Here is a 144179-nt window from a genome sequence, read left to right as displayed (position 1 = left end):
CCTTAAATTAGGAAATCTTAGAAATCAATTATTTATAAAGGAACAGTCACTAGACCAAAGGACAGGAACTTCATTTTTTTTTTTAAGGAAAAATGACTGCATTGTGGAAGTACTTAAAGATATTAAATTTAAAACAATATTTGTATCTTCATTTTGTTTATAAAAGCCTCAGGATGTAAAAAGTTTCTTTATTCTATCCTAGGAGGTTTCTTCCCTGAGGTCACAAGATCGAATGAAATGAGCTAGATGGACTACTTTTAAAGCGACAAACAAAAATGGCCACCTGATGCTCTTGGAAAGTAATATGAGGAACAAGGCTGCAATGTCTAGCTCAAACCCCAGGCCTGTGTTGCAAACTATTTGTCTACTTATATAACCAGAGGACAGATTAAACCTCTTTGTTTTGCAAATAAAAACACGAGGAATTAACTGAAAATATTTTTATTATTTTTCTAAGACAGGGTCTTACTATCGAGCCCTAGGTGGCCAGGAACTTGCTACACAGACCAGGTACCTACCTCTGCCTCCTGAGTGCTGGGATTAAAGGTGTATACCACCATGCCAGGCTTAAAAATACTTGAAATCTAAAACAATCTCTCAAAATGATTGAAGAAATTTAAGTGTAGAAAAAGCAAATTCATGTCTGTCCTTTGACAAACATGCACATTTGACAGCTATGTTTATCATGAAACATTTTAAGGACACTGAAAAACAAACCAATCAGGTACAGTGGCTCACATCTCTAAAATAGGATGAGGCAGAGGCATTGTCACAAGTTCAAGGACATCTTGAGCTACAAAGAGAGTTGCAAGAGATACCTGCCTGAAACAAATACATAGAAACAATGCACACCAAGTAATAAAGGACCGGGAGTCCTAAGAGACAGGAAACAACGTGAACTGAGATCAGTGAAACCTGCTGCTGTCTCCTCTCGCCTAGACAGGGAGCCCTAGGCCTATCTTAGCTGAGAAGATTGAGTTGAGAGCCCAAGGAAATCAAGGCAAGAGTCTGCAAGCTGGTCAGCACACAGCGGCATGTGGGATCTGGCAGAGAACCTGTAAATATTCAGCAGTATTGAAACAGAGGCAATGTGAAGTGCCCCTCGGGACAGGAACCAAGCCTCTTCCCCTAATCAGAAATGAAAGCCCAACCATGTGGCTCTGGGTGGAGTAAGCCCATGGATTTGAGGGCAGCTCTAGACAGAGCGCTGCCACATGAAAGTGAGCTTAAGGAAAAGATCAAAGTGTACTGGTAACTCAGAAGTGATGTGAACAAGGGAGAGACCCAGGACCCAGGAAAGTAAAATCCCTGTTGGAATCTAAACTAATTTATCAGAAATAGGAAGATAATGCCTCATATAGACAGGAAAACAGAACAGCTAAAAGGCAATATGCAACTGGCATAAATATTGGAATTACCAAAGAAGGGCATTAAAACATACGTCTTATTCAAAAACCACGAGACAGAAGACATTTTTAAAGGCTCAAATCACACTTGTAGAGATAAAAGTACAAAAGGTTGTAAATGCCCCTCTGAAGTTTCTTTATCTATAATCCACTGTTTATATAATCATTCAGCTTTCCTTCCAATTTTGGATATTTTTTCCTTTTTGAACTACCAGTTTCTTAGAAAGTTCCAAGAAGTGTTATTTTGGTTGTTATTTTGCTCAATTTTAATATTAACTGCATTAACAAAATAGAATTGCCAGTATGCTTAACATCCACCACTCAGTGGTATTGGCTAGATTTACTATGAATTTAGCATTTATTCAATATTTTTTAATTTTTTAAGTGTGTCCTCATCTATTAAGACTCTCTGCATGCCTATCAAATAAAGCTTGCTGGTTATTCAAATTTTTAATATATCTTCTCAAAAAGTATTTGCCCATATGACCATAGGTTACTCAAAAAAGTCAGAATTTGTGGGGAGCGGGTGTAGCGGCAATTCCAAGATGGCGCCCGGGACTGCTGCCGAGTCTTACGACTAGCACCTGAAAGTAAGCCACGCCCCATCGTGAGAGCTAGGTTGGCGCAACAGGACGATAGATCAGGCCATGTGACGTGGACCTATGAACGGAGGTTACGCAGACTGGACGGTTGAGGCGGAGTTGAGGGAGGTTATAAGGGAGTGCGCTTGGGGGCTGGAGAGAGATTGTTGCTGCTTGCACACTAAAAGGTTCCTGAATAAACTGCTTTGAGAAGAGCATCGTGGTGTTGCTCCTTTCCTGCTGGTCGGGGTTGGAAGCTACAAGAATTTCTCACTGTGTGGAACTACCAAACTACTCTTATAACTATACTCACATATTTCTTCCTGCATTATGTATGTATTTATTTTTATATATGGAGATACAGATTCTCCATATCTCTTCCACCTCCTCCCCTTCACTTTTGATTGGCATCTTAGTCAGACCTGGGGGCACTTAAAAGATAGAAGCTGGAATAGGGAAGACCTGACCTACTGTGTATCAAGTGCCAGGCCAGCCAGAGCTCTGCTATAACCCAAAAAGACCAAAACTAACTAACTGACTAACTAACTAAAACTAACCAACCAACCAACCAAATAAATTCTTGCTTTGTTGCCAAGAGGAGCCTAAGCTAGGCTCAAGCAATCCTCCTGTCTCAGTCACCTAAGCAGCTGAGATTACAGTCATGTGCCACCTTAATTACTCATTTAAAGTTTTCCTAATTATTTTTAACTCTAATAATGACTTTTGCCTTCATGTGAATTTTCTCTACCAGTAATACCCTTCACCAGCTTCTTTTAGAGTAGGTTTTTCCACACTTTTACTTCCATTCACTCTGATTCCTTATGTCTCCCTTATGCATAGATATGTCTCTCACAAACTGCACAAAGCTAGATTATTTTCTATTTTGTCCAACGATATTACAGTTATTTATTGCTATTTAAAAAAAAACCCTACTGAGCCAGGTATGGTGGTACATGCCTTTAATCTCAGCACTTAGGAGGCAGAGGTAGGCATTTCTCTGTGGGTCAAGGCTAGTCAGGTCTACATAGTGAGTTCCAGAACAGTCAGAGCTACATAGTGAGACCCTATCTCAAAACAAAAAAACAGGACTGGAGAGATTGCTAGGTGGTTAAGAGCACTGGCAGTTCTTCCAGAGGTCTTGAGTTCAATTCCCAGCACCTATGGCAGCTCACAACTGCCTATAACTCCAGTTGCAGGAGATCTGCCACCCTCACACAGACATACAGTTAGGCAAATCACCAATGCACATAAAATAGAAAGAGAGAAAGACAGAATTCTAAGTACCATACAGAGAAGCTGTGAAGCTTCTTATGATCCAGTCTCGGCAGTCCCAACAAATGACAGGCTTTTCATAAAGTGACTCACTAAAGCCAACCCACATTCAACAGAAGGAGAAAAACAGACTCTTATTTCTGAATGGCAAGAAAGGAAGAAACTGCTGCTGGCTACTTTGGAGTCAAACAACTACCACAGACCACCCGCTGGGCCCAACAACTCCCTCCCACATGCAAAATACACTCACCCTCTCCTAAGACCTTCAAAATTCTCATCTCATTATGGCATCAGCTTGATGTTCAGTATCTCGATATCTAAATCAGGTCCAGCTTGGTTGGAGCTCTTCAGATGCAGTTCCTCAGGTACAGCTACTGGAGTTTTATTCCTCTTGATCTGAATTAAAGAGACAAATTATCTGCTCCCACACACTCAACACACAAACACAGGACACTGAGACTGACTCAGGGTCACCACAATACACATTCTCATTCAGAATATCAGGCAACGTGGGAAAGAGCAGGAACGAGGCCATCAATTCTGAAATTTAGTCAGACACAAGCCACCATTTCCTGAATGACAACAAAGTCCCACTCCCTGTAACAATTCTTTACACTTCCTGGCTCTAACCCTTGGTTACTCTATTACAGAACAGATGGTTAGCATACAATTTCTTAAAAGCCTTGTATATTTTCTAAGGAATCTTACAATAGACAGAGATCTGAGATTTTATATATCTTTTCCCTCAACTCAAGTTCTGTGTGAAGCTAATGTTAGAAAAATAATCTCAAGATCTACAAATGTCCCTTGTCTAAGGACATGTTTAAGAGAGACTCTGAAGATCTTCAGACTTGCTTTTATGTAACTGAAAGGTTCTGTGTGGTGTCGCCTTCAATCTTTAGAAAGTTTTAACAAATGGATTTATTTGAGGTCATGTTTTACTCACAAAACCTTGAATTTTATCTTTGCTTTGAAGCCATGTTTTTAAGCCAATAGTCATCTGAAGCTAGTAGGGATGAGGTTTTATTTTCCAACATACTCAATCTTGAATTAGGGAAGTATTTCCTCTTGTATGAAGTGTTTGCTCATGCCTGTAACCCTACCATTTGGGAGGCTGAGGCAGGAGAACTGCCACAAGTTTAAGGTAAGGCTGGACTACAGAGATTCTCTGAAGAAAGAATAAATAGTTGGGTATGGTGGCATACACCAGCAATCCCAGCACTGGAAGGTAAAGGTAGGAGGAGCAAGAGTTCAAGGCAAACATGGACTCCATAAAACCCTGTTTCAAAATAAATAGGCAAACAAAAAAATATTTCCTTGTAATAGCTTATTTTTTTGCCTCATCTCTATTTTTTGTACCTTGTAAGCAACTTGCAGAAGCTAAATAGCTCTTTAAAACATTCTGCCTACAAATTTATTAATTTTATTTAATTTTTTATTTATTATGAGAGGGAGGAAGGAAGAGGGAGGGGGAGAGAGAGATATGGCAATTGCTGGGAGCAGTCAGAGGATAAATTTTGGGAGTCAATTCTCTCCTTTCATCTTGTTGGGGCAGCATTTCTCTTCTTGTTTCTGCCATGACATATACTGTAGACTAGTTGACCCAGAATCTTCCAGGTGACTCTCCTGTCTTGGTTCTCATCTCCCCATAGGGAGAGCTGGGTGGGTGACATTCAGCTTTTTCCCATGAGTTTTAGTTCATCATCTTGTACAGTAGAGTAGTAAGCTCTTTCCCCCTCTGAGACATCTCACTGGCCTCCAATTTTGTTATATTTTTCATCTTCCGTGGTATTTACTACAGATGATAGTGTCAACAGCCAAACAAACCATCTACCAATGATGTGTTAAAGATTTCTTTTTTCATAGCCTTCAGCAACACCTTCCTTGCTGTTTCAAGCCTTCGCTTAGTCTTCTTGAATGTCCGTTCATCTTCAACTTAACACTAACCCCCACTCAGCAGACTACAGACTGTGACAGCACAGAGTTGTCTCAGTTATCTTAGGAACAATCTACCACAAAGCTTAGTGGCAAAAACTACAAACATTTTACTGTGTTCACACAGCTAAGGGTCAGTATTCAGAGAAGATATAACAAAGATACTTATGTCTACCTTGTGATCTCTGAGGCCAGGTGGGTTAGTGCCAAGTTGAAGATGTCTAGACTGGGACTATATGCCTGGGCCCTATGTTTTGTTTTGTTTTGTTTTGTTTTTTTACATGATGTCTACAACAGCTGTAGTGTCAGCTGTCCAAAATGTTTCCTTCACTCACATGGCTGAACTTCTCCCTCTGGCTTGGGTTTCTCATAGCATGGTAACTTGGTTTCCAGGATGTGCTCCATAGAACATTGCAAAAAAAAAGTTTAATGAGGTCTAGACAGAGGAAGCTGCATTTTTTTTTCATGATTTAATCACCAAACCCACAAGTATCGTTTCTCCCACATTTTATTGATCAAGTGACAAAAAGCCAACTCAGATTCAAAAGGAACTGAACAATGACCTCTGTTTTTAGATGGGGGGCAGGGGGAGTATACACACAAGAAAGGAACTAATACCAGCCTTCCTGGAAACATACTACCACAATGTGTATTTTTTTTAAAGATTTATTTTTATTTATATGAGTACACTGTCTCTGTCTTCAGACACACCAGAAGAGGGCATTGGATCTCATTACAGATGGTTGTGAGCCACCATGTGGTTGCTGGGAATTGAACTCAGGACCTCTGGAAGAGCAGTCAGTGCTCTTAGACACTGAGCCATCTCTCCAGCCCCACAATGTGTACTGTAACTGCTAACTATAATTAATTTACATTCATATAATTGATGATACACTTAGATTGATTTCTACCATGTTTTCTATATCTGATCATGTTTGTAAAAATTTGTCTGATCTTTTCTACATTCATCACGTTTTCCCTTTTTGCTCTTCATTTGAGTAAGTGTACAAATCATACTCCATTCAGTGCCATAAGGTGTGCCAATCATAACTGTCACCCAGGTCAAGAATGTAATGTTACTAACTAGTCATGGTGTAAAATGTCTATAATCCCAACATTTAGGAGGTAGAAGCAAAATGATCAGGAGTTCCAGGACATTCTCCTGTACATAGAGAGTTTGAAGCCATCCTGGGCAACATTAGACTCTATCTCAAAAGCAAACAAATACAGCTGGAGGGATTACACAGTGATCAAGAGCACTGGCTGCTCTTCCCAAGGACCTGGGTTTGATTCCCTCCACCCACATGGTGGCTCACAGACTGTAACTCTAGTCCCAGGGGATCCAATGGCCTCTTCTAGCCTCTGTACTGAAAGCCTGTGGTACAAGAGATATACATGCAAACAAAACACCCATACAATAATAATAATAATAATATAATAAAATAATAATAATAATAATAATAAAGGTTTAAAAAGAACCAAAATGCAGCACCTTAGAAACCATCTTCACAGCCCTCCTAATCATTAACCCCTTTCCTCTTCCTCAAAGATTACTCATGACTTTTCATCCTGCTAGTGTTTTCATTGTCATATAAATAAAATCATAGTGTTGTTAATTTGTGTCTGGCTTCCTTTCTTCCATGTTTTCTTTACTCACTATGATCTTGTGCTTCAAGGCAGCAACTTATTCATTTCTATTGCTTACCAGTATTACACTGTATGGGTGGATTACAGCTGAACCAGTCTACTGCCCAGGGAATTTTAAAGGCCTATTAAGAACAAAAGAACAACAACATGGAGCATCTCTGTGACCAAGATGAAGGCTATTCCATCTTTATAGAAAAGTTCAGCATTCGCTTCAGCCCAAAGCCATTGGCGTTGTCACTGTTTCAAGATTATGTGGTCATATCAGAGCTTTGGGTTTCCTGGACTCAGAGGGGAAAAGAAGGGCACTGGACCACACTTACACACAAGGACAAACCAAGGTCCTGAAGTGCACAAACTTCCATGGTATCTCTCTGCCTCTGGGCAGATGTTTTCCCTAAGCCATATTTTTTCCTTTTTAGACAGCATCTCACTGTGCGGTTTTGGCTGTTCTTAACTTTCCATGTACACCAGGCTGGCCTTGAACTCAGAGATCCACTGGCTGAGATTAGAGCTGGGCACCTTTGTATCTGTCCAGACCAAATTTTAATGATGCAGTGACTTTTAAAGAACAAAGCTTTAAGTAAGAATGTAAAAGACTCTTTCTATGAAGCTGTTAAAACTGAAATCCCATGACAGCCTGAAGCTTTAGGTTTTTGTTTGTTTGATTGATTTATTACTTCTATTTTTTTAAAACATTTATTTATTTTATTTAAGTATATGACTATGCTGTTGCTGACACAGCAGAAGAGGGCATCAGATCTCATTACAGATGGTTGTGAGCCACCATGTGGTTGCTGGGAATTGAACTCAGGACCTCTGGAAGAGCACTGGCTCTTAACCACTGAGCATCTCTCCAGCCCCCACTTCTACTTTTTTTTACAGTCCGGTTGTTACCCACCTCCCGGTCTGCCCTCCCACAGTTCCCCATTCCATTCCTTCTCCAAAGGACCCCTCCCAAGCCCCTCACCCCTGCTGCCAGGCCTTCCCAGCCTGGGGTCTCAAAGCTCTTGAGGGTTAGGCCAGACCCAGCATCCTCTGCTATTTATGTCTGGGGCCTCATACCAGCTGCGTATGCTGCCTGGTTGGTGGCTCAGTGTCTTAAGAGATCTCAGGGGTCCAGGTCAGTTCAGGCTGCTGGTCTTCCTATGAGGTCATCCTCCTCAGCTTCTTCCAGTGTTTCTCTAATTCAACCACAGGGGTCCCCAGCTTCAGTCCACTGATTGGGTGTAAGTATCCGCATCTGTCTCATTCAGCTGCTTGTTGGGCCACTTGGAGAGCAGCCATGAGTCTAGTTTTCAGTTCCTTTTCTCCTCCAGTGTTGGGCACTCATGGCCCTGAGCCTCTGTACTGTAGGCAAGTGTTACTCCACTGAGCTACGTCCATCCCCAGCTCACGCACATTCATTTGTCTCTAAGATTTTTCTTTACCTTTTTCTACATTCATCTATGAGATTTAAAATAATGTTTATTATACATTTATCTGGCATCTACCTAGAAATCTTTACTATTCATGTTTTATTAAATGTTAATTAAGTATTTAATGGTGAGGGGCACCAAAAAAAAAAGGGGGAAACTTGACTAAGAACAATTTTTTTCTGCCTTTTATCTAAGATAGAGGATGTAGAGATCTTAGGGTTTTTACTCAGACTCTAGCTGTAGGAATATAGAGTGCTTGACTATCCTGTCGTAACTGCTTTATCCCTGGTAACTAAATGGAAGGGCACACAGGCAAAGTAGTTCTGACAGGTAATAGATAAGAAGGCAGAATCACTCAGCAGGCAGATCCAGATTTTACAGTGAGGCACGTTGAAGGAACTGCAAATCAAAGCACTAAAATAACCTAATAGTCTCTTATGTCCCTTAATTTATTTTTTAGTAAACTTTTGATCTTCTACCAAGTACTGTATAAATCTGTCTGAACTAAAAAAACAAACTTAACTCAAGGGCTTTCCATCAATGCTGAATATTACTCAGAAAAGGAAAAAAGAAAGAGTTTAGAACAGCTCCGTGGTCAGGGCTTGCCTAGTACACGAGTTCCTTGCAAGAACAAAGAGGAAAAAAATGGGAAGTGAAATTAACACATGGGGAGGCAGCAAGATGGCTCAGCAGTGAAAACGGCTTGACACAAACCTGATAGCTAAATTCAACTCCCAGAATCTACAGTGGACAGGAACTAACTTTCACAAAATTGTCCCCTGACCTCTACAGGCAGCACTGGTACACACAAACCATGTCATAACATAACAAACAACTTTTTTAAGATTCTGGAAAAATATAAACAAAATACCTTTTAATATTCATTTCAAAAAGCTTAATGCTATAAACTGTTGATACATGCTAATGTGTGTATTAAATGATAGGAAAACATAAATATAAATTAAGAACCAAATAAAATCATTAGGTAAGATAGGTATAAACATTGTAAACTTTAAAATTTAAAAATAAAGTGCATGCCTTTAACCCCAGCACTCAAGAGGCAAAGGTAACCCTGTGTTTGAGGCCAGCCTAGTTGAGTTCTAGCACAGCCAGAGCTTGTCACTCCCTTAGGTAATTAGACTCTAGGCAGTTATGAATATGATGTGGTAATGCTACTCTAAGCTGCACACACTATATAATATTCAGCACTGTGTTCTCCCCACTGTCCCATCCCAGCATCTGATTACTCAGAAACTCAGTGAAGTGAGGGGCCTACCCAACATGGCTCTGATAGAGACGGTATATCCATCAGATCTTAGTAAGACTATTCATGACTCTTTCAAGCTATAATTTCTTCAAGTTTCCTTAGAATCAGTGAGCTTCCCCATCATCCTTAGACTATGCTCTCATCTCTTCTCTAATCTTCTCACATATTTCCCTTCTCTTTGTATAAGTAAAAAAGCAAAGTCTATTTTGGCTTGCTTTGTAACCAAAGAATCAATCTGATAGTGGCTGAACCACTGTAATTAATTGTTAAACGTTTGTTGAGTGAAACTGAACGAATGCACTGAAAGTCAGTTAAATACACACTGTGAGAAAGGAAAGGAATACAGAAGCAAGAAACAGGAACATCCTGAAACAGAGATGCTGACTACACATCAGCAGAAGTCATACACTGGCACAATCACCATCATTTTGCACAGCTTCTCTCCTTTGTACTCCACATTCCAATTGTTACAGCCACAGACTCTGAACATTCACTTGCCCTTTTTCAATTTCAAATCTACAGAATCCTATCGACTCCACATTCAAGACAGACAGAACCCAACAACTCCTCCATATTCCCTGCAATTCTCTGGTCCACAGTGTCAGTGAAGGCAGAGCAGCAGCTCAGCTTGTGGCAGCATGATAGTGGGCTGTGAGGCAGGAACTAGGGGCCAGGTAAACCTTCAAAAGCCTAAACAAAAACCTTCCACTAGTGAAGCCCCATTTCCTAAAGGTCCACAGTCTCCCAAAATAGCAGCGCAAGTTACAGAGCAGGAATCCAAACCACAAATCTGTAGAGGCCACTTCAGATTCAAACCATAACACCAAGGCATCTTCCTTTTAGACTCAGACACAAGCCAAAGTTTCAAGATTATGGTAAGGGGTTGGGGATTTAGCTCAGTGGTAGAGTGTTTGCCTAGCAAGCTCAAGGCCCTGGGTTCGGTCCCCAGCTCCGGAAAAAAAAAAAAAAAAAAAGATTATGGTAGTCCTAGGATACAAAGGTGAGTTTCCAGGGTAACTATGTCTCTCATTTCCTTACATGCTACCAGCATTATGCCACTACACGTTATTTCGGTAGTTTACTGTGTGCAGTGTACATTAATCAGGCATCCAAGGCAACCCCAGCGAGTAGAGAAAATTTGATGAAACATTACATTATTTTTCAAAATTGTCACCAGTTCCTCCCTGGTGGAGGTTAGGGCATCTTTAAAAGGTTGATGTTGGATTGCCTGCACAACTTGTTTGGTCAATGATAGTTAATACATGAAAGAAAAGCTGAGCCTGGTCACCAGCACTTGTCATCTCTACATTTGGGAACCTGAGGCAGGAGTACTGCTAAGAGTTCAAGGTCAGGGCTGGAGAGATGGCTCAGTGGTTAAGAGCACTGACTGCTCTTCCAGAGGTCCCGAGTTCAATTCCCAGCAACCACATGGTGGCTCACAACCATCTGTAATGGGATCTGATGCCCTCTTCTGGTGTCTGAAGACAGCTACAGTGCACTCGTAAAAGAAAATAAATCTTGTGTGTGTGTGGGGGTCATGTTCAAGGCCATCCTGGGTTATATAAGAAGTTCCAGGGAGCCAAACTTTTGTAACAAGGCCCTGCCTCAAAAATAATAATATAAAGGAAAGTGAAAGAAGGGAGGAAGAGGAAAGGAAAGAGAGGAGGAAATAAATGCATAGTTCACTTTTGAACAGTCTTCAGAGCAATGCTATGTATATTCTACCATGCCTCATTTCCTTCTGACACAGTAAGAAAGCCTCAAATCATAGGCGTATCTCTAGCCTGAATCCTGGAACAAAACTACACAAAAGGCATCAGCATATGCAAAAAACAAACCATGTTTAATAACTACTGACAACTGGGAGCTGCTTATGACCACAGCATAACAGACAAAAATGATTTATATGGTGCGTCATAAGATGAACAGGCTCATTTAGTTTTAATCAGATTTCCTACAAGTATTAATAATAAACCTACAAGTGTTATTCCTGTATTTCCAATCCCACCCTAAAACTTAACTGTATACTCTTAAAAACCTTTGTATTAGGATCTCATTATATAGTCCAGATGGCCCCAAATTCTCAAGTCACCTGCCTCTGCCTTTCAAGTTCTGGGACTGCAGGTGTGTCCACCATGACTATCCTAAGAAACTACTTTAAACAGAGTTCTTCTGTAGAAGATTGGCTAAGTATACACAACGATTCCTAATTGGCTATTCCTTCCTCAACCTCATCCTAGAACGTCTGAGATCCCTACTAGGCCTTATCTTGTCTACAGTGAATCTTAATATGTATCTCTCTAACTATACTTTGACCCCCTTGAGAACAGAATATACCTTGCTCATCTCTGACATCCAAATATTTACCAATGCAATAAATAAATCAATATGAAAATTATATCATTTATTGAGCTAGGCATGGTGGTTCATGCCCTTAATCTTACCTCTGGAGAGGCAGAGGCAAACAGATCTCTATGAGTTCAAGGTCAGCCTGGTATCTAGTCTCTAGGATAGAAACCCTACCTCAAAAAAAAAAAAAAAAAAGAGGAAGAGGAAGAGGAGGAGGAAGAGAGAAGAAGAAAAAGAAAACAAAAGAAAAAAAAGAAGAAAAGAAAATTATACCACTACAGCACTTATGAAAACACTAATTGTATTTTTCCAGGAAGGGTGTATACAAAAATATAAGACATGACTCTTTATCGTATTTAAAAAATTATAGAAAATTTAATCCATTTAACTCTCAATTTGCTTCTATTTCTCTTTATTGAAAATAATTCCATAGCAGGTTTAATAGCATAATCTATTATCACAGCACTGGGAAGGCTGACACACAGGGTCCTTAGCTTGGAGGTCAGCTCAGGCGACACAATGAGATCCTGTCTAAAGAGGAGGGCATTAAAGAACTTTAAATTCTAGAATAAAATAGAGTATGTGTGGTTAAGAACAAACTAGACCATGACATGGGGATGGGGGAGGAGTGGCAATGAAAGTAAAAAGAGCAAGGAATAGCTTATAATAAGTTCAGGTCTCTGAGTCCAAATAATTACACCCTCAAGCACTGAGAGCTACAGAAAAAGAACTAACAAAGAAAAGAAGTAACAACTGAAAATAAGAGAATTCAATTTAAATTTCTAATTCCAAAGGAAAAAGAAGACTACAGTCTTTAATACAGAATAAGAGAGTTTGACAGAAAAACCCTACACTGACCTACAATGGGACAGATAAGATTTCTGGAGAGAACCAAAAGTCAGAATGAGCCACTAAAAATAAGATAATCAATGAATCATGCTAAATGCAATTTTACTTTTGTGACACAATTGTGTGACTGAGAAAACATCAAATATGTATCATTGAATCTAAATAACGTTTCTTATACTGGCCAGGTCACAGGTTCACCACTAATTAAAATAAAAATACCACTCTCAGATTAATAATCAATGGTTTAATCTCAATATGGATAGAATTATCTAACGTTGCTATAGAATTTGAACTCACTTTAGATGTGATCGCAACCTTGAATTTTGCTAATGACTAAAAGGCTATCAATAAAGATTAAGCGATAGCATGAAACAATAAAAAAAATCACAAATGCACAAGTAGAAATAGGCTGATAATTAAAAAGCTCAAGATTAACTTCAGTATGAGAGGTCAGCTTAAAAAGCTAGGCCTATAGAAATACCTCAGTGGTTAAAAGAACTGGTTGCTGTTCCAGGACACCTAAGCTCAGTTCCTAGCATCCACATGATGGCTCACATCCATCTACTACTCTACTTCTAGAGTATTACAATGCCTTCTTTTGAGCTCCACTAGGCAGCAGGCATGCATGTGGCACATGGCTGTATCTACAGAAGCTAATATAATCAACTGATAATAGTACAGTGATATGAACAAGGAAGAAAAACTTGTTATTGGATAGGCAGTGTCTTGAGAATTAGCATTGGAATATGACCTCTTATTTGAGTGATATTACCTATAGATGATAAATGGGGTCAGAAGAGGATTATCAGGTTAGTTTAATAGATCTCACAAGTAAAACCATAGGAAGAACATCTAAGAGAATCAAGAACAATCTCTAGGGACCCAGAAAAATGGCTCAGGGGTTAAAAGCACTTACTGCTCTTGCAGAGGATGCAACTTTGGTTGCCAGCACCCATGTTAGGCAGTTCAAAACCACCTGTAACTCCAGCTCCAAGAGATCCAACACCCTCTTCTGGCCCCCTGAGGTACGTGCACTCATATGCACAAACACACACACACACACACACACACACACACACACACACACACACACACACAGAGAGAGAGAGAGAGAGAGAGAGAGAGAGAGAGAGAGAGAGAGAGAGAGAGAGATATTCAGCAGTGGGCCTTACAGAAAAAAATATCCCAAGAGGCTTTTGTCTCAGGTTAGGAAATTAAGGAGGAAGCCAGCCATCTTGAAAGTTCACCATCCTTACTACCTAGTCATGGCCCCTCTACCTATCAGGGAATCTAAGTTCCAAACCTTCAATAATACAGGAGTATCTCTTATGATGAGAATGACTTGGATTTCCCAGCAACAGAATCATTTTCATTCTTCCTTTACCAAGAGAAAAACCAGGGCTGAGGGAAGCCATGTTTTATCTAGTGCCATCATCATAATAACCATTAACCTTGAATAAGAACCTGAACTGCTCACTGACAAGCCCTTCTTGAAAACCACTAGGCTCTTGGAAGTACTAACAAGTACAGCACTTACCAGCTCAACGTGCTGCAATTACTCTGGTTTCACTTTTAGCTTCTCTTCAAGCATCATAATGTCTAGACCTAGAAAGAATACCTTCACTAAAAGTATAAAACAGGATTTTTTTTTCTTAAATCTCTAAGGCTAAAACAAAAGATGTGAGAGGAAAGCTGTCTCTCTTGGGCTGCTTAAAAAATAGCCTTGGCACTGCTGGTTCTGATGAACCAGTCTGTCTCCATCTGAAGTTTGAAAGCCTTCTTATACTAAAGACAAACTAGATTCATTCCTGTTTGATTAAACCTGTTTCTAAAGGACTGAACTTAACTACAAATGGTTCTATACTGCCTATTCCAGGAAACAGCAATCATACCTTTGTTTCAAAAGGTTATTATGACCACCTGTTGTTGCTATGACTACCTTGCAGCCACGTCTTTGTTTCAGGTCACTGACCCACTTTGTTACACTTATGTTCTACTTCTGTAACCCCATCTATTTCCCTGCCTAATCCCCCATTTAGAAACCCCCTAACTACTGGACTATAATCCCTTATCTCCCACTTGTCCACTGCCGATCTCTTCACACACACACACACACACACACACACACACACACACACACACACGCTTGCTTTAATTGGTTTAACTAATTAGGCCAAAATGATTTGGGTCAGTGGTCTTGTCTTTCTCCTGGAATCTTTTGGATTAACAGTTCCATCACAAACCAGATATTGGTTATCATCAGTCATGAAGGTGCTTCTCTGAAAACCTAAATGGTTTCCTTTGTGTCTTAGAAATTTAATGCAGAACCACAATATCAGTGCCAGAGAGAAGGGAGGATTCTGTCAGTAAAGGAAGCACAAATCTCAAAGTGTATGTAAGAAAGCACATTAAAGATGCATCTTAAGTTTTGTACATATATTAACACACAGTGCTACTACCTTGGCAAAACTTTTAAGATCGGATAGCACAGGATTAAAAAATGTTCAAAGATCAGCTATACCATTATTTGGAAATAGTAAACTGCTAGTCCACTCCGGTTGTAAAAGTAATAAAGGAATACACTAACAAGCACCCACGCTCTCTACCTCCTCAGGAGAAGACACATTTACATTATAATAGTTGCCATGGTTACTTTAATTCCATCACAGTGCTTTTCTCTGACTGCTTAATCTAAAGCCTGGGTGGTATAAGTTAAAACCAAAAATCTTAATTGAAGCTAACTCAAAACTCAGCCTACTCAAAAGTTCATGACCTACAAAAGTTCATGACCCACAAAAGGATTTTGTTCTAGCAACAAAAACTGTACCTAAAGGTACAGACTGTTGTTTTATTAGTCTATTCTGTTCAATATTTTACTGTTATCCCAGGAAACCCTGGGAGTTGGTATTTTTATCTGTCTTAAATAGCTTGTTGTATAAAAAAGGATAAATAATGCATATTACTAAGGGCAATGAATCAAAGGAGTGACTGATTGCTAGATTCCAAGTATATACTATCTTAGGCTTTAGTAAAAAAAATTATTAAAAACAAAACAAAAATAACAAAAAACTATTGTCGTACATAAACTGTCAGCATTTTCTAAAAATGATAACATGTACTTTCTGGCTCTGCAAGCAACACCTAATCATTAGTACTAACAAAGCAATGCCCACACAGAGCACAGAATAGAAAGCCACAAGGGACAGAAAAGATAGCTCAGCAGGGATGAGTGGACTGCACTTCCAGAGTCCCGGAGTTCAGAGTCCTGGAGCTCAGCACCTGCACTGGGTATCTCACACCCATATACCCAAGGGAATCCAATGTGTCTAGCCACTTTGAGCACCTGCACTTACCACACATATCTGCATACACACAAACACACACACACACACACACACACACACACACACACACACACACGTTAATAAAAATTTCATAAAGGACAAAAGAGGATGCCAGTGCACACCTTTTACCACAGCACTAGGTAGGGAAGCATAGACCAGTGTATCTTAAGAGTTCAAGGCCAACCTAGTCTACAGAGCAAGTCTCAGACCAGTGAAGGTCACACAGTAAAACTGTCTCAAAATAAAGTCAGAGACAAAATTGCTTTCCCAAAAAATTTTTTAGTAAAGACGGCAAGGAAATGCAGTCACTTGATAAATTGTGGATAAAAAAGTAACATAAAAAATACTAATAAATAACAGTAAGTTCTGGAGATGGTGTGTGAGCTTGTCTAGCTCCCAAATGTGATATCAGACTTCTACTCCAGAAAACAGACCTAGTGAACAAAAGAAGAAATCACACTGCCCATGAGTTTCTTTTCTCTGATGTCAAAATTCAAACCTAGGGTCATGCACATATTAGGCAAACACTCTACCACTGTGCTATGTTCTAGGCTTCTCACACAACTTTCACACAGTTTTTTTAGGTTCTGTTGACGAGAATTCAAGAAGGCAAAATGACACACTAACAGCAAACTGTTTCTATAATTATGATAAATTCATATGATGGAACATTCTAGAAATTTTACTTATTCTTGTATGTGAGGAGGGGTAACACATGCCCTATCACAGGTGTGAAAGTCTGAAGACTTTAGGGAGTCAGATTTTTCCTTTCTCCTTGTTAAGGTAGGATCTCCCTTGTTATTTCTGCCATGCTAGCTGGCCCACAAACTCCTGAGTCTCCTGTACAGTGCTGAGGTTACAGATCTCAGTCAGGCCACCACATCCAGTTTGTTTGTTTGTTTTTTGTGGGTTTTTTTTTGTTTTTGTTTTTTAAAGATTTATTTTGCTTTTAGCTATATGTACCTGTGTGTAGAGATGTATGTATGTGAGAAGAAGTGCTCATGGAGGCCAGATGAGGGCATCAGAACTCCTGAAATTGGAGTTCCTGGCAGTTTTGAGCCACCATGTAGGTACTAGGAATCAGACCTGGGGCCTCTAGAAGAGTCAGTGTCTTAACTGCTGAGCAATCACCAGACCCACTTCTTCTCCTTCTCAGAGCAGGGCAGAGGCTTGAAAAGCCTGACCATGGATTCCAAGCATCATCTCTTTCTTCCTGAGTTAACAGACTCCTGTGTATTCTGCAACTTCAAGTGGGATACAGAGTTAAAATAATCTGTTGCATATTAAGGGAATACAAAGAATACAAAGTATTTAAGGCAAAGAAGTACTATCAAAAAGTAATTTTTAAGATGAAGAATATCTTAACTAATGCTCATAAGTAAAACCAATGTTGATTTAGAACTGTCAAGTTTCTATCCTGACATTAATATATTTATTATAATTACAATATATTATACATATATGAATGTGTATGTATATTATAATATACATATTTAGTGTATATTTATATAGATACATATATCTGTATGTCTATGTGTTTCACACATAGTTGCATAAATATAGTACACACACACACACACACACACACACACACACACACATATTAGTGTTCCTGTTACTATTGCCTATCTAGGGAGCCTAAAACACTTTGTTATCAGTGCTGTCTGGCCCAGGCTTAGTTAGTTATCAGTGTTATCTGACCCAGAGGCAACCTAACAACCTTGTGCCATACAAGAAAAGGCTAGGAGACAGCTCAGCTGGTGCAATGCTTTTCTTCCTTTTATAATGCCCTGTGTTCAGTCTTTAGCACCACATAAAACAGATGTGGGGGTGCGTATCTATAATCCCAGCAAACCAGAGATGTAGACAAAAGGATCAAAAGTTCACGGGTCAGGCCAAGACCTGGTGAGACTGGGAATTTGAGTTCCATCCTTGGAACCCACAAAATGGGAGAATTGACTCCCACAGGTTATCATCTGACTACCACACACATGTGCTGCCTCTGCCTTATACACACACACACACACACACACACACACACACACACACACACACACACACACGTATAATAAAAAAATGAATAAATATAAAAAAAACTTTTAAGGTTCAACGTCATCCTTGGCTACATACCAAGTTCAAAGTCAGTTCTGAAGAATGTAGAACTTGTCTTCTTAAAACAGTTGAAAAACAAATACTAAATTGTCCACAGATATGAATGCATCAGATATATCCAAGAGGCAGAGATTAATTAGGTTGCTGAGTGGAGACACGTATACTATAAATCAGTAGTTCATAGCTAAGGCTCAGCTCCATAAGCATAAGCATCAGTGTTTGTTATGTGCAAGCTAACATGATGCACAGTATACGACAACCTCATACCTGCAGAGCATACCTAACGGTCCAACTAGACAAGCAAAGCAACTATTCAAACTGTGGTGGAACACACTTGAACTCTGGCATTCTTCAGCTGAGGGAGGAGGATTACCTGAGTTTAAAGCCAGACTGGGCTACAGAGGAAGACTGTCTCAAAATAAAAAGAACAAATAAAAAACAGTGAAGAGATTATAATTAATGAAATATACCACCCAACGTAAGAGAAAAAAGTCAATAAATTATTACTGAGAACCCCCAAATATTCTAACAATATAAAATGTATGAGTCATTATATATTAACTCAAAGACAGCACAATGAAAAAGAACACAGACTCAGCTGTGTACCCCAGTGGGTGTACTGGAAGTAGTGGGGTTTGTTTTACAATTTGTAGTTGTAGGCTTTGCCACCCGGACCCCAGTTCTCGGTGTTATTTATTAACAATGCTCATGGCTTTTGGCTTGGGCTTGTTCAGTGACTAACTTTTAACTTATTTAACCCATTTAAACTAGTCTACGTCTGCCACATGACTGTTACCTCTCGTCAGTTTCATATGCCTGACTTCCTGCCTTGTGCTGACAGGCCATCACCCCCTTACTGGCAGGTGATGCTCCCACACTGTACACAAGAGATCATCCCTACACAAACAGTGTAAGAAAAGCTCACTGAAGCATCACTAAGCGGCAAGGACAGAGAATAAGACTGCATGCCAAACCCTGCAGCTCAACCACTGAGTAAATTCTGACAGTCTTTCATGATGTACTGAAGGCCCTAACTAACAAAGCAGAGAGTGAAAAAGTAGTCTGTCTCTAATACATTATATATTATTTATAAACAATATACAATTGTGATTGTTAAACAACTACAGCAAGAATTTACCAACAGAAAAATGCTGGCTAATAGTAGTCTTTGTTTGTGATGGGAATGTGAGACGCAATAGAAGTTAACAGAGTGGGTTTTTCTCTGTGTAGCCCTGGCTGTCCTAGAACTCATTCTGTAGACCAGGATTAAGGATTGAACACATGGTCTTCCATATCCTAGAAAAACACACTACAGAGCAACATCCCTAGTCCTCATTTTCTTGAGATAGGGTTTCATGGTATAGCACAAGCTAGCCTAGAATGCTAGAGCCTCTGATCTCTACCTTCCATACGCTGTGATTACAAGAATGGACCAGCACTTCCAGTAAGATCAAGGAGAACACACAGTATATTTCTTTCTGTGCCTGTTTGTTTTCAGTTCAGGCAATGTTGCCAAAAACTACCAGGATTTCTTTCTTTTTCTGCAGTTACCATTACATATATCATAGAGTATGTGAGTATAGAGCAGTTCAGCAATGTAGCCATTGATAGATCCCTTGACTGGCTCCATCTCTTGACTGTTGTGACTAGCGCTGCGGTGAACATGAAGGTGCAGATATTCTGACGCACTGACTTCATTTGCTCTGGGTATATATTCAATAGTGGATTAGCTGACCAAATCTGATCCTATTTTTAGTTTTTTGGAAAAATTCCATATTGTAAACGACTATCTTAGTTTACGTTCCCATCAACACTGCACTGGTTTCCTTTCTCCATACCCACACCAGCACTATCACTTTGTCCTTTAATAAGAGCCACTCCAACTAGGGTGAGCTAGTACCTCATGGTGTGCATCCCTCACCAGTGATACTGAGCATCTTCCCACACACCTCTTCATGGAAGTGGTCAGGCATCTTCTCATGAGAACTGTCTGGTCAAAGTTTGCCCATCTGCTCTCAGGTTGTTTTTCACTGTTGTCTGAATTTCTTATAAATTCTAAATATTAGTCCCCAGTGAATCATCTGCAAGTGTTTCTCCCATTCTATAAGCTGTTATCTTTGTTGATAGTTTTCTTTGTTATGAATAATTTAGTTTGAAGACCCTACTTGTTAATTTTTTATTTTTTTATTTTTTGGTCACCTGGCTTTTGGAGTCATGCAAAATCTTTGACTAAACCAAGTTTGAATTATTTGCTCTATGTTTTCTTCTAGTGTATTCATAGTTTGGGGACTTATATTTAAGATAACTTTTACACATATTAAGTGTTAAAAATCCCACTTCATTTTTCTAGATATAGATATCCACTTTTCCCACCAACCCTTACTGTTGGAGACTGCCCTTTCTCCAATACTCTTGGTGCCTTTGTTGAAAAACCAATTGGCTGTACACATACAAGGTTTATTTCTGGTTTCTCTGCCCTGTTCCACTGGTCTCATGTCCTTCTGAACAGAAGTACAATACTGTTTTGGTTTTGTAACTTGGTAGTACTAAGTCCTCAGATATTATAATAGTTCCACCTTTATTCTTTTTGCCTAGTCCTTTGGCTATTCAATGGTCTTTCATGGTTCCATATTGATTTTACAAGAACTTTTTTCTGCATCTATGCTATCCTTGGTATTTTGATAGACACTGCATAAATTTATAGACATTTTTGGTTTGCCTGAATTTTTCAGTTACTTAGATAACACAGATATTTTAGCAATATTTATTCTTTTACTACATGAACATGTGACTTTTTCATCTTTTGGGTGTCCTTTTCCATTTCTTTCATTCATATTTAATAGAAAATTGTTCTTTCAACTCTTTTAATTTATTCCTAGGCTTTTTTCCCTATTATAAACTGGACTTCTCTCTTGGTTGCCTTCTCAGATAGCTCACTGTGGATATACAGAAATGACTGAATACTTGGTATTGACTTGACATGAAGCCTCCCTGAACTCACTGATCAAGTTCCAACAGTTTTCTGGAGGAATTCTTAGGCTTTTCTCTGTAAGATCATGTCATCTGCAAACAAGAAGAATTTCTCTTCCTCTTTTCCAATTTGGATTTCCCTGTGGTTCTTTCCCTTGATCTGACTACAGAAAAGAAGTGAGGAAAAGTAGGCTGTAGAAGAGTGTCTTTAATACATTATATAAAACTTATAAACAATCTCCAAATGAAATTGTTATACATCTACAGCAAGAATTTACCAGCAGAAAAGGCTGGCTAACAGTAGTCTTTGTTTGCAGAGGAAACATGAGAAGTGCTAAGAAAGTAAACAGAAAGGGTCTTCAATTTTATTACAATATTTTACTTCTTTAAAAGCTAACCATAGGTTCAGGGTAGATAAGGTAAAGTATATGCTTAGTATGTGTGAGGTTCTAGATAAAATCTCCACTACCAAAAAATATTTTTTTCTTTTTTGGTTTTTTAAGACAGGGTTTCTCTATATGTAGCTCTGGCTGTCCTGACCAAAATATTTTTTTAATCTAAAGAAAAATTTGTAGCCTGTATGGTGTTTTGGAAGAAAAGTACAAAATGATAACAAGTTCAGTCACCTTCAGCTACATAGCAAGTTCAAGGCCAGCCTGGGCTACAAGAGATACTGTATGGGGGAAATAAGGGAATATTAAGTACAATTTTCTCCATACTCTTCAGCATTTTAAATATATATATATATTTTTTTTCAATACAGGGGTTTTTCTGTGTAGCCCTGCTGTCCTGGAACTCATTCTGCTATAGAGCAGGTTAGTCTCAAACTCATCAAGATCCACCTGCCTCTACTTCCCAAGTACTAGGATTAAAGGCACGCACCACCACTGCCTGGCTGAAATATAAAATTTAAATAGACTTTCAACCAAATAAATATACCTCTATCGAGCAGCAATAAAAAAATACCAGGTTTCAGAAGCTATATTCATAAAACTATTCAATTTATGTCCCTACCATCTAACATCCTCAGTATGATAGAAAACCTCAAGTATTTACATAAAAAGCTGTATATGTCAAACTTCCCTTTCTCTAATAAAATACTTCCCATAGCCTACTACCAGAGATACTCATGACAAAGCTAGCTATGGACCTACTAGTTACCTATCAATTAATACAATCCTCTATGGAATAGGCAGGCCTTGAATTTCTTCCTGACTCAATCTGATGGCTGGAATTATTGATCTACACTACCAGGTCCAGCTTAACCAACACAATCGAATGTGCCACTCCCACACACATCAGAGTAGTTGAGACATTTTAAAGTTACTATTAATTCCCTTTAGTTCTGCTGTTTGATGTCTTGAATAGGGTTTTTGTAGCCCATGACCTGGGATTCACTCTGTAGAATGACCATGAACTATCCTGATCCTCCTGTATCTACCTTTCAGTACTAGGATTACAGGCATGAGCCAACACAACAAGCTTCCCTTAGTTATTCTTAAATTTCATGCAAATCTCTATGTATGCACCACGCATACTATGAACAACCCACCAGGGTAACAGGTCTTTCTACTTTTTTTTTTTTCTTTTTTCGGAGCTGGGGACTGAACCCAGGGCCTTGCGCTTGCTAGGCAAGCGCTCTACCACTGAGCCAAATCCCCAACCCCGTCCTTCTACTTTTAACCTCCCGTCTACATCCCTCAGTTCCACACGTCCATCAAGAACTCAGTTCAAGTTCCTCCACACAGGTGCACTGTGAAGCTTCCCATCCCAGGTGGATTTATGTGACTCGGTCAGCGCAGTGGAAGTATGTTAATGAGCACCAAGGGAAGCTGAGCTTGGAACTCTGCTAACCAGCAACCTAGGAAGCAAGCTCCTGAGAGAGAGAAAACCAAGCTTAAGTACATCAAACTGAAAATGATACCCAGGAGCAAGCAGTTCTAAAGACAGGTTTTGTCGAATTCCCTGTTCTACAGACCCAAAGGCAGCCCTTCCGTTTTTGCTTCATCTTTTGGCTCAGGTACTGGTTAAATGTGCCTTAGAGAAAGTATTTATTCTTTCTCAAAATAACCATGGAGAACACTACTGAAGTTCCATAAAAATCTGTTTTAAGCATTGCCTGTTGGGTGTCAAAGGGCAGGAATCGGGGTGTGAGTATGTGGTATGTGGTCTGTGGGTTAGTACATACAGGGGACTCTGTGGAGATATATGGGGTTCTGTGTCAGAGAGCTGACTTAGCAGAGGGTTCTTATGCATGCACACATGGGAAATGCACGTGTGGCCATCTTTTAGTCTGTGTATCCATTTCTCTCTGGATCTCATCTCTTTGTGTACACAAGTCTGTGTGTTTCTATGTCTCTGTGTCTGTAAAATGTTCTATTTCTTTTTCTATGTTTCCACCCTTCCTCAAAACTCTTAAAATGATTTTTCTTGTCCCTCTAAAAGTTTCATAAATGAAAAATATGAAGTCAACAGTGAGTAACAAACTGGGATTCTGGCAAGGGTTCCCGTGTGTGTGTGTGTGTGTGTGTGTGTGTGTGTGTGTGTGTGTTGCTGTTTGAGTAGCAAGATTCAGTTGAGTAGCAGGGATCCTTCCAAAGGATTGCAAACCTTAAAAATCAGAATACTCTCTGACTTACTGATATTTCAGGTCAGATCAGAATCTAACCATAAAGTACAAGTTACCAGTTTTTTTTTTGGGTTTTTTTTTTTTGTTTTGTTTTGTTTGTTTTTCTTTTTTTCGGAGCTGGGGACCGAACCCAGGGCCTTGCGCTTGCTAGGCAAGCGCTCTACCACTGAGCTAAATCCCCAAACCCTACCAGTTTGTTTTAAATAAGCCTTATGTAAGCTTGGTTTGCATGAACAAGTCCTAAGAGGCTAATGGCTTATGAACATACCGACATGAATTTCTGGACTTTTCAAATGGAACAAGGGAATATCGTGTGAAACCAACTGGTTTCCAGGGGTGATACCTCAGTCAGTGCTGAGCTCCTCAAGCTACAAGTCCTGCTTTCATGGTTGCCCATATCAAACTAAATTATATTTACTTCTTTCCCTCGTACATTTCCTCTACTCTTTCTAGGGCAAGAATGGTAACTTGCTGATGTTATCACCCTAGGACTAAGCGATGCTTAGCACACAATAAATAAATAAATGAGTTTGCATAAAGAAGCTCACACACAGTTCATTAGAGAAGCAAGAGCTATAACAAAGCCCTGTAGGTCACACACCACAGGGACATGGTACTAGATTTTATCCAAGGTCCAGTATATCAACCTTTTATCCCAAACTGGCCTCAGATTCACTCTATAACTCAGGCTGGCCTTGAACATACAGCCATTATCCTGTCTCATCCTCCAAAGTGCTGAGATTATAGACATGAGCTAACATATTCAGCCCTTAATTTCTAAAAAGAATATGAAATCATGTTAAAAAAAAAACTAGTCTACTTCTGTCTCCCAAGGAATAAAGTAATCTGGAACTCAATTAAGCTTTAACTAATACAGCCTTGTTAAAGACAAATTTTTATTTATGTTCAGGAAAAGAGGCCCTTCTTAAACCTAGAGCATATAATGTCAACTTCAAAAGGCAGATAATACACCATTAATAGGAAAAAAACCAAAAATTTGCCTACACTTTTATTATACATACTCATCTTGGTAATGCCTTAAAAAGAAAAAAAAAATTAAATGTTGCTTTAGGAAAAGCCCACACAGGGATACACTCTTCCAACTTGGTAGAAGAACATTAACAGACAGATGAGTCTCCCTGAGGATGACTGCTAGCACATAGCATTTTTATTAGAAAAGCCACTGAGGCTCCAGTTTCTATCAAAACTTAAAACTATGGGGCTGGAGGGGTGGCTTAGAGGTTAAGAGCACTTGTTACTCTTGTATAGGAAATGGGTTCAATACATGATGGCTCACAACCATCTATAATTCCAGTTTCAGGGATCTGAAGCGCTCTTCTGACCTCTGCAAGCATCAAACATGCATGCGGTGCATCTACAAACATACAGGCAAAACACTCACACAGAAAGTAAAATGACCAAATCTAATAAATAAAATATTTTAAAAGAAAAATGGAAATGATATCAAGTACATAAGAAAAATTGCTAAGATATCCAGTGTTTTTATGAGTAACTCATTGTAAGCCCTCAGTTAGTGGTAACAGGATGTTAACTCCTATGGCCACTCTTGAATTCGTAAGTTTGGAGACTCTTTAGACACTACTAGTACACGCACAGCATGTGGAAGGGAAGAATGTGGACCGTGCTGGCACGCTATCCTCCCAGCACTTGGGAGGCAGACACAGGGTGCTCAGGACTGTGAGGACAGCTCAGCTGGACATCAAGTTTGAGACCACGTGGATTATTTAAGATTATTTCAAAACAAACAAAAATCTAGTTTAAAAAGATAGATTAAAGGAAAAGAAACAACCAGAACCATCTAAAAGTAGGTAAAATACAATATTTTATTTGTGGACCTAGAATGCCATTTTGTATTATAAATAACCATTGACCTACATTACAAACAGAAGTTTTAGATGGACTAGAAATGAAAATACAACAAACACAATCATGAAAATGTAGAATTTTTATCAACATGTTATAGAAAAGACCAACTAAGACATAAAATGTTGACGCCACATGAAAACTACAGTTAAAAAGTTATAGTTACAAGCCAATAAGAAACAGAATAAGGAGATCAGGGTTTATCACTGAATGCTGGCCTAACATGTCTGATCTCCATACCACACACAAAAATAATAATAGGAAAAATACCTGCAGCATGTACAAAAGGAATAAATATCCCAAAAATTTAAAAAATGAAAAAGACAATCCACTGGAAGTGAAGACATTGTACCCATTGTATTCACTGCCGCACCCTCAGAACCTGACATACAGTGGTCAGTGCTCCCTAAATACTTACTAATGATTATAAACAAGCAGGTGTAAGAAAAGGAATGCAAACTGACAATTCAAGGTACACACAAAAAGGTCTCTCAGCCTTACTATAAGAGAAGACTGTAAATCCATAAGCAATAAGAGTTCTTCATATCAATTTTGTAAAAAAGAAAAAAGAAAATAAACCTAATATAGGTCAAGACAAATGGTAAAGGTTGTCTTGTTAGAGTTAGCAGACATATAGCAAAAGTATTTACATTTGAACCTTACACTAAATCACCATACACTGAAATATGACTGCCTGGCTAGGCATGGTGATGTACATGTATATTAGTACTCAAGCGAGTGAGACAGAAAGATTGTATCAAGACCACCCTGGTCTACACAGCAGATTATGATTGAACCATCTGTCCCTCAAAAGGTATTTTGGCTTCCAAATTTTCCTTGTAGGCAACTATCCTGAAGAAACATTTCTATGTGAACACAAAGAGAACATATACATAAAATAAATCCTATGGCACTATTTATCAGGAAAGAAAAGAGGACCTAGGAAGGTGGCTTAGCAGATGACAACACTTGTTCCTGACAGGACTCTGAGTACATGGCAGCTCACAGGTGCCCACAACTACAGCCCACTTCCAGAGATCCACTGACCTCTTCGGACCCTTGAGGGCACTATGTGCATGTAGCACACAAACATATCCAAGTAAAAATTCATACACATAAAGTAATTTTTAAAGGGGAAAAAGGTTAAAGGTATGTGACAGAAAAATGCTTTAATAAACATCAACTCAGCAGTTAAAAAGAAGGGGTGGTAACTGCAGAGATGGTTCAGCTGGACTGGCTGCTTTAGCAGAGAACCCTGACTCAGTTCCCAGCACCCACATGGTAGCTCACAGCAACAGACAACTCCAGGTTCAGAGGATCTGACACCCGTTTCTGGCCTCCCCAGGCACTATATGCATGTGGTTCAGACATACAGAGGCAAAACAGCCATGTATGTAAAATAAAATACATTTATTTATTTATGAATACACACATATATATATATATATATATATGAATATAACAGACATAAAAGCTGTGGAGAAGGATCAGCACTAGTTTAAGGTAAGCCTGATCTACATAGTAAGATTCCGTCTTTAAAAAATAAACAAAAATAAGATAAATATATGTGTGTTGATATGGAAAGAACATATATATGTAAATTTCAATATTGTATTAAATATTTAAAAAAGAGCCTGAGGTGTGCTTTTCACTTATGTACAAGTTAATATAAGGCCATAAATTTAATACAAATGCATGGAAATTCATAGGAAAGTCTAAAAAGACAAGTGGATAGCAGAAGTCACCTCTGGGGAAGCAAATGAGAATTGCTGGGGCCAGCAAAGGACTTCTGCTTTATAAAATTGAAATATTTTACAAGAATATTTTCAAGGTTCATTTGGATAATTAAGAGCATTTGTGAGAGGCAGGGATGTAGCTCAATGGCAGAGTATGTACAAGGCCCTGGATTCCATTTGTAGCACCAAAAAACAAACAAATGAAAGAAAAATAATGCAAGTACCAGTTAATTGACAGAAGAAAGTAAGAACAAAACATTTTGGTAATTAATGAAATTCAGTTTTAGGGAGCTAAAGAGATGACTCATCAATTAAAAGCACTTGATGGGGGGTGGGGGTAGCAGCAGCAGCACATACCTTTAATCCCAGCACTTGAGAGATAGAGGTAGGCAGATCTCTGAGTTCCAGGCCAGCCTTGTCTATAGAGTAAGTTCCGGGACAGCCAGAGCTACACAGAGAAGCCCTGTCTTAAACCCCCCCCCCAAAAAAAAGAAAAGAAAAAGTTCTTATAGATTGTGAGGTCGTAGATCCAATTCCTAGCACCCCAATGGTCACTCAGAGCCAACCTTAACTCCAGTTCCTCTATGGACACAAGGCAAGCACATGGTGCACAAAAGACATTCATACATATAAGATAAATCTAAAAACAAACAAATAAAATTAAGTTTTAGACATAAAACTATTGTGTTTGGTTGTACTAGGCAGCTGTACAAACCTAAGACTGGCATTCAGAAGAGAAGTCTTAGCTAAAGGAATACTTCTGGGAGTTACTGGGATATAGATGATACTATTAGACAGGAATTATATGGGTAACTGGGGAAGAAAACTCAGTGACTAGAACAGAGGTCCCAAGACCAAGAAGGAAGTGTCAACAAAGAAGAGGTAGCACAGGGGTTGGGGATTTAGCTCAGTGGTAGAGCGCTTGCCTAGGAAGCGCAAGGCCCTGGGTTCGAGCCCCAGCTCCGAAAAAAAGAACCAAAAAAAAAAAAAAAAGGAAGAGGTGGCACAGCCAAAAACGTTAAATGAAAACTAGTAAAAACCAACCAACTAACCAAACAAATAAACAATGTCATAAAACTGGGTGCGGAAGTGCCCACCTGTAATCCCAACACTAGGGAGGTGGAGGCAGAAGACAGAAGGATCAGAAGCTCAAGGGCAGCCTTAACTCTGTAACAAGTGCTATGATACTTGCTAGGAGACCCTGCCTCCAAAGAACAAAAGAGCAGTGTCACAGAAGCCTAAGGAGTGAACAAAAAAAAAAAAAAAAAACAAACAAACATTTTCCAATCTAATGAACACTAGCAATAGGTTTCCTTCCTGTCAGAGTATAAGAATGGGCTAAGGAGTTCATAAGGATTAAAAATGTATGCATAGAAAAATCCTGTACAAAGATGGATTCTAAAAGACGAAAAGGAAGTCGGAAGGCTGAAGAATAGAGCTGCCAGAATGAAGAAGGCAAAGCAAGTCTGAATATTGATAAAATACTGAAGACAGAGGAAATAACCAGAGGAAGACTCCTTTAATAGTACTGAAAAGAACGTGATTAAAGCACCTGTGAGGGACTTATCTTTGACAGAATAAGGACACTTCCTCTTCCAATAACACAAAGAATAAGGTGAGCCCCAGGCAGACACAGGTTTGTAGATAGAAAGGACAGAGAAGTTCCATGTGGGGCCTTCTGTTCTTGTAGTGAGAGAGAACGCTTACAACTGGCTTAAACAGAAGGGCACATAAAACAGGAGAGGTACAGTATGAAACAGTCATTTGCAATGGGAAGGTGGACTTGCTAGAGACATGCATAATACTGCTAGACATGGCCGGTGTCTCACAAGGCTGATGATTACCAATTCATCGGACACTGATCTGTCTAGCTTTCAGATTTTCTTCAGCCACTTTCAGCTCCATAGGTTCCAGCAACAAGGAAGGTAGAAGTGTTAGTACAGACAGTCCATTACTCAGTTTCACAAGTACTACAAGTCAATTTGGACTGAAATAAACAGAAAAGGAATATACAGAAAGAATGCGAAATAGCATCCAGGATGGAAAACCTATTTCAAGGATACACAGCTTTAAAAAAATCCAAAATTAGGGCTGGGGATTTAGCTCAGTGGTAGAGCGCTTACCTAGGAAGCGCAAGGCCCTGGGTTTGGTCCCCAGCTCTGAAAAAAAGAACCAAAAAAAAAAAAAATCCAAAATTATCAAATTGGTTTGTCAAAGAGATTTCGAGTGATTGTGAACCAGCCTACAGCTGGTTTTCGTCTTACAGTTCTAGACACCATGTGCCAACACTAACAGCACTGCCACTCTCACTCCGTGACTTGACCTTGCTACCTAAAGGCTGGTGCTACTTGGGGATTTGCTGATAATGGGATGTTGAGGAAAATAAAGTAGAAAGGCTTCAAGAACTGAGTCAGCTGAAAGGATGAAGACAATGGTAAAACAGCTTAGTATAAGATGGGCAATGAGAAGTCGGTGACAAAGGAAACAAGGATGTGATGATGCATGGTGGCTTCTGCCTCCTCCAGTAACAGGGTAGATGCTAATGTCCAAGGGTTACACAGAGCAGTCCCAGCAGCAGCTCACGCAGACATCACATGGGAGTTTGGTCAGAGCAGTAGGGGCTGGCAATGTGACAAAGCCTCCCACTGTTGCTATGGGTAATGTTTCATCTCACTGATCCCAAAGGCATCACAGATTGGCAAAGCCTCAGGCATGTTAATTACTCTCTTTAAGCCTATATTTTCTCATCTATAAAATAAAGATAAAGCTACTCATCTGATAAAAGTTGTTATGAGGATTAATAGCTAAGACAGAGGTCTGGCAAAGAGTATGTACTGAGTAAATTGTAGGCACATCACAAAGACCAATAAAGGAGTTTCCAAGAACAATATTTTTTTTTTTTTCCGGAGCTGAGGACTGAACCCAGGGCCTTGTGCTTGCTAGGCAAGCACTCTACCACTGAGCTAAATCCCCAACCCCCCAAGAACAATATTATTAAATCCTTTTTTCCTAATATTTTTTAATTTTTAAAAATTACATTAGGTGTGTGTGTGTGTGTGTGTGTGTGTGTGTGTGTGTGTGTGTGTGTAAGAGAGAGGGAGAGAGAGAAATTGTTTCACATGGAGATCATTCTCTGGGGACTTAGTTCTCTTTCACCATGTGGATTCCAGACATAGAACTCAGTCAGGTCATCAGGATTGACAACAGGAGCCTTTCCCTGTTGAGCCATCTTGCTGCTCCTTCTTTTAAAGTAATCAAAAGGGCCACAGTGGAGCACTGGAGGTAGTTTTAGTCTGATATGCAATATTCAAAAAGGTTTTAAGGAAAGTCTTACTCAACTAGTTTTCTAGCAGCCTAGTTTACATAAGTCCTAAAAACTCAGTGCCCAAAACTGACAGTTTTGATTGACAGAGCCTTGAAAACAAAATTTAAAAATCGCCAGCTACTAATTCAAATCTCCAAAGAGAAGAAAATAGATAACTGTTCACAAACAGCTGTGGAAGAGGGAGAAAAAATTATGCATGTCTTAAGCTATTTAACTTAGCCTAATCTTAGAGGGACCAGCAAGATGGCCCAATGAGGTGAAGGTGTTTGCTACCTTTGACCCCTGAGTTTGACCCCAGGAACCTATATTATGAACCAATTCCAACCAGCTGTCCTCTGGCCTCCATGTATACACAAAAGCACCTGAATATACATATAAAATGTGTCTGCAATACACATTTTAAAATAGGAAGTTCAGTCTTAAAAACTGCCATAAGAAACTTTCTCCTTTGTTCTGGTCTCATCAAGTTCCCAGCCATAAGTAATAGGACCATAAAAGGCTCCTATAAAGTATGTAAAGTCTTATCAGGCTGACTGAAACCACCCATCCTGTGAATGAACTTTAGGTCCTCTAGTTGTGTCTATCACATGAACATAGGGCAGCCTGGAAGATCTAGTCAATAGCCAAGACGGCTCTCGTCCCGTCCATCTCGGTTATACCTCTCAAGTAGTAATAAGAACTACTGTAAGTCAGGCATGCACAATGCCTATAATCCTTGCACTTGTGAAGGCTAAGACAGGATGATCTCAGGCTTAAAGCCAGCATGCTATATAAAGGAGGCTTGTCTTTAAAATAATTAGGGGGGGCAGCAGAGATGGCCCAATAGTTAAGAGCACTTCCTGCTCCTGCAGTTCCCAGCATCCACATGGTGATTCACAACAGCCCATAACTCCATTCACTTCCAGGATCTGATTCCCTCTTCTGGCTTCTGTGCGTACCAAGCATGCACAAGGTAAACATATAAATATATAGCACTCACCTGCTTACACAACATAATAAGTATTTTGTTAACTTTTGAAGTAACTAATTAGAAAATCTAAAGGCCAATGATATAGCTCAGCAGATAAAGGCACTTGCTGTGAAAGCTGATAGCCTGAATTTGTTATCCACATAAGAGTAAAAAGAGAGCCAGATCCATTCCATGAAGTTGTCCTCTGACCTCTGCATGACCCCCATTGCACACATATATCCCCCATCTATCTCCTCTCTCTCTCTCTCTCTCTCTCTCACACACACACACACACACACACACACACACACACACACACACACACCCCTTTTTAAAAGCCCTACCATAAAAACAGAACGGTATTACTTAGAAATTCAGCTCACAAAGACTCTGAATAAAAGTTGCAAATCTGAACCCTAACCCTAACCCGAAACCTACCCTAAACCTAACCCTAACCCTAAACCTTACCCTAACCCTAACCCCAAACCTTACCCTAACCCTAAACCTTACCCTTACCGTAACCCTAAACTTAAAAAGAAAAGATAAGAAAAAAATGTTGCAAATCTTTCCCTCTTTCTCATTAAGAGAAAGTAGACCATTTATATTTTCTAATTTGTTCAAATAGCTGGAAATTTTTGTTCTAGGTGTCTTCCTCAAGGCATAGAACATACAACTGGAACAACGGCCTAGAGCAACATCCTGCTATTGCAAATCTACACAATTTGCTCTCCAAAGTCAAACAAATTAGGAATCTGTTCACTCTAGTACATTATTTACTGTGCTACTATGAGACAAATTTCTTAATCTGTTTCCTCAATAAAACAAGGATAACACTATCTTTAAATGCTCTTTAAAAGATTAAATAAAATAGAACATATCAAGCTGCAAGTACAAGGCCTGGTACAAACTGAGAACACCTAACAAGGGGGCTGGAGAGATGGTTCAGTGGTCAGGAGCACTGACTGCTTTCCAGAGGACCTGGATTCAATTCCCAGCACCAACAGGGTAGCTAACCAGACCAGCTATAACTCCAGTTCCAGGTGCTACTGCCCTCTTCTGGTCTCCTTTAGTACCAGACACAAAAGTGGTGCACAGACATAAATGTAAGCAAAACACTAATACAAGTAAAAATAAAAAATAAAAAAAAAACTAACAGTACACTTTCCTTTCTAATTCTCAAAGGTTTAATCAAAGACTGATTCATAGAGAAGGGACTTAATGAACAGAAGAAAACTGTTAGCTCAACAGAAAGGAACCAGATTCATAAGTTTAAAAATAAGGATAAAGCCAGGCATGGTGTCAAATGCTTAGAATACTAGAAGGTGGAAATAGATCAGGAGTCTGAGGCTAACCTGGGCTGTATATGGAACTATAGGGGCCAACCTAGGATAAACAGTAAGTCTCTATCTAAAAGAAAGGGTGGGGCAAGGAATACATTATTGAGTTACAAGGCTAATATCACTAATTTTAAATTTCTTCCCTGTATAAATGTTCTACACATCTTCTAACTTTACAATTCTGTGAGGTTCTCATTTGTCCAGTCTTCTCCCATTTTCTTCCAAAAAAAAAAAAAAAAAAGCCTGATTCACTCTCTTCGCTTTGGTCTTGGAATGATCTAAGCCTTAGCCAGACAGACACACCTTAGACACACCTGAGTTCACTCAGAAAACCCTCAGATTCCTAGGGGAAAACCAGAGACCAAGATCTAACAGCTCAGAAAGTCTGTGTGGCACAGGGATAAAGACATGGGCTCTGGGGACAGACATGGGTTTAAACCTGTGCTACTTTTCAGATGTATAACCCTGGGGTTGACACTACACTATCTGAATCACATTTCCTCATCAGTAAGACTGAGATAATGCCATCTGCATTTCATAATGTTTTTGTCAGGATTACAGAAATGCCTGTAACAACTTCTGGCACCTAAAAGGCCAATTAATGGTAACTATTATTAGGGTCCAACTGCCAATTGCCTTACTGAACATTTTGCTAGGCTGTACTTTTCTAACTGGCAAGGGAGTCACACCACTCTCACATTCCCATGACTCCATCCAAAACACTCAATTTCAGTAATCTATAATTAACCAAATCAAGGGCTTAAACAATTCAGGGCAAGAAAGCATGAACATGGCTCAACTCATTCTCTCCTGACAGCAACAAAGTAAGTACAATGCGGATAGGTTTGCCAAGAAAAATATGAAGTCTGTTTGAACATAGTCATTACCGATAGTAACATAAGCCCACACTAGCTGAGGTTCTTAGGCTTGTGGCCTTATTGCCAGAGTTTCAGCTTCTCGGAAATCCTCTTCTGCCTTCTTTTCTCTGCTGTGCTAAGCATCCATTTCTAAGGACACATGGAAGAAATGCTCTTAACTGCTGTTACAGTCGCTCAGGATGGAACTTACTTTCCCATTTTATAAATTACTACTTGAGAGATATTTACTGAGTTCACTTAAAGTATGCTTATGGAGAAAAACTTTAAATACAAGTCTCATAACCACAATGACAAGATCTGACTATAGAGTACAAGTTACAGGATGAAGGCAAGGGCCAAAAGTAAAATGTGACCAAGCAAACTGTTCCCCATCATGTTCATTCTTATGACAATTGAACTTGAGCGGTCTGACTCTTACGTACTTCCTTTGTGAGGCTGACCAGAGTAACAGAACCAAAAAATGACAACTGGTACAAAGACAGGAAAAGAGAAACATCAATGGAAATGGAAATAAGATTTCTGTTAATTAAAAAATAAAAGCAACAGTCACCATTTACACAGCTAAAGGCAACTATTTTGTTCCTAGAATACCCAATCCCTCCACACACTTTTAACAAAGCAGTAGGGAGTCAAGAACAGAAAGACTTATCAAGATGATCTGAGAAACAAGAAAGGCTTAACAAATCAAAACAGCTCAGTCTTTCCTTGAGTGACATCTACATAGAGAAAATGTAGTCAATTCACTATTAAGAAAACTTGAGATTATGCTCTTTAAAAACTGCAAGTCAAATGTGGTACAAACTTCAAATCCCAGCACACAGGAAGCTGACACAAAAGTTCATGAGTTCAAAGCCAGCCTGGCTGGCCTCAAACTCACTATATAGCTAAGGATGACCTTGAACTTCTGGTTCTCTTGTCCTCAGTATGGGGGTTACGGCTGAGCACCTCTGTGTCTGGTTTATATGTTTCTGTGGATCGAACCAGAGCTTCTTGCCTGCTATCGAGTGAGCCATGTCTACAGCCCTAGACCTTGTCTTAAAAAAAGAAAGACAGACAAAAGTTCAGGCCAGGTGTGGTGCCATACACCTGCTATCTCAGTGCTCAGAAGGCTGAGGCAGGAAGATTACAGAGGCCAGCCTCAGCTACTTAGTTCCAGGTAGCCTGGGCTACAGAGATTGAGACCCTAACAAGACAAGAGAAAGGCGAGTGGGGGTAAAAAAAAAAAAAAAAAAAAGAGAAGCCAAGCTCAGCAATGTGCTTACTTAGGTCACACAGATGCATCCTTGCCCAGGACTTTACCTGCTGAGTGTTCACCAAATAACACGGGCTTTTGGTGAGGTTGCAAGTGTGAGGCAAGCTCGGCCCTGTCGGCAAGCAGCCCTGAGGCTGCTGAGTAAATCTAGAATCATGGAACATGATTTTGAGACTTATTAAAAAAAAAAAAAAAAAAAAAAGAAGAAGAAGAAGAAGGTGGCTCAGCAACAAGGAAAGAGTCCAAGAAGCACATTTAGAATTAAATAACAGACTCTAGGGTACTGGCCTGTGCATTTTTTTTTAATTCTTTATACAGAATCTATTGAACTATTACTAATATGTATATTTTTCCAGAGAAGATCACAGTAACATACACTTAAAAAAATGAGGAGAGAAACAATAAATTCTAATAAGTTATCAAGATTCTACTAGAGGTACCAAGTTCTATGTGATGACCACAAACATTTTCAATCCTGAATTATAACTAATACCCTCATTTTATAGAAGAAATTACTTTATACAATTTGCAAATTATTCAAAAGTTAATACTAGGGAGGGAGTGCTATATTCAAACCCAGGTCTGTACCTAAGTGTAAACTTCACTCTAAAAGTAACTTATTAAACATTTTATCCTTAAAAGAACTAAATTACAAACTTTAGAAGAAATAGTCACAAGAAAAAGATTTGGCCAAAGTTACAGGCCATCTTAACTCATGAGAAATATGCTTTGGATTTCCTAATTTTGACCTAAGTACTTCCAGCCCTAGCCCAGGCTGCCTCTTTTAAGTGTAATTCCTCCACTTAACTATAATTGCAAGGAGAGGGGAGGACGACACACCAAGCTGCAAAGGACAAAGCATGTCCTAAAGCACTGTTAGTTTCCTTCAGTCTTGCCTCTGACATCATTTAGCACTACCTTTGAGAAGTCAGAATGAAAAAGTTAACTGCTCTAAGTCATGAGATAATTACAACAAAATGTTTTGCTGGATCCAAGGTTCACCTAAACTCTACATAGTAAACCTAATGTACACTTCATATCTTTTTTATTGTTGTTCTGACAGAACAAAATGTACCTATCATAATGAAAAAAATATAAATTATGGTGTTCATATTGTTTCCAGGAAATGAAAGCCATATTTTTTTTAGATGATCCACATCTCTTGTCTTTTTCCTCTTGTGCCGACTTAGCATCGATAAATGGGAGCTAAAATGAGGGGAGGGGGGTAAAGGTTATAGCCAATATATAAATAATATGGGGGGTATTATCATTACACGTGTCTGTTCAAGAAGGAAGCTGACAGCTCCAAATGATTACTTTCCAAAAGTAGCAGGCATTTCTTCCTAACACTTTCTTCTCACAATAAGGATAGGAATGAAATAGGCATTCTCCTCAGATACAATCTAGTAATCCTAGAGACCTCTTCAGAGTGAACGAAGCATCTCTCCATTACCCTTCTCCAATCACAGTACAAGAGAATTGCAATGGCTAGAAAGGAAGGGCACAGATCAGTACTACCCTGTGGAAAGCTGTTGGCCACAGAAAGGCAGAAAGTCATCATCTGTGCAGAAGCCGGGCAACTCAGAGGGTTTCCTGAGCTCTCATGAGAGCTAACTACTGCTTCCTCGTTCTCCAAGGAAAAAGATCTTACTATCCTTATCGCTGGAGGGAAGGTTTTTCTATGCCGCGGAACAGCCCGGAAAATTACACGCGGAGTGTGCTGGAGGCGGGGGGTGTAGTAGTAGGTGCTTCTCCTCCCCTGCCTCGTTCAAGTAGTAGAGAAGGGCGCTACCTCCATGTTATTAGTAGCGAAGTCTGCCCGTGGTACCTGGAGGCTTCGCTTCTCAGCGGAGCACCGGGTGGCGGCCGCTCTAAGAGCGGGTTCAAGGGTGGGAAAAGACTCTCGGCTCCACGACCTAGAGGGTGTGGAACGGGGTGCTGCCGTGCCGTGAAGGGCCGCCGCTCCCATGCCCGCCCTCCCCGCCTCTCCGAGAAGAGAGGCAGCCCGACCCCAGTACCTTCTTGACCGTGCGCGGCGCCTCGGTGACCGTGCCGTCGGGGCTGACCAGGGCCTCGCCGCCGTCGCGATGCCGCTGGTGCTGGTGATGAGGGTCGCTCCGCTTCATGGCCGACGCTTGAGGGACCTTCCCTGCCGCAGGGCTGAGAGCCGCGGTGGGCCCCGAGCCCGGGCCAGGGGCCGGGGGCCGCTCTGCCGCGGGAGCTGGAGCTGGAGCCTCTGGGTCCCCGCCACCCGCTGGGGGTACCATGGCGCCCACGGTCGCCGTGCTCAGTCCTAACTGAGGCTCCGCCTCAGAGGGGCTCAGATCCTTCAGCTCCACCTCAGGCACCTTGGCGGCAGCCGCTGCTGACACAACCTGCACCGACATCACCGCCTCCACTGCAACCGCCGACTCTGACTCTAGCTCCAGCTCCCACTCGGCCCCGCCTCCCGCCTCCCTTCCCCTTCCCTCCCCCATACCCCCACTCCTCCCCTCCATCGCCTGCGCTCCCACCCCCTTCCTCCGCCCGCTCTCTCGCCGCCAGCCCGGCCTCTCCAGCCCCGCCCCACCCCTGTCTGACTCACACGCGAGGCGCCACGGAACCTGTAGTGCGCTTGCTCCGGGCTGCACGCGACTAGAAGATCGTGGGACCTCAGAACCCAACTTGCACTGCGCGCGCGGGGGGGCGGACAGGCCGCAGAGTCCCCTGGTAGTTGTAGTCCTTTTGGCCTTCCTCTGGAAAGTAGTAGTCTGTGGAGAGGGAACTCCCAGGACAGCGACTAACAGAAAAGTATAAAAACGGATGACGCGACGGAATAGATGAGGAAAATGTCTCCAGAGGGGTTGCGGTTTCCGGAAAGGAATGCCAGAAACCCCAGGGAAAGTGGGGGAAGAATGACTCGCTCCCTTGCCGGCGTGAATTTCCTCCGGGGTGTGCGCATGTGTGCGATCGTGCGGGCGGTCTTTAAAGGAAAAGCGGCATGTCAGGTGAGTTGAATTCCGGCTGCAGGCGAGAAGGCATGGTTTTGCTCCGTTCGGAGCCTTTCTTCAGTGGGATGGTTTCTAGAAGAAATCAAATAAGCCATTTCCTGCTGCCATGATTTCTGGCGTACTCTTGAATTAAGAAACTAAAATCAAACCCCGAAAGAAAGAAATCTCGTCAAGGTAGGGTGGAGTACGCAGCAGTAATTTGAACATCTGAAGCATGTATCACCAGTAATAATAGTTCAAGGTCAGCTGAGCCATGAAGCAAGACCCTGGTTTGGTTTTTTTTTTTTTTAAAGTTAATTTTCTTTCATTCCACCGCACACATGTAATTAAAGGACTAGAGTTAGAGTTTAAGATGATATCTGGGTACTGGGAATGGGGCCTCGGTCCTCTAAAAGGGCATCGAATTCTCTTAACTGTTGATCAGTTTTATTTTTAATAACAAAAATAAAATAAAATTGTGTACCTACTGGGTAGGTCATAGGGTAATCCCAACACTCAGGAGACTGAGACCTGAGAATCAAAAGTTTGTTAAGGTTATCTTTGACTGCTTAGCCAAACCCTGGCATAAAAATAAGAAAGTTACCTGAAACTAATGTTCTACTGACGATAGATTTTTTTCTTGTAAGAATTGTTCTCCAATAATCTTTTAATGATAAAAGGAAATGTTTATAATTTTAAAAATTGGACTAAACGCCAGGCAGTTGTGTCACATGCCTTTAATCCCAGCACTTGGAAGGCAAAGGCATGCAGTTCAAGGCCAGCCTGGTCTATAGAACAAGTTCCAGGACAGCCAGACTACACAGAGAAACCCTGTCGGGGAGGGGTGAGGGCCGTGAAGAGATAACAATAACAACAACGAATTAGACTGGGGCTGGAGTGATGGCTTATCAGTTAAGGGCAAGCTCTTCCAGAGATCCTGAATTCCATTCCCAGCAACCACCTGGTGACTCACAAGCATCTATAGTATGCAGTCTGATGCCCTCTTCTGACATGCAGATGTGCAAGTTGCTAGAGCACTCATACTTGAAAGGAGGGAAGAAAGGAAGCAAATTAAACCAAAAAGCAAGAGACAACACCACACTTTCTAGGGGTCAGAGAGTTGGCTCAGAACTTCGGAGCCCTTACTGGATTTGTTCCCAACAACTACATTGGGGAACTCACAACCACCTGTAACGCCAGCTCCAGGGGATGTGACCCCCTCTTCTGGTCGTACAGACACACATGTATACACGAGCTTAAAAATTATTTTTATTGCACAGTCTTTAAATTTTTATGTGAATATTACCTAAAGGGGGAAAAAAGCCTTAACATGTGGTTGACTCTTTTAGCATATTATGAAGTAGGCTTTTTTATTCCTAAAGAAACTGAGGCAAAGAGGATCACAGTTTGTGACTGCTCAGAAAGTGACAACAGCCCTAAAAGCTCCCTCAGACCACTGGCCAGCTCATCATGAGAGAATCTACTTTTTTCTAAGCAAGAATAAGACAGGGCTGGAGAAATGACTCAGAGGTTAAGAGCACTGACTGCTCTTCCAGAGGTCCTGAGTTCAATTCCCAGCAACCACATGGTGGCTCACAACCTCCTGTAATGGGATCTGATGCCCTCTTCTGGTGTGTCTGAGTAGCTACACACCAGTGTAATGTAGTGACAGCTACAGTGTACTCATATACATAAAATAAATTATTCTTTTTTTAAAGATATTTATTTATTATATGTGAGTACACTGTAGCTGTGTCCCCAAAATAAATAATTCTTTAAAAAAAAAAAAAAGAGAGAGGGCTGGAGAGATGGCTCAGAGGTTAAGAGCACTGGCTGTTCTTCCAGAGGTCCTGAGTTCAAATCCCAGCAACCACATGGTGGCTCACAACCATCTGTAATGGGATCTTCTGACCTACAGGTGTACATGCAGGCAGGATGCTATATATATAATAAATAAATAAACCTTTAAAAAAAAAAGAATAAGACAAAGGGGGAAATCACCTGCTTGAGCTCCTGCCATCTCTTACTAGTACCCTGGAAGTCTCTTCATTTGGTAGCTGTTATTTCCAGGTCTGTGCTGAAGGACACCTGAGCACTGTTATTGCCACAAACCCCAAAAGTCTGCCAGACACAAAAGCTTATTAGGCTTTCTCCTGGTGTGTCCAATTTTGATCATTTCCTTCCTCTTATGAAGAAGGGGCCCAGAGCTCCGTCCTCCAGCTGCTGGGCAGAGGCTAACAACTTTATTACCGATTTCTTTCCTCCCCAATACACAAGGGAGCTTCAGCACGGCCACCTGGCATATGAGGAGCTCATACCCAGCAGCTGCTTACCTGGCCAGCCACTAGAGTTGATTACCGAGCAGAGAAGTGATCCTTCAGTGGGATGTGGTGATGAAACATAATGAGTTTGAGCCCTGAAAAGAGACACATGTGTAGCCCCTGTTTATGCAGATTCTACCATTGCATGGAACCAACAATCAGATCACAGTCTTCATACTTTTTAGCTCCGTCTTATTCATCTGCTGCTTCCAAGGCACAGCTTTGTTGCTGAGGCAAACCAAGCATCCATGAAGGTGGAATTACCACATTAGAAGCCTTAAGACTACACAAGTCTGTTAACTATTAAAAGACGTTTTAGGCCTACAGGTCTTTTCCCTTCATCTGGTTCATTCAGCTTCCAGGAGCCTGGCAGACAGTAATAATCTTCCATGAGGTATCTGACCAGTCCAAGAGAGAAAATGAAGAAACTAATGCTGAGGGATTCTGCAAGGAAATAGGCCAGCCAGATCACAAGGAGTGACGATCGTCCGGCATGGAACACCTAGTGCCACACCGTGCATGCGCAGCAAACCTCTTATGTGAAAGCAAGATAGGGAGATAGGAATCCTGGGGCGCAGTGAGGCCTTGGGTTCCCCCTCCAACAGCACAAGAAAAGAGGTAGAGGCTAACATTTTTAAATTATAAAACAACTGGTAGTGCTCACATGTAATCCCAGTACTCAGGGGGCTGAGGAAGAAGGCTTTGTGAGTTCAAGGCTGCCCTGGGCTAGACTGAGCCGTTAAAGCCTGCCTAGGGTACATAGACCGTACCCCACTACCACCAAATCACTTGGAGACTTACGATACTGTATTTATGACAGAGCATGCAGTTTCAAGGAGGAAGCATCCAGAAAACAAAAGCACAGTTTAATCGAAAGCCTGTAGCAGAATTTTTTTTTCATTAGAAAACTTTAAATAGAAAATTTTTGTTGTGGTGGTTGTTTGTGGAGGTAGAAATCTTCCTGTGTAGCCTAGCTGGCCAAGAACTTACCATTTAGACCAGGCTAGCCCAAAACTTCAGCAAGTCCTCCTGCCTCAACCTCCTAAGTGTGCTGAGATTACAGGTGTGCGTATTCCTGTGTAAAAAAAAGAGGTTTTCTAGCTTTTCCTCAGATGGTGAAAATGGTAGCTTATATTCATTACATGCATTTTAATGTATATTTTGACATAATACATAAGATTATGTATCGAACAGCTGTGGTGTTCCTTTTTTTTTTTCCTCGTTTTTTTAGATGAGCACATTCTTTTCTTTACCTCTCAAAAGCAGAGCCGCAGGCCCAGTTCAGCGGCAGAGTATTTGCTGCACATGCTCCAAGGCCTGGGTTCCATTCCTAGCACTACAGTAAGAGAATACAAAACCACAGGAGATTGAAATAAAATATAGGAGAGGGTGGGGTGGAAACGATGCAGATAAAGTACTCATTTGAAACTCACAAATGTAAAAAATAAATTAGACAACCTGCTCGCAAACCCCAAATAATGAAAGCCCAAATCCCAGACGGGGAAAAGAAATAGAGAAGGAGTTAGGATACAACAGTGATAGAGGACTTGCCTGGCTTGTATAAAACCCCAGGTAAGAGCAAGAATAGCAAGAGCCACTAGATGCCTAGCACAGTCTCTGAAAACAGACCTCTGCTGACTTCTACCATTGTGGAATTTCAAAATTCTGTAGACAAAAAGTATGATTCCAATGTCCAGAGTAGAACTCCATAGAGAATATGAGTTCATTCTGGCTACATAGCATGACCCAGTCTCACAGATAGATAGATAGATAGATAGATAGATAGATAGATAGATAGATAGATAGATAGATAGATAGGATGGACAGACGGACTGGCAGACAAACTCTTCTGCAGGTGGAGGCACTTACCACCAAGCTGACGACCCGAATTCAAGCCCCACAACCCATATAATACAAGAAGAGAACCCAGTCCCATAATCTGTCTTCTGACCTCCACATGGCACCCACACATGCTTTTATACACACATAAATAAACAAATGAAGAAATAAGTAAATGTGAAAAAGCTAAAAGGCCAAACAAACACAAAGCAATATATAAACTGCATCTGAAATAAGAAAATATAAGAAGCATGGAGGTGCCTGCCTATAGTACCAGCTTATCAGAAAGCTGAAGCAGAATTGAGAATTTAAGGCCAGTGTGACACATATACAAAGTTACATGCCAGTCCAAGCTATATAACAAGACCTGAGCCAGGCATAGTGGTTCATGCCTTTAATCTCAGCCCTCAGGCTCTCTGAGTTCGAAACCAGCCTGGTCTACAAAGCAAATTTAGGACAGCTAGGGCTACATAGAATAATCCTGTCTTGAAAAACAAAAACAAAAAAACAAGGCCTGAGACCTTGTTTCAAAACAAACAGTAGAAAAGAAATCCGAAAAATACAGACTGTTCCTCTCAAAAAACCAGAGAACTGACTCCTGAAAGCTGTCCTCTGAAAACTGCATGGCACGTGGGCATACCCACATGTTTACACAGTAAGTAAACATAATAAAAATGAATGCTTATATGTGTGCACATGGGTACACATACCACCTTGAGGACTCCAGGGACCAAACTCAGGTAGTCAAGCTGTTATGCTTGCAAGGCAAGCCTTTTCTCTCCAGCCCTGGTTGCTAGTCTGTTGTTCTTTGTGATTTCCTTGTCTTTTCAATGTTTTACACCAGAAGCTTAAGTGGGCGAGGGGAATGGTTAGGGCAGTGCAGTCTGCTTTAAGGAAACTTGGGCCAGGGGCTTCCAGAGGACCCAGGTTCAATTCCCAGCACTCACATAGCAGCTTACAACTGTCTGTAATTCCTGTTCCAGGAGATCCAACATCCTCACACAGACATACTTGTAGTCAACATAAAATAAAAATAATTAAGAAGGAAACTGGAACCAATAGAAGTAGGAACTGGAAGTCTAAGGTTGAGAGTGTGATAGGGAAACCCAAGAACCCAGGCAAGGCAGAAAGCAGAGCTGGTAGGGAAGTGGTTCTCAGGGCAGCAGGAAACCAAAGGCACCCCTTGAACCTGGAAGTGTTTCCTTAGGAACTGGATTCAAGACTTTTAGATGGAATGGTGGTCATTGTTGGGAGTGACTTCTGCCACTCCCACAGAAATCCTGTATGGCTGCCTGTTTGCTTGGGTATCACACAGAAAACAAATTGCGTTAGTACTGCCCTCTAGTGTGTACAATCTGCCACTGCAACCATACAGGTTTCCATTTGAAGGCCCAGACTGATCTCAATATTTCATCCTGTACACAAGCGACCTTTCAAAGAAGAAAAGGAATGAAGAAAAGAAACAGTTAAATGTTCCTGGAGATGAAATGAGGAAAAGAAAACTGTAGCAATTTTTTTTATTTCAGAAAATAATAACCAACACTGATCAGCTGTTTTAAATGTTGTCAAAGTTTTGGGTTTTTTTTTTTTGTTTGTTTTTTGTTTTTTTTTTTTTTGTAAGCCTCATTTCTGTACAGAGCTGGGACGGCAAGAATGAACATCACATGTAAGTGCAGAGGAGGGGGTGGCCTGAGGGAACACAAAATGGGGAATCTGAGAGAATTTCTGCTGAGCCAGAGAGCGGGACTTCAGAATCAGAAATACTGGACCGGTGCCTGTGCTTCTCGGGCTGCGGGGTTGCTTCACTTTGCTGAACTTGTTTCCATGCAAAGAGCACCTCTGGTTGGATCCCTGTCAACCTGAAACCTGGAGACCATGCCTGGGTGCCAGCATTACCAGTAGCTGAATAGTTTGGAGCAGCCTATTAGGCCTTTTCTGCCTCAGTGTCTTGAGGGGCCTAAGAACCTGTCAGGGCTGTGACACTGCATGAGCTGGATCCTGTGGAAGGTTCGGAAGAGTGCCTAGTAAAGCCAGCCCTGGGTGTCAGCTGTCAGTGGTATAACATATCTACATGACACCTAGGGTAAAACCAGCATGCCCTTTCTCCTCTTCCTGGAACCTGCTGTCCCCGTCACACACACAGCTGAAGAAGGGCATACTCCTCATAAGCCAGGTCAGCGCTCCACAGGATCCTCAGGCCTGTGGCTCTCGCTGCCTTTTCTCTACAGACCTTGTGACAGAACTTAGAGTCACTTGAATCCAGTTCCCAATCTTCTGCTGGTAGCTTAAAGAAGCAAACCAATAAGCTTTCCTTGTGTTTGAATTCCTTTGACTGCCCAGAAAGGAAGCTGTGATTCAGAATGTCCCTGACCTAACATCTCTGGTAGAAGGCAGAGCATGCCAGCCTTGCAGTGGTAGAACCTGGGATTGGCAGGAGCTGTGCCCATCTATATACATGAGGAAAACACTTCCCACAGCCACTCAAGGGGCATCCTGAATGTCTGCCCTTGATTCTCTTTATGTTTGGAACTTAGGGATGCTGGCCACTGAGCATCTTTTGTCCATTTACAGCCAAGTAGCCAGAGAGGGTAGCCAGCATATTACCCTGAATCAGCCTAGCTGTCAGTCATGACCACACCAGCAAGCTCTCCACTGGTCAAAAAGGACTCAGGAATACATGGAAGTTCTGGACCAGGTACATAAACCAGAGCTGGGGCTGGGGGAAAGAAACACACATGAACGTATACAAAAATGTTTTATTTACTGTTCATATTTCTTCTTCTCATACTGAGCCTCTGACCTGGAACCCAGCCAGCTTCTAAGGCATCCTGCTGTCTGGTTCTTGAATGTGGGGCACTATGAAAATGACTAGACATTGTAAAAAGTAGGGAGTCCTCCTTCCCACCAGATACAGAAGTTGGAAGAAGCTTTCTTGCCTGGCTGAAGCTACAGAGGCTTCCCAAGGTAGCCCCTTAAGTCAGAGGATCCATCCCCACTGGATGGATGTGAGGAAGAAAACATGACTCTCAGAGGCCTGGAGCTGAACCAGTTGTCTCTCTCTTGAGACCAAGCTCAGAAGTAAGAGGGTGTGTGTGTGTGTGTGTGTGTGTGTGTGTGTGTGTGTGTGTGTGTGTGTTTTAAGGTGCTAACCAATAAGAGTTTGGCCTAGTGGAACTAAGATGTGAAGATGTGTTTTGGACAGGGCCACCTACTGAGAGCAGTTCTAGGCCTTATGGGAGTAGTCATTACAACTACCAGGAAGAGGAAAAAGAGAGTCCTGTTCCCACCTAGAAAAAGGACAAATGACACAATAAACACTTTTGGTCTCAGAGCGCCAGAAAAGGGCACTCATTGGCACAGAAAAGGGCAGCCAGCCCTCATCTGCCAGACATGGGTTTGGTTACCTCACTGGACACCCCAGCCCACTCTGGGTACCATCACCCCTGCCTCTGCCGTTCCTACCCTAGTACAAGCTCTGTTGGAGACTAACACTGCCAGCCAGACTCTAATTGGGGGGCAGAGGCAAGGGTCCTGAACTGCAGGTCTTGCTTCTGAAGTGAGGTCTATCAGTGGCTGTGTTCAGCTTGTTTCTATGGTCTGGCTGCTTCTAGCCAGTCGTACACAGCTCTTGTAGGCAGATACATGGCCCATAGACTGTCAGATGAGACCCCAGAGGTGTGCTCTCAGGAAGAGCTATAGGAAGGCGTGCACTTGTCTTCCCCATCCTAGGACCTGCCCTGCAAGCTCAGAAGTCCGAGTCTGCATCCAAGAGCTCAGCCTCCATTAGGTTAGTGCGGGAATGAATGGATCCCAGCCCCTGGAGGCGGCCCTGAGCCCAGACCCTGGGGGCTGAGGCACCAGGGAGAAATGGATCTTGATGGGGACTAGGCTCTGGGCAGAAGGGGTTGGAGACTACAGTCCAGGCTCCCTGTCGGCAGGGCTCTCCTGTTCCCCAGGCATTTGCAGCTACTAGGCACTTCTGCCGAGGCAGCTGAGGCAGCCGAGGAACTGCACTGGTGGCAGGAACAGGGGCAGAGTGGTGAAGTTCAGGGGCTGGCCCCAAGGGGCACACCTCCTTCTTCCTCTTCCTCCGCTTCTTCTTCCGGCCTAAACGCTTCTCTAACTCTGGGGAGATCTCTGCCTCAACCAGCCACAGGTTGGCTTGTTCTTCTGGTGGCACTGTCAGGAGGATAAAGAACACAGCTTAGGGCTTTATTCTGTTCTTTCTGTCCTTCCCTTGCCAGAATCCCTAGTCTTGAGTTCTAGGAGCCATCTCTCCAGGCTTCCCAAGCCTTGGCACCCCCTGCAGATCCTCCAGGGCCTTTCCTTCCTTCCCCATATATTCAGCCCAGGAACTCCTAGCCAGTGTGTCCACACACTCCTCCTCCCTGCAGAAGACAGAGCCCTCATACCTGGAGTTGCCACAGGGGTGACAGACACATCCTGGGGTAATATGGCTCCTCTTCGAGCCACCATCTTGGTGACGTGCTGGGCCCAGGCAGAGGAGACATCAGCTGAGGGTTCATTGAGTTCAAAAGCCAAACCGGCTTTGGGGATGAAAGGAAAGAAAGAACAATGACCCCTCCTTATGTAATACATTTCATCTTTCCTAGCCAGTCCTTCCTACTGCAGCTGGTAAAAAATCCACCCTGTAACCAGTGCCCATTCAAAGTCTGAGTGGAGCAGCCTCTGATCCCCAAAAGTAAAACTTGAGATCATAAGTCTAGTACCAGCCTCCAACACATATACAGCAGAGGGTCCCAGGTCTGGGTTCAGTCAGAGAAGATGCACCTAACCCTCAAGAGACAGGAGGCCCCAGGAAGTTTAGAGGTCTGGTGGGGTGGGTGGGGACATCCTTGTGGAGATCGGGGAAGAGTGGGGGAGGTGGGGAGGAGGTATGGGGTATGGAACAGTCGGGAGGGAGGTGGACCGAGAGGGGAATAAAGTCTGGAGTGCAAAAATAAATAAAAATTTTTAAAAACCAGTAAGTCTAATAGCAGCACCCTGACTCTGGCTCAGAAAAGTCACTGGAGATGGCGGAGAAGAAGGGAGAGGGAGCAGAGCCCCCAGAGAATTGCAATACCAAGAACAGGCCAAGGGAAGAAAGGAGTGGAGGTGGAGGATGGGAGGTGAAACATGACAGGGCACCCAGGAGGGAGCGGAGTGTGAGTGAGTGCCTCGATCCTCAGTTTGCCAAACAATCCGTGTATCCAAATGGAAATGGGCCTGGTACTGTGGAGGTCAAGTGTCTCAGCAGGAGAAGACACTGAGGCTCACCAACAGGTCCATCATGGGAGACAGTGTGCATGCTGAAGGAGAGCTCCTGGCCCGGGTTCTGCAGCAGTTCACGCCGCTTAGAGAAGGCCTTGGCAATCATCTTGCTTTTCTTGATTCTCTTGGGTTCATCATCACTGTGCCCAGTCAACCTGAGAACAGAAGGGGTGGGGCTTGCAAGTGCAGGAGCAGCACTTCCTTTCAAGTCTGTGGAAAGGCCTGGGATTCTAAGGACCCGGAGTCCTGAGGACTCTGAGGAGCAGAGGCCTTCACAGCAACAAAACATGCCTAGAATGCAGGGCTCCTGCGGCTCCTCCTCCAAAACTCTGGTTCTGACTCCCCTCGCTGTCCCCTAGAGGGCAGCGGTGAGCTGCTAAGAAACCAGCCATCCCGACTTGCTTTGGCAAACCCTGCCCAGTCTGTGCTTTGGAAGCATAAGACAAGGCCCTCAAGTGAAGACATAAGGCTGAGAGTAAGAGGGGAAGGACAAGATTAGATGGCTGCTGACCCCACCTGCACCAGGTGCGCCTCCAGATGAGCAGGGTGGCCTTGGTCCAGACCCAGGTGCTCATGGCAATGCCAGTGCCAAACATGGCAAACAGATTGATCTTCTCCACCAGGAGGCTGGGCCGATTCTTGATCTCACAATCAGGAATGGGCTTCTTGGTAGGCAGCCCAATGGTCACATTGGCTTGGCATCTATAACAAGGGATGGTCAAAAGCTAAGGCTATTGGAATCCGATAAGAAGGCAACCAGACATAAATCTATACAGGAAAGAGCTGAGCCTCACTGTGTGATTCTCATGGTGCAGGGGTTGGACATGGAATCCCACGCAAGCCAGACTCTACCACTGGGTTATATACTAGTCCCGGTGACACGCTTTGGAGTCATCTAGAGAGCTTTTATAAACTACTGCTGTCTGAGCCTCACATCAAACTTCTGGGACAAAAACCCAGCATCACTGAGTTACAGCTCCCTAAAGTAAAAGGGGAAAAGTTAAGGATGAGCCAAAAGCAGTCAGTGCAAGCATCCCTCTCTCCTATTGTATTAAAGTTTTCTTTAGATGTATCTGTGTATGTGTGTGTGCGTGTGTGTGTGTGCGTGTGTGTGTGTGTGTGAGAGAGAGAGAGAGAGAGAGAGAGAGAGAGAGAGAGAGAGACTTATGTCCAGGTGCTTGCAGAGTCAGGAGAGGGCGTTGAATCTCTGGAGCTGGGAGTTACAGGCATTTGGGAGCTAACAGGTATAGATGTTGGGAACTGACGATGGCTAAAAACAGTCTCCCTTTTAAGAGAGGTCTTAACCATGACCCCTAGGAGCAGCAGGCATCCTTTAAGCAGTGGAGATGCCTCAGTCGCCATGGTTCACCTTTACTGAGATACAGAAACGCTCAAGCAAAACTGGCAAACTTGACCAGACTGCTGAGCTGCCCGAGAGCCTGGTCCTGGGCAGTGACTTGGGGAGAGCCACAGACGGTAGACGGCACACAGATCCCAACCAGGCAGAGGCACATGGGTTGGCTTCTGAACAGTTGCAAACACACAGGACATCCTGCCCAGGGGGTGCAGACAGCACTTTTGGAAGCTATTCATACCTGAGCAGGACGGTGGAAGACCACAAGCAGATGCAATGCTGCATTCTAGCTGACGCTCCAATCCCAACCACTCCCACAGCCAAGCCCAGGGCCCCTCACTCACAGCACATAGTCCCGGAAGCTACGCTCCCACTCAGCCTGGTTGAAGAAGTCATAGAAGTGGCAGCTGAAGGTGATGAGCACGAAGCCAAAGGCGAGGAAGCCAAAAATGCCTATGGAGTTCAGGGGCAGGATCCATTACCAGAACAGACACAGTAGCAGCAGCACCAGGGGGATGGGTAACTGTGTACTGAGTACTAAAGACAGCTGAGGCCAGGGTGACTACATGCTGGCCTCAGACCAGGAACTGCATCCTCCAAAATAAATCCAGAAAGTCCTGGAGGTGACTGTGGAGGCCACAGGAAGAGCAAGAGGCCTATGGTAGCAGTCTTGGCCCTGACCTGGACTTCTCACAGGGAGTTACCACCTCCACTATCACTACACCTTGGCTTTGTCCCTGAATATTTTACTCTCTGCACTGTTCTTCTGCATCCTGGAGGCCCCAGCGTGATTCGGGATTGAGATGACCAGAGTCCCCTAGGCACCACTCACCCAGGCGCAGCATGGTCTCATTGATCTTGCTGGCTGCCTTCTCACTCAGAAGCCCAGGGTGGTTGCTCTTGATGGAGAACAGAGTCATGACCCCTAAACAGAAAGAAAATTCAGACATTAGCAGGACAGAAGACAGTGTCCTGGGAGGGTAGAGGGGGCGCAGGGAGGGAGGCCCCATGGCACTGGAGTCCTATGACAAATTACACCATCCTGACTTAAAGCTTGGGGAACCAGAGAATAAGAGAACAGCTATTAGCAAATGTGCTATGGGCTGCAGTAACTGGGACAGAGCCTAGACAACAGTCAAGGACAGAGAGGAAACCAGGTCAAAGCTATTCTGACGGAAAAAGCGTGAAACCGAATCAACAATAGTATTGCCCAATAGAAATACATTGTGTGACATTAAAAAAAAATCCCAAATTTTCTAGTAACCACATAAAAAAACTACATAATTTTACTATATTTTGTAAACCAAATATATCCAAAATAAAAACCACCTGTGCATTCCACACAACAAACTACCAGTGATTAATTTATATTCAATTTTCTTCTTTCTCTTCTTCAAATTAAGTCTCAAACACATTGGGTTTTTTACACTTAAGAAGCATCTCAGTTTGGCCTCGTTTCAACATTCATGGCTACTGGTTACCGTATGGGAGGCACAGATGCGAAACATACACCAGAGGCTCAGATGCTCTGCCAGAAAAGGCAGGGAAGAAGGCTGAACAGAAGGTTGACAGTTCAGTGGGAGGAAACCAAAACTGACAAAGAAAACCAAGCAAAATGAGCTAGAAACCAAGGCAAATCACGGGGTGGCAGATTGAGATGGGGAAATTAGGGACCAGTAAATCTGTATATGTTATGAAAACTGTTTGTGTATGTTAGGGGTTGGCATGACTTGGAAACCAAGCTCCAAAAAGATGACAGTGTATATAAAAGTAGTGTGAACAGGCATAAGCAGTGGCCCCAAGCCGATCCACGTGGACCAGCTAGGTGTCCCAGGGCATTCACCATGCAAATACATCCTGACAAGCGGTAAGAAAAAGAGTCCAGAATCCAGCCAAGTTCCCCTCAAAAAAGCCAAGAACCTTGGTTATGGCTTTGGAGGAAGAGGTCCATTTTTCTGTCCTCACAAAAGTGCTGTCCTGCCTGCCTATAGGGTCGTCTTCTCTATTGCACCAAGGTTTAGGTAGGTATCAAAGGAAGGAAGTGGAGCTGGAAGCTCCCATCCCTACTTCCACAGAGAAGGTGCTCAGCGCGCCATGTTGCCTAGCTGGCCCGGCTGAGCCACTCACCTCGGATGAGGAAGTAGCCTCCCACAATAAGCACCAGGCCAATTGGGGCAAGTACAAAGCCAGCACGGTACCGATAGTTCTTGTAGCCTACAAAGCAGATGCCACTCACGGAGTCCCCATCTACCTGTAGCGGGAAGGCGTGGAAGGGACAGTTAGGTGTGGCCCTTCCTCCAGCTCACCCCATTCAGATCCCCAGCTCCCAACCATGATACCTGAGCCACAGCAAGGATTGCCACAGTGAGGACGAAGGGGAGTGACCACGTGAGCAGGTGGAAATAGGATGTCTTGCCCGAGAGAGGCTGGTAAGTGGTGCCCAGGGCTTTGAAGGAGGTGTGCCAGGCATAGGTGAGGACCACGAACCACACTACTCCAGCCATCAAGGCATAGTACACGATGACAAAGATGATGACACAGGATAGGGTCTCGCTGGAGCTATGAAGACGTGAGGTGTCACTTGGAGAGCCACTTTGTACTCTTCCTACTGGTCACTCCGCCCTATGCCCAGGTCCTAGTCTACTAAAATGTGGAGGGTCCCCAGGAGTTGGGACACAGGTCAGATGTGAAGAGGCTCTAGGGTACATCTCTGAAGAATCACAAGTGTCAACACTGAACACAACAGGGCACTGCTAAATCCTACCCATTATGGCCACCTTCAAGTCCATCTGTGGAAAATGCGCATTACAGTCTTTCTCCTCCCACCTTCACCTCTGGGTCCCCAAGATACTTACGTGGGCTCCCCAAATCTCATGGTGCCATCTGCTCGGCAAACAATCTCCCGGCGGGCACCATCCATGAACTGGGCCAGCCAGCCAATGCTGCCCACAAAGAAACACGCATTGACATAGAAGAGAATAACCGCAGGGTAGCGATTGGAGTTCCGCCAGTCAGCCACAAAGGTGGCCTAAAGGGAGAAGCGGCCATGCAGTGAGGTGAGGGTCTATTCTGCTGCAGATGCCTTGATCTGAACCCAAGAGCCCCTCCTAAGCTCCCGTGGGCCCCCTACCAAGCCATTTCATTTTTGGGTCCCTGCTCCTTGGGCCGTCAGTCCTGCGCCCTTGCCCTTAAAGCACTGCTCACCAGGGTGAAGAGTGTACAGAGGCCGGTGACCGCCCCGAAGGCTGCGATGTAACTGTGCATGTCCTGGTGCTCAGCCTCGGTGAACAGCGGGTTCTGGCACTGGATCCCACAGCCCTCCACGTCCTCGTACCAGCTCTTGGGGTTGTCTGTCCTCACCAAGGGTGCTTCACATTGGCCTGAACTGTTGAACTTGATGTTTTGTACCTCGTTCTGCCATGGGGAAGGAAAAAGAAAATACCACGGGGAAAGGTAAATCGGGGTTAAGGATGTCTGGGAAACCAGGCAAGGGCAGATGTGCTGGCTGCAGGCCCACTACTGTTCAATGGCTCTACATCTTTGGACAAATTACTTGACTATTTTATTTTCCTCATCTGAGAGAGTAGCCCCTACCTCATAGGACCTAAGGATTAGAAAATAAAGGGCTAACGTTCGCATAATGGTAAATGATAGCATCACGATCATTCTGTTATCCCTATAGATGTCCTCTTCCAACCCACACTGCCCCATACCCCTCTGTCTTCCTGCTTTGAGCGCTTCATGTGGGTATGTCCTGACTTCTACACGTGACAGAAATCTCTCAACACAGGCTCCTGTCACTCATTACCCCCTCAACACCAACCCTAACAGTGAACATTCAAAAACTATTTACAGAACATGATCGGGTCAACAGAGAAGCCCCCACAGAGACCCGGACTGTGGGTTACAGCTTGGATGTATGGTTCACTGGTCCTGTGTGTGCAGACACAGGGTCTCCTAGGAGAGACATCTCTGGCTGCCCTGCACCCAGTACAGTGCTGCTCTGTTCCAAGGCTAGACTACACACTTACTGGACAGCCTTCAGGGAAGTGGTCCGGCGTGCAACGCAGAAAGTCAGGCCACCCTCGTTCCCGCTCCACAATGGCACAGGGGCCTCGGGTGGCCTGGCAGAGGGTACGGCTGGGCAACTCCACTCGGTCATTTTCACACTTGGGCATGTAGACAGCACACAGCAGGGGCTGGATCACTGCCCAGCATCGGGGAGCATTCCGGAGGCCTGTGAAATGGTGATAGTATGGGACACCGACCACCGATGCAGCTGTAACCTGCCCTAGGGCCTTTGCCATTCCATTTCTGGACAGGGCAGCCTCGTGCATTACCTAGACCCTGCTTTCTAAATGCCAGCAGTACCCCAAAGTCATTGTGACAACCAGAAATATGCACCCCCCAACTCCAGAGACATAACTAAAAGAAGGCTGGAAGGGAAAGGCCAGAATCAATGGGCATAGTCTAGCTCTTTCAAAAATAATTTTGTTATATGTTTATATTTTATTTTATATGGGAATGTTTTCTCTACGTGTACATACTATGTATATTCTGGTGTCCTCAGAGGTCAGTGAGGGTATTGGATCCCTAAAAATGGAGCTACAGATGGTTGTGAGCTGCCGTGTGGTTGCTGGGATTCAAACGGGGTCCTCTGCAAGACCAATAAGTGCTCTTAACTGCTGAGCCATCGCTCTAGCCCCACACTGTCTCATTCTTGATCAGAGGTTGGTTATACTTTGGGCAAGTCAAACGTGTGATTCATTCACTAATGTGCACCACTGTGATAATTCCGTTAACATTCTTAAAAACAGCTGCCACTTTCGAATACCCTGATGAAAATCGGTAGGGCCTCTGATGGAGAATCTCAGGTTGGGGTTGTCTCTTCAGGGTGTTTTCTAAACCCTTCTGTGGGCTTCTCTCTTCTAACTCAGAAAGGTTGTGGGACCCATTCACCAGAACCAAGAGATGTTTCCCCATGCCCAGCCCCAAGAGCCCTTTTCACTCTTACCAAGCTGAGGCAGAGAGAGAAGAGATGGGGGCTTAAGAAGAGGTATTCAGAGGAGCCAGGAACTCCAGAGCCAGAGGAGGAAACAGGTCAGATGGAGAGAAACAGAGGAGGCTCTGTCCAGTGCAGAGGGAGGAAAGACACTGTCAGCACAGAAACACAGATGTCTCCCCAAGCCCCCACCCAGCCTAGGTCCTGACTCGCTCACCCCAGGAGCTCAGAGCGCTCTGTTCTCTGCCCTTAATGACCCCTCTAAAATCACCGGTACTTTGGGTACACCAACACTCCAGGCAAGTTTGTACTAGGAGGAGCTTCTGAGGATGTGAGAGCCATTTTGTACAACTGTGCCTCTGACTAGTGGGACAGGTCACCACCTTTTGGTGGGGAGTTCACAACAGAATACAGTGGTCAGGAGTCTGGACATTGTGATTAGTCTGCCTGGGACCGGATGCAGGCCCTCCATACCCTGGCTGTGTGTTCTTGAACAAAGTACTTTATCTCTAGCCTCAGTCTCCTCGTCTGTAAAATGGAGACGACAGAGCTACCTTGTGCACCACTGGGCAGAGTGAGAAATGGTACCGTTCATGTGTTTGGCCCAGCACCTATCAGGTACTATGTCCTTCCGAGAGATTAGCTCTTCTCATTACCAGTCTGAGCCTAGTCTTTCCTAGGCTTCACAGCTCCAAGAGTATGCCAAGGTGCCAAGAAAGTCCCTGCCAGTTAGGAAGCAATGTCCTCAGGAAACAGCTCCTGCTCTGGTGAAGTCAGTCACCCGGGAACTTCAATCACTTAGAGGATGGACCCAGTGCTAGAAATTCTGAGCCAATGGGTTTAAGTGGCCAACAGGACAATTGGGAGGCCATTGTGAGAGGGCTGTGCAATGTGCCTTGTCTTGGAAGGAGGACATGTCCCCACTGACACATCACGGAGTAAAGGCAGCCTAAGTAGTAAATGCATTTAGAACTCTTGAAGTACTGAGCAGTCTAATTTAACAACACAGCATGCCTTGTGGAGCATGTTGGGTATTTCCCCATGCAATCAAATAGCTGAGTGGGGACTGTGGCTAATGGCTGCTGCCCAGTGTCTAGAGAGAAAAATTACAACTCCCATTGCTCGCCTGGGAAAGGATCCACATTCAAAAGTAGTGGCATGATTTCTATTTAATGCATGTCATTTCTGCACCATTCTTAAGACAAAAAAAATGTTTAAGGCGAACCACTATAATTGGGGGTTGTCTGCCCAAGTGATGAGGAGCCAGAGAGATGGCTCAGTAGGTAAAGGAGCTCGCCACTAAGACTGACAGGATGAGTTTGAATCCTGGGGCCACCTGGTGAGAGCACAGAACCAACTCCCTTAAGTTGTCCTCTGACCGCCACATGTCTAACATGGCACGTGACACACATGCATGTGTGCACACATTCAAGCACACACGCACACACACATAAATGCAATAAAGAAGATGGGACCATTCTCCACCTTGAATATGGTGACAAGTTAGTTACACAATACTATACTTTTTATTTTAAAAAAAAAAGGTTTTAAGAACATGCAACTCTATGCTTTTCCAAATTCACAAAGCTATACAAAAAAGGAGCATGGTGCTGGGACTCTAGCTCAGTTGTCCCAGTGCTTGCCTAGCTCAGATGAAGTCTTGTTTGCCCCTCAGAAACACATGAACCTGGGCTAGCAGTGCACGTCTGCAGCCCCCAGCTGGGAGACGGGGGCTGATGGGCTGATGACAAGAGGTTCAGGCTCATTCTGGACAACAGTATGGGTTCAAGGCTCGTCCTGAACATATGAGATCTTGCCTCAAAATGGGGAAGGTAGAGTTTATTGAATGTTTATTTAAGAACACATTTAAAATACAAAAAGGGGAAACTACCTGGAGTATTGTTAGAAGCAAATGTGTTATTCTTTTCTGGATTTTGTGACACTGTTTTCCCCTTTTCTCTACTTTTAAATATTTTATTTCATAGTTTAAAAACAAATTCTCCTACAAAAAAATAAGATTTTGCTTTGGTGCACACCTTTAATCCCAGCACTCAGGAAGCAGAGACAGGCAGATCTGAGTTTCAGGCCAGTCTGGTCTACAAAGCAAGTTCCAGGACATCCGGGAATACACGGAAAAACCAAAAACCAAACCAAAACAAAACTTTTCCTTTTTAAACACCAGAGTCTTACTATGAGGTTCAGCTGGCCTGCAAATCTATAGCAAATCAGGCTGGCCTAGAGTTCACAGAAACCTACCTTTCTCTGCCTCCCAAGGGCTGGGATTAAAGGTTTGTGCCAGTATGTCTAGCAAAAGATAATGAATTTTAAAAACAATTTAGGAGCTGTCTAGGGGAAATTTTTTAATACCAATTCTTACATTAAAGAAAATTCCAGGGGTTGGAGAGATGGTTCAGCAACTAAGAGTGCATATCGCTCTTGAAGAAGATCTGAGTTTAGCTCCCATATTGGGCTACTCATGGACCCTAGAACTCCAGTTTCAGGGGAATCTGTATCTCTGGTCATCATGGAACCTGCACTTCTGTGTCTGTGGAGGATGCGTGTGTATAGGTGCGTGTGCACACACAAGATTTCATAATAATAAGTCTTTTTAATATTTTACTGTACTTTTAAAAAGATTTACTTATTTATTTATTAATTTCTAAGAGTACACTGTAGCAGTCTTCAGACACACCAGAAGAGGGCATCGGATCCCATTACAGATGGTCGTGAGCCACCATGGGGTTGCTGGGAATTGAACTCTGAAAGAACAGTCAGTGCTCTTAACTGCTGAGCCATCTCTCCAGCCCCAATACATCTTTTTTTTTTTTTTAAAGAAAATTCCAGGTAGATCAAAATAACTACATTTCTTTAAGTTAAAGTAATAGAAGAAAAGACAGTAAATGAGGGGTATTTTTTGTATGTGTGTACATGAATGTGTATGTGTGTGTGTGAGTGCCTGTGTATGTGTGTGCCTGTGTATGTGTCTGTGTGTGTATGTGCCTGCCTCTGTGTGTGTGTGTGCCTGTGTGTGTGTGCCTGTGTGTATGTGTGTCTGTGTGTGTGTGTCTGTGTGTCTACCTGTGTGTGCCTGCCTGTGTGTGTGTGTGCCTGTGTGTGTGTGCCTGTGTGTGTGTGCCTGTGTATGTGTGCGTGTCTGTGTGTGTGTGTCTGTGTGTGTGTGTCTGTGTGTGTGTGTGTCTGTGTGTCTACCTGTGTGTGCCTGCCTCTGTGTGTGCCTGCCTGTGTGTGTGTGTGTGTGTGTGTGTGTGTGTGTGTGTGCCTGTGTGTGTGAGTGTGGAGGCCAGAGATTAACATCAGGTACCTTCCTCTATCACTGTCAAACTTACTTTCTTTTTTCTTTTTTTATTATTAAGGGTTTGTTTGTTTGTTTTCCAAAGATGTATTTATATAAGTACACTGTAGCTGTCTTCAGACACACCAGAAGAGAGCATCAGATCCCATTACAGATGGTTGTGAGCCACCGTGTGGTTGCTGGGATTTGAACTCAGGACCTCTGGAAGAGCAGTCAGTGCTCTTAACCACTGAGCCATCTCTCCAGCCCAAATTTACTTTTCTTTAAAAAAAAAAATTACATTTTATTATGTTACTTCGGGGATGGGCTGCACATGGGTGCACATGATTGGGACTTTGGCTGGCGACAGCTTTCAGGAATCAGTTCTGTCCTTGCACATGATCCCAGGGATTGAAGTCAAGTTCTCGGCAGCAGGTGCTTTACTCACAGCCATCTGACTATCAGCCATCCCTTTATGTTTTGTGACGGGGTCTCTCACTGAGCACAGAGCTCATTGACTTGGTAGACTGGCCGACTCCTAAGCCTATGGGATCCTGCTGTCTCTGTTCCCGATGCTGGGATGACAGCAGTGTTCATTCGTGTCTAGATTTTTACACAGAAGGTGGGGATCTGAACTCAAGTGCTCACGCCTTCACAGCAAGCACAGCAATCTCGGCAAGCGCTTTTCCCACTGAGTTATTTCTCTAGCTGGGTGGCTCGAATGAGAGCGGGCCCCCATAGGCTCATAGATTTGAACACTTGTTCCCTAATTGCTAGAATTGTTTGGGAAGGATTGAGAGGTATGGCCTTGTTGGAGGAGGTGGGTCAGGGACAGGCTTTGAGGTTTCAAAAGCCTACATTATTCCCAGTTAGCTTTTTCTTCTGCCCCATGCTTGTAGATGTTAAAACCGTCAGCTACTGCTTCAGCCACACCTGCCTGTCTGCTGCCAGGCTTCTCACCGAGATGATCATGGACTCTAACCCTCTGACACTGTAAGCCCCAAGTAAATTCTTTTCTTCTATAGGTTGCCTCGGTCAGCTGTCTTACCACAGCAGTAGGACAGTAACTAAGACACTAGCCCTGTTTTGTTGTTTGTTCTTAAGACAGGGTTTCTTTATATAATCTTGGCTGGCCATGTTGTTCACGTGGTTGTTCATGTGAAGAACTCACTAGGTACTTCAGCCAGGCCTCAAACTTAGGACAGTTCACGTGAGTGACCCTCCCGAGGCTGGGACTGTAAAGTCATCATGCCTGGCTTTCGAAAAGGTCTTTTAAATCATGAAGCTTGAAGTGAGAATGACTTTTAAAGCATCTCTCTCTCTCTCTCTCTCTCTCTCTCTCTCTCTCTCTCACACACACACACACACACACACACACACAACAAACAAACAATAAAATCCTTACTTAAAGCTATGAAATGAACAAATTAAAAAAAAAAAAAACCAAACACTGTAGAAGAAAAACAATCTGATAAATTCAATAGGGTAAAAAGCAAAACCTTGGGAAGAGAAATGGCCCAGCAGGCATGAGCACTTGCAGGTCTCCCACAGAAACCACGTTATATCCCCAGCATCCACACCAGGACTAACAACCACCTGCAGCTCCAGCTCCTGGAGATCCAACTCCTTCCTCCAGCCTCTGAAGGCTCCTTTAAGCAGTGCATGGTGGCTCCCACCTTTAATCTCAGCACTCAGGAGGCAGAGGCAGCCCAGTCCAGACTAGCCTGGTCCACAGAGGAAATTCTAGGCCAGACAAGCATGGCTACACAGTGGGGTGCCCTTTGGTTTCATGTGTTTGGTTTTTAGTTTTATTTACTTTTGGCATTTTAAGACAGGCTTGAACACTTGCTCCCTATGCCTCCATCTCCCAAATGCTGGAATTACAATTGGGCACCACCACATCTGGCTTCTGGGTTTTGTAGGGGTTTATTCCTTTTTGTTTTAGGCAATCAAGTTAAACATAAAATATAGAAAAACATATATTACTAGGATGGGGAAAACTTCGAAGAGAAGGAAATGAGCCCAGAAAGAAACAAGTTGTATCTATTAATTTTTTAATTTTTATTTTTCTAGTAGGTGTGTGTGTGTGTGTGTGTGTGTGTGTGTGTGTGTGTGTGTATGCGTGCGTGCGCACACGCTCAAATGTGGTCAGAGGAAAACTTGCAAGAGTTGGCTCTCTCTTTCCACCTTGTGGGTTCTGGGAATGGAACTCACCAGGCTTGGCAGTGAGCACCTTTACCCCTGAGCCATCGCACCAGCCTTATTATTTATTTATTTTGTTCATTTATTTATTTACTTATGGGTGGGAGTCTCATTATGTCTCCCAGGCTGGCACTGAACTCAGAATCCTCCCAGTTTATTCTCCAGAATAACTGGAATTACAAGAATTTACAACCACACCTAATCCTTTTTTTATTTTAATAAAATGTGAGACAAAAAGAAAAATAAGAACACAGTGCTATAATAATAATAATAATAATAATAATAATAATAATGAGTTTTTATATTCGTGGAACGTTAACATTTGTTTACTTTTTATCTTTTTTATCTAGTTACAGAGACAGGATATCACTATGTAGCCCTGGTTCACCTGAAACTCACTTTGTACACTAGGCTGGCTTTAAACTCGTGGAGATCCACTTACCTCTGCCTCCCAAGTGCTGGGATTAAAAGGCTGTGCTGCCATTCGAATTTTCTATGTGAAAATTCTATGGATAGAATTTTAAAATAATATTTCTTTTTTTTAAAGATTTATTTATTATATATAAGTACACTGTAGCTGTCTTCAGACACACCAGAAGAGGGCATCAGATCCCATTACAGATGGCTGTGAGCCACCATGTGGTTGCTGGGATTTGAACTCAGAACCTCTGGAAGAGCAGTCAGTGCTCTTAACCACTAAGCCATCTCTCCAGCCCTAAAATAACATTTCTACAACTTGACTCAGATTTTTATTATTGTGTGTAATCAACAGTGCACTTGTGAAGGTTAAAGGACAAGGTAGGGGGAGTCAGTTTTCTTTTTCAACCTCGTGGGACCTGGGAACAGAGCTCAGAGCATCGGGCGTGAGATGTGCATCTGCACACCCCCAATAAATAAACACTAAAAACTACAGGATGAATTTTGGAATATATGTGTATGTACACTTGAGCGTCTATGGTCAACTAAATGTGGTGGTTCACAGCAGTAATCTAGAACCCAGAAGGCTAAGACAGGAGGATTGCTGAGAGTTCAAATCGAGCTTGGGCTACATGGTAAATTCCAGACTACATAATAGTGAGTTCCCGGCTGCCCCCAGGGTTACATGAGACTTTGTCTGAAACAGAGCGCGCGCGCGCGCGCGCGCGCACACACACACACACACACACACACACACACGGGGAGGGGGTGTGGTTCAAGAACAGACCAAGCTCCACTTGATGCTATAAAATAGGGGCTGTAGCTTGCGGTTCACCTGGGATGCTTGTCGTGTCAGCAGAGCTGTGGCCCCGTCTCAGTGGAATCAGATCACAGGGTGTTTCCCATCCCTGAGACACCACCATGCTCACCACACCTGACAGGACAGTGGCTACTTAGTTACTGTGATCTCTGCTTCCCTCCATGTGTTGCATGAGTGTTCCCATGACAGGACCTCATTCTCCACAGGACTGAAGAGTATTTCATTCTGAATCAGTACCATGATTTGTCTGGTTTTTGAGACCAAGTGTCACTATGTAGCTCTGGCTGGACTTGGAACTCACAGAGATCCACCTGCCTCTGTCTCCAGAGCACTGGGATCAAGGGCGTGGGCCACCACGCAAGGCATGTTTCTTTTTCCATTCGAGGATGGTTCGGTTGTTTTTATTTCTTAGCTGTGTGAGTAATGCTGCAGTAAGCGGGAGCATGAAGCTGTCTCTCCTCAGCCCTCTGATCTCACTGCCTCTGGACACGTATCTAGTAAAGGGATCGCTTTTAGAGGAGCCTCTACAGCGATTTCCACAATAATTTCATACACACACACACACACACACACACACACACACTGTATAAGAGTTCCTTTTTCTTTTGCACATTGTTGTCTTTAATATTTTTTATGTTAGCCATTCTTCCTGGGGTGAAGTGACATTTCACTGTGACTTTGAGTGGCATGTCCCTGGTGATCAGGGACCTGAGTGTGCGTGCTGTCAAGTGCTTTTTGGCATACGCCTTCTTTCATTTTTTTAAGGATTCTATTTAGATCTACTGCCTCCTTTTCAAACCGGCTTGTTTATTTCCATTTGGTTTGGTTTCCCTATCAAATGAGGTGAGTTTTGAAGTTCTTAGTATATTCTGGATATATGATCCTGCACGTTGTTTTAAACCTGGTGTGTTTTACCTTACAGTTTTAAAAATACTAGGTTGAGAGTGTGCGGCTGTGCCAGCTGTCCCACTGGTGAAGCCATGCTGTAAAGGCCTGGTAACTAAGACAATGTGACCTGAACAGAACGAAGATCCAGAAACGCACACATACATTTGATTTATGACAGGGTAGTAGAGAACGGAAATTGATTTTAACAAATGATGTTGAAAGCTCTTAAAGAAATCAACTCCAGGTGAATTATGTGCCTAAAAGTGACTAGGAAATCTATAAAGTGTCTCATAAAAGAGTAAATTCGTGAGTTGGAAGGAGAAAAGGATTTTTTTTTCTAAATAAGGCACAAAAGAACGAATCACAAAATGTTTGATAAATGACTGCATTAAAGTTCAAATATTCCGTTCAACTGGAGACAACACAGAGAATGGGAAAGTAAGCCATGAGGACATTTTTAACACTCACAATAACCAAAACGTTCGTACCCAGCATATATGAAGAATTTCCATCAAACAGAAATGACAGACAATCCCCTAGAAAAACAGATCAGTAATTTCAACAGATACTTCACAAGAGAAACCTAACAGTTGCAAAGATGTTTAGCCTTACAAGCAATCCAGGAAATGCAGATTACAGTAAGAAGGACTAGTGGTTCAGGTTCGAATCCCAGCATGGCAAGAAAACTCAAAATTAAAACCACACTTGGGAGGCAGAGACAGGAGCATCTCTGTGAGTTTGAGGCCAACCTGGTGTACAAGAGTGAGTTCCAGGACAGCCAAGGCTACACAGAAGCCCTGTCTTGCAAAACAATTAAAAAAAAAAAAAAAAAGGAAGCAAAATGAAAACTGGGTGTATTTTCTGTGCTTGCATACCACACACACACACACACACACACACACACACACACACCACAAATTTATTTGTTTATTTCAAGACAGAGTGTTGCTGTGTGTGTGTGTGTGTGTGTGTATCTCTGAGAGAGAGAGAGAGAGAGAGAGAGAGAGAGAGAGAGAGAGAGAGAGAGAGAGAGAGAGAGTGTGTTTTTAATTGCCCTCAGCCTGTTTTGGAAACAGCCAGAAAAAATTTTTTCCAGAACTATCCTTGCAAATTACCCACCATCACCAACAACATCCCAACTTGAGGTCTGAAAGACCAGTGAGAAATTCCTCCGTTTTCCAGTCTTTTTCCTGCTGGCTGGCCCCTGTCTAGGTCCATGTATACACAGACATAGCACAGCCGTGGTCTAAGCGTCTATGTGCTGGCTCTCAGGGACCTATCCCCTCACCAGCTGCAGGTCTCTCTTTCTTGCCCCACTTACTAAACCATATGTGCCCCAAGGTGGCTCATGGCCTGGCCATTGTTTGTCTGGTCAGCTTGGCATGCATGGTAGGAGACATTTCCGGCTGTAACAGGGAGACACTGAGTGAAGAAGCGCAAGTCCAGAAACATGGAAACCACAGGAGAGACCTGAGTTCTAGACACACCCAGAAATCAGAATGACCTAGTTAGAGACTTCATCACTCGCAGACTTGGTAATCCGGGTAAAGGAAGTATATGGTGGCCTGTTCTCTATGGAAACTCTTTCCAGGTCTGCTACAGAGCTCCATGTAGATACCCACTGACTAGTCTCACACTCAAAGCCAGAGCCAAATTCACACTTCTGTCCCCACCCTACCTCTACTACAAGTAGAAAGGAAAGGCACCGGCATCCACGGCATCTCACGCTTCCTCCTGCTCAGTCTGGCATCCAAGGCATGAGCAAGTCTACCTCCGACACTGTAATCTTCCCGAACTTTAGCCTGACCCCCGTCAGCTCCCCCCTAGATTATTTCATCCATGTCCTGAACAAATAATCAGGTTCCAGGCTCCCTTCTCTCTGGTGGCTGTTTTACATAGCAACCCCTGCCCCTCAAATGCATGTGTGCACGCAAGTGTGCGTGTATATGCACCGCATATGCAGGTGCCCGCTAGGGCCAGAAGAGAGCGCTGGATCCCCTGGCACTGCAGCTGTAGGGTACAGTGAGCTACCAGATGGAGGTGGTGGGAATCAAACCCCAGGTTCTCTGCAAGGCCAGTGAGTGTAAGAACCACCGAACAATCAGTCAATCCCTTCAGCCCCGCCCTGGTTTTGGAGTTGGACTCTTGCGTTTTTAGCTAACCTGGTACTCACTATCTACACAGGATGACCCAGCACTCACAGTGAGCCTCCTGTCTCAGACTCCCAAAAGCATGCATCACCACGCCTAGCCCAAAGACATCCTTCAAAAACGCAGATACAATTACATTTCTACCTTGCTAAAAAAAAAAAAAAAAAAAAACCTTTATCATAGGCTCCTCGTCATCTTTTGACAGGTAGCATTTTAACTTACTACAGGGTGAGAAGCCTCTGCTCTTGCACCTCACAGTTTTGCTTCCAATGTGCCCTGGTCCGGTTCCATGACGTTACTATATTCCTAAGCACCACTCTCTGTTCCTCTGAAGCTTCTGCCTCTTCCCATCCTTCGTCCCGACCCTCCTTCCTTCGGCCTTCCTGCTTACTCCCCAGGTCACTGGTGAAATGTCAGCTTCTCTGGGTATCTCCCCTTGCTTCCCAAAGCTCTTCCGTAACTTCAGCACCCACGACGTCACCGCACTTCTCACACGTATTGCTAGCACCTGTTTAGCTGTCCTCCCCCCTCTTGAGATCAGAGAGCTCCTTTCTGTAATCTTCATCTTGATATACCGTGGTCCCTGCCCCAGGACGTGATGTACTTAGTACAAAATTGACTGAACGTGGGCTTTCAGGCTGTATACTCAGCCGAGGGAGGCTCTGAAAAACAGGAAGATTGAATCTCTGTCTGTCCTCCAAAGTTTATGATGAACATAAACTAGAAGATCTTTATTACCCACAAAACCGCCTGCCAAAGTTAGACAACGTCTAACACTAAGTCAGGACCTATAATTCCAGATAGGACAAACACTAGCTCCTGGCCCAAACCTGCCTGTGAGTCTCACAAAGGGCTCACTTTCACCCTCATTTACTGATCCAGGCCGCGCCAGCACCTGCTTTTAGTTCACACACAGAAGAGAGAAAAGCTATAAACGAGCAATGGGCCATCAGCAGGAAAGAACGCAGTGTGACCCAGAAGCTCTGGGCTCAGCTTGTGACCCTGTACCACCGTGATTAAACAGCTAGAGAGACTAAAGCCTGAACGGCTAGCACATGGTTCTAACCTGTGCAGCTCATGTGAGCTGGGAAAGGTGCACCCCTTCCTCCTTGATCTGATAACAGCTGCAGAGGGCAACTTGGGAGAATACAATCATAGGCCCTACGAATCTATTCATGCACACACACACACACACACACACACACCACACACACACACACCACACACACACACACCACACACACACCACACACACACCACACACACACCACACACACACCACACACACACACACCACACACACCACACACACACACCACACACACCACACACCACACACACACACACCACACACACACACCACACATACACACACACCACACACACACACACATACCACACACACCACACACACACCACACACACCACACACACCACACACACCACACACACCACACACACACACACCACACACACCACACACACACACACCACACACACCACACACACACACCACACACACACCACACACACACACACACCACACACACCACACACACACCACACACACCACACACACCACACACACACACACCACACACACGACACACACACACACCACACACACACACCACACACACACACACCACACACACCACACACACCACACACACACACCACACACACACACCACACACCACACACACCACACACACACCACACACACCACACACACACCACACACACACCACACACACACCACACACACCACACATACACACACACACACACCACACACACACACCACACACCACACACCACACACACACACCACACACACACACACACATACACACACACCACACATACACACATACCACACACACACACACCACACACACCACACATACACACACACCACACACACATACCACACACACACACATACACACACACACCACACATACACACACCACACACACACACCACACACACCACACAAACACACACCACACACACCACACACACACACCACACACACACACCACACACACACACACCACACACACCACACACACACACCACACACACACACACACCACACACACACACCACACACCACACACACACACCACATACACCACACACACACACACCACACACCACACACACACACACACCACACATACACACACACCACACAAACACACACCACACACACCACACACACACACACCACACACACACACACACCACACACACACACCACACACCACACACACACACCACATACAACACACACACCACACACACACACACACCACACACACCACAGACACACACACACACATACACACACACCACACATACACACACCACACATACACACACACCACACACACAAACACCACACACACCACACATACACACACCACACACACACACCACACATACACACACACCACACACACACACCACACACCACACACACACACCACATACACCACACACACCACACACACACACACCACACACCACACACACACACACACACCACATACACCACACACCACACACACACACACCACACACCACACACACACTACACACCACACACACACTACACACACCACACACACACAACACACACACAAATCACACACACACACCACACACCACACACACACACCACACACACACACACCACACACCACACACACACACACCACACACACCACACACACACACACACACCACACACACATACACACACACCACACATACACACACCACACACACACACACCACACACACCACACATACACACACACCACACACACACACCACACACACACACCATACATACACACACCACACACACACACCACACATACACACACACCACACACACACACCACACACCACACACACAAACTCACACACACCACATACACCACACACACACACCACACACCACACACACACTACACACCACACACACACACACTACACACACCACACACACAAATCACACACACACCACACACACACACACCACACACACACACCACACACACACAAATCACACACACAAATCACACACACACCACACACACACCACACACACACCACACACACACACCACACACCACACACACACACACCACACACACACACCACACACACACCACACACACACACACACCACACACACACCACACACCACACACACACACACACCACATACACCACACACACCACACACCACACACACCACACACACACACACCACACACCACACACACACTCACACACACCACATACACCACACACACCACACACACACACCACACACCACACACACACTCACACACACCACATACACCACACACACCACACACACACACACCACACACCACACACACACTACACACCACACACACACACACACTACACACACCACACACACACACACTACACACACCACACACACACTACACACCACACACACACACACTACACACACCACACACACACCACACACCACACAGACACACACACACCACACACACACACCACACACCACACACACACACACCACACATACACACCACACATACACACACCACACACACACACACACACCACACACACACCACACACACACCACACACACACACACACACACACACACACACACACACACACACACACACACGGGTGAGGGGAAGTAGAGGAGAGTATCCTTTCAGCAACACCAAGACTTGATGATTATCTAGTGCTGAAAGATCAAGATATTTCATATGACTGCCTCCTAAATTCAAATCTCATTTCAGGTGGTGCTCAGAGACACCTTATTGAATGTCTCTTTTGTTTTTTTTTTTTAATTTTTGTGGGGATGTTTGTTTTTATTTGAATTGGTTTGTTTTGGAGGTTTTTTTGGGGGGTGGAGCAGGATCTCACTATGCAGCTCTGGCTGTCCTGGAACCCACTCTGTAGACCAGGCTGGTCTTGAACTCAGAGATCTGCCTGACTCTGCCTCCAGTTATGGGATTAAAGGCATGTGCCATCACACCTAGCTGAATCTTTTAAAAGAAAAAATTTATTTTTTTGTTTCGTATCGAGAGGGAGTGGGGAACGAGCAGGAATATGGGTGCCACGGTGCACATATGGGAGTCAGACAACAGCTCTCAGCACTCAGGCCTCTTCTCTCTTGGGTTCTGGGAATGGAGCTCAGATCACGGGGTGTGCACAGCAAGCATTTCTACCTGAGCCTTCCTGGGGCTTTTAATCTTTCTTTCATGTTCCTTTTTCATTCTGTCAGTCTTTTGCACGTATAGAACTTTAAAGACTACAATTATATCCCCACTATATAATCCATTCTTATACCTTCTATACTACATTTATGCAAACATATTATCATAAGTGTGTATGTGTGAAATCGCACAGACCTTACATTATCGTAATTTATGGATTTTTTTTCAAAGCTACTGTTGATTACATATAGCTTCTGCCTTAGATTCTGGCTTTAGATCGAGTCTAAGGCCCTCAACCTTCCTAATGCTGCGACCCTTTAATACAGTTTGTTATGTTGTGGTGACCCCTCCCCAACCATGAAATTATTTTGTCGTTTCTTCATGATTGTAATGTTGCTACTGTTATGGTTCATAATGTAAACATCTGTGTTTTCCGATGGCCTTAGGCAAGCCCTGTGAAAGGGCCATTACGCCCTTGAGAGATCTCTACACATAGGTTGCTTTCGAACCTTATCTCCATACAGTTCTACCTCCTGGGTTCCTGCTCCAACATCTGAATCAAGCCAAGAACCTTAGGACCTCAGGCGGCACTCAGCTCCAGCTGAGAACCCTAGTAGTCAAGCTGGCAACACACCTCAGCCTGCCAGTCAGTCTATGGGTAACACTACCTCCCAGTAGGATCCTCACAGCCTCAGAGGAAGAGCTAAGGTTAGGGACACTGTCGGGCCCTCTGGTTTGCTCCTGGTTCTCTGTTTTCTTTCTTTCTTTCTTTCTTTCTTTCTTTCTTTCTTTCTTTCTTTCTTTCTTTCTTTTTTCCAATCAAGGATAGCTTTTATATCACACTGAAGTGGGGGTGAGGGGTATAGGGATGGGAAAGTGGCAAGGACAGCTCCCCAGGACCCTACAGGCTCTCAGTCCAGATGGGTGACAGGCAGGTAGATAAACCATCCTAAATAACCTAGGAAGGACGTGTTTGGTGTCATCTGCCGTTTTTCAGGCTCTGACACAATCCTGCCCCCAAGTAAAGGACTTTCAGCCACTCTGGATGGTGCCCACATGCTCTCAACACCCTAGACTCAATGTTCTTCCAGAGCACACATTTTCAAAGAGCCACAAACAATTGCTTAAACTGTTTCCTTCCTTTTAAACCCAAGTGGATCAGAGTTTCCATTTTTCAGATAAGGAAACTTAAACGTGTAAAAACAAGACAAAAATCACTGGTTCCCTGGATTGACCTAAATCAAGTTTCCAGGTGGCTCATTTGGCTTTTAGTTACTACAAGGGGACATTTTTTTTCCTTCACAGAATTTACAAGTTTTCCTCACCTCTTCCCTCCAAATCCTTAAATGTCTTCACATTCATCCTTCCCTTTCTTCTCTCCAACTCAGATTGCCCCAAGGTCTGAACACTGCCCAGAATCCCCGTGGACTGTTGCTTCACGAATACATCTCTTCTCCCTTTGCTATGGCTGAGAGCTCCCTCCTCACCGGCCTCGCATCCCCTGACCCCATCATTACTCGGGCTCTTTGTGACTGGCCGGTTTCCCTGGTCCCTCGCCCCCACCCCTTCTCCATCAAGCAGGGTCCCCTTTCCCGCACGCAACCTGTCCCAAAAGTTCTAGACTCATTTCGCCAGCTCTCCCGGGTGCAAGCCGCGCCCGCCCTGCAGTTGAGGCCTGAGCCTTTTCTTTCCGTCAGTGTCCAGTCCCATCACCTCCGCGTCGCAATTCGGACTCCCGCGCGCTTACCGGACCAGAGCACGAGCTTGCTGTGCGCTTCCTCCTGCGAGTCCGAGTCCCCAGCCAGCAGCGTGGTGGTGGCTCCGTAGGGCAGCGCGGAGCCCAGGCACACGTTGTAGCGCAAAGGCTCGCAGTGGGCGGCCCGGCCGCAGTGGCTCAGCAGCGGCGGCGGAGGGCTGGTCACCGGCGCGTTCCTCCTCGCGCTCCCGCCGGCACTGCGAGGCCCAGGCCCGGTCACGTTCCCGCTCAAGGCCGCCCCCCGGCCCCGGCCCCCAAGCAGTACCAGCAGCAGCAACTGCAGCAGCCTCCGGGGCGCCAGCTCGGGCCCACGCACGGGGCGGCCAGCAGCCATGGCCAAACCGCCAACTCAGCAGAAGCTGAGGCGCCCCCGAGCTCCCCGGAGTCCCCTGGCCACACACACGACCCCGGGGGCCGCGGAGGCTACTTAGGCGACCGGTGCGCCCCGAAAGTCTGGGGCCAGCTTTCGCCAGGCGCCGCGCGCGTCCGGGCCCCTCGGCTCCCAACTTTGCAAACTTTGGAACCCGGGCCCCATGTTGAGCTGCGCAGGCCCGGGCCAGGATGCACGGACCCCGGACTCCCTCGCCTCGATTGGAATTGTCTTCAACCCTGGGAACCCTCTGGGGCCCCGATCTTCAGCCCCATTCCCTCTCCCACCATTAAAACTAACTCCCAGCCCCTCGATGGAGGGCAGGCACCGGCCGTGGGGTGCGGGAGTCGCTCCCCGGCTCCGCCCCCACGCCAGCCCGCGGCCCAGCAGCCACCTCCGCGCGAGCGCGCCGCAGCCCCCTGAGCTCTCCCTGCCGACTACCGGGCTCCTTTGTTGCTCTAGCTGGCCCTGCTCTCTGGAATGCACGGGCCTCGCGGAGCCAAGCCCGGCCCCCCTCCGCAGAGACTGGGGGAGGGCCTGGGCGAGGAAGAGCAAGGGGGAGAGAGAAGCTAGAGAGGAGGAGCCCCAGCTTCGGCGGCCTAAGCGCCCGAAGGGGCTAGGGTGGGGGTATTTAGGAATCTTTACCCTACTGTAGACCCTCTCCATGCCAGGGGTGGGGGAAAGATGCCTGCGAATTGTGTCCCAGAGCTGCTGCTACGAGGCACTTGACTGAACCTTTAGCTGATCCTAAGGTTGTTTGACATGACTATTAGGAGAGGATTCTCTAGGTTTAGGGGTGGCAGGGAGATGCCTAAAGCAGGAAAGAGTTTTCACTCAATCCCTGCCCAGTTCCCCAGCCCTGCCCGTCTTTCTTGCTTTTTGTTAGATCTTTCAACTTTACCTAGAACCCTGGTGTAGAAGCACCGAGTTTGGGGCTTCTGCTTCTTCAAATTCTTCCTGCTTGAGATTTATGTGGGGAAATGACCTCGGAGTCACTCAGAGTAGCTGCTGTTACCTGTGGGAACAGATGTCTGGCCTGAGAACATGTCAACACCGAGCCTTTATTGCTCAGATGTGTCAAGTTTGGACCGTGATTTCCATACTGTCCCTGATGCACCTTCGGTACTGTCCACAGGAAGCCATTCTATCTTGGATGAATACTTGTTGCCAGCTGCCTTATGAAATTTCTTGTCGTTCTCTTTTGCATTCAGCTCCACTTCCTTTCTTCACTATTTCAGGCAGCTCCTTTAAATCACAGCTTCCTTAAGTAAGGATGGAGGCTAAGAGACTGAACTTAACCTTAAGTAACGTTTCCTTGTTAACGGACAACTAACTCAATAGCGCAGCTTTTCTTGTTTCTGTAAGAGTAGTTCACAGCCTAGCCCGCCTAGCAGAAATAGATCACTCTGTTCCCTCTGTTGTTTAAGAGCAAATTAGCTACTAAACTTCAGATTATGTCCTTAATTGGTACTTGAGTCCCCAGAATTATATGAAGAATTTAATTCAATTTGGGGGTTCATTTTATGTTTTAGTTTTATTCTTGATGGTGTGATAAAATATCCTGACATAGCGACTTTAAGAGAAAAAGGACTTATTCTGGGCTCACAATTCCAGGTCCTAATCCATCATTGTGGAGAAATTTAGGCAGGAAGTTAGAGCAACTGGTTGCATCCATAATCAAGAGCAAAAGAAATGAATACACACATGCTTACTGGTACTCAGCACCTTCTCTGTACTTAACACAGTCCAGGAGCCCCTGCCTAGGGAATAGTGCCGCCCATCACAGGCAGACCTGCCCAGATCACTTAGAGTAATACAGACACCACCCACAGACACAGATTGGTTTCATCTAGAGATCCTGCACTGAGATTCTCTTCCCAGAGGATTCTAGATTGTATCAAGTTGACAATTAAAACTATCAACAGAAGCCTTCCTAAAATCCTAGGATGTACTCAAGTGGTGGTATCCTTGTAGAACATGAGGAGTTTTATTTTACCGTGCTGGCAAGGCTTGCTCTCAAGAAACATCCACAATGTCACAGTGCAAGGACCTTATCCTCTTATACTCTTTGTATCCACATAGCATTTAGTTCAATTATATATACACATTAATCACTTTATTAGCTGCTATAAAATTCATGGGAATTTACAGCAAAGAGAAATCAATGTGAAAGGTGAATGATGTGGGATTTGAACCAATTACTAAAGTGAGATTAGAAAGGGCCAGAAAGAAAGAAAGAGAGATATAGACAAAGACAATACATGTAGGGAAACTATGACCACAGCAGAGACCATGGTTGAAAGTAGTTGAGGGATAGAAATGGTCCCCGTGTGGCCAAGGAGGATTGTGGCCATTGAGCTGGGCTCTCAACTGAGTCAATTTAAGCCAGATTAGAGTATATTAAAGTCAGGTTTATTGGAACCTACTCTCAGATGGGCAAGTTCATTGGCTCCAAGGACCAAGGCCAGGGAGATTGCCATGATGGAAGGGAGTGAGAAAGAGAGATAAGGTGTTGCCACAGAAAGAGAAGAAGAGAAGAAAAGAGAGAGAGCAAAATGTCTGGAATATATACAAGGGGATCCTCTAGGGGTAAGGCAGCCCGGTCCCTGGGCTAGAAAGTTCAGGGTTGAGGGCAGGGTATGCCAGATAGGGACTGAGGGATGCTGGGAGAATGTAGAGGCCAGGTGTGCTTTGGTAGGTAAAATATGCACCTCAGTTCCCCTATCGTGAGGTCAGAAACCAAACACTGTTGGTAATTAAAAAAAAAAGTGCAGATGATCTGGGGAGTGATATTAATCATTCATAACTAGTAAGGTGATGTGGTGAGAGCATGAAGGGTAAGAAGCTGGAGGCAAGGGGCCATCTGGAGGAAAGTCATGAGTGATTTATGGAAAAAGTAAAACAGACTATGTCATTAGGGCATAGCATCCCCCTAGGAAAAATCACTTAAAACATAATGATCTTCTTCAGGGTTTCTGTGATAAAAATGAAACGGCTGCTATAACCTGTCTCCATCTGTGCTGTACAGAAAATGGCCTTGGAGCCTAAGTCACTTAACTTTGTGAGCTTCCCCCACTCGCTGCCTGGTTGTTACCACGGGTAGTTTTGGGGTTTGGGGGATTTTTGTTGTTGCTGCTGTTGTTTGTTTTGTTTTGTTGAGCTATGCCTGGAACTTGCTACTTAGACCGAGTTGGCTTTGAACTTGGATCTGCCTGCCTCAGCCTGCCAAATGCTGGGATTAAAGGCGTGGGCCACTGTGTGCAGCACCAGGGTAGCTTTGAAGGCTACTGGCATTTTCTCATGGAATACTCAGTGTTCCATACATTAAGAAGGAACCTCCATATATGCTGAGACAGCCACCTTTATCTGCCTTAAAATATTAGATGGCACAAGGGATTGAATACCTTCCTCTGGTCTCTGCAGGAAACACACACACACACACACACACACACACACACACACACGCACGCACGCACGCACGCACGAACCATAAAATGCCCAAAGGTAATTCTTCAAGTCATGAACAGATGCTCTATCATTGCTTGCTTGGAATTTCTTGGTAGGGATAAGGAAATTCATGGTTAAACATGGCGGCATATACTTGTGGTACTTAGGAAGTGAAGGCGGGAAGATCAGAAATTCAGAGTCATCCTGGGCTATATAGTAAGTTGGATGTGAGCCTGGACTACAAGAGACCTATCTTCTTAAAAAAAATGAAAAAGAAAGAAGGAAAGACAGACAGACAGACAGTAAGGAAAGAGAGAGCGAGAGAGAGGCAAGTTGGGTGAGCAGTGGTGGCACACACCTTTAATCCCAGCACTTTGGAAGCAGAAGCAGGTGGATCTCTGTGAGTTCAAGGACAGCCAGTACTACACAGAGAAACCCTGTCTCAAAAAACCAAAAATTAGAAAATTATATATATGTAAAAGATTAGAAAGAAAGAAAGAAAGAAAGAAAGGAAGGAAGGAAGAAAGAAAGAAAGAAAGAAAAAAGAAAGAGAGAAAGGAAGAAAGAAAGGGCACAAACCACAGGACCGTGGTACAGTGCCTTCCCACTGGAAATAGAAGATGGATGTTTTGGTTTGGTGTTGTTCGTGATAGAGTCTTAGCCCTGGTGGGCCGTGAACTCTTGACACTTCTCCTGCCTCATCGTCCTGAGTGCTGGGATTGCAGGCACAGCTAGAAGAAGGAATTGAGGAGAGTCTACGGGCGGAGGGTGGGAAGATGCTTCAGCAGTTAAGCTGTTCTTCCAGAGGACAAAGGTTCAGTCCCAGCATTACACGGAGCAGCACTATGGTCTGTAACTCCTGCTCCATGGAGACACCCTTTTCTGGCCTCTGCAGGCACCAGGCACACAGGTGGTTGACAAATGTACATGCAAGCAAAACATTGATCAGCATAAAATAGTAATTCTTTTTTTTTAATCTTTTCACAGAGCTAAAGGTGTTTCTCTGAAGCAGGGTGTTCTCTAAAGGGAGAGGCGAAAGGTGCTTTCTCCTTGCTCAGTTATCTTCGTGTGTACTTGATTCTAGTCACCAGACTTCAGAGTTCGTTTCTGGGGGGACCCCATTGACCTAACAAAGGGAAACAGGAAGGCAGGCAGAGAAAATGCTAATGGTGCTGTCCTGGTGGTGCTGTCCACTTGTCCCAGACCAAGTTCCCGTTCATGGCAACACAGCAATGTGCTATTCCCCGGACCCAGAAGGAAGTAGAAAGAGGCTATGGGAAAGGATGGTGTTCATGTAGGACTGAGGTTTCCTAGTGGTCCTTGAATAGCACAACAGCCTTTCCAAGCTGGTCTATCCCTCCCTGCAAACACAAAGACTGCCGAAGTCTGTTGAAGACACGTCAGCATGACTCGATGTACTCCTGCACTGTAGCGTGGTGCCATGATGCTGATTCTAGATTCACAGTCTTGTCTACATGTCCTAGCACAATCCCGTTGTCAGGGCCGTGAGAAGCTCCCTCAGCTTAACAAGGCTTTACAGGACTTCATTTGCTACATGTAGCTTCTTGATTTCTGAGTCATTCATTCTCTTCAAATATCTTGGCGTTCCGAGGTCATGAAATCCCGGTTGACTTTTGTGATTTGCCTTTGGGCCCTTCACTCAACGGAGGATTGACATCAAAGCATTAGCCGCTCTCCACAGGCATCCTTGAAACCGTGCTACTTCTTTACCGCTCTTTGTCACACTGGCCAGAACCTGGAGGATAACGATAGCATTTCCCAGTTCTTTCCCGGTGTTTCGTTCTTTATCAGGTAAGAGCACCAAGGGAAGAAGCTAAACGAACACAGATGGAGGAAGCACCCTCAGAGAGGTTGTCAAAACAGATGTGAAATTGGAGACTCGGCCTTACGGAGGCCCCGCCGGCAACCTCTGTGCCGCCCTTTCTGCCTTCCCAAAAATAAGTGATCAGTTGTGTTCCTATCAAGCAGCAATGAACAACTCTAAAATTAAGGCGGCAGTTCCATTTATAATAACATTTCAAAGAATTAAATGCTTTTGGGTAATTTTGAGCAAAGAAAGTGAAAGGCCTGTACATCCAAAACCACCAAGCAGGGGAGGGACTGGCGAGCTGCCTCAGCGGTTAAGAGCAGTTGTTCTTGCAAAAAACCCAGGTTCAAGTCCCAGCACCTGTATGGTGAAATGGCTCTGGGTCCAGGAAATCCAATGCAGTCTTTTGACTCCCTTGAGCTCACATATATGCACTCCATATAGGTGTTTTGCATGGTGTCTGCAGAGATCAGAAGAGGGCATCAGTTAACTATAGCTGTGAGCTGCCATGTGGGTGCTGCTAATCAAACCTGGGTCCTCTGGAAGAGCAGCGAGTTCTCTTAACCACTGACCCATCTCTCCAGTCCCAGTCCACTAATTCATTTTTGGATGAAGTAGCAAAAGCAAAGGTGGAAAGAGAATTTTATCAATAAATGATTACTATGGCAATTAGGTACCTATAGATCAAAAGAAAAGAATGGTACATAGCCATTAGAGCTCAAACAAAGACTAACTCCAGAAGAACCATGGATTTAGATGCAAATTTAAAACCACAGAACTTTTCAAGATTTACTTGGTTTTCTGCATATGTGTGTGTGCCTGTCTGAGTTTTTGTGTACTCCATGCATACAGGTGCCCACAGAGGCCAGAGGGTGTTGGATCTCCTGGAACTGGAGTTACAGGTGATTTTGTGGATGCTGGGAAACAAACCTAGTCTTCGGCACAAGGACTTAGAACTTTCTTAAATACTGAGTTATTGCTCCAGCTCTCAATTGCAAAACTTTAAAAAAGGAATATAAGGAAAAAAATACTAGGACTTTTACTGGCAGAGTTCTTCTTCTTCTTCTTCTTCTTCTTCTTCTTCTTCTTCTTCTTCTTCTTCTTCTCCTTCTCCTTCTCCTTCTCCTTCTCCTTCTCCTTCTCCTTCTCCTTCTCCTTCTCCTTCTCCTCCTCCTCTCCTCCTCCTCCTCCTCCTCCTCCTCCTCCTCCTCCTCCTCCTCCTCCTCTAATGAAAATAGATTTTTGGGGGGCCAGGCAATGGTGGCAGAAGCCTTTAATCCCAACACTCTGGAGGCAGAGACAGGTAGATCTCTCTCTCTCTCTTTTTTTTTTTTTTTTTTTTTTTTTGGAGCTGGGGACCGAACCCAGGGCCTTGTGCTTGCTAGGCAAGCGCTCTACCACTGAGCTAAATCCCCAACCCTTTTTTTTGGTTCTTTTTTTCGGAGCTGGGGACTGAACCCAGGGCCTTGCGCTTCCTAGGTAAGCGCTCTACCACTGAGCTAAATCCCCAGCCCCAGGTAGATCTCTTTAAGTTCAGTGCTAGCCTGGTTTACAGAGCTAGCTCCAGGGCAACCAAGAGAAATTCTGTCTCAAAAAGCCAAAGGAGAAAAGGAAAACAGACTTTTTTCCATACAATATATTTTAATTATGACTTTCTCTCTCCAAAGACCTCCCAGAGCCTCCTTACTTCCCCATCCTCACAAATCCTCTCCCCCCCCCCTTTGAAAAAACAAACAAACTGAATAGGACAAAACAAACAAAGGAATAGGAAAAAAAAGCCAAAGAAAAGGCACAAGAAACACGTATTAGCACAGAGACACACACATTAGCACACACAGAAATCCCATAAAGACACAAAATCAGAGACCATAATATAGAGCAAAAGACCTGGGGCTGGAGAGATGGCTCAGTGGTTAAGAGCACTGACTGCTCTTCCTGAGGTCCTGAGTTCAAGTCCCAGCAACCACATGGTGGCTCATAACCATCTGTAATGAGATCTGATGCCCTCTTCTGGTGTGTCTGAAGGCAGCTACAGTGTACTCATATACAATAAAATAAAATCTTTAAAAAAAAAAAAAAAAGACCTGTAAGGGGGGGGGGGGTGCGTGTAAATCCCAGACAAAGCATTCATTATGAGACAAAAAGAAAAAATCTCCAAAAATACTACAGGGTTCGTTTGTGTTGGCTGTCTCCATTGGAGAAAACGAATTTTTCCTTTCGAGCGGTTATGAACTTCTGGGTTAGGGGTGGGGTGGGAGCATGTATCTACTTCTCCTCTCAGCACTGGGACTCAGCATCTGGCTTGTCCCCGACATGGTCACACACACTTTTAATCACAGCACTTGGGAGGCAGTGGATCTCTTGTGTTTGAAGCCAGCCTGATCTACAGAGAGCAAATTCAAGGAAACCCAGGACTACACAGAGAAACACTGTCTTAAAAACAAACAAACATGGGCTGGAGAGATGGTTCAGCGGTTAAGAGCACTGACTGTTCTTCCAAAGGTCCTGAGTTCAATTCCCAGCAAGCACATGGTGGCTCCAAACCATCTGTAATTAATGGGATCTGATGCCCTCTTCTGGTGCATGGACGCACGCACACACACACACACACACACACACACACACACACACACACACACCAGGCTCTCATGTACACACGCCCCCTAGTGTTTAACACCAAATGCTTGAAACCTGCAAAGAAACTGGGTCACTCACTCTGTTGGTGAATACAACATGATACCCTTGAGAAAACAGCTTGTCTGTTAACAAAAATACCATGTGTATGTATATATATATATATATATATATATATATATATATATATATATATTCATACATACATACACACACATACATATTCCTGGGCATTTATCCAAGAGATATGAAGACTTATTTTCATGCAGGAACTTGTATACAAATGTTCGCAGCAATTTTATTTGTTATACCTCCAAACTGGAAACCAGCCAATATCCTGTAATGGATGAATGGATGAGGGATGAATGACCTGGGATTCGTCTGTCCTTATGACACAGTATCCAGAATTTCAAAGTAAAATGTTATTAGGGGCTGGGGATTTAGCTCAGTGGTAGAGCGCTTACCTAGGAAGCTCAAGGCCCTGGGTTCGGTCCCCAGCTCCGGAAAAAAAAGAACCAAAAAAAAAAAAATGTTATTGATACAGGTAAACTGCTTGGATACATAGTAAAGGAATTGTGCGGGGTGAAAAAAAGCCAGTCTCTCAGGAATGCCTACCGGCTTGTTCCATTTCTGCATCACTTGTGGAATAGCGTAATTACAGAGATGGAGAACAGATTAGTGGTTGCCAGGGGTTAGTGATGGTAGGGAGAGATGGGTGTGGCCATAAAGGGGAGCACCTGTGTGTCTGTATGATGACACAGTTGAAGTGGGTTTGTTTTTCCTTCCAGTACTGAAGAGCACACCCAGGGTGCCTGCATAGGCAAGTGGTAGACCACTGAGCGATGCCACCAACACCACGATTATTTTTGCCTTTTAATAAAAAGAAAATTTGTGGGTCTAAAGAGATGGCTCAGTCCTTAAGAGCACTGACTGCTCTCCCAGAGGTCCTGAGTTCAATTCCCAGCAACCACATGGTGGCTCACAGCCATCTATAATGGTATATATATATATATATATATATATATATATATATATATATATATATATATATTATATATATATATATTATATATATATTATATATATATAAGATATTGCTTTGTATCCATCCCATAAGCATTTACAACTGTCAATTAAATGAAAGGGAGCTGGCTCATGCAGGATTTAAAAAAGAAAAGAAAAAGAAAAGAAAATTTGTTTGGGGGATGGAGAGATAGTTAAGACCACCAATATCAGATGTCACATACTGCCTGTAACTTCAACTCCAGGACCCAATGGGCTCTTCTGGCTTCTGAGGGCACCCACAAACACATGGCTGACAGGTGCTTTTTAAAAGATTATAATTTTTTTAAAAAACACAAAATAAGCTGGGCATGGTGGCACATATCTCTAATGCCAGCACTCAGAGACAGAGGCAGGAGGATCTTTATGAGTTCCAGGCCTACAGAGTTTCTGGTCTACAGAGAGAGTTCTAAGACAGCCAGGGCTACACAGACAAACCCTGTCTCAAAAAAACAAAAACAAAAAAAACCCCAAAAAAACCCAAACAAACAAAAAATAAAATGAGTATTTATTATTTATTTATGCACACAGGTGTGTGTGTGTGTGTGTGTGTGTGTGTGTGTGTGTGTGTGAAAATGCTTATGTGTGCCTTTGAAATTCAGAAGTGAGCGTCAGATCCCTTAAAGCTGGAGTTAAAGGTGTTTATCAGCCACCCGGTATTGGTACTAGGACCCAAACTGGTCCTACAGGAGAACAGAAAATCACCTTAAATACAGAACCGTCTCTCTGGTCTTCTTAATTTTATTCTGTGTGAGTGTGCATGTGTGCATGCCTGTGTGTATGTGTGCATTTGCACATGCGTAAATGATTGCCCAAAGAGCCAGAGGGAGCGTTGAATCCCTTGGAGCTGGAGGCTCGGTCATTACTGAGCTGCCTGATGTAGGTGCTGTGATGTGAAACCTGGTGCTCTGATGGAGGAGTAAACACCCTGTACCCCGGAGCCATCTCTCCAGCCCTCCCACTTGAATATTTTTATAACAGTTATGCAACGATATAGTTCACTCAAACAGCTAAGTATCTAGACTGTGAAGGTGACTATGCAAGGCTACACATTTGAAAAAATTATATAAGGTTATACATGCGCATGCAAATAAGTGAGTATAAAGTTGGCAATCTAATGTGGGTTTGTATATGCTTGGGCCAGGGAGTGGCACTATCAGGAGGTGTGGCTTTGTTGGAGTGGGTGTGTCACTGTGGGTGTGGGCTTTAATACCCTTGTCCTAGCTGCCTGGAAGCCAGTGTTCTGCTAGCAGCCTTCAAATGAAAATGTAGAACTCTCAGCTTCTCCTGCACCATACTTGCCTAGATACTACCATGTTCCCATTTTGATGATAATGGACTGAACCTCAGAACCTGTGAGCCAGCCCCAATTAAATGTTGTCTCTATAAGAGTTGCCTGGGGGTGGAGGGGGGGAGAAGAAAAAAGAGTTGCCTTGGTCATGGTGTCTGTTCACAGCAGTAAAACCCTAAGACATCTAATAAAGATGATTTATTAGGTTGGCTTACATAACACAGTCTGGATAGTCCAACAGTTGCTCAGGCCACAAGGCTGAATGCTCCTGCAGTTCCAGTCTGGTGCTGAGGATCTGTGGGTTCCTGCAGAGCCATTGGTCTTCCAGCCATGTTGGAAGTCCAAAGGAGCTGGGTTCACATCGGGAAAGGATTGTCAGCAATGGTGGGGTGGGTCCTTATATTCCTTTCTCTGGTTCTGCAGCTAAGAAAAGTTTTCTGCTTGTAAAGACATTCTTAAAAAAGTTCTGGAGCGGGCTGGAGAGATGGCTCAGTGGTTAAGAGCACCGACTGCTCTTCCTGAGGTCCTGAGTTCAAATCCCAGCAACCACATGGTGGCTCACAACCATCTATAACGGGATCTGATGCCTTCTTCTGGTGTGTCTGAAGACAGCTACAGTGTACTCATATATAATAAATAAATAAAATATTTTGAAAAAAAAAAAGTTCTGGAGCACCTGTTGAAAGGGAATGCAGCTCTCTCGTTTGTTTCTAGTTTTGTTTTTGTTTTTTTTTTTAAATTCATTTTTATATGCACTGATATTCCACCTGCCTGTGTGTCTGTGTGAAGGTACCAGGTCCTCTAGAAATGGAGTTACAGACAGTGGTGAGCTGTCATGTGGTTGCTAGGAATTGAACCAGGATCCTCTGGAAGAGCAACCAGTGCTCTTAACTGCTGAGCCGTCTCTCCCGTAGTTTGTTTGTTTGTTTTTGTTTTTTCAAGTTTTTATTTATAAGCAAGAGGAACCAAATTGAGCTTCCATGAGCAAGGGGAACGGGCCATCTGTGAGCACACAGGGCACCACCAGGAGCCCAAGGTAGAAAATCAGGTTGAAGGTAAGCTATTCCCAGCTTCCTTGCTCTGGTGCCCTCACTCTCTGCCTCCCCTCCTAACCTTCACTCAGCTTTATTCTCTTTTGCTCTAAGAAGGAAACACATGATCTCTGCTATTTAGTCCCTGAACTGTCAGAGGGCCAGCCTTCAACTTCCCATTGGGACTAGAATCTCGTTCTCAAAGCCAGTCCCAGGGGAAGAAGAAATTGACTTGTATTTGTACACGGTATCTGAGGTGGGTTAAAGTGTGTCCTCCCAAACAAGATGCTCTACCCTCCGCCCCCTCAGAATGTGACCCTTTTTGGAGAGGGTCATGGCAGATGTAATGAGGACTTACCACAGTAAGGCAGGGCCTTAGTCAAGAACTGGTGTCCTTGTAAGGGAGAAACCAGAACGCAGGCAGAGACATAGGAGGAAAGACGGTCACAGAAGGATGGGGAGCTACCTTGAATCAAGGAGTGCCCAGGGCTACCAGAACCTTGAAGAGGCTAGAAGCTTCTTACCTTAGAAGCTTTGAGTGATCGTGACTCAGGCAAACCTCACTTTCAGACATGTGGCCTCCAAGGTCAGGAAGCAACAGTGTCTGAGTTTAAAGCAATGTGGGTTCTGGCGTTTACCAGATCTTAGGATACAAATGTGGCATTTCAAGAATCACCCCTATGGAAGGATGGATTGTGTGGGGCAGATGCCCTGCAACACTATCCATCCAGTTCCCTAGAGCCTGGGCAAATAGCATTTGCTTCTCTCTTTCTTTTCTGGTTTGCCTTTTAAAGTATTCAGCTCTTTCACCCTTCTGGAATGTACTGCGGTGTGTGGTGGAAGATACAAATCAGTTGCTTTCCATATTGTAATGTTTCTCTAATGATTTCTATTCGTACCCTCTGATCGCTGTGTTGCCTTTCACTTATTAAATTGAGCACTGATGTTTGAAAACTACTCTTGGACTTTCTGGGCTCTGTTCCTATCATGGAGTGAGAAGACTGTAGGTCTGGAGGATTTTGGTGGGGATGAGGACGAAGGTTGATCCTAAGATCTCACGCCTGCTGGCCACTGAGCTACAGCAGCTGCGAGCTTAATCACCAACCTGGGCTCTGGGTCCCCCCTTGTTTTACGCCTTCCTCTAAATGCTCTGTCTACAGCCATCTGAATATCCACTTCCTATAAACACACTCTGGAGAGAATGGGGGTGTCACACTAGACCTCTTCTGGTGGAAGTAGCTAAGCTGTATACCTCCCCCCTCCCCCGCCCACCCCGCCCACCCCGCCCCCCGCACCCCCACTGTGAAGTTTCACTATGTTGCTCAGACTTGAACTCCTGGCTTCAAGTGCTCTTATATCCGCTTCTCAACTAGCTGAGACTACAGACTCACCATTGAGCCCGCCCTGATCCTCCTGAGACTGATCCTGGTTCTGTTAACATGTCTGGCCTAGGGCAAGTTAAAACATAATGAAGCCTGCATCCTAACCGTCAGGGTTAGGTGTGTACTCCCGGCAAGTTCCCAGTCCACGTCAGGTGAGAATTCCTACCTCATTCTCGAAGGCAGCCAATTCTGATCACATTCTGTCTTCCTCACCTTACGTCATGCCTGAGGCTGGTAAGGGGAAGGGCAGGCTTTGCCCTCCTCCAGAATGTCTATAAAGCCCTTCATGGTGAAAGGGCCTTTGAGATGTGGTTATTAAGGATTTCTTTTAGCTTCACTACATCACTATTATATTTTGTGTGACACAGACACAGAGGCATTCTCTGGCTTGCGTGTGGCAGTCAGGGGCTATCTTATGAAAGCACCGTCTTTCCTCCTACCATTTGGATCTAGGGATCCAACTAAGGCTTGGGAGTAAGTGCCTTTTTCCCCTGAGCCATCTGACTGGCCACAAGTTAAGGATTTTAAAATGGGTCAGCCATGCTGGAGAATCACAGGCCATACAAAAAGGTGGGAGAGTCAGGAAATTGGCAGAACTTAGGGTGGTGTGCTCTGAAGAGGAAGGGGGTCTTGCAAGGACCTCACACGGTCTCTGGGAAAAGCTGGAAAAATCCCCTTTGCCAGCCTTTCTAGACTGCTGCGATAACAGCCGAGTGCTCCTTAAGACACCCACCGTCTGGTAATCTGCTGAAAAAGAAAACTGATAGGAAGCAGAGCAGGTGCATCCCGGTGAGATTTGGGCCAGTCTGCATGATGTTGACTCAGTGAAACCTTATCAAACACGAGGGAAAGGAATAAAGGAAGAAAAGGATGGGAAGGGGGAAGGAGAAGAGGGAGGGATGGGGAAGAATGGAAGGGGGAAGGGACAGGAAGAAGAGGAGGAGGCCGATCAAAGGAGCCATTTGTTTAATTATAGGATGTGAATTAGTGGCACTTTTCTTGTCACTTGACTTCTGGCCTTGCAGGCTATTTCTGACTTCATAGCTTGACGTCAGAGGGCTTGAAATATCACCGTTGGATTCTCACTCACCTTGGGTTGTTTTAAATTCTTACTTTTTTATTTAATCAGCTGTTCTGAGCTGATTAATGTTAAGCGGTCCTGATTGACTGAAGTTAATTGGACTTCGTAGAAATTTAACCGGAAGAATGGAGGGAGGGAGGGAAGGAGGGAGGGAGGGAGGGAGGGAGGGGGAGAGAGAGAGAGAGAGAGAGAGAGAGAGAGAGAGAGAGAGAGAGAGAGAGAGAGAGAGAGAGAGAGAGGTTTTTGAACAAGGAAACATCTAGCGAAGGGGCAAGTGCGGCAGGGGGAGGGGGGCACCCACAAACTTGAATTTAGCCAGAATCGTTGAGCTGTGTTTCTCAACATTTATTCACTGAATTTTAAAGTCGGGGTACTGGCAGAAATTGGAGACCAAGCGGAACCCACTCTGGTGAGCTACTCAAAGCCGCAGTTTTGACCACCCCAATCCCTAACTCAAGATTCATACTCTTGTCCATGTTATTGAAAGAAACTGATAAAACGCATGTTTGGGGCACTGTGAGAGAAAGGCACCTTGCTATGAAAGTGTGCTCCCCACCTCAACTCTTCTCCCTTCACTCTTAATTTTACATTAGTGATGATTTTATTTCTTCTTTCAGTTGTTTCAAGTTGGGAGCTAAACATTGGCCAGGGCCCCAGGCGGCTGCTGGAAAGGAGCCCTCGCCTGCGCAGAAGGATGGCAGAGAAAACCCTGGGGGCGGGAGGCACACGCTATGCTTTTGTTTCCTAAACCTGAAGGATTCTCTTTAAGTCTCCTGGGCCAGGTCAAAGACCCCCTCAATCCAAGGCCCTAGCTGCAGGGGTCCCTAAGAAGACCACCGGACGCTCTCCTAGGTTCCTAGGTTCCCAGGTCACATGGGTGGGGACCACCCATGTAGCGGAGCCGCCCTGCGCCGCCCCGCGCGCCCCGCCCTCAAGCTGTTCCAGGCGGAGGAAGCCCCACACATTGCTAAGTGCTTGCTGAGTTCTCCTTAACCCAGACTGGGCATCAGTATCCAGTTCCTCCAGTTAAAGATGGAGGATGGGCCAGCCTTCTTAGTGCCCCCTCCACTCTGATGTTGCGTGCTCTCTCCTAGCTCCCTGCTCCACCCTAAATGAATTTCAACCCACTGTAATTGAAGAAAAAGCAAGCAAGCAAACAAACAAAACACTAAGGTTGGGATTTGGGATAAAATAACACCATTCCTATGAACCCGTACCTGAAGTCGTTCTATCTAATTTAGACCGGAGGGTTCAACCCTAATGTAGGTCATGTGAGGGAACTGGAGGCTTTATGCGGTTCAGGGGTTTCAAGTCTCTTCCACAAGGCAGGCCCATAGTTTATAGTTCGGTCCCTTCTACTTTTCTTCTAGTTGCCCGAATGGAAAATTGATGTAGGACAGCTTAGCCCATGTCAACAAACTTTTATTGCCATTTCTGCCAGATTCCTGATTCTTACACTGTAGAAACACTGAGTTCTGGTGCAGGGGATGCGGGTAGGAGGTGTTGCCACTCCTCTGCCAAGTTAAAGAAAACCCCACTTGCTGGGGCAGGAAGGCTAGACAGAGAGGAATTCAAGGGCACGTATGGCTTAGTCCAGCTTCTCCCGAATGCGGAATATAGGGACCATGGTTCCAAACACTGTATGAGGGGGATGGGGATGAATTTGGCCACTTCTTGCCCTTGCTGCCATGTTTCCATGGCAACGAGGGAGGGGCAGGATATAGCTCACTCTGACTACCTGGGAGTACAGCAAGGCAAGCATTTGGTAAACACACCCCCTTCCACTCTATCCCCCATATACCCAGCTGTCCCCATCCAACCCCTAGGCTCACTCTGCTCTGCCTGCTTCACTCCCTTGCTCTCTGGAGCTGGGATTATGCCAACTGGACTCCAGGCAGGCCTGCTAGTGTCTGCTCCACACAGCCAGGTCTCCCTGGCAGCAGACTCTATGTCCACCTAGCTCAGCAGCAGCCTTAACAGAGCTGTCTGTTGTGCCTCAGCGAAGTGTGCAGCTAGTAACCCTACAGCTTTCTGTACCACTGCCGCTTCCACACCTCTGCCCACAGGAAACCAAAAAACATAAACTCAAATGTTCAAGGTTACAAACAGGACAAAATAATTCTCAGGCAGTATTGAGGCTGGGATGGGGAGATGAGGCACATCCTTCTGAGACCTGAGCCATCTGTGTCCTTCCTTTGGGATTTCGTCTTTCCACTGGGCCTTCACTCTGGGGGCTGGAATCTAAATCTGCACTGGGTGCTGCTCTTAGCACCCTCCACTGCTGGTCCATGAGGATGCTCGTCACCATGGTGAGGAAGCACAGGAAGGAGTCTCAGTACCACGGGTCAGCACGGTGCTGCTGGTTGTAGAGCTGCAGCTTGATCTGATCTTTTATCTGATTCACAAGGACCTGGGACAGCAGGATTCCCACCAGCTGCAGAGGGCACAGAGAAATCAGGCAGGAATCGACTGCCCTGCTTTCCCAGCTGCCTGCCCAGCGCAGCAAGCACCATTGCTCTCTGGTCCCTTGCTACACCAGTACCCAGCTGATCCCTGGATGCCTCCGAAAATGGAAACCCAGAGATTTGTGAGACCTACCAGTTGGACCGGGTAAGTTACCTGGGGGATGGCCAGGCCTAATGCCACACCGCCAAGTAGAAACAGGTTGCTGTGTATCCAGTTGACCAACTTGTCAATACAGCCGTTAGTGTAGATGACTTTACTAGCTTCCAAGTAGTCCAGAGCCTGCATACCTTGGCCACACATTGTGTTGATCACTGCCTGAGGAAAAAGTTGAGAAGCCGAATGGTACTCCCACACCAAGAAACACTGGCTGACAGACGTGCCAACTTTCCCAACCACCTAAGTTGTTAGAGAATGTCTGTGGAGAATACTGGAATAAAAGTGACTGAATGCAGAATTCTTTTCTTTCGTACTCTCATTCCACCCCTGCCCCTTTATCTCTGCCCCATGTGGGCTCAGAGTGAAAGGCTAATGTGGCCATCACAGTGGGGTGAAGACAAACGCTGCAAAGCCACCTGGCTAAGCTCAGGAACAGAGTGTCACCATAACAACTTTTTTGACCAGGAAGTGACTTGGAGCTTACTGAGGAGGAAATGACACGCAGTGTTTGCTCACCTGGTTGGGGGTGGGCAAGCAACAGGAATAAGGCACAGAGCAGCGCTCACGGCTAGGGTTGTCCTCCGAGCAGTTGAAGTACATATTCTGAGACCAGTCTCTGTAGGAAATCCCTCCGCAGCAGCTGAACTGCAACAGAGCCCACCAGAAAGGTAGGAACCATTGAGCCCCCAACACTGAGGTGGCCAGGCCCTCACCAAGCCTAAGGCAGGCTTCCATTGTAACCTCAAGTACTGTAAGCACATTTAGGAGCTCGAGCTTCTCAGTCACTTTCACTAAAGAAGTCCTCCTAATACCTTATCTATCTTATTATAACTGACTTAGTGCTTGATTCTCCCACTGGTGCACACAGAGAGAGTAGGGGGAGGGGGAGGGAGGGAGGGAGAGGGGGGGAGAAAGAGGGAGGTACATATTATTCAGATTTAACCTCTTGGGAGAAGGTTCTGGATTTATAGCCCTATAAAACAGTCTAGAAAAGGAGATATTCAAGATTACTGGCTTGGACCAGGGTTGCTCAGTGATGGAGCATATGCTAAAAATGTTTGACCTCGGGGTTGGGGATTTAGCTCAGTGGTAGAGCGCTTGCCTAGGAAGCGCAAGGCCCTGGGTTCGGTCCCCAGCTCTGAAAAAAAAGAAAAGAAAAAAAAATTTTTTGACCTCTGGATTCACTCCAGCGCTACCAAGAAAAAAAAAAAATCCAAACCAAAAACCTTGATGTAAGAAAAAAAAAAAAAAACCAAGGGGGCTGGGGATTTAGCTCAGTGGTAGAGCGCTTACCTAGGAAGCGCAAGGCCCTGGGTTCAGTCCCCAGCTCCGAAAAAAAGAACCAAAAAAAAAAACCACAAGAAGAAAACCTTCAATATCAGGTCCACAGTTACTCTACGGATCCCAAAGCCGAGGGCTGCTGTGCCAGAGGAACAGAAATGCAGCACTGGTGTCAAAGATGCCTTTGATTCATGGCAGCATAGCCTAGAACCACCAAAAGTGAAAGTAACAGAAGTGTCCACCACTGGATAAACAGAACGAGGCAGTCACATGGAGTATTACTTAGCCTTTAAAAAGGAAATTCTAACACACGCCACATAAAACATGGACGAAACCTTATGACATGCCAAGTGGAAGTACTCACATATGTACACATATGTATAATTCCATTCACATGCTGTTATAGTCACAGACATTTGAATGGTGGTGGCCTCCACAAGAGGGAAATGGAAAGTGTTTAATGGGCACAGTTCAGCAAGTAAAGATGGAAAGGTTTTGTTTTTCTTATTATTTGTGTGTATGTGTCGTGTATGCATGCACACGCACACACGCACACACACACACACACACACACACACGCCATAGTGTATATGTAAAGGCCAGATGACAACTTTTGGGAGTTAGTTCTCCTCTTTCACAGTGGCTTTCTGGAATCAAGCTCAGGTGCTCTGTCAGGGTTTTATAAAAAGCATTTTCACCCACTGAGCTGTTTCTCTATCCTGAAGAGTTTTTGTCTTGTTTTGTTGTTGAGATGGGGGTTCTTATAACCAGCTGGCTTGAAACTCAATATGAAGCCGAGTCTGGCCTTGAACTCCTAATCTTTACAACTCTGTCTGTCAAACAGAAGGGACAGTGTGCACTGCCATATGGACAAAGATGGAAACGCTCTGCTAACAGATGCTGCTTACGACTACATACATACGATTTTCTCCTTCTATGCTGGGGATTGAACCTGGGGCCTCACATACTAGGCAGGTGCTCACCACTGCGCTATAACCCCAGCGTCTCAGTAGTTACTCTGGCTGTCCTTGAACTGACGGGATAACTCAGGCAGGCCTGGAACTCTCTCTGTCATAGACTCCCAACTGGGGAGGATTACAAGTGTGTCAACACATCCACCTAGTAGAGGTTTTTTTAAAGTATGGAATAGAGTTTATTCAGGGCAGGGGGAAGGGAGTTAAAAGAAAGGTGGGGGGGTGTAGACAGGGAAAGAGGAAGAGGTGTAGAGAGGAGGAGAGGGAGAGGGGAAAGAGGGAGAGGGGTAGAGGTGGGCAATGAGCATGTGGAGAGAGATGGGAGAAGGGAATGGGAAGGGAGGAGGAAAGGGAAGGGAGCACGGGCAGGAAAGCAAGAGAGCAATGTAAATCTTTTTAATAAGTAAAATGGTAAATTCTGGGTTATGGGTGTAGCTCAGTGTTGTACAGTATTTGTCCATGGTGTTCACAGCTCTGGGTTCTACTCCTAGTTTTACAAAAACAAGCAAAACAAAATAAAATGGCTTTTGTTTTTGTTTGTTTGAGACAGGGTTTCACTGTGTAGTTCTTTCTTCTCTCTTTTCTTTCTTTTTTTTTCTTTTTTTTTTCGGAGCAAGGACCAAACCCAGGACCTTGCGCTTGCTAGGCAAGCGCTCTACCACTGAGCTAAATCCCCAACCCCTCACTGTGTAGTTCTAACTGTCCGAGAACTCACTCTATAGACCCGGCTAGCTTAGAAGTCAGAGATCCACCTGCCTCTGTGCCTCCCAGGCGCTGGGATTAAAGGTGTGTGCAACCAACACCAGGCACAAAATAGTATTTTTTGACTACATATATTTGGTCACCGTTTTTAATGTTATATATAATAAAATATGATTGTTCCTCATTCCCTTATAGGTAATCCCTTACAATGTTTATCTTTAAATTCTTCTAGAATATTTTTGTAAGACTAATAGTCTTTCCACGCTTCTTTACATAAGCATATGTATTATTACATATATATGTATAATATATGTATATTATATATTATATTTGAATACATGTAAATCCGTATATAAGTACGTATGTACATATGTATATGTATATATATTACCCATATATGCAATGCTATATGTAGCATCCTATGCCCTTAGTACATGCCGCCCCCCAACTGTGCCCCCAAAGCCCTTCCTAGAACACATTACTTATCGGGTAAAAGAGAGCCACAGGCCTAGAGAGAGGCATTTTTTGCCCCTCCCCCAGGGCACTGGGTGGTCACAGCGCACTTGGCTGGTACCTTCTTCTGGCCAAAGTCGATGAGGTTCTGCAGATCCAGATCATCTCGGTAATGCACGATAGCATTGTTGATGATCTCACTCACTTTCCCCCGAGCCTGCAGGTACAATCGGGACGCACGGTTAATTCACAGTGTATTAATTCCCTCAGAAATAATAGCAAACACATATCAGCACTTGTGATGCTCTGAATGAAAATGTCCCCCAGAGTCTCGGATGCTTGAGTACTTAGTCTGTAGTTGGTGGCACTGCGAGGGGAGGTGTAGGTGGTGTGGCTTTGTTGAAGGAAGTATGTCACTTGGTGTGAACTCTGAAGTTTAAAAGCTCCATGCCATTCCCAGGATGCTCTGTTTTCTGCCTGTGGTTCAGGATGTGAGTCCTCAGCATCCTACGTCTGCCACCATCCCCACCGTTGCTGCCATGTCTCTCTGCCACAACAGGCTTACCCTCAGGATCCGTAAGCCAAAGAAACGCTTCTCTGAGTTGCCCTGGTCGTGGTGTCTTATCACAGCAGCAGGACAGTCACCAGCACACTAATGTTTTGCCTTTTGCTCTCCTTCCCAGACATCTCTATGGTTTACTGTCCCAGCACACTTTGTAGAGGCGGAAGGATACCCTCCATACATACCACAGTTGGTCAGCGGCCCAGGGTAGCCCTTCCCTCTCTATGCCAAGTTCCGGAGGATCAGCATAGGCTTGGTGCGCTCCCATCCCACTCTGGGTGCGTGCTAACAGCCACTAAAGTCATGCAGCCAAATGGCCCTAAGTCCTAGGCATCGTCCCAGCTCCAGTCTTTCTACCATACCTATGCACGGCCACCCGCTCCTATTCTAGCCTCTCTTTTATATGCTGGGTAACTCTCACATCCTGTGGAACATTAACTCATTAGAGAGCCTCACTCTGCCACAAATTTATTTTATACTTTACCATTCAAAGGGCTAAGCATTAATGAGAAGCCCTGTCAACTCTGGTGAATGAGAGACACTAAGCCTCCAATCCCTGTTCATACAGGATGGAGAAGGAGCCTGATGGTCAGAGAGATAATACTCATGTCCCTCCTTCACATTAAAGTGGAAAAGTGTAAGAGGCCCGTGTCCTGTCACTGAAAGGAAGTGACTGCCTCCCAAGAGCTGGAGGGGGCAGGCGATCACAGGTCAAAGTTAAAATGAGGGCAGCTACCAAAGGTCAAGGTGATATTCTCTCAGATCATCTTTAATCTGAATCAGCTTTGAAATCAGACGTTGCAAGGGAAGACCTTTGGTTGGTTGGTGCAGGCCCATCCACTCTGGGCCTTGGGTACCGTGGGCCAGAGCAACCGTGTTCCCGACATCACAGCTTCTCAGAACTGTCTTTCAGAAGAGTGCAGTGTTATCTACCTCTCTCTACCTACTTCTGTCTGCATATTAGTACACAGAATACTTGTTTACTGGTGCAGTGAAGAAAGGAATTTTGTTTTGTTTTTGCAGAAAGGGGCTCACTTAGTGGAGACACTGACCTCTAGTGGACACAAGAAAAATTGCTCTTTAGACTCATCTATTTTATGAAGCCAGAAGGACTTGTCAACTACAGATCAGATCAGCAGCTCTTAGCCTAATAATTTTGTGCCATGGTCTCTCTCTGCTCAACTACTTTTTCCCATGGCTTATTCTGTGTTTGTTTATTGAGACAGGGTTTCTTTATATAGACCCAGTTGTCCTAGAACTCACTACGTAGACCAGGCTATCCTGTAACTCAGAGGTCCACCTGCCTTTGCTTCCTAAATGCTAGGAATAAAGGGTTGCACCAATACATCTTGCTACATTTTTCTTCCTTTTTAAAAAGTACATTTCTCACTACATAGTCTCTATCAGCTATACTGGAACTCATAATGTAGGCAATGCTGGGCTCAAACTCGTGGAAATCCCTCTGCCTCTGGTTTCCCAGTACTGGGATTAAAGGAAATGCTGGTTCTTATTTAGGATTGATGCCTCAGGCAGCCCACTTCCAGATGCAGGAAGCATGGTTGAGAACAGAATCTGCCTTCCCTCTGCTTTCCATATCTCATTCAATAAACAGTGTTTGAATAAGAGCCTCTTCAAGTTGTCTGTGGTTTTGATCCCTGAGTTCTACTTAGTCATTTATCATTAAGTATGTTGGTTATTTTAATGTTTCTCATGTTTATAGATTCCCCTCCTCCATGGCATGAGGTTGTCAAAGGAAAACACCTTACAGTCATGAAATTCTCTTTAAAAGTTTTCTTTTTTTTGGGTTGGGGATTTAGCTCAGTGGTAGAGCGCTTGCCTAGGAAGCACAAGGCCCTGGGTTCGGTCCCCAGCTCTGAAAAAAAGAACCAAAAAAAAAAGTTTTCTTTTTTTTAAGATTTATTCATTTATTATATATAAGTACACTGTAGCTGTCTTCAGACACACCAGAAGAGGGCATCGGATCTCTTTACAGATGGTTGTGAGCCATCATGTGGTTGCTGGGAATTGAACTCAGGACCTCAGGAAGAGCAGTCGGTGCTCTTAACCACTGAGCCATCTCTCCAGCCCCATGAAATTCTCTTTAAACAGATTGATGTTAGAGGCCATTTATTCATCCCTAGGGGGAACCTTTCAAAGGTTGGTGCTTCCCAGGGGAAAGAGTGCAGTGGTTAATTAATCAGTAAGAACTTCCCCTTCCTCCCTCTGGTACTAAGAGGCCTCTAGGCTCCCAGTGTTACCTTGTCTGAGAAAACGAAGCCCAGGATGCCAGCAGCCAGCTGCAGCAGGAACACGATGGTGAGGCAGAGGGAGAACTGTGGCACACAGGCAAGACAAGGAGACGAACATCACTGCTTGGAAAGCAGCTCTTCCCAGGGCCAAGGAGAGGCAGCTGGACTCTTCTTGACACACCCCCAACATGACAAAGATTTCTGCCTCTAAGACAATGCCAGGGATGTGGCCACCCTGCTAGGTCACCCAGAGCAGAATTCTGCAGCGAGGAGTGGACAGCACAGGCTTAGAGGGTAGGATCAGAGCTCTGGAGACAGAATGGACCTCCCTAGGGTGGTAGAGGGGAGCAGTAAGCATGAGGAAGAGGAGCAGGCAAGACTTTCCTGCTCGGCCTGACCACTCACAGTCTGCAGAAGGCAGATGTTCTCCCGAAGGGATCCGATACAGCCGCAGAAGGTGAGAAGGAACATGAGAACGCCCACCACGATCAGCAGGATAGCAGGGTCCACCGCCAGACAAGCCAAGGCTGCTTCTGGGAGAGAGGCCGACACTCAGCTGGAGCCCGGCACCCACTGAGGGGGCTCCCAAGAATGGATGAGAAGTGTACCCAATCTGTTCTTCCTGTGCTGGAGGGAGCCTCCTTGCCTGCTGAGGATTATGGGAAAGACCTCCTCACAGGGGAGAACAAAATGATATGATAGAGGAGTCCCAGCATGTAATTTGAGGAACTAGGGAAAAGCCTTTTTCCAGGCTCATGAGTGAAGTGGCCGCTTTTGCTCCAGAGATGACTTGAGTGGCATTGGGCTCACTAGCTGGGCAGATTCCTGGACACTCTGCAGAGGAGTTAAGGGTGAGTTACCTCAAGACGAGCTGGGGGGTGGGGGGGAGCAAAGTCCTTGACTGCTCTCTGCTTCTACAGACCTAGCTTCTCTCCAGGGCTTAGTTCAGGTAGATCTTGGGAAGGGGTGAGGGCTCAGGAAAACCCAAGTGAACTACCAATCTGAAGTGGTCCCCAGTTAGACTGGGTTCAGGGAGCTGCTCCTCTGACCTCAGCCCAGGGCCAGAGCTGGAGCAAGCAGATTGTGGAGAGGCAGAAGAGAGACCTATAACCCACCTGCGTGCTTCATCAGCCTGGCATAGACACCCACAGCCACCATGACCATGGAAATTACCTGTGGGAACAGGAAAGGAGTCAGGAGAAAATGAGAGAGCTCTGGACATAAAGGAAAAAAACTTTTAGGAGGACGGGAAGGCCAGCTTTCCTGGGGTACAGATGCAGCTATCCCTCCCAACACTACTAAGGGTGCTTTACCTCCACGAGAAACTCCTGTCTCCTTCATTCTCTATAACACAATCATCTTGTGAGACAGACAGTGTCCCCAACTCACAGATGGAGAAATTAAGACAGCACAAGCTTAATATAGAACAGAATAGTGATTAAAAACACAGGCTTCTGGACAGATCTGGAAATATCACTCAGGGCTACACACAAGGCCTGGGTTTAATCACAAACATGAAAACTCACCAGGGCACAAGCACACACACAGACACAACTAAAACAAAGTATGAACTTCTGAGAGATTCGAGATTGAACTCCATTTGGAACAACCTTCCGAGTCTCCATTGATTTCTGTGTGAAGACAGAATTAAGGACAAAGGGCAGTTGTGATGGCTTCTGGCAGTTGGTTTCAGCATTCAGGAGGCTGAGATGGGAGATCAAGACTCCAGGCCAGCCTGTGATACAGTGCAAGAGCCTGCCTCGAAGAAAGAAATATACTTAATTTTCATCTGTGTTTTTCATCTGAGTCTGCGCATGTGTCCGTGTGGTGCACACTGAAGCCACAAGAGGGCACAGAAGATCCTCGGATCTCGTGTTAGAGATAAAGGTGTTGGTGAAATGTTTTGTGTGGGAGTTGGAATCTAAACTCCAGGCAGGTCCTGAGTTACAGCAGTAATCATTCACAACCACTGAGCCATTTCTCCAGCCAAAATTATTTAAACTATAACCGTATCTCCGTCTTTCTGTTTGCTCTTTCTCTCCTTCCCTTTCTTTTCTTTTTGTTTTTCCAGGTTTCTGTGTGTAGCCCTGGCTGTCCTGTAATTCACTCTGGAGAACGGGCTGGCCTCAAACTCAGAGATCTGTCTGCCTCTATCTCTCTCCCAGTGTGGGGATTAAAGATGTGCGCCATCATTGTCTGGCTAAACTTGTATTTCTTATGTCTTAAAAAATCTTTCAGGGACTGAAGAAGAGTTTCAGCAGTTAAGAGCACTTGATCTTGCAGAGAGCCTGGCCTTGAGGTCCTAGCACCCACAACGTAGCTCACAAGCCTGTAACTCCAGTTGGTTCCTTACCTCTGCTAGGAACCTCAGGTTCCTTCCTCTGGCCTCTGAGGGCACTTACAAACATGCGTACAAATAAAGTAGGTTAGTTTCACTGTTTTACGTCTGTTTGTTTATGTGTGAGCTCATGCCACGGCCCTCAAGTGAAGTAAGAGGACAACTTGCAGGAGTTGATTTCTCCTTCCATGATGTGTGTCCCAGGGAATCACATTTAGGGTGCCAGCCTTGGCCACAAGCACCTTTACCCACTAAGCCATATTGTCAGTTCAGGAAAAAAAATTTGTGAGAGTTAAATACAATAATGTTTGAAAAACACCTAAATTTCTGACACTGATATTATATACCATCACCACACAGGAATTGTTCAATTCTGAATTCTAACTCACCCATATCAAAAGGCAGGTCTTTCTGGTAGATGCAGGCTCTAGCTCTCTAACTCCATGGCAAGCCAAGAATAAAGTGCACACCAATGTGAAAGGCAGGAGAGTGTGTGCTTACTGGCTCTACCGTGGAAAAGAATCTGTGAACTCTGATTCCAACATAGAAAGCACGATTTAGGCCTTACAAATTTCATGGCTCCTCCCTGTGAGAGCAAACCCACTAGAGACTTCCAGGGGGCCCGAGGGTCTTTGTCTCCTAGGCCTCCAAGAGTGCCTGGTAGCCCCAGCTCTCACTCAGCTTCCAGCCCAGTTTCCAGGCTGGTGCTAAGCAGCAGCTCACTATCACCATGGCAACAGATTAGGCCAAGCTCTGGCAGAGAGGTCTCAGCAGCAGGAGCCTGACCAGCTCAGTAGGGAAGGGTACATAGCAGCTACATCCCACGTCCTACAAGACAAGAATCTGCTGGAAAGAGCCACCTGGGAGGTCTTCAGTGAAAGAAGGGAGTGGGCCCTAGGACAGGTAATAGGGTCAAACTAGTCCTCTGTGAGGAAGACATTTTTCCATTTGGGAGTGACTTCTGAAAATTCTTTACTATTTAGCAGAGGACAAATATGTAGTTAATGTCAATCCTGGGTTAAAAATAAGTTGCTGAAATACTTTTTTGTGAATCCATAGTGCTTTCTCCTGGCCCCCTACTCAGGTCAGTCCTGACTCAGATCCAACATGATCAGCACTGTCTCCTCACTCCCACCCAAGTCTGGTCCTTCCTCTGATTTGGGCCCAAAGATTATTAGCCTTCATATTCTGCTTGGGATAAACAGGGCAGCTTAAAAAGCTGAATGTGGGGCTGGAAGTGCCCCACAGCTGACTTCCTATAGCAAGGCCAAACTTAGGAAACATGGGGGAGCAGGGAAATCCTAGGTCAGAAATGCCAGTCACTTCAGGTCTGGAAGAGTCCTTTAACAGTAAGAGCAAATGTCTCTGTCCCTTAAAACTTATCACTCCTGGCTCAGCCAGATGGCTCAACAGGTGGAGGAACTCAGGTGCAAGTGTGGCAACCTGAGTTCGCTACCTGGAGCGCACTCCACAAAACTGCCTCTGCCTCCACACAGACTTTCCCTCACTACTACACATGACTGCAGTTGTGACTATCATTTTACTGTCATTTTAACTATTAAGTTAAAATGAGTATCTGTTCTGTATTTCTGTGTCCCCTCTCATGCTAACATGTTCTAGACTGTAACTTTGTACAGAGAACAAACAGCAGTGTGGTTGTGCATCCCTGCAACCTCAGTACTCTGGAGGGAGAAGGGGAAGAATCAGAAGTTCAAGCCTGGCCTTGGGTTCGGATATGTTGTAAGTTAGAAGCCAGAATGGTCTACAACAAAAGAGACAGAGATGGGAGAAGAAGAACGGGAGAGAGGGAGAGAGGCTACACACCACAGGCAACTTAATTCTCTCCACGGGCATGTAATTATACTCCATCTACTGGGGTAGGTAGAACAACGTCCCCCAAAGACAATAATGCCCACAGCCTATGAACCTGTGAGTGTATTACCTTGTGTTGCACAAGAGACCTTTTGCAAATGTCATTTAGGATTGAGGGTTTAGAGACACCCCACATCCCCCACCCCCACTGCCACCAACCAGGACCCAATATGGTCACAAGCAGATCTTAAGGAAGAAAGGAAGGAAGGAAGGAAGGAAGGAAGGAAGGAAGGAAGGAAGGAAGGGAGGGAGGGAGGGAGGGAGGGAGGGAGGGAGGGAGGGATGAAGGAAGGAAGGAAGGAAGGGGGAGATTCAGAGAGAGGCAGAACAGTAGGAGCAAGGTTGGGGTGATGCAGTACCCTGGACCAAGGGATGTAGGCAGCTTGAGAAGCTGGAGAAGGCAAGGACATTTCCCCCAGAGAGCACAGGTAGGGACATGGAATTATAGACACCTTGATGCTAGCCCAGGAGAGCCTGTTTTGGGCTTTGGACCTTTAGAAATGTGAAAGATTAAATCTGTGTTGTTCTAAACATTAAGCTCAGGAAAACAGAAACTAATATTCAATCCAGCCCACTGGTTACCAGATAAGGTTCTGCGAGGACCTGCAATCTGTAATCAGTGTTATCTTGTGGAGAAAACAAGAGCATCTACAGCTTAAAGTAGTGGCTCTCAGCTTGGCTGCCATTAAAGTCACCTGGATGTGGAGGAGACACTTCAAGTCTTAATGTCCAGACTGTCCTGCAAGCCAAGTCATTTAGAATCCCCGGCCAGGAGACCCAAGCAACTGCAGTTCTGGGAGTTCCTGGTTTCCACAGTGCAGTCCAATTATGGACTTTTAAGCCTCAAGTGCAGCCAACCAGGAATGTAAAATAGAAAACAGGTTACATTACAATCTGGATGGAGTTGTGAATAGTAACGCTAGCCTGATCATCGAGGATGTCTCTCCCCTGAGCCCTCCGGACCCGTGCTCTGTCCTTCACATCTCCATGCCTGCCCTCACTGCCCACCCTGGAGTCCTCCAAGCCGGCCATGACAAGGTTAGCACTGCAGACATTATCAACATCACTTTAAAGGTATGCAGCGCTTCAGAAATGGACTCAGACACTCGCCTATTAAGCTGAGAGAGCAGAAGGACATGGGCTGAGTGTGCATGGGTGCTGTGACGACAACCGAACACAACACAGCCCCCCACCCCCATTCCAGTAATCTTCCTATGGTGCCAATCTTTAGTACCAAATCTCCATAGTAAGAGTCCCACCAATAACTTGCTCTCCCGAGGATAGAGATAAAGTCACTTCCCTTCCTACAGTGGGCTTTCACATAATGGACAGAATGAAGCTTGGCTAGAAACTGTTAAAAGCTAGGTACCATTTTCAAAATAGCTGAGCCTAGCTTTTAGGTAAATTTATGTTCCTGAAAAGCTGTCAGTCAGATGATATAAAATAATTTGTATGCAACAGTCCCTTTATTCTTATATAAAGTGAGTTATCACCTTGGAATGAAAATGGTCATTCCCTGGGCTCTGGCGAGAAATGGCTAGTTTAGGACCAGAGCAGAAATGTATTAAGATGAGCAGGGAACAGGTTGGGGCAGAAAGTAAAGCACTGAGAAATAAAACCCGGGTAGGGGGAACTGACTCAGTGGGTAAGAGCGTTTGCTGTGCAAGCATGATGACCTGGGTTCAAATCACCAGTACCACATAAAAGCTGGGTATATGGCTAAGCAAACTGGTAACCCCAACAGTGGGGAACACATATCTGTAGAGACTGCTGACCGGCCAGCCCAGCCAAAGGGGAGAATTTCAGATTCAATGAGAGACTCTACAGCAAGGAAATAAGGCAGAGACAGATTGAGAGAAACACTCTGTCTTCCTGTGGCTTCCACAAGGGTGCCATACACAGACATTTACAACACACAATCAGGATTCTCACACTGGTGAGACACAAGCACCAAGTGAACGAGCTATCAATGGCCAAAGTCAGAAAAACTTGAACATCAGAATAAATAAAAATGGGGGCTGAAGACATGGTTCAATGATTGAGTCCATATTGTTCTTACAAAGGATCCAAGTTTGGTTCCCAGTAACCACACTGGTGACTCACACATGCCAGTAACTCCAGCTCCAGGGATCTGATGCCTCTGTCCTCCTTGGGCACTTGTCCTTGCATGCACACACCTACACACGGTCATATACACATGCACATATAATTTAAAAATAAAGTAAAAACTTAAGTGAATTAAATTATTAACCGTAGTATAAAATAGTTCTCTGAGCACCTATATGGATGCAAACAAATGGCTCATACAGATTATCTAATAAATGTAGCTATCAGAGAGGTAAGACAGACCTCATTACTCCGTGTGAGTGCACTGTGCATAGTCTTCCTTCCAAAGAGCACAGCCCAAAAGAGGAAAAAGCAATTGCACATCGGGGAACCAACCAACAGCACCTCAGCTTCTCGTTCAAGGTCAGTAGCGATAGGATGATGGTGATGAATCACTGGAGGAAAATGTTACTGTGCCATTGTGGTCTTCCTCCTCAAAACCCACAGGAACACCATGAGCAGACTTCAGGCAGTTCTCATAAAGGGACCATCTACAAAATACTATGACAATACCTCAACAAACCTCAAGGCCATCAAAAACAAGTCAGAGGGAGGAAACACAACAGCTAAATGTAATGTGGGATCCTGGAACAGATAGGAGAAACTAAGGGAGCCTGATGAAAGTTCAGAGAATAGTGCTAATGCTGTTGATTGTAACAGATACAGCATACTAACCTACGGTGTTAGCATGGAGGAACTGGTCCGTATCCATGCTTATTTAAAAGGGTTGGTGAAATGGCTCAGTGAGTAAAGGGGCTTGCTGACAAGCCAAGACAAGATATGAGTTCGATTCCTAGGACCCACATGGTAGAAGGAGACAGCAACCTCTGGCAAGCTGTCTTCTGATCTTCAAACATATGTGTCACATGAATGCCCACACTTATATATACACAATAAATGCAAATAAATATGAAAAGGTGTATTTAAATAAAAAGCCACCCTTAAATTTTTACGTTTATAAACTTAGGTTTTGGGGATGGCATCTTTTATTAACTTTTTCATATAATGTTTTGATCATGTTTTCCCCTCCTTCAATTTCTTCTAGATACCCACTCATCTTTATTCTGTCTCTCAACAACAAAAACCCCAGAAAAACAAGAAACTCAAGAGAAAAAAACCCGTACAAAACCAAAAATCAAGGCAAGCAAAGAGCAATAAGCCAAAAGAATGCTAAAACGAACAAAAGTCCACAATCTACCGTGGGTTTAGTTCTGTTAGCTGACGGCCCCAGGGCCTGTCCTGAGTGTGGCTGATGTACTCAGGGAGAACCCACTGCAGGAAGGTGGATGCTCCCTTGCCACTGGGCACCACCGTAGCTCTCTCAGTGGCGGCCCCGTCTGACTTGAGCCTATGCAGGTCTTGGGCTGCCAGTCTCTGGGTTCATGTATGCATCAGTCCTGCTGGTCCTGAAGACATGGCTTCCCTGCAGACATCATCCACCACCTCTGGCTCTTGCAATCTTTATGCCTCCTCTTCCACACAGATCCCTGAGTCTTACGGGGAGGGCTTTGATGAGAACATCCCCGTGCAGGACTCAGTGCTCCACTGTCTCTCTCTACACATTGTCCAGTTGTGGGTCTCCGTGTTGATTCCCATCTACTGTGAAGCTTCACTGACGTGGGCTGAACCCCAGGCCAGTGTGATCAATGGGGGCCCTGGTAAAAATGGAGACAGGCTAAAATGGAAGCTTGGGGTGGTACATTTTTTAAAATGATTTATTTATTTTATGTGAATTGACATTTTTCCTGCGTGTATGGCTGTGTGAGGGTGTTGGATCGATCTCCTGGAGCCGGAGTTATAGACAGTTTTAAGCTTCTTTGTGGGTGCTGGGAATTGAACCCAGGTCCTCTAGAAGAAGAGCCAGTGTTCTTATTAACCACCAAGGCACCTCTCCAGCCTCTGGTGTGACACTTTTTTTTTTTTTTTTTGGTTCTTTTTTTTCGGAGCTGGGGACTGAACCCAGGGCCTTGCGCTTCCTAGGCAAGCGCTCTACCACTGAGCTAAATCCCCAACCCCGATGTGCCACTTTTAAATGGGGTCTCATGTCAATACGGGCCTCAAACTCCCTATGTAGCTCAGGATGGCCTTGAACTCCTGATACTGTCTACCCACACCCGTCCTCACCCTGCCTCCCACTTTGCTACCACACCTAGTAAATTACACATTTTTGACAGGAATATTACATAGATACTATTGCATTTGAGGAAGCACAAGACACTGATTTCTACCATATGGACACATAATTTTGCTACCGTAACAGTCTATTCCATATATGTCTCTGCATGTCATAAAACAACACAGGCAGTTTCCGTGTTTCCTTTACAGGGTTGTGACTGGGGCTTTTCTTTGCCCCCCTGCTAGTGCTGATTAGAGGGTGAACAGCCAAGGCACTGATATTCTTCAAAAAGAAAACAGGAAATGGAAAAAAGAGTCTCTCCGTTATTTTGGTTTGTCTTGCAAACTAGAGAAAGATACCCGTGATTTGATGTATGCACGGAAATAAGTCTTGTTCTATCCCCTATGGTACTAGTTCAGGACCCCAAGCTGAGGCACTGAACATAGGTTCCCAAGCTCAATGTCAACAAGTACAGGCAAATTGATTGCTGGTTGCCTGCCAAACCCTGAGGCCGCCCTGGGAGACAGGATAGAGCCCTGTCCCTAGGGGATATGCACACGCACACAAAGCTTTTGTAGAATAGAAGATATTAATTATTAATATAATTAATTATCATCTTTCTGTGGCTAATTGTGAGACTGTGAGCAAAGGAATTAAAGCTGACCTTGGAGTCACTCCCATCCACACACCATTCCCTTTCCTGAAGGAGGCTTCACCTATGGCCCTCACACATAAGCTCACCCCAGCAGGGGACTCCTAGGGTCTGTCTCCAAGGTCAGTAGTTCCTCCTGTGAGTGCCACGAGCCAGCACCAGACTAACCTTCATTTACTTACTTACTTGTTTGTGTGTGTCCCCCATGCATGTGCATACCACGTGTAAACGTGGAGACAAGAGGATAACTTCTGGGAGCTGTTGTACTCTTTCCATGCTCTGGGTCCCAGGGATTGAACTCAGGCCATCAGGCTTAGTGACAGACACCTTTACCTGCTGAGTTGTTTTGCCCGCCCCAGACTAAACTTATATACTAACACCTCGTCCCAACCAAGAGGGCATTTCCATTTCCATTTCCATTTTACAGAGCTGTAGTTCACAGCATTCAAGTGACTTTTCCTGGTTCACTCAGTGAGTTGCTGAAATGGGATAGGAACCTAATTCTAGTCCTCAAAGCCTTCGGACCTCAGCCACTGGGCTGGCTGCCTTCTTATCTCTGCACCACAGTCACCCCTGATCTCGTGTCTTCCCCATGGGGCTATCATGAAGCAGGAAGAACAGCTGCCCTCAGTCCTCCTGGGGAGCAGCTGGCAATCTCCAAAGCTGGGGGAGCCCAGGGAGGGGAGAGAGAACATCACAGGGTACCAGCAAGGCCTAGTGGGAAGCTCAGAGGAATCCCTGACACCTCGAAAGGGGAAGGCGTGGAATGAAGTGGGGCCTTCCAAGAAAGCACCAGCCTTGCCTGGCTCCACATTTTATAATCCAGTCTGCAGACAGTTGGGGGTTGTTTCAGTGGCCCCTCCATTAGAGTCTCTTTCCTTCTTCTTCCCCCACACCTAATCCTTAGCACTACCAAAGCCTAGATGGGGACTCCATCGTAGAGGAAGTAGAATTGAGTCTTTGTTTCTCAGATATTCTATCCTATTTTTGGATGGACTGCAAGAAACTCCTGAACCAAAACAAGGCCCTTCCTCTTGTTTCCCAGGACCCGCACATGCTGGGCCTCTGTGTCATCCCAGCACTGCTGTTCCTGGAATTCTGAGGAGGCCACTGTGTGACACTGGCTTGCTCCTCTGAACTGGATGATGTCACCTTGATGTTAACAGGGCTCCTTCCTCATCGTGTCTGTGGTTGACCTTGTCTTCCTCAGTCCATGGCTGCTTTTTCTTCAAAGGTAATGCATGAGGAAGGGAAGGCCACAAGGGCTTACTCCCCATAGTATAACTGTTCATATTTGACAGTTACTGGACATAATAATCCATGTCTGGAATCCCCAAACTCAGACAGCTGAGGCAGGGGGACTGCTGTGTATTCAAAGATAGCATGAGCTACAAAGTGAGGTTCCCCCAAACCCAATTCAAATTCACAGTCCTAGAAAGACCAGTCTAGTTCATAGTCTGATAGTCTGTTAACAAGACCATGAGAAGACTCATATACTTCTTAAATTCTTTCAAAAAGTTGCTTAAATTTTAGCTATCTGCTTAGTCCAAGACATAGTCAAGCAGAGTTGCTAGGGAAGATAAGAAAGCCAGAGAGATGTGATGGCTATTCCACTTACGGTGGTTTGAGGTTTGTTTGTTCTTTAGCAACGAGGTCTTCCTATGTGCCCAGGCTGGCCTGGAACTTGCCATGTAGAAGTGCAGGTTTGACTGAATTCACTGTGTAGTCTATTTGGCAGAAGGAGCCTCTGCTTCTTCAGCTTGCAGAATGATGGGATGACAGGGATTCACTAATCTAGCATTTCTATTGTTTAAAAAAAAAAATGTCCTGAGACAGGCCTGGTGGCTCATCAGCATTCGGGAGGCTGAGGCAAGGAAGGAGAGCTCTGTAAGTTTGAAGCCTGACTCAAAAAAAAAAAAAAAAAAATCAAAGAGGGGCTGTAGAGATCGCTCAGTGGGCAAAACTCGTAGTGCAAGCATGAGGCCCTTAGTTCAAATCCCCAGAGTGCATGTGGAAGCTGGACTTAGTAGCACATGTCTAGAATCTCAGTACTCCTACTGTGAGATGGGAGACAGGACAAGAACACCCTAGATGCTCTGAGGCCAGCACACTAGCACAGGCAGCCATGAATAAAAGACCCTGTCTCAAACAAGGTAGACACACACACACACACACACACAAAGGGGAGGAGGGAGGAAAAAAATATACAGAACAGCCAGAATTGCATAGAGAAATCCTGTCTCAAAGAAAGAACGGAAGGAAGGGAAAAAAAAGCTAGACTTGGTGGTATGAATTTGTCTGAAATTTCAAGACTGAGGAGTTAGAAGGAAGAGGATCAGAAATTCAAGGCCAGGGCTGGAGAGATGGCTCAGCAGTTAAGAGCACTGACTGCTCTTCCAGAGGTCCTGAGTTCAGTTCCCAGCAACCACATGGTGGCTCACAACCATCTGTAATGGGATCTGATATGCTCTTCTGGTGTGTCTGAAGACAACTACAGTGTACTTATATAATAAATAAATAAAATAAATAAATCTTTTAAAAAAGAAAGAAATTCAAGGCCAGCCTGTCTCAAGAGACAAATGAAAACCAAGAATCTGATCGTTTCGTTTACTGAAGCCTGTGTAGCCTGTGTAGCCTGTGGGTGCAGGAATGCTGCGGGAGGGAAGAGGAGACGGGCGGCCACAGCATTCAGGAGAGTGTAGGTCAGGAGAGATGGGAGGACTTGACAGGATCTTGACAGGCTTGATGAGTGGTCACTTCCCCCTGGCTTCTGAGAAGTTACAGGAGAGTGCCTCAGGTGGTCGGCGATGACTCTCAGTGCCTGGAGGACTCCATAAATGGGTCAGGAGGTGGACTACAGTGACCACACCAGGACATTTATTCCAAAGGTGCTTTGAAAGGACATGCATCATCATATAACAAGGAATCCAAAGTTAGCAGAACCATAGCTTCTCTAGGCTGTGTAGGACCTTGCTGCCCTTTAGTAAAGTACAAAATGGCATTTGGTAACAAAGTAGTATTAGGCCAACACTTTCAGTACAACTACCATTCTATTGACTATGGTCTGAAGTGTAAAAAAAGACTCCTCACCAGTGGCTGAGACTGGCCTAGGGAAGACCGGAATGGGGTTCAAATGTATCACGAACAGAAGAAAGCCAGATGTTAAGGGTAGCAATCACATATGGTGCTGGGGAGCTACTCAAGAAGATAGCTGTCATTTTTTTCTGACCTGGTGGGAGGGAGAGGTGTCAGGTAGAAGAGGACACAGTTGGGTCCACTAAGAGTGCTTGAGCAGGCAAGGCTATGGTACCTTTTCACAGAACAAGTCTATGAGGGAGGGAGAGAGAGAGGACACTGGGCCTCCAATGAAGAAGCTTTGCTCTCTTGGGCAACAAACATCGGTTCAACATCCACTCCTGCCCCAGGTAATAAGAATCCAGAATCAAATAGGGCAGTCTCCAGGCTCAGGAGCCCGGGGTCTAGGTGGGGAGACAGACAAATAATCATGTGACTTAGTACAGGGACTGCAAGCACCCCAACTGCTGCTCAGAGTGGATAAAGGACCAGCAAGACAGAAGCAGGGCAGCACTGATAATACTCCCGCCAACAAGTGCCCCAGGCTAGGACACTGTTTCCCCTATCAGTGTGTTCACCCTGTACAGAGGTGATCAACAGAGGGAGCAGGGAAGGCAGTTACTTCTAACGAGTTTAAATACAACTTCTAGGATCTTGGAGCAGTTACTTCCAGACTATGGAAACTCAATAATCAGTCACCCAGCAACCTGATTCTGGGGAGAAAAATCAGAGCTTCCATGCCAAAGAGGAAATGAGATTTGAAACATAAACGGGAGGGATTGGTTCTAATTCCAAGGGAGGCACCAGCTTCTGAATCAGATTCCAAATGTCCCAGGAGGAGTCAGGGCTCCTTCTGCAGTAGATGTGGACCTGGCCATCATGACGTGTGAGCCCAGAGGATGCTGGCTACCTTCCTAACATGACCCCCTACACAGCTCCCCAGGAGCTGGCCAGACATGCACTCTGCCTGCAAAGTGGTCCAACTGTCCCAGCCGAGGGTGCTTTCCAAGCAAAAAGGGGGAATTTATTTGATTAGGACACTGGAAGCCTACACGGGACATCACATGGTCACCAGTCCCTGAATTGAATGGGAACAGAAACGGGCTCTGAGCTGGAGAAGTGGCCCTGCATTGACAGATGCACGTGTGTGGAATAAACTGGGGCTCTAGGTTTAGGAGAGAAGTGTCAATCAGAATGGCCTGAACAGTACCATCTTTTACCATCCCTTAGGGCGGCCAGCATCCCAGGGACCAAGACACAGAGAGACTCATGCTTAGATCCTTTAGGTCTTAAAGAGAGAAAACAGATCCCAAAGTGATTTATTCATCTATAAATAGTTCACAGAAATAGACAAATTCCTCCGTTAGAGGAAAAAGATTAGGGACAGAGAGACAGATATGTTGGCTTGGCGTCACACAGTAAGTGGGTGACAGAAAGAAACTGGGCCTCTTGTCCTTCCAGGCGCTATTTCGAGAGCCCCAACTTTTGCATCCTCAGTAGGTCCAAAGTGGGGGTTCTGCTCTAATTTGGGGGTAGTAGCAACATGGCTAGCTTCTGATTTCGAAGGAAGCATTTTTTACTTTACCTTCTTTTAGTTTTTAGATAGGACCATGTTTATCCAGGGTGAGGGAGCATTTTGTCACCCACATGTGCAGATGGCCAAAATGCCTTCATGGGGCACTTTTACTTACATTTTAACATATTTTTTATTATTTTTTACGCGCATTATTTTATTTACATAGTTTACATTCTTCGCCAAGGTAAATGGGCCTAAGAGCCTGGCTCTCTTCCAGACTGTGACCTCCCAAAGTTATTTGTGTTTGATTAAAGGGGCATATGGTGGAACCAAACAATCCACGAGAATGGTCCTGAACACAAGGGTGACAGAGATACCCAGCTGCTGACACTGAGGAGGGCAGGTAAGAGGGAGGCTCCCAAGGAGCAAGGCCTTGGCTGAAAGCCCAAGTGAGGACCCACTGGAGGGTGGTTTCACCGGTGCCTGCCCCTCTGTGGTGAGTTCCCCTCAGTAATCCCCTCAGCCCTGCAGCATGGTGGTGAGGGGTTTTCTTGTTTTCAAACCACCCAGGGAAGCAGAACATGGGTTGACTGGTTACCCCAGCCACAGTAGCAGCCATCTGAGTCACGGACTTTCCCTACACGCATGCCTGCTCAGTAGAAAATCACCAGCCCGAGCCCGCTAACCAGCTGCCGGACACGGGTGGAAATGCTGACCGTTGTTGCCATTTAACTTTCTCCTGTATAAAAATGTGCAAGTTTAACAAGATGCCTGCTGGATTTTCTGTTACCCTAGTTCTAAAACCGAGAACGTGACAGAAGCCCAAACTTCAGTCTTCCCAAGAGTACGATGGCTGAGCATGAGCGTCATCACTGCCCTCTGTGCTGTCTCTCATTTGTCCCAGTAGGCTAGCACTTCTGTACTCTGCTTCACACCCAGTGGCCTCAGACGTCTGGACTGCTCCTCCTCCCAGGGGGCAGCTCAGACCCACTATTATCCCCTCTGGCAAATCTGAGCTACCGTCTCAGGCTGAGGTAGGCAAGGAGGATAGGCTTCAGGGGCTGCAGCTTTGATGCAGTAGAAACTGGCAGAAGAATGGAGAGATGGGGAAGGACTTCCCTAGTTAAATCCGGGGGGGCCCACGCACTCTCTGGCTATGAAATAGGACTTTGCTAGCATTTTCTAGTGGGCTCCCTCCTCCCCCTGAATTCTCAGCCCTCTCCTGCCACCTCCCAATTACACTGCATTAGATTTTGGTTGGGAGGAAGGGAAGGCCTGCGGACTTGAACATATTTACCCAGAGCAGTCAAATCAACAAGGATGGGAGAGTAGGGTTGGAAATCCAGGTGTCTGGAGCTCTCTGTTAATACTGTTTACACTTTCCCACCGCAATCAGAAGATTCGGAAAGGATCCACAGTTTCCAACCCAACAGCAACAGCAACAACGACAGCAACAACAACAACCACCCTATTTTGAATTATCTGAAGACTGTCAGCTCCAATAGGCGAAGCTGGTCTTAAAGAAGGCAGGGCAAAGTTTAGGGACATGCTGGGATATACACCGGACCTGGAGACCATTCTTAACCCTTTTCAGCCCTGGCAGGAGTAGACACTGAGGCCTGCAAAAGGGACTGATATAGCCCCTTGACACAAGCCCCTGAGGAACGGGGGCAAAGGAAGGCTTGGGGTTTCTCTTCCTTCCCTCTCTCTCCACCCCCGCCCCGCGCCTGTTTTGCCAGTCCGGCCTTCCAGCCCCCCAGGCCTGAAAGTCCCTAACCATGAAATATGCCCATGGGGCTGTCCAGCCGGCTCTTTCCCCAAACCCTTTTTATTTTATGGCCTGACACAGATCCTCATCCGTGCTAAAGCTTCATCGGCAGCAAGGATGATGCCCACCTCAACGTCCCCTCCTGACACGGCGCCACTATGGTGTTCCTCCCCAGGAGAAATGCCCCCAAGTGTCACAAGCTCAGAAAACTAGGAAGCACCGCTCGACACGCTCCTGGGCACCGGGCAGCCCAGGCCGAACCTTCTAGCCTCAGGCAGCCCCCTCGGCGCTCCAGGGATGCCCGACAGTCCGGGTGTCCTCTGACCCCCCGAATCTCACCCAGAAGAGCATGTTGAAGAAGAAGAGCAGGTATTTCACCAGCGGGCTGACGAAGGAGAACTCCTCCCCGTAGGCAGCGGGCACGCCAGGTCTCCGCGCCATGGTCCACTGCTGCCCCCGGGGGGCCTATCTCCCAGCGGCCGCCGGCCCACCTGCGCGTCCTGCAGCCGGGGGCGGGAGCCGCGGGGCCACGGGGACCCGAACGCCTGGGCAGCCGCGCCGCGCCGGGAGCCGCCCGAACTGTGCGTCGGGGAGCCGCGCGGCCGGAGAACGGCGCCGCCGCTGAAGCCGCGGCGGACAGCGTGAGCGGCGGAGACTCCACCGCGGCCGCAGACCAGCTTGGCCCGCCCGGCTCCCAGGAAACCGGGCCCGCCCCCCAGACGGCCATTGGTGAGACTGCCTGAGCCTGACTTCTCATTGGTCCGCGGCTCATGTCACTAAGCAGCCAGCCATCCCTCTCCTCGGAGAGGCGGGGGAGACACCTGTTCTGTGAGGGACAACTTGCTAAAGGGTCAGTGGTTCTGCTTCTCCCCGCCTAGACGGAAAGCCTGCGGGCTGCACAGCTGCTTCAGGGAAAAAGAATGAGGGAAAGGAATGCTCCCTGCATCCCACACCCACGTCCTCTGCTCAGTTGCTGTGCACGCACGCAAACCACACGTACGTTTAAATCAACAAGTACGCACTTTGTGTGTTGAGCAATTCGCTAAACCCAGTGGGAGTAGAAAAGAAGGTGATCCTCAGGGGTCACGACAATAAAATCAGAGCAACAAACGACGGGTACTAACAACTGGAGAGCGAAGAATAGATGCAACCCGGTTTAGCAACCGAATACTTCAAATGCTCATTTTAAAAGCCTCATAACCCAATAGTGAATTCTCAGACCATCCTCATTTGTCATCACCATCCAGTCCCTCTGTCCAAACCTCTCAGAACGTTGGTCTAAATGCAGACACCTTTCGTTTTTGTTTATTTGTTTGTTTATATGTTTGTTTTTTTAACATGCTGATAGGATATGCACAGATTGAATCCCGAGTACAATGTGGTGGACGTTGTACTGGTTACGTACGTAATACAATCTTAACCTGTGGAGAAATCTGATTTTGCCGTCCATAGCATGATCTCCCAAGCTACATGTTTTGTAACGTTGAGTTGGGGGAGCTGCAGACGTTGATCAAATTAGAATCCGTTAGTGCATGTAAATCACACAGAGACGGCTAATAAGGGGACTCACAAAATGCGGTACTTTTCTTTAAAAGATTTTTTAAAGATGCGTAAGTGTGTGTATATGTACCACCGTGCATGCAGGTGCCGATGGAGACCGGAAAAAAGGATGTCAGAACCCTGGCGACTAGAGTTATAGGAATTTGTGAGCTACCTAATGTCAGTGCTGGGAACTGAACTTTGGTCCTCTGAAGGAGCAGCAAATACCGTTGTGCTGAGCTCACTGAGGAGTCGCCATGAGCAAAGCCCACCCTCCCGGACAGGAAGTTATCATTGAAGTTAAACGGCGGCAGGCATGTACTGCGGGGCTTTGATCCCTTTATGAGTGTGTGGAGATGGCAACCAGTGGGCAACAGAACAACATCGGGATGGTGGTCATCCGAGGAAACAGCATCATCATGTTAGAAGCCTTGGAAAGAGTCTAACCAGTGTTCCGCAGTGTGTCCACATCCCTCCCCAAAGGCCTGTTTGATTGTGATGTAGAATTAGGTCATGTACATTTTCATATGAAATTTTTGCTAAATAAACTTTTGTGATACTCAAAAAAAATAATAGTAACTGAGCCACATCTCCAGCCCTGGTGTTTTGTTTCAGTAGGACTCAAAGTCCAGTGTGAGAATACAATGACTGCACGAGTAACTATTACATAACAGGTTAGAAGTTGTCGTGGCAAGAGAAACTGGAGGAGGATGAGATTTAGAATAATAGAGACGGTGGGGAAGTGAGATCCAGGTGGATGCAAAAAGGCGTGTCAGACTTCGATGCATAAAAGTATACCGAGTGTTGTGCGAAAAATAAGCACATCACTTCTCACGGCTTGGTGTAGCGGCGCAAGCTAATGCCGTATGTGTCAAATTGAACGGGAATTGTAGAAGGACTCGAGATCAGATTGCTGAGCATGTGTTGAATTGATTTAGAAATAGGAGTTTTGGAGAAGGAAATGGGGTAAGATCTCAGTTTTCAGATAGAGTTGGAAAGAAGCTGAAGAAAATTTCATTTCAGCAGTTAGGAAGCAGGAGCAGGTAGATCTCTGTGAGTTTGAGGCAAACCTGGTCTACACTGAGTTGTAGATCAGCCAGGGGCACACATTGAGATCCTATCTTTAAAAAAAAATAAGTTAAGTTAAATTTTAAAAAATCCTGGGGTTGGGGATTTAGCTCAGAGGTAGAGCGCTTGCCTAGAGAGCGCAAGGCCCTGGGTTCGGTTCCCAGCTCCGGGGGAAAAAAATCCTAATACTATTATTCTGCTAAGTGGACGCAGTGTTAAACAGCCTCCTGCGTTTTTTATCTTTATACGCATCAAAAAAGTTTCTCTTTGCAGTCAATGTGATTAATAGAGGCACACAACCGGTCAGCATAAGGGGAATAAGAGATTGTAGAATGCTCACCTGTAAATGGAAGGTCTATATTACAATATCCCTTCTCACCACAAGGCTTGGATATCACCAAGGAAGAAGTAGGGGGTTGTAAAAATGAAAGGCAGTGAAGATTTGCAGCAAGACAGTATTTGCTGGGCTGGAGAGATGGCTCAGTGGTTAAGAGCACTGTCTGCTCTTCCAGAGGACCTGAGTTCAGCAACCACATGGTGGCTCACAACCATCTGTGATGGAATCTGATGCCCTCTTCTGGTGTGTCTGAAGACAGCTACGGTGTACTTATATATAGTAAATAAATAATTTTTTTTAAAAAGACAGTATTTGCTGGACATGACAGGGCTGCTGCACATAAGAACTTACAGAGGCTGAGACCTCATGCACAAGAGCTGCTTAGATCAAGCTGACTGAAAACCCAGCATGGAGATAGGAGAGGGTCATGGAGTTTGTTTATTTGTTTTTGTTCTGAGACAAAGTCTTACTATGCAGCTCTGGGTGTCCTAAAACTCTATATGTAGATAAGACTGGCTTCCAATTCACAGAGACCTACCTGTCTCTCTCACCTGAGTACTGGGATTAAAGATGCGCATCCCTACTATGTAGCCCAAGTTCTCTTGAGTGTGAGGCAAGTGCTCTCCCAGTGACCTGCATCCGTAGCACAGCCTCAGTGTTACTCATGCTGTTCTCAAGCTCCTGGACTCAAGTAATCTGCCTGCCGCCTCAGCCTATCAAGCAGCCGGGACTACAGACCATCTGCAAACTGTCCTGGACAGCAGAATCTGAGTGTAAGAAGTGCAAGGCGCCAGGCAGTGGTGGGACATACCTTAAATCCCAGCACTTAGCAGGCAGATCTCTGAGCTTGAGGCCTGTCTGGTCTACAGACTGAGTGAGTTCCAGGACAGCCGGGGCTGCACAAAGAGAAATCCTGTCTCAGAAAACAAAAGCAACAGCAAAAAACAAACAAAGAGAAGTACATAGTGTACTAAAGTTAGGCTCCCATTTTTAGACATTAGCGAAAGCTTTGAGTACTTCTCTATCCAAAATCATCCTAAAACCAGGCATGGTGGCTTGTGTCAGTTCCTAGCATTCACACTGGGCAGCTCACAACTATAACTGTTTAGCTCCAGGGAAATCTGTGTCCTCTCTTTTAGTCTCTGTGGGTCCCATATACCTCTCTCTCTCTCTCTCTCTCTCTCTCTCTCTCTCTCACACACACACACACACACACACACACACTCACACTCACACAGGCACACACACATAGACACATACAATGTAAAGGAATTATTCTTAATATAAATGTAAATATTGAATTAATTTACCTTAGCCTTCTATGGTAACCTGGTTACCTCCCAGTCCTATCCTATAATATTTGCATATTAATTATTGATCTGGCTCTTTGGGCTTCAGGCGTGTTTCTCTGATCTCTTTCTGAACCCCTTCCTTGTGGCTCCAAATTCTCCACCCTTTTTGCTGATCTGAATCAATCTCTCTCTCTCTTTCTCTCTCTCTTTCTCTCTCTCTCTCTCTCTCTCTCTCTCTCTCTCTCTCTCTCTCTCTCTCCTCCTGCTCTGCTTTCTATTCTTCCCAGCCACTGGATGATCAGCATTTATTAACAAGGCAGAGAATAAATGATAATAATTGTCTACAGGAGATTCTTGGCTATAGGCATTGCAATGCTGTGTCCAGATTGAAACAAGATGTGAGGGCAGAGAAATTAGCATTTGAATAACACAAGGGTAAACTTTACACAGTGTACAAAACCATTATGCCTACGAAACACACACACACACACACACACACACACACACACATATCTAGAGAAACCCCAGTGGTAACCACAAACACTTGGAACTACAGTGAAGCTTAGAATATACCATTGAATAGCTATGCTGTGTGGTATTCACAAGAGAAGATTGCTTGGGTTTAAGCCAATAAAAAGCCTCCATTAGCCAGTCAGTGACTACACTGGGTGTTCAGGATCCCAGTGTAGCCCTGAGCCTTTCTCAGGCTGAGCTTTGAATGGCAAAAACTATGCTCTGGGTTGATTGACTTCTGGTCAACCAAAACAGTTAGCCAGAACTGAAACTACAGAAGCCAAAAAGAAGGTTGGTACATTTAGGGACTTTCCCAGAACTATAGACTCTGATGGATTGGGCCTTTGTTGTAGTTTCGGCAGGTGGTACTTTCTACATGTTGTATTTTACAACCTGAATGGTATTTTCATCATGAAGTCAGTCATGCTAAGGCCTGGGGCCCTATTTCAATGTTTGGGGGTTGGAGAGTTGGTTCAGCCATAAGAGCAATTGTTTTTGCAAAAGACCCAGGTTTGACTTCCAGCCCCTATGCGGTGGCTCACAACTTTCTGTAACTCTAGGCCAGGGGATCTAGCACCCTCTTCTGACCTCCATGCAGGCATGCAAGAGCTGCACATTTCATATATGCAGGCAAAATCTTCCTACAGGTAATGATAGAAAAGCAATATCAGAAAAGCATGGAAGAATCTAGGATACTAAGAGGATTGACTTCTGGTTATGTGTGTGAGATTTACCAGTTAGTTGACATCATGGTCTCTGATCCATAAAGTCTCAGTTCATTTTATTGTGATAAAAATATGTGAGGATAAGGACTTTATAAAATAAAGAGGTTTACTCAGCTAGTAACTCCAGAAGCTTAAGAACGCAGTGCCGGGCTGGAGAGATGGCTCAGTGGTTAAGAGCACCGACTGCTCTTCCAGAGGTCCTGAGTTCAAATCCCGGCAACCACATGGTGGCTCACAACCATCTGTAATGGAATCTGATGCCCTTTTCTGGTGTGTTTGAAGAGAGCAACTTATATATAATAAATAAATCTTTAAAAAAAAAAAGAACGCAGTGCCATCGTCTACCCAGCTTTGATGAAAACCTCCTGACTTCTAGCATCACAGTGGCAGCCGTGAGTGTGACAGTGGCAAGTGAGGATCCAGGATTCAGCAGAGATGCTAGGCTCTCGTAAGAACCTGTTCTCGGGGTTGGGAATTTAGCCCAGTGGTAGAGCGCTTGCCTAGTAATCACGAGGCCCTGGGTTCCGTTCTCAGCTCTGGGGAAAAAAAAAGAAAAAAAAAAAAAGAACCCGTTCTCACAGAAATCCTCCCAGTGCCAGGACACCCACATTACCTCCTTCAGGGATAGTGCTCTTTGACTCAGTTGTCTTTCTCTACCCCACCCCTACCCTTGTCCCCGTCCCCCATAAGGTTCATCATCTCTAGAGACCAAGCTTCTAGCTCGTGAACTCTTGGACATAAACCACGGCAAGTGGATGTGCTTTCTTTTGGGTTTTCTTTCACGTATATTTTAATTCTTTCACTGCCACATACCTATGACATATGACCTTCTCTTTGTGCATTCTTTTTTTGAAGTTTTGTAGATGTTCATTTTAAATTTGCAATCAATCCAGAACTATATTGCCCAGGTTGGCCTTGGACTCACGGGCTCTACGGATCCTACTGGGTCATCTCCTTCTGGAGGGACTGTGGATGCAGTGCCACCATGCCCAGCTCTAAAAGTATTTTCAAATACGCAAAGAGGAAGGAAGAATAATAATAATAAACTTGTATATTCCCAATACCAATTTTTCAACAGTTTGACATTTTCTTCATCCATTTATGCTATCATTATATTTAACTCCAGTTAATTCTGTCTTCCTAAAAATAATAACTCCAACATAACTGTAAGAACACAAATCCTGGTAAGCTTAGCAATAATTCCCTAATAACACTTTTAACTTCCTTCATTTAGGTATTAGTTATCCAGTGAGCTCATTATAGACAGTTGCATGTATCCCAGGCTGGCTTTGAACTTCTGATCCTCTTGCCTTCATCTCCCTAAGTGGTGCCCCCTCTCCCCTTTTTCTTGTTTGCTTGTTTGGTTAATGTTTATTTGCAGAAGGGAGCTTGCGCAAGTCAGAGTTCAAGGTCAACAGATGGGAGCCAATTCTCTGTTCCCATCATGGAGGTCCCAAGGATTGAAGTCAGGTTGTCAATCCTAGAGACAAGCATGATTACCACTGGGCCATTTCGCTAGCCCCTATCCTCCCCCTCCCCTTTTTTTCTGTGTACAACATGTGTGCCTGAAGCCCCCAGAGGCCAGAGGAGGTCATCAAAATTCTTCAGAACTGGAGTTACAGACAGATGCCAGTTGCCATGTAGGTCCTGGGAATCAAACTCAGAGCCTCTGCAAGAGCAGTCAGCACTCTTAAACCCCTGAAGCATCTCTCAGGGCCTTTTACTTAGGGTTTCTATTGCTGTGATAAAACAGCACGACCAAAACCAACTTGGAGAGAAGAGAGTTTATTTAGGCGTACGGTTATAGTCCTTCATCCAGGGAAGTCAGGATGCCTCCTTAATCAGGTAGCAACTCAAGGCAGGAATGCAGAGACCAGAGCTGAAGCAGAAGCCACAGAGTAATGCTTCCTTCTGACTTGCCAGCCTGCTTCATATATATATATATATATATATATATATATATATATATATATATATATATATATGTGTGTGTGTGTGTGTGTGTGTGTGTGTGTGTGTGTGTGTGTGTGTGTGTGTGTGTATGTATTATGTATATCTCCAGGACCAGGGGTGGCCTGTCCCCTGTGGCACTAGCCTGCCCACATCAATCAAGAAAATGCCCCATAGCTTGCTTACAGGCCAATTGTCAAGCAGACATAGGTGGATCTAGATGGGAGAGAAGGGGGCAACTGGGAGGAGTACAGAGAGGGGGAAAACCTTAATTAAGATGTATTATATAAGAAAAAATTATTTCCAATAAAAGGAAAAAAAACTAGCCAGTACAGGGACCAATAAGGAAAAGGTACTTTGAGATGTTCTGACAAATGGGATTCCAAACAACACAGTAGTTTACCAGGCCTAGAATTACTCAGCTACATGATGCTTTCAGTCAGACTTAGATGTTAGGACATTTTAAAAAATCTGTTTTAGGGGGGCTGGGGATTTAGCTCAGTGGTAGAGTGCTTACCTAGGAAGCGCAAGGCCCTGGGTTCGGTCCCCAGCTCCGAAAAAAAGAACCAAAAAAAAAATCTGTTTTAGGACCAGGCATGGTGACGAATACCCTAATTCCAGCATGCAGGAGGCAGAAGCAGGCAAATCTCTTCAAGTTTAAGACCACATAGCAAATTCCAGGCTATGCAGGGCTACATAGAGAGAGACCCTGTCTCAAAATAAATAAATTAAATAATACATACATAAGCACAACCCTTGCTTTTTATATATAAAAATAACTTAATCTAAAAAGAAAGATGGGGCTGGGGATTTAGCTCAGTGGTAGAGCGCTTACCTAGGAAGCGCAAGGCCCTGGGTTCGGTCCCCAGCTCCGAAAAAAAGAACCAAAAAAAATAAAAAATAAAAAAATAAAAAGAAAGACAAAATTGGATAGGACTATTTTGAACCTGAAAATAATTAATGACTCAGGAAAGGCTTAAACTTGGGGAATATTAAGTCAGAATTATATTGGATTTAGCACATTTCAAATTTATTAGACAACTATGATAAATACTAAGTACAGCCCCATATTGAAAATAGAAATATGATTGGCAAGGCTCAGAAAAGAGAACGCACTTGGTATAATGTTTAGAGAAAGCTGAGCAAATTTAGTTAAAATACGCAGTACAGAGAAAGCAGAACATTTGCTGACCTCACACAGGAACTGCGTGCTCTTATTGAAGCCTGAAGTTTTCTCAAGAAAGTCAGTGGGTCTGAGGCTGCAGAACTGGAACTAATTCAGATCAAAGCCTAAAACCCAAACAAAAACCTAAAGGACCAAACTACCACCTGCGTGTACCGTACCTGGATGTTCAGTAAATGAAATAATCAAAGCTGGTTGGCTTCTCAGGGGTGTGTGTGTGTGTGTGTGTGTGTGTGTGTGTGTGTGTGAGAGAGAGAGAGAGAGAGAGAGAGAGAGAGAGAGAGGGAGAGGGAGAGGGAGAGAGAGAGTGAATGTGTGTGTGAGTGTGAGTGCGTGTGTGAGTGTGTGTGAGTGACTGTGAGTGAGTGTGTGAGTGTGAGTGTGATAGGATATGTGCGTGAGTGTGTGTGTGAGAGTGAATGTGTGTGTGAGTGTGTGAGTGAATGTGTGTGTGAGTGTGTGAGTGTGTATATGAGTGTGTGTGTGCGTGTATGTGTGTGAATGAGTATGTGAGTGTGTGAGTGAATGAGTGTGTATGTGTGTGAGTGAATGTGTGTGAGTGTGTGTGTGAGCATGTGTGAGTGTGAGTGAATGACTGTGTGTACGTGTGTGTGAGTGTGTGTGTGTGTGTGTGTGTGTGAGTGAGTGTATCAGTGCCAGAGTTCAGTATCAACAATTACTTTCTTCAATTGGTCCCCACTTTACTTATTTACTTACTAGTTTGTACTGTGTGGCAGGAGAGTTGGGGGTCTGTGGTCAGTGGACAACTCCGAAGAGCTGGTTCTGTCTTTCCAACATGCGGTTTCCAGTGATTGAACACAAGCTTTCAGCTTTGTGGTGAGGTTCCTTTACCTGCTAAGCTGGCTTGCGTTATCATCATCCCTACCATCATCACCATCATCATATGCATTATTATTATTATTATTATTATTATTATTTAATTGATTCTTTGTGGATTTCACATCATGCACCCTAACCCCACTCATCTCCCTGTCCCTCCATATCTGCCCCCAACCCCTGTTAGCCCCAACAAAAGGAAACATAAATGAAAATAGAAAAATAAACGACAAAATAAATCTCACTGTGGAAGCTGCAGTGTGTCACAGTGTGTCACACAGTATCCCCTTTTGCTCAAATAGTTTTCTGCTCAGGGTTCATTGCACTGAGTCATTGGTTCCAGGCTTTTGGCTTTTGCTCCACTCTCCATACTGCATCCTCCACAGGACTCCTCTCGGATATCCTTTAGTTGCCTTGTGTCATGGAGATCCAGCAGCTTTGGTTTTGAAGGAAGGGCCCCTTCATGTACTCCAGTGGTTCATAAATGGGGTAGATGCTGGGGTTGGGGGGGGCAACCCAAAGCCCTGGGTTTGGGCCTCAGTGTCAGGTGAATTGGTCAATCTGTCAGGTCCCCCTCTTAGCCCAGGGGAAGGGCAGGGCCAGCTTACCCTAGGCCCACAACCAGCAAGGGGCAGTGCCAGCTCTTCTGCTCTCATGGGTGCCTCTCCTATGACCACACCCCCAGAGTTAGCTCTCCCATGCTGTCCGGGTGCAGGGGTGGGTTGTGGGTAGCTCTCCCCCACTACAGTCCCAAGCACTGCAGTCAGCAAGAGGCAGGGCCAGCTCTCCCACTCTTATACCCTGGGGCCAGCTCTCCCACGCTGCCCAGGTGAGGGGTGGGGCCAGCTTTCCTGCAAGCTGCAGCCTTTAAGGAGCTGGGATAACTCTGCAGAGTCCTCAGATATCAACAGGACCCCAGGCAGCAGCCCAGACCAGGGACATCGCCCATGCCCTCAGGTGACAACACAGGCTGTTTCTCACTGCTCTAGTGTCTCCAGTTCTCCCTCCCTCCATAGCGCACAAAGCACTCTGCTTCTCTTTCTTCCCCACTCTCCATCACGCTTGCTCACCACAGTGGCACCAAACTGAATGGCAGCAGGTGGACAGCAGGGTGTCCTCTGGGTGTCTTCTCCTTGCTATTATTTTTTAAAGATTTACTTTTACTTGGGAAGAAGCCAGAAAAGGTGTCAGATCCCCTGGAGTTGGAGTTACAGGTGGCTGTGAGTTGCTCAGCATAAGTGCTGAAAGGCGAACTCGAACTCGTGCCCTCTGGAAGAGCCGTAAGCATTCTTACCACTGAGCCACCTCTTCAGAATAGGAAAGAGAAAATAGGCAGGAAACCAGAAGCGTCTCACCGTGTTGTGCTGTAACATCTTTACTGCAGTGTTCATGGTACGGTGGCATCTGCACGTATTAATTCAAACATTTGTATGGGCTAATGTGTAAGTCAAGGTCCACAGAACTGTTAGAAATGCAGCAATAAGTGTGTGTTTCTTGGCAAAAGTGCAAAGATGAGCCACCATTGCCCTTGAAGAGCTCACTTTCTTGCTGGGGAGTCAGATACAAATGGGGCTCCAAGAGATGTTTAGACCATCTGTCTTGTAAAGTGAAGTAGCCCTTAACTGCTTCAGCCTCATGCTTGGAGGTGGCAGCCATTTTGAACATTTCAACTGCCCACCTCCCTAACTGTATTAGTCCAGTTAATTTCCATTTCATATATGGGATTAATGCACTGCCCACCATCCCAAGAGGGCCACTTAATTTTCCCCTCCAAATCCAAATTTTAGTTAAACCTTTAATGAACAACTTTCGTAGCTTGAGAAGACAGGCATGATTTTTGCTGTGGGGACAAACAAAAAAAAAATTGTTGTTTTTTTCTTTTTTAAAGCAGGAGAATGAACAGAAAAGAAAGATGGTTGAGAAGAGCTTGTCCCATCCTAGATCAACCCCTCAAGACTGGTTGGTTACCTGTACTTAAGTCCCAGAGAATTCCCTATTGGTATTTTATAGAATTCCTATTAAGCCTGTTCTAGTCAGCTTCTCCCTTTTTCAGCCAGACAGTCCTAATCAATGCCTAGAAATTAAGGACCAAGATCTCTTGGAGCAGGAGGAAAAGAGAACTTGGCATTGATAGAAAAGAATGGTCTGGGGCTGGAGAGATGGCTTAGTGGTTAAGAGCACTAACCGTTCTTCCAGGGGTCCTGAGTTCCCAGGCACCACATGGTGGCTCACAACCATCTATAATGAGATCTGATGCCCTCTTCTGGTGTGTCTGAAGACAGCTAAATACAGGGCACTTATATATAATAAATAAGTAAATAAATTAAAAAAAGAGAATGGTCTACAAAGAAAGTGAAGGGAAAAGCTAGAAAGAGAGATGTCCTCTGCCGAGCCAGAAGGAACACGGAAGATGCTGTTGAAGAGGGAAAAGCCATGTGAGCAGGTATGGAGGATGGGTACAGATGTGGAAAGGAACGACGGGGAAGGCAGAGGCAAGAGCTCGACACTGGACTAAGCCTCTGGGTAAGGAAATAACCATGTACACAAGCGCACAAAACACTCATCCACAAAGGATAAAAATAGATGAGTCATTATAAAATCCATCTATGGTGGATCAGGGGGATAATAATACAACCATGCCCCTTGAGCCCACCACCCAGCAGAAATGATCCTCATCCTGTACATTCTGCCTCATTACCACTCCCACCCACGGTCCCTCACTGGACGTACTGTGGCGTGAATCCAAGGCGTAACTCTTAAACCACGATTTTTTTTTTTTTTAATTATGGACTTGCCACCATCACCATCACTGACACAGGACGTGTGCAGGATTTCAGCCACTGCAAGTTTTCGAATGGTATATGATATGAGATAGAAACAAGGAACTGTGAAGCCTCCTCAGCTCGTCCACTGTGGCTGGCCGTTACCTGCCTCAGGACCTGACTCGGAGGACAGAGATTTTCAACATACTGCTAAAGTATCTTCGTATCTCTGATCCTAACTGTAATGGAGGGTAAAGAGGTGGGGAGGGCGTGAGAGACTGTGCTAACGACTGTACTGTTGAAAGGAGAAAGACAGACATCGAAGGCGTGGCTCAGTGATAGTAGACCTCACTGCTGTGTACGTGCGGCTATTAAAACGTTTATCCTGGCTCCTAGGCTGGAAGCCTGTTATGAGTGTGAGATTGCCCGGTTCCTAATTCCCTTTTCCTCATTAAGATGTTCCTCATTCTGTAGTTTTGACCAACAACTTTGAAGGGCGTAATGCGTACACTCCTGAGAGGCAGAGTCTGGATCGGCGCCTTTCTCTGCAGCACTGCCGTGTAGTAGGTGTTCCCTGAAAGACGAAGAGAGAACAGAGAAATGTTCAGTTGTAGCCAAACAGATTGTAGTTGTGGTATTATTGGTTTCTGGTGGCCTGTCATGACAAGATGATACAAATAGATATAGTTTTATTGTATTATTTGAGAGTGAATTTACTTATACAAAGGCTATGGACTTGGTGGCACCTGGCTTTAATCCCAACATTGGGGAGGCAGAGGCAGGCTGATCTCTGTGAGTTCGAGACCAGCCTGCTTTACATATTGAGTTCCAGGACAGCCAGGGCTACATAGGGAGACACAAGCAAACAAACAACCAAAATAAAGAAGAATAATTTACTTATAGAACTGCATCCAGATAACCAAATGGCATCTGTGTATGTTGTCAGTTCTTCGTATTCACAGGTTCTCTGAGTTCAACTGGCTGTTGATCCATAGTTTTCTTTTTGTGGCCCTAGGGGGTCACACTCAGGAGCCTGCACATGGTTTAAAAATACTTCACTGAAGAGGCGGAGGCAGGAGGATCATCACAAGCTTGATTTCAGGCTGGGTTACACAATGAGACCTTGTCTCAAAAATCCAAAAATCAAACAAATGAACGGATGATATCTTGAAGAAAATTGTGTCTGTATTAAATATGCCCACCTTTTCTCATCTCATTATCTGCTAACAATACAGTATAATGACCATATAACATTCACACTGTTAGGAATTACAAGTGACCTAGCGGTGATGTACAGCACACAGGAGCACATGGGTAGGTTAAATGCAAATGCGATAGATTTACTTAATGATTTTGGTATCCGTGGACTGTGTTCTCCATGGAAGGGTGTCCTCTGTGGATACCGAGGGACTGTGCTTTTTTGTTTTGTTTTGTCTTTTGAGACGGGGTTTCTCTATATAGCCCTGCCTAGCCTGGACCATACCATATAGACCATGTTGGCCTTGGTCTGCAGAGATCTTCCCGCCTCTGCCACTCAAGTTCTGGGATACATGCCACCAAGGTATGTACCCTCATGCTAGGCTTACGACTGTACTTTTTTTCCCCCAGACCTGGGGACCGAACCCAGGGCCTTGTGCTTGCTAAGCAAGCACTCTACCACTGAGCTAAATGCCCAACCCCTACAGCTGTACTTCTAAATGATAAGTTGATGAGTCTGACTCATTACCACAGCCCACTCTCTGGTCTACTTAGCATCTGTATTATGTCACTTTTACACATGTCTAACTTGATAAGGACACAAGCAAGTCATGCCTCACCTGACAAAATACAAACTCTGTGTACCACAGAAAACATACTTATCCCCCTACCTAAAGATATACAGTCCCTTTAATTGTTTTGGAATAATGTTCATCCAGACCTACAATCCACAGTCCATATTTCATTCTATAGAATTTAAAGATTATGCAGAGACATAAGACTAAAATAATAAACACATTCTATGTTAGTAAGGGGATGGAAGCCATAGATATAGGTATAGATATATAGATACATGTTTTCTTTTTCAAGACAGAGTTTCTCTGTGTAACAGCTCTGGCTGTCCTGAGACTTGCTTTGTAGACCAGGCTGGCCTCAAACTCGAAGAGATCCATTTGCCTCTGCCTCCCCGGTACTAAGATTAAAGGCATGGGCCACCACCACCTGGCTTCAAAAACATATTCTTATCAAACTAAAGGAATCATATGTAAGTGGAGACATAGAGCTGTAATTGCAGGTGGAGGTAGAAGGATCAGGTGTCGAAGTCGTTACACTTCCTGGCTACGCCAAGTTCTCCCTCCACCAACTGGCAATTACCTACCACAGCTTTGCATGCAACTGTTCACGTGGTGATTTATAGCTAGCTCATTATTCTTCCCTGAGCACTCAGCTCAGCAGGTTGTGATCAGGAAAGACCAAAGCCTCCCTTCCGAAGGAGCTGGTCCTTTAAAAACAGCCTTGCTAGTATAGTTTACAGCAGACTTGCTGACTGACTATATTGATCAAGTTTAGGCAAATTTGTTTTCAGGGTTTGTGTTTGTTTGTTTGTTGGTCTGGAGGGAGTGTACTGAACACCAACTTCCTAACTTTCTCCATGCCTCGTTTTCATTTTATTTTGTTCTATTCTAGATAGCCTTGTGAGTCCACAGAAGTCCTCTACCATGGAGCCACGCCTCAATGCTCAAACTGCTTTTTTTTTTTTTTATTAACTTGAGTATTTCTTATTTACATCTCGAGTGTTATTCCCTTTCCCGGTTTCCGGGCAAACATCCCCCTAATCCCTACCCCTCCCCTTCTTTATGGGTGTTCCCCTCCCCATCCTCCCCCCATTGCCGCCCTCCCCCCCAACAATCTAGTTCACTGGGGGTTCAGTCTTAGCAGGACCCAGGGCTTCCCCTTCCACTGGTGCTCTTACTAGGATATTCATTGCTACCTATGAGGTCAGAGTCCAGGGTCAGTCCATGTATAGTCTTTAGGTAGTGGCTTAGTCCCTGGAAGCTCTGGTTGCTTGGCATTGTTGTACATATGGAGTCTCGAGCCCCCTTCAAGCTCTTCCAGTTCTTTCTCTGATTCCTTCAACGGGGGTCCTATTCTCAATTCAGTGGTTTGCTGCTGGCATTCACCTCTGTATTTGCTGTATTCTGACTGTGTCTCTCAGGAGCGATCTACATCCGGCTCCTGTCAGCCTGCCCTTCTTTGCTTCATCCATCTTGTCTAATTGGGTGGCTGTATATGTATGGGCCACATGTGGGGCAGGCTTTGAATGGGTGTTCCTTCTGTGTCTGTTTTAATCTTTGCCTCTCTATTCCTTGCCAAGGGTATTCTTGTTCCCCTTTTAAAGAAGGAGTGAAGCATTCACATTTTGATCATCCGTCTTGAGTTCATTTGTTCTAGGCATCTAGGGTAATTCAAGCATTTGGGCTAATAGCCACTTATCAATGAGTGCATACCATGTGTGTTTTTCTGTGATAGGGTTACCTCACTCAGGATGATATTTTCCAGTTCCAACCATTTGCCTACGAATTTCATAAACTCGTTGTTTTTGATAGCTGAGTAATATTCCATTGTGTAGATGTACCACATTTTCTGTATCCATTCCTCTGTTGAAGGGCATCTGGGTTCTTTCCAGCTTCTGACTATTATAAATAAGGCTGCTATGAACATTCAGAGCACGTGTCTTTGATATATGTTGGGGCATCTTTTGGGTTTATGCCCAAGAGAGGTATAGCTGGGTCCTCAGGTAGTTCAATGTCCAATTTTCTGAGAAACCTCCAGACTGATTTCCAGAATGGTTGTACCAGTCTGCAATCCCACCAACAATGGAGGAGTGTTCCTCTTTCTCCGAATCCTCGCCAGCATCTGCTGTCACCTGAGTTTTTGATCTTAGCCATCCTCACTGGTGTGAGGTGAAATCTCAGGGTTGTTTTGATTTGCATTTCCCTTATGACTAAAGATGTTGAACATTTCTTTAGGTGTTTCTCAGCCATTCGGCATTCCTCAGCTGTGAATTCTTTGTTTAGTTCTGAACCCCATTTTTTTTAATTAACTTGAGTATTTCTTATATACATTTCAAGTGTTATTCCCTTTCCCGGTTTCCGGGCAAACATCCCCCTCCCCCCTCCCCTTCCTTATGGGTGTTCCCCTCCCAACCCTCCCCCCACTGCCGCCCTCCCCCCCACAGTCTAGTTCACTGGGGGTTCAGTCTTAGCAGGACCCAGGGCTTCCCCTTCCACTGGTGCTCTTACTAGGATATTCATTGCTACCTATGAGGTCAGAGTCCAGGGTCAGTCCATGTATAGTCTTTAGGTAGTGGCTTAGTCCCTGGAAGCTCTGGTTGCTTGACATTGTTGTACATATGGGGTCTCGAGCCCCTTCAAGCTCTTCCAGTTCTTTCTCTGATTCCTTCAACGGGGGTCCTATTCTCAGTTCAGTGGTTTGCTGCTGGCATTCGCCTCTGTATTTGCTGTATTCTGACTGTGTCTCTCAGGGGCGATCTACATCCGGCTCCTGTCGGTCTGCACTTCTTTGCTTCATCCATCTTGTCAATTGGGTGGCTGTATATGTATGGGCCACATGTGGGGCAGGCTCTGAATGGGTGTTCCTTCAGTCTCTGTTTTAATCTTTGCCTCTCCCTTCCCTGCCAAGGGTATTCTTTTTCCTCATTTAAAGAAGGAGTGAAGCATTCACATTTTGATCATCCGTCTTGAGTTTCATTTGTTCTAGGGATCTAGGGTAATTCAAGCATTTGGGCTAATAGCCACTTATCAATGAGTGCATACCATGTGTGTTTTTCTGTGATTGGGTTACCTCACTCAGGATGATATTTTCCAGCTCCAACCATTTGCCTACGAATTTCATAAACTCGTTGTTTTTGATAGCTGAGTAATATTCCATTGTGTAGATGTACCACATTTTCTGTATCCATTCCTCTGTTGAAGGGCATCTGGGTTCTTTCCAGTTTCTGGCTATTATAAATAAGGCTGCGATGAACATAGTGGAGCATGTGTCTCTTTTATATGTTGAGGCATCTTTTGGGTATATGCCCAAGAGAGGTATAGCTGGATCCTCAGGCAGCTCAATGTCCAATTTTCTGAGGAACCTCCAGACTGATTTCCAGAATGGTTTTACCAGTCTGCAATCCCACCAACAATGGAGGAGTGTTCCTCTTTCTCCACATCCTCGCCAGCATCTGCTGTCACCTGAGTTTTTGATCTTAGCCATTCTCACTGGTGTGAGATGAAATCTCAGGGTTGTTTTGATTTGCATTTCCCTTATGACTAAAGATGTTGAACATTTCTTTAGGTGTTTCTCAGCCATTCGGCATTCCTCAGCTGTGAATTCTTTGTTTAGCTCTGAACCCCATTTTTTAATAGGGTTATTTGTTTCCCTGCGGTCTAACTTCTTGAGTTCTTTGTATATTTTGGATATAAGGCCTCTATCTGTTGTAGGATTGGTAAAGATCTTTTCCCAATCTGTTGGTTGCCGTTTTGTCCTAACCACAGTGTCCTTTGCCTTACAGAAGCTTTGCAGTTTTATGAGATCCTATTTGTCGATTCTTGATCTTAGAGCATAAGCCATTGGTGTCAAACTGCTTTTATTCTCTGAGATGCACATGTCTTCATAGACCAAGCAAGCAGTCAAGAGGGGACTCCTTAAGAAGCATCACAGTTGGGGCTGGGGATTTAGCTCAGTGGTAGAGTGCTTACCTAGGAAGCGCAAGTCCCTGGGTTCAGTCCCCAGCTCCGAAAAAAAGAACCAAAAAAAAAAAAAAAAAAAAAAAAAAAAAAAAAAGAAGCATCACAGTTATAAGGCTCAAGTCTTTGGAGCTGGCCTTGATCTCCAGAGAGTGGTACCACATTTAGTTTACTTGCTTGGTAGCTAGAAGCAGATATACAGGATTTCACTCCCCCCCCCTTATTTTCACCACAATAGCTTTCACTGTGTTCATAAGCCAGTGCAAGAGTTCTCCCCATTGCTGAGTGTGCCTGTGCAAACTGAATACCATAGATCCGGGCAACAGCAGAGATAAACTGACACCAGACCTCTGTGGCTCATTTGGCAAGCGCAAACCCCTTGTTCTGACCTGTACACTGTGGGTGTTTAGGAATCAGTATCAATCCAGAGCCCGTTCCAGCTTCCCTACACTTATTCCCCCCTTTCTGATTCATAGTATAGAGGAGGCAAGGAGAATTCATATTGCGAATGGCTGACTGAGTAGTAGGACCCCTCTTCACAGGGAGTTGGACTTCTTGCGAGGGTCTCTAGGTTTGGGACCTTGCTCTCCAGTCTGTAGAAAACTGGTTAAGGCACTAAGGTTCTTTACACTTCATACCTAAAGTGCCTCCACTTTAAAAAAAAAAAAATGAAGAGTTTAAGGCTTGGGAGAATGACTCAGAGGAAGAGCCTATGTTAGTCTGCCTGAGGTCCTAAGTTCAATTCTCAGCAGTGCAAGGAAACGAACAATCTTTCTGTGGGCTGCTCATCCCGTCTAGTTCTAGCGACATGACTTGCTGTTGCCAAAGATCTGCAGGTCAGACTGTTCTGATGACTGCACTTTGCTGAAGAGCTGCTACCGCTGGCTCCAGGCCACCCAGAATCCCATTCTCTCCCCTGCATTCAGAGAGCTCATTTCAATGGTAGCTGTTTCTGCTGTAATTCTTGGCCTACAGAGAGCTGTCACCAAAGAGTTCATTAAGGAAGAGCTTCGAATTACAGTGCATTAATCTCCTTGCTTTGGGGGCCCTCCTGGTGGGCATAGGAAACGGTAGAGGCGGTACATAAACGTACTGCCTGATCCCAATATCCCTGAGCCTTTGGAAGTTTCCCTCCATAGCAGTGATTCTCTACTGGAGCTGATTTTACCCTCCAGCAGCACTTGGCAATGTCTAAGCCATCTTTGGACATTATAACAAGAAGAGTGTTACTGCTGTCTATTAGGTAGGAACCAGGGTCTCACTTAGCTCACCCTAGTCTCGGCCTAACTGCTAACCACTGTACAATGCCCTGGGCATTCTCCACTTCCAACGTTGAACAACTCTGCTCTATCGTAGAGGGAATACCTTTTGGTTTACGTCACCTTCAGGTTTAGATTTCTATTAACTAACCAAACAACCAGAGCCCTGTCAGATTGAGAATCCCAACAAAGTATTTGTCAATAAAATCAGCTGCTTAAATGTTATATTTCCTTCATTCTGGTCCCATACTCTTAGGATTCATTGGTTGTTAAAAACTGTGAACTTGCTGAAGAGATGGCTCGGTGGTTAGAGGCATGTGTTGCTTTGCAGAAGACCCAAGTACGGTTCCTCTGTACTTACATGGTGGTTCACAACTATCCATAACTCCAGTTCCAGGGCTTCTGACACCCTCTCCTGAACTCCAAGAGCACTGTGCACACATGGTGCACATACATACATGCAGGCAAAACACACATACACATCCAACAAATCAATGTAAAAACAAACAAACAAAACCCTTCAACTGTAAACATTCTTCAGTCTGCAAAGATAGACATTCGAGGAAGAATCCAGTTCTTCCCTGTGTATCTTATCTCTTCAGGCTGTGGAAACTGCCTTAACTTGGGACTTAGAGTTCTAAGAGCAATGAGAAGCAGAGGGGGGATTTTGGCGGGGGTGGACTGCATCCCTCGTCAAGCACCCAGCTCATGGGAAGCCTTTATGATGTCTTCAGGCAAAGAAAGTCTGTCACAAATCTTTAATGGAATGACATGGGGAGAATAAATAAAAACACTGAAGTGTAATTGAATTTTACATTTCAAGTGCGATCCATTCTTTACAGACATGATTTCATTACACAGAAATAGACACGATTTGTCTGTTTTGAAAGAGCGGCTGGATATAAATTGGTTTTCGTAGATTACATTTGTTCTATTATGAAATTCATTTGTTTGTGATGGCAATTGCTGGGATACTTCTGTCCCTGACTCTGTAACTCACCTTTCCAAGGTGAGACTTTTGTAATGGTACACCGTTCTCTGTGGCACCTCTTTCTTTATGGAACATTGTTCTCTGAGGTACCTTTTGTGGGCACTCACCATGAATGAAAACCCACAATAATAATATCCATGAAAATAATTTTGATACCTGCATCGACAATAGAGCTGTGCTTCCGGGAGTGTTCAAACCCAGGGTAGTGAGCCTGCTGTGAACACCCATTATACTGTGCTCAGCGCTGAGACACAAACGTTAATGAGGAGCAGCTATAAACTTAGGTACCTACACTCTGGCTAAGTTATTTACACTGAAAACAGAGATTGGGTCTGACTTTGCCAATGATAAAGGAATATAAGTTTAGAAAAGTGTGTTAGCTCATGGCTGTAACTCTAGCCCATGGAGGCTAAAGGCGGGAAGATTATCTTGAATCTGAGGTCAACCTGGGCCACGTAGTGAGTCTAAGACAACCTGAGATATAAAGTAAAACCCTGTGTAATAAGGAGGAAAAAGAAGCTGGGCAGAGTGTTGTATTCAGGAAGCAGAAGAAGGGGATGAATTTTGTGTGATTCCCAGGACCCACACAGGGGAGGGAGAGAATCAACTTCTGAGTTATCCTCTTACCTTCATGTGTGCGCTACGGCATAGGTGCACGTCTCCTCCTACATAGACAGAAAGCATAGTTAAATATTTTGTTTAAACATTAAACGTTTGTACCATGCATGCCTGGTAACACCATGCCTAGCTCCCGATGCTTTTTAAAATGAAATTTCTTGAAAAGAAAAACCCAGAATGGTGAGACACAGCTAGGATCCCAGCACTTAGAGGTTGGCAGCAGGAGACCCTGTCTCAAAAATAAAAATAAAAATAAACAACTGACTTTGTGCACTTGTAACTAGTCCTGGGGAGGAGTAGACTAACTTAGCCTATTCCAGGCCTTGCTACAGAGAGAGAGAGAGAGAGAGAGAGAGAGAGAGAGAGAGAGAGAGAGAGAGAGAATTTTTTTTAAAAAAGAAAACAAAATCTAGAAGCCCACTGTCTTTCAGGGTTTTCTTTTGCACATGTATACACATGCACATAAGTCTGATTGATGTTTACTGTTTCTGGAAAACTGGACAATGTCAGAGGCAATGCCTGGAATTTTTAAAGATCTGGGGAAATTAATACTTTCCATTTGCATTATTTTTGAACCTCCTGCTAGTTGTATTAGGTAACTGTTTTTAGATGAATTCTTAGTGAGTGTTAAAAGTGTTTGCAAGTGTTTACTTTGATGTGTAGCAGGGTATGTTTTGCCTAAGGATTTGAAAGGGGGTCTAAGTTTCAAAACTAAAAGGAGAGGAATAATAGCACAATTTTAACACAGTCTTGCCGAGGAGATGGCTCAGTGGTTAAAAGCGTTTACCGCTCTTGCAGAAGAGCCCAATTCTGTTCCTAGCACAACCATCTGTAACTCCTACTCCCAGTCTGGAATAGGAGTTACAGGGGATTGGATGTTTTCTTCTGACCTCAGCAGGCTCCTGAATACACGTGATACACAGAAACTAACCCTAAGTTTTGATTCTACCAGGAAGAGTTCTACACGTCAGAAAAACCTTACCTGCTGTTGTAGTCTAAATGTGACTATAAACTCATGCATTTGCACACTTGGAGTACAGTCTCCCAACCCCCACTTCACCCATCCCCATTGGTGGAAGCTTAGAGAGATAGAATCTCACTGGAGGAAGTAGATCATTGGGTATGGGCCTTGGGGCTTTACAGCCCAGCTCCACTTCCTGTTCACTGTTTCCTGACTGTAAATTCAATGTGACCACTTACCTCTGCTGCAAGCAGTGCCTTCCTGCCACGGTGGACCATATCCTCTCAACCTGTAATCCACAACAGACTCTTGCTCACTTAAGTTGCTGCTGTCAAGAACTTTGCCACAACAACCAGAAAAGTAGCTTCTACATAAGCCAAAATGGCGGCAGCTGTAGTCATGATGCATATTAGATTACCTAAATGGATGGATGAATTTTCTTCTCCCCTTGGTGTCAAATAAACTTCGAATTTGAATGACTATAGATAGCTTGAGCTCACAGTCTCTATTCAGCAATTGTATCTCTCCTACTTAGAAACAGTAAATTACCCTTGCCTCAGTAGGCACTTGGATTTATTGCCTTAAGTACCTGTATTGCCACTGGAGGCCATATGAATATCTGTGGTCCTAGCGGCCTCCCAGGGCCTTGTGTGGGTTCATGGTCCTATGGCTGTGGCCAAGTCTGTGGTCTGTGCTATCTGCAGAAACCATGTGGAAGCCCATAACTCGTGCTCTCACTGACTGTAAAGAGCAAGGAAGCTACTTTGGCAGTGATAATGATGACTGAAGATGCACAGTTGAGAAAGAGGGACAGGGAAGGCTTCTGAAACAACCCCTATCCCCACATCCCCACCCTCCACCCCTAGCAATAGCTTAAATGGAAAGCCACTGAGGAGAATTCTTAAAAGTGTGATGAGGATGCTGAAGTGTAGCTCTCCAGGGAGCACTTCTGGTGGGCTGTGGAGGGGAAGGATTCAGTTCTACTTACTGGTCAGGACAAAGAGAGCTTGACCATGCTCCAAAGCATATAAAGATAACACAAATTGGACTTGTGTTTTCTGGGGTTTTTTTTTTTTTTGGAGGGGGTTTCACAAGGGTGGATAGGGGGTGAACATAGAAAGACTAGGAAGTGAGTGTGATTGGGGTCAATGAGGGAATACCGTCTGAAATCTGTACATCATACCTTAAAAACGACACACGATCAAGACACTTATTCTGTGTGTTCTCCATTCAAGCCACCAGAAAGCAAAGGGTGACCGAGTTCATACATGATAGTATGCATTTGAGATTGATTTGAGTACTCCTGGAACTGGAGTCACAGATTTGAAACTGTTTCAAATACGTATGTAGGTAGAACCCAATACTATCTGAGCTCAGTATCCATTGTTCCTTCTGGAACCTTCTCAGTCTTTCCTCTGAGAAACACCCTATCACTCGCCATTTTAGGTGAAGTAACTAAAAGGCACATCTATCCTTGGGCCCTGAACATGGAGCATTGGACTTCTTCTGGCCAATAATAATGTAAGGTGGGCATGTGGCCCAAGTTGATCCAATCAGAATGAAGTTAGGAATTGTTAGGGGAAAGGAACATTTCTTTTCTCTTTTTTCTAGGAACTGTAGCATTGGTGTTGACCTGCTTGTGGTACAGGGGCTAGAGGGAGGAAGTCCCAACCCCAGAGGGATCCTGGGAGGAAGCCCACAATGAAGAGAGACCAAGCTGAGGTGTACCCAAGCCCTGTTGATGTTTGAGTCCAAAGATCCAGTGGTTCCTATCATCAGCCCTAACCTTAGGGTGGCTCAGTAAAATTCTGTGGGTTTTCTTTAAATTTATCATATTTTGTTTGTTTGTTGCCTAAGTCAGATAAAAATAGTCACTTTGTAACTTAAAAAGTACTGACCTGCAAGCCACTCCTTTGGCTGTGTGCTGTGAACATTAATAGGATTCTCCTTTTCTTAGTCCATCCCACGTGCAAACCTGCCATGCAGTAGTCAGATCTAGGACGCCTGCTTTGTAGCTTAGCTACTGGCTTTCCCTTTACCTCTGGCAATGGTCTCCTTTCAGCCACACTATCGGGGAGCTCACAGTGGGGCTTCTTTAAAGGTAGATTCAGAAGGCTAGTTATGCAGTCAGCGGGCCACAGCTCCTCAGGCAGATGCTCTGCAATGGTCAGCTCCCTCAGAGCCCAACTCCAGGTGATCCCACCACCAGCTCCTGACTGAGGTGGAAAATAACCTCAAGGAACAGAACTTAGCTCTCTGAGCTGGGGATAATCAAGGGATGAGTCAGCCTTCTAGAGAAAATTGTCTCTGCCAGGCCCCAGCCCCCACCCCAGCGAGGCCTGCCGGCTTGTGTGCTTCTTTCAAGGGCATAATAATACCTTATATATGAAGGCACAGTAGATCCGTGCCTCTCAAAGCGCTGTGCATTCGTTATCTCATTAGGATAGCGGATTTGCTATTTTTTTTCCCTTCAGATTCATTTAAAAAAAAAGTCAAATCCAGCAAAGGAAATTTTCATTTGGCTCTCAACAAGCTTGGAGAAGAGAAAAAAAAAAAAAAAAAAAAACAGGATTGAATCCAAGTTTTTCTAGAGACAGATATACCCTGTCTTTCTTAGGCTCAAGATATCAAGAAGGACAGGGGCTAGAGTCTAGAGAAAGGGCACACTGGGAGCTGAAGTCCCAGTTTTAGTTCCAAATCTGCTAGGTAGTTGTGTGACTAGGACAAGCTCTGTAACCTCTCAGTAGCTGATTCTGCCTTTGAGAAGCACACTGAGGCTTCCTGGGATGTTGGCTCTGTGTGTGTGTGTGTGTGTGTGTGTGTGTGTGTGTGTGTGTGTGCGCACGCGTGTGCACATGTTGTCCATGTCAGAAGCCCCAATACAGTGGGATACAGAGCTGAGCTCAGCCCTCGTGGGGACTCTATGGCCCTCTTAGGTCCTCTGAAAATGGTAGATGGGTGGCGACATCAGTCAGTCAAATTCTGACTGCTTACAGAGTACTTCCACTTGGCCAGGAAACTGCTTGTGGGAAGAGGCACAAGCAGACATTGTGTAGTTCCTTGGAATGAAAGTATGACCAACCTGATGGGATAGTCTTCAAACAAACAAATAACAACTTATTTCTCCCCCCACCCCCTTTTGGCTACTGGATTATAGAAGAATGGTCCTCATAGAAATTGAATTCCCGGGGTTGGGGATTTAGCTCAGTGGTAGAGCGCTTGCCTAGGAAGTGCAAAAAAAAGAAATTGAATTCCCCTAGGAATCTCGCGGGGAATAAGGAACTGCTGAAGCTCCAGGTCAGCCAGAGGAGAGATTTCACAGTTCTGACGACTCTCTACCTTGCAGGAGAGACTAGAGCAGAGCTGAGTCAGCAATGGGCAGATCTGCACTCTGCGCAGGACTGTTTACTTATTCTTACCTCTTGCCCTCTGCTTAAACTTAATCCTTATGTCCGTACCTCAAGTTTGGGCTTTAAATATGTCATCCAAAGGTTCGTGTGTTGGAAGCTCTGTCCCCAATGTGGCTATTCTGTGGCCTAAAAAGTGGGACCTGGTGGAAGATAACGAAGTTATTGGGGCATTGCCTTTGGAAGAGCTGAGACTAAGGAAGCTGGATTCTGAAGTCAGTGAAGGACAGCAGTGGCAGCAGGAGCAGGGTGGATGAATTCATTGGTGGTCAGTGAAGAGAGACAGGAAAGAGCACGAGCTTTTCCTTCAGACTCTGGGGAAGGACCTGCCCCTCCCCTCAGTTAATCTTTCCAGGAAATACCTTTATAGAGTAGCCAGTGGCCTGAAACCCCCTCTAATAGAGTCACCTAAGGCATGTGCATATGTGTGTATGTATGCCTGTGTGCAAGAGTATGTGCATGTGTGAGTGTGTGCACATATGCATGTGTATGCATGTGTGTGCATGTGTGTGTGTGTGTGTGTGTTAGAGGACAACTTTTGGTGGTTAGTTCTCTCCTTCCACTATGGGTTCTGGGGATCAAAACTCAGGTCAGCAGGTTTGTAAGGCAAGAATTTCTACCCATTGAGTCACATTGCCGTTCTCGTATTCATCTTTCTATGTGGCTGCTGGCGATCCAACTCATGTCTCATGCTTGAGAAGAAAGCCCTTTCCAGACTGAGCCCTCTCCCCAGACCCCAACAAAGACAATTTAATGTTTGGTAAGAGCAGCCAGTTGTGGACTGAAGTACCCTGAAAGGCCACTTTCAAGTTCAACTCCAAGTTGTTGAAGATTTCTGTGGGTTGATGGACTGGAACTTGCTGCCTGCTGAAAGTTGAAATGTTGCCAACCAGAATCAAGATTATTTTAGGCTATCATTGGTCTTGTGATCAGCCATTTATCACCTGTTCAGGTCTGCAGGTAACTGTCAAGTAATAATGTTACACTGCATTAATTTAGCAGATCACCAAGCTCTACCAACCTACAAGCTGGAATGAGATGTCATCTGAAACCTGATCAGAAGCGTCTCTGTTCTGCTATGACTTGACAATGTCCTTATCAAGGTGTTTGGTAAATGCACTGGTTTGGTACTATCTTTTGGCGGCTGGAGAGATGGCTCAGTGGTTAAGAGCACTGACTGCTCTTCAAGAGGTCCTGAGTCCAATTCCCAGCAATCTCGTGGTAGCTCACAACCATCTGTAATGGGATCTGATGCCCTCTTCTGGTGTGTCCGAAGACAGTTACAGTACACTCATAAATCAATCAATCAATCAATCTTTAAAAAAATACTTTATTCATCTGATTCCTCAGTGGAATGAGTCTTTGGGCAATCTAAATCTGTGTCCTGGACTGTGATTACTCACACTGGGCTCTGAATAAAATATTTCATTTCCTTGTTGGGATGGTTAACCTTGGTTATCAAATTGACTGGATCTGGACTCAACTAAGGGACATAACATGCCAGTGAAATGGCTCCGTAGGTATGATCATCATGGTCAGATGCTGTGTTTGACCCCTGGAACCTATAAGGTAGGAGATAATTTACTCCCCAAAATTGTCCTCTGATCTCCACATGTGTGCCTCCCACCACATGAACAATAATAAAATAAAATGCCTTTGACAAATCTATGAGAGGAAGGGGCGGGGAAAGAGATTGATTTCCTGAAGAATTGACTGAGGAAGACCATCCCTTAGAGTAGAAGGCAGCTTCCTGCAGTGTCTTAGATATGAGGAGGAGATCTGAGGGAACAGCTCCTATGTCTACCTGCCCTCCTTCACTGCCTGCTGGTGAGTGCATCCACTCTGTTGCTGTGACTGCTGCTACCATCTGAACCCAGCTTCTCTGTGTCCTATCAGGGGGGCTCTCTAGGAATTCTCCAGGCTTTCAGCACCAGATCAGGACTGATGAGACATCCAGTCTTGTGAACTGAGTAGTTACTGGTTCTCAGCCTCTCTAGGATGCGAGCAGCCATGTTGGACTACCTAGCCGGAATCATGTAAGCCAATCCCCTTTGTAATATATGTTCACTCAGTGTTTCTATTACTCCAGAGGACACTGACTACACTTTTGAGCCATAACCAGTTTGCTTGCCCCTTGCCTGCAGCTTCTTGTTGGATTCCTCCCAGGTGCCCAGACTACTTATTTCCCCAATCCTGTGCTTTAGGAGCTCCATCCCAGGCAGTATCCAGTCTCCCTTTGCGAGGGCTAAAGCTGTGTTTTAAGTTTAAATTACTGTGTTGAAGAGATCTATAAAACAAAAATACCACTAACTTATAAGCTGCACTTGCCCGAGGGCAGGTAACTTCCTGGAATGCTGGAGCTGTTGTTCGAGAAAGGTAACAAGCCGTGAGTATTTGCTCCTGTAAACAAGCTTGGTTGTCCCAACTGCACAGGATGTGCTTGATCTCACAGAGGTTTCCATCTATGTGGTATGTAGGCAGGAAGTATGTCAGAGTGTATTCTTGCCCCTAATTGGATGAAGACGAAGTGTGCAACCTTATGAGTTCTGTCTTTCTAAGTCTCTGGCTAATTAATGTGATTTGGGGCCATCCTCTGGGAATCCCCAGTATGGATGACCAGTGTCTGTCATCCTGGCCAGTATTTAATAAAGCTTGTTTCAAATTTGGCTCAAAAATTGTGGTAGTGGTCTCATGCTCAACCAGGGAGATTAACACCTTTCCCCAACCCAACTTGACTGTCAGGCAGAGGTTAAGACAACTGGGCTTACTGGAACACTGGCAGTTACACAGACTTTCTAGTATGCAGAAAGAGGGGCTATGGCTAGGCAAATAAAGATGGCGGCTTCTTCCTTACCCTCCTGACTTGAGCCAAAAAACCTGGCATCTTAAAACAAAGGCATTAAAGGTTTTTGTCTCCCATTAGCAGGCCCCCAGCTGATGGCTGGCAACAAGTTCAAGGCCTGATCACTCAATAGTTCTGGGCCAATCAACCATCCTAGCTTCTTTCAAACTGACCAACTCTAAATGAGGGAAGGAAGATGCTCCAGGGGCTTTAAAACCCCAAGCCTCAAGAAGGGACTGGGTTTCTGTCTTTCTTTTTTTTCTTTTCTTTTTTTTTTTTTTTTTTTTTTTTTGGAGCTGGGGACTGAACCCAGGGCCTTGTGCTTCCTAGGCAAGCGCTCTACCGCTGAGCTAAATCCCCAGCCCCTGGTTTCTGTCTTTCTAAGACCTGAGATAACCCCCTCCACTACTCTGCTCATCTGCTGTGTGCATGTGGTCCTCCCCGGTCCCCCATTAAACACCTTTCTTTAACTGCTAGTCTGGTCTACAGTGCTTGAGATTTCTCTGCCACTTGTTTCAGATTTTTTTCCTGCCTTTTAACTCTTCACCTGGAGAGATAACAAATCCAATGGAGCACCCTAGACTGTATCATGTCAGGGCCTTGTCTCTGGGATTTCTTCTGTAGACTGCATCACACTGGCTTCCAGTCCCTCCTCCCATTGCCCAAGGTCCTGGAGAAGGGAGCCCCTGCTTGTGGTTCGGTTCCACGGAGGAGTAAAGGCAGCTGGAGAGGACACGGAACTTTGGAACTCTGCTGGAGGATGCTGACTTTGCTGGGAAGAAGCCTGCAGAACTGCTACAGGGCAACTGGAAGACAGCAGGCCTTGATGTGTCAGGAGGGGATTTCCTGAGGTCCACCTGGCTGACAGAGTCAAAACTGAGTTCATGTTCCCAGGCCCCAGAACACAGCTCCTGTCCTGCTTCTTCAGATGTTTCTTGTTTGTCTGTTAACCAGTAAAGGACAAAGAAGGAAAGCGCTGTCATCCTGTTATCTAAACTAAGACACACAAATCATGAATGTGCTGCCTGTCTTGATTTAAATGACTTCAAGCAGCTTGTCCATTCCTCTATTCCTTTGTCATTCTAAAACTCTGGGCCAGACCCAGGAGGGACCTGACTGTGAAAGCTCATGGACCCAAGAACCATGAAACCAGGTGACCCAGATAAAGCCCAGCCAATGGTACCTTCTCGTTTAACCCCTTGTGTCAAAATAGGATTGCTCAATGCAACAGACCACCTCATCCCCCTTGCTTTGGGTTCCAGCTTATAAAAATGTACAATCTCCTTTCAGGGTCAGGGTTCAGATCCGGACTGACTGCCTCCCTGGGTGCTCAGAAATTAAAGCTTTCATTTTTAAGCTTCCATATCTGAAGTGAGTTTTTCTGGCTTCCACTCTGAACCCAACAGATGCAGAAAAAATAAAAAGGAGGTTGTAGTCCTTCAAAGTCAGAAGAGCGGGAGTGAGGGACTCTGAGGAGAGCAGGGAAGGCATAAAGAAGCTTCCAGGAAGTCCACTCACCTTTGTCAAGTTCAGAAGGATTGTGCATATATACACATATATGCTTGAATGGGCCTTTGGGATGAAACCAAACCCCAAGGTGTACGTAGGACAGAAGTCTCATCACCAAAGTCCTGACCAGAACTTCTGATGAATGCTACTTTGAGTGGAGACAGTAACAAGATCACATTCTGCCCTGGCAACTGAAGACTGGAAATACCATTCTATCATGTTCTCCATCACAGTGACCGAGAGAAAATCTCAAATCTAGAAGGCCCTAGACAAAGTAAATTCTGTGAGTCTAGACAATATCATGTAGTCTAGGCTAACCTAACCTAGTTTAACCAACTATGTGAGATACTGTCTCAAAAAAAAACAAAACAAAAAAACAACAACAAAAAACAAAACAAAAACAAACAAACAAACAAACAAAAACCAAGAAACAAAAGATGAGTCCAGGGATGGTGGAATGGGTGAATCTGTTACTAAAATCCTGGCTGAGGGTTTGGCTCTAGAGAGCCTCATAGACCATACCCAGTTACTCACCCCACAGGACCAAATGGGAAAGAGAGTGATGAAGCCGAAAAGGAATTTATACAGTCAGGCCATATTGAAAAGAGCAGGGAGACCAGCATCCTCTTGCCTGGCTGTGGATACTGACAATAGACCTAGGATAGCCAAGGAACAAAGCCTTAGTCAATGTGCTTAGTCAAACGGTTTGACCTCCCAATCTGGCTGATCATTATCTCACCTCTGGTCTCGGGGTCCTTCAAGCACTGGGGAGGTGGGGGGTGGGGGGAATCCCACCCCCACCCTCAAAGGCTCCTGGTTCCTGGAATTTGAGATGAGGCGGGGGAGTAGATTAAAGGGAAAAGCCGAAAGAAAGAAAAAAAAAAAGGGAAAAGCCGATTTGTTGGACAATGATGAGATCCTCCTCTTTGAGACACCATCCCTGTGTTCTGGAATATGGTGCTACTAAAGCCGGTGGTGGTCCACGCATCTGAGGCAGGATAGAAAGCCTTTAAGGGGACGGGAGAGGGAACGAAGCCCCTCCCCCTCAATTTTAGTTTGGTTTCCTTGCTGACTGGGAGTCAAGGAACATCAAAACAACTGATAAAGCTGGAAAGGCCTGAAGGCATAACGCAAGTTGTCTTTCTCAAACAAGGATGTTAAAAACAACAAATAAACCGGGTAAACTGGGTACGCCGGGACACGCCTGTAACCCCAGCACGGACTAGGTGCTGGGGTACGCTGGGACATGCCTGTAACCCCAGCACGGACTAGGTGCTGGCAAGAGCATCAGAAGCCGACTCAAGTTCAACCTGGGCTACACTGGCACTGTTTCAAGCAAGAGGAAGAAACGAAGAAGGGAAGGACAAAGGGGGACAGAAAGGGAAGGGGGATCTGGAAGGGGAGGGGGGAGAGAGGGGGAAGGATAGGGGGAGGGGGAGTGGAGAGGGAGAGGAAGAGAGAGAGAACATGTTTATTTAGGAGAAGAAAGTTTGTAACAGAATTGCACTCCTCTCGAATACTTAAATCATTCCAGGGTGACTCAAAAATAATCACCTTAGAATTTCCTGCACAAAAGAAAATCATGGGGCTGGAGAGATGACTCAGTAGTTAAGAGCACTGTCTGCTTTTCCAGAGGACCCCAGGTTCAGTTCCCAGCACCCACATAGCCTTTCACAGCCATCTGTAACTCCAGGGGATCCAATGCCCTCTTCTGTCCTATGCGCCGCTATACCAGGCACAGTCATGATGCACAGACATATGTGCAGAAAAAACACACACCCACATAAAATATAATAAGACAAATTTCTTAAATAATAAATTTACATCCTAAACACTGTCCCCTTCCCTTCCTGGTCCCCCCCCAACATTGTCCCTCCCCCACCCCCGGTATCCCCCCACTGGTGTATAAAGTCTTTGCAGGATTAGTCAAATCCTCTCTCACTGAGGCCAGACAAGGCAGCCATGAAGACTGAGCTGTGTCTGCTACATATGTGCCCATGTGCTCTTTGGTTGGTGGCTCAGTCTCTGAGAACTCCCAGGGGTCCAGGTTACTTGACTCTCTTTGTCTTCCTGTGGGTTTCCTATGCCCTTCAGGGCCTTCAATTCTTCCCTCAGCTCTTCCACAAGAGTCCTCCACCTCCATCCAAAGGTATCTACATCTGTTTCAGTCCATTGCAGGATGGAACCTCTTAGAGGACAGTTATGATAGCTTCCTGTCTGCAAGCATAACAGAGTATCGTTAATTGTGTCAGGGATTGGTGCTTGCCCACGGGATAAGTCTCAAGTTGGGCCAGTTTCACTTCAGTCTCTGCTCCATCTCTGTCCTTGCATTTCTTTTAGACAGGACAAATTTCAGATGGAAAGTTTTGTGGGTGGGTTGGTGTGCTTATCCTTCTACTGGGGGTCCTGCCTGGATACAGGAGATGGCCTCTTTAGGTTCCACGTCCCTACTGTTAGGCACCTCGGCTAAGGTCACCCACACTGACTTCTGGAAGCCTCCCCCATCCCAGGTCTTAGGGACTTCCTACAGATTCCCCCCACCCACTTAGTCTGGACAGCTGCAGATTTCCATTCATCCTCTGGTCCTCTCTCCTGTCTCTCCCCATACCTGCTCCTGCCCCCACTCCCCTTCCCCTCCTCTCTTCCTTCCATTTCCCCCCTCCCTCTGCCTCCCATGATTCTTTTGTTTCTCCTTCTAAGTGAGATTAAAGCATCCTCACCTGGGCCTCCCTTCTTGTTTAGCTTCTTTGGGTCTGTGGAGTGTATCATGGGTGTCCTGTACTTTGTGGCTTGTATCCACTCATCCCTGAGCACACACCATGTGTGTCCTTTTGGGTCTCAGTTACCTCACTCATTACCTCACTAGTTTTTAAAAAGAAAATTATTTTAAAGATTTAAAAAAATAAAATAAACCTGGGCTGGCAGGATGGCTTAGTAAGCAAAAGCACTTGTCATCAAATTAACAACCTGAGTTTTATCTCCAGGACCCACAGGGTACAAAGAAAGAACCTATTCCCACCAATATCCTCTGATCACACATGCACTGTGGTGCATACAGACACATAAATAAATAAATACTTAATTTGTCAAGTCTACTTAAAATTTAAACTGCTTTGTTTAGTAGGTTTAGGCTGTCCCAGAACTAACTTTTTAGCTCTGGTGGCCTTGAATTGGTTTGCCTCAGAAGTGCTAGGATCATACCCAGCTAAATTTTGCTTAACCTTTAAGCCTTGTTGTGAATTACGTCACTTGAGCAATGTGACTTAGGAAAGCCACAGGATTATATAAAATTCACCATGGTGAAGACAATTTCGGGTATTGCTTTTGTAGTACCAAGGAGGTGTTCATGAATCCCAAAAGACCAGCCAGGAGCCGAGCTGATGCAATCACACCAGGGTCTTTATTCCAGCTAGCTCTGGCTTGTTTTGGGTAGCTTTTGCTACTCTGTGTTAGTCTGGAAACGGGCCACGCTACCAGCCCCTACTCGGCTTCTCTTGAATCCACAGATAAAAGACACACACACAGTTGTTCATTTCCAACTTGCCTTTTTGGCACAATTGCTGGGCGCTACTATCTCCCGCCTGAAAAGGCGTGCCCTTAACAATTTCTTATCTCCACCCCTTCCACCTGCCCTAAACTTTAGTGGCTCAGATACATCTAATCCCTGCTAAACATCCCTGACTGTAGGAGCGGCCACAGGCCGCCATTGCCTCCAGGGACCCGGAAGTCCTGCCCATTCCTTCCGCCCAGAAATTGGCCCATGACTTCCTTACTGACAGATCAAGAACGAATTGGGGAACAGGATAGCATCAAGGCTTAACTCACCACCTACCCATAGGATGGTTCTGGTGCAGAAAAAGTCCTGAACATTCATCAGAGACAAGGTTTTATAGAAAGTGGCAAGCGAGGGGTGAGTGTTCCTAGCCTGGTGGGCATCTAATTGGGGGGCTACGGTGGCCTTTAGTAATAAGTGGCTGGTGCTAGGAGGCAAGCCAGAAACGTAACTTCTGATCTCTTACTAATTGGTGGTTGTTAGGCAGAGGGTGGGCTTGTTAGGGTTAGCCTAGAAACTGGAGCTAGGCTCAAGTTTTGTTGTTGGGGGGAGGGAGGGAGTAACTTTGAAACTAATGCCAGGTTCCGGCCTGTTAGTTTACTTGAGTTCAAACTTAGGTCAGGTTCTCTAAGATGGAGTTTGAACCCAAAAGATTTGGTCTCTCACTTTTATATTTTTGGTTGTGAGCCTAGCCTTTAACGGCTGAGCCATCTCTCCAGCCCTTGGTCTCTCACTTTAACACCCACACTGCAGTCTAAAATGTGGGCTCTCCCTTAATCCTTTTTTTTTTTAAAGATTTATTTATTTATTATACATAAGTACACTGTAGCTGTCTTCAGACACACAAGAAGAGGGCATCAGATCTCATTACGGATGGTTGTGAGCCACCATGTGGTTGCTGGGATTTGAACTCAGGACCTCTGGAAGAGTAGTCGGGTGCTCTTTTTTTTTTTTTAAGATTTATTCATTTATTATATATAAGTACACTATAGCTGTCTTCAGATACACCAGAAGAGGGCATCGGATCTCTTTACAGATGGTTGTGAGCCACCATGTGGTTGCTGGGATTTGAACTCAGGACCTCTGGAAGAGCAGTCGGTGTTCTTAACCACTGAGCCATCTCTCCAGCCCCCTAGTAGGGTGCTCTTAACCACTGAGCCATCTCTCCAGCCCCCTAGTAGGGTGCTCTTAACCACTGAGCCATCTCTCCAGCCCTCTCCCTTAATCCTAATGAGCTCACTAAGTTTGTTTCATTCTGAAGGGTAGTCAAGGATCTGCGTTCACCTCAGCAGAGGTCCCTGAAGGGGAAGAGAACCTGGAGCAGTGCTGTGCTGAGTCTCCTGCTGCACCATGGCAAACACACTTAGGGCCTGGTGATGACAACCCCTCAACCTCGGAAACACCTTCCTTACACTGATTCTGTTTTCCTCAGTCTTGAAGAGGGAGAGATTAGGTGAACTCAGGCTAGTACAAATACCTCTTTAAGTGGATTGATAGCATCCACGTGGGCATTGTTGATCAGGAGCCAGACCCAAAGTGTAAGGAACCAGTTAGTGAGCTACAGGGTAGAGAGGCAACACCCTTGTCTCTCCTGTTGCCCGTTTGGCACCTGCAGCCCCAAGCAAAGAGCCAATGCTTTTAGCTCATGTAACCTTGAAGTGCCTAGTTAGAATACATTTTATACAAGGGATAGATATTAACCTTGGGGTCCAAAGGATGGACTAAAGTGAGTTGAATCACGCCTACTTAAAACTAATGTTCAAGTGGAACCCCAGAATGTGGCCCTACTGGGACTAGAGTCAAGACTGAGGGTCTTTGAGAATGTATTAGTTAAGGAAGGACTATGGTTTTGGATGTGTTCCAAGTCAATGTCTAGTATCCTCACACAAGAAAGGACACTCAGAGACTCCGATTTGTGGGAAGAATGTCACGTGACAATGAAGGTACACACTGTAGTTAGTGAGGGATCTAAAGGCTATGGAATGCCTGGGAGTGCCTGTACAACCAGAACACAGGCCTGGGACAAACAGTGCTTTTGTGTGAGCTTTAAAAGTATTTCACCCATATTACCAAGCAGGATAGTGCATACCTTTAATCCCAGCAACAGGGAACCAGAGGCAGGCAAATCTCTGTGAGTTCAAACCAGCCTGTTCTTCAAAGTGAGTCCAGGGCAGCCAGGTCTACACAGAAAACCCAGTCTTGAAAAGCAAACAAAGCACCTGTATTCAACTTTTGTGGCTCTGACACATGCTTGAGAAAAGGAGTTTAGAGGGAGGGAAGATTTATCTTGGCCCACTGTTTCGGAGGTTTCAAGTCCATGTTCAACTGGCTCCAGTGTTTCCAGCCTGTGGTAAGGCAGACTATCACAGCAAAAAGACATGGTCTATCTGGCAACTCATTTCAGTGGCGACTAGGAAGCACCAGGGGTCTACTATCTGGGCCCTGGCTCCCAATAATAACGCTTTTATTACATGAAGGGATTAACGCGCTGATTGACTCAGAGCGTCAAGCTCCAATCACCGCACCCAGATCTTAGCAGCTGGTCTTCATCTATGAGCCTTCAGGGAACATTCCAGGTTGAAGCCAGAGGAGAACAATTTCCTCCCATTCAGTGTACGTCAGGGCCAATGATTTAACAAGCAGAGCGTGTGTGAACTGGATCAATGGTCATGGTACTCATACAAGAGTGAGGAATGTAGATCAGGCAGTACCCACATCTGTATTTTAATTGTTCCTCCAGCAGACCATGGTGGTTCACATCAGCACTTAGGCCATAAATGGAAGATCAGAAGTTCAAGGACACCCACCCTGGGCTACATAGGGAGTTGGAGGCCAGTCTGAGCCACAGGAGAGACCCTGACTCAGAATATAAAATGAAACAAAATCAGTCTTATAATTCTAACAATGTACAAAGGCATAGTGTACACGGCACTCGTCTAGTTAGTATGCATGGGACCCTGGGTTTGAGCCCACCATCGTAGACAAAAAATTTTAAAATAACAATTCTAATGTCAAGCT

At 44.8% G+C, this 144179-nt stretch overlaps 3 protein-coding genes, 3 long non-coding RNA genes and 1 pseudogene across 12 annotated transcripts in view; 3 read left to right on the top strand and 4 right to left on the bottom strand.

Annotated features, from left to right (window-relative positions):
- Positions 1-37545, bottom strand: part of Ahcyl2 (adenosylhomocysteinase-like 2) — a 148723-nt gene extending 111178 nt beyond the window's left edge. The window contains 1 exon segment of one of the 2 annotated variants that reach the window (NM_001173510.2): positions 37156-37545. In NM_001173510.2, the coding sequence (NP_001166981.2) occupies positions 37156-37524 (369 nt within the window). In that variant the 5' untranslated portion in view covers positions 37525-37545. 2 annotated transcript variants of the gene reach the window in all.
- Positions 37546-37863: 318 nt separating this feature from the next.
- LOC120102483 (uncharacterized) lies at positions 37864-41618 on the top strand. Its single transcript, XR_015686410.1, has 2 exons — positions 37864-38124; positions 40384-41618. It is a non-coding gene; the product is annotated as an uncharacterized LOC120102483 (long non-coding RNA).
- Positions 41619-45008: 3390 nt separating this feature from the next.
- On the bottom strand, positions 45009-70483 carry Smo (smoothened, frizzled class receptor). The gene is given in 12 exon segments (NM_012807.2): positions 45009-46445; positions 46679-46813; positions 47544-47692; positions 48054-48239; positions 49236-49344; positions 49724-49816; positions 51019-51142; positions 51231-51450; positions 51747-51919; positions 52096-52305; positions 52923-53128; positions 69666-70483. Coding segments are annotated over 12 exon segments (2382 nt in total). The 5' UTR covers positions 70009-70483; the 3' UTR covers positions 45009-46011.
- Positions 70484-85204: 14721 nt separating this feature from the next.
- Positions 85205-108761, bottom strand: Tspan33 (tetraspanin 33). Of its 6 annotated transcripts, none has more exons than XM_087658659.1 (9): positions 108426-108761; positions 100158-100614; positions 93759-93816; positions 93049-93176; positions 92653-92727; positions 89954-90049; positions 86939-87067; positions 86420-86581; positions 85207-86234 (listed from the first exon to the last, which is right to left on the bottom strand). In XM_087658659.1, exons 3-9 carry the CDS (start codon positions 93805-93807, stop codon positions 86133-86135), a joined length of 741 nt encoding a protein of 246 aa, XP_087514785.1. In that variant the 5' UTR covers positions 93808-93816; positions 100158-100614; positions 108426-108761; the 3' UTR covers positions 85207-86132. The 6 variants fall into 6 exon arrangements, with proteins under 6 accessions (NP_001102697.1, XP_087514785.1, XP_087514784.1 ...); XM_087658658.1 differs by having other exon boundaries at positions 93049-93173; NM_001109227.1 differs by lacking the exon at positions 100158-100614 and having other exon boundaries at positions 85205-86234; positions 108426-108730.
- Positions 102731-107086, top strand: LOC120102481 (uncharacterized). The gene is made up of 3 exons (XR_015685977.1): positions 102731-102961; positions 106633-106721; positions 106889-107086. It is a non-coding gene; the product is annotated as an uncharacterized LOC120102481 (long non-coding RNA).
- Positions 108762-109867: 1106 nt separating the features above from the next.
- Snrpg-ps6 (small nuclear ribonucleoprotein polypeptide G, pseudogene 6) lies at positions 109868-110102 on the top strand (annotated as a pseudogene).
- A 24467-nt stretch (positions 110103-134569) lies between these two features.
- LOC102552812 (uncharacterized) lies at positions 134570-138934 on the bottom strand. The gene is made up of 3 exons (XR_015686409.1): positions 138348-138934; positions 138143-138264; positions 134570-137042 (listed from the first exon to the last, which is right to left on the bottom strand). It is a non-coding gene; the product is annotated as an uncharacterized LOC102552812 (long non-coding RNA).
- Between the last annotated feature and the right edge of the window lie 5245 nt (positions 138935-144179).

Source organism: Rattus norvegicus, chromosome 4, assembly GCF_021556685.1.
Source record: "Rattus norvegicus strain SHRSP/BbbUtx chromosome 4, alternate assembly SHRSP_T2T, whole genome shotgun sequence".
In the NCBI taxonomy this organism is placed as follows: Eukaryota; Metazoa; Chordata; class Mammalia; order Rodentia; family Muridae; genus Rattus; species Rattus norvegicus.
Note: the sequence above shows the minus strand (reverse complement) of the source record. Positions and strands in the feature narration are given on the sequence as shown.

What these genes read in the sequence shown, in the direction of transcription:
- Tspan33 (NM_001109227.1), bottom strand. Translation starts at nt 108,527, where the DNA reads ATGGCGCGGAGACCTGGCGTGCCCGCTGCCTACGGGGAGGAGTTCTCC. An exon ending in GCTTCGTTTTCTCAGACAAG is followed by an intron (nt 90,050 to 92,652) that starts GTAACACTGGGA and finishes TTGTACCTGCAG; the next exon opens with GCTCGGGGGAAAGTGAGTGA. An exon ending in TAGGCCTGGCCATCCCCCAG is followed by an intron (nt 86,235 to 86,419) that starts GTAACTTACCCG and finishes TGCCCTCTGCAG; the next exon opens with CTGGTGGGAATCCTGCTGTC.